The sequence below is a fragment of the Lontra canadensis genome, unplaced genomic scaffold (assembly GCF_010015895.1).
Source record: "Lontra canadensis isolate GAN:19392208 unplaced genomic scaffold, GSC_riverotter_1.0 scaffold1, whole genome shotgun sequence".
Classification (NCBI taxonomy): Eukaryota; Metazoa; Chordata; class Mammalia; order Carnivora; family Mustelidae; genus Lontra; species Lontra canadensis.
Window position 1 is genome coordinate 11,846,829 of NW_022630995.1, and position 144,179 is coordinate 11,991,007.

General features: G+C 35.4%; 1 protein-coding gene and 1 pseudogene across 5 annotated transcripts; both read left to right on the plus strand.

The window, feature by feature from the left end:
• Nucleotides 1–47,523: 47,523 nt before the first annotated feature.
• On the plus strand, nucleotides 47,524–110,809 carry UGT2A2 (UDP glucuronosyltransferase family 2 member A2). Of its 5 annotated transcripts, none has more exons than XM_032846145.1 (6): nucleotides 47,524–48,241; nucleotides 96,851–96,999; nucleotides 99,692–99,823; nucleotides 102,015–102,102; nucleotides 103,399–103,618; nucleotides 109,205–110,809. In XM_032846145.1, the coding sequence occupies exons 1-6, from the start codon at nucleotides 47,524–47,526 to the stop codon at nucleotides 109,482–109,484; spliced, it is 1,587 nt and encodes a 528-aa protein (XP_032702036.1). In that variant the 3' UTR covers nucleotides 109,485–110,809. The 5 variants fall into 5 exon arrangements, with proteins under 5 accessions (XP_032702036.1, XP_032701783.1, XP_032702117.1 ...); XM_032845892.1 differs by lacking the exon at nucleotides 99,692–99,823 and adding an exon at nucleotides 57,363–57,994 and having other exon boundaries at nucleotides 47,524–48,239; XM_032846059.1 differs by lacking the exon at nucleotides 47,524–48,241 and adding an exon at nucleotides 57,253–57,994.
• Nucleotides 110,810–119,099: 8,290 nt separating this feature from the next.
• LOC116865056 lies at nucleotides 119,100–134,515 on the plus strand (annotated as a pseudogene).
• Nucleotides 134,516–144,179: the final 9,664 nt, after the last annotated feature.

A 144,179-nucleotide genomic window follows, 5' to 3' on the forward strand; every position in this document is an offset into this window, starting at 1 on the left:
GCAACCTACTGGTGAAGGCATAATGTTCAGTGCTATAGATATTTTATGGCAATATGGGAATTTTTGAATGTCAGCACAGTATTACATTTTGTGAAGCATAATATACACTCAGAAGAGTGTGCAAAACTTAAGTATTCCAAGAAATATAACCAAATAAACACATCTGGGTAACCAGATCCATATCTCAAGAAACAGAACATATCAACACACCAGAGCCTTTCCCTCCATTGTGCCTCTTAAGGTCGATATTCCCCACAAAGAAAACCACAATCTTGACTTCCAATACCATAGGTTATGTTTGCTTTTTTTGAAATTTATGTTATTAGAATTATACAGATGGATTTTTGGTTTTCTAAATTTCCCCTCAACACTTATAATTGTGTGATTTACCGATGTTGCTTATACTATTAGTTTTGTTTCATTTTCATTACGATACATATTTTTTGGTGGGAATATACAAATATTTATTTGCTCTTGAAGAGCATTGAGAGAATTTCCAGTTTGTTCTTTATGCATGCTACTACTATGAACGTTCTTGTATACATATTTTTGGTGCATTTTCCTTGAGCTCAACCTAAGGGTTCAATTACTAGATATGATATGTATAGCTTTAAGACACTACAAAAAGAGTTCTAAGTATACCTACCAATTCCTGGGCTTATCTATTTTGTTATTTATAAAAATAATTTCATTCAGACAGAATGTAGGCCAACCATGGCTAAAAATTAAGGTCTATAGAAGTTCAGATGCATAAATTTTCAGCTCTGAAATACTATATAAGAAAATAACTAAAATATGTAAACACCGATTCACATGACAATTATGACAATTTATGAATATGTTTTCATCTGCCAAAGATATGTGGAAAAAATTAGTTCCTTAACTGATCTAACAGAGAATATATTGAGAGCATCTGAGGCCTGAATTATTTTCTTAACTAAAAGAAAACTTGGAGACTGCAGACAGAAGAGGAAAACAACTTATATACTGAACAAACCTCTATCTACCTCACCTACAATAAATTAATGACTCTCTTTTCTTACTATTTCTTTCTTTTATAATAATAGTTCATAATTAGTCTCAGGGCTCAGAATTAGAGGAAAGTCTGAAGATGTAGAAATATAATCTTCAAAGTAAATAATTCTTCTTCAAAGAAATCTAGTAAAATATTTTTAAAATTGTCACCATCTATTTTAAACCTTGTCATCTGTCTCCAATAACTGACCACAGACTGTATCCAACATTTTCTCACTTTATTATTTTTGTTACTATTACTTTCAGTCTCTCAAATCTTAGACTCATTTTGTCTGTGCCCCTTTTAATTGATAATTAATCTAATGGACTCCAAGAATAACAACAAAAAAATAATTTGAGGAATGTCATATAGTACTTATACTTTATGTCTCAGGTCTATGGGAACTCTTTTGCTAGATGGTCTCTAAAGACCCATTTGGCCCTTTATTTTATTTCAATAGAGTGCATTAACTATAGCCTTTTCTTTAGATACTTTTCTCTAACTATGTAGTTAGAATTAGATTTTAGTTTCAAAAAGTATCCTTCCAAGGATTTAACAGTACTAGGAACCAAGAAATAGTTGAACTGCCAAACTCCTCCCAACTGTGTGATTCCCAAACAATAGTGCTTCTCATGGTTTCCAGCTAAGCACCAGGAAACACCATCTCAGTCTGGGCCATGCCATCTTTAGGGATGGCCAAAATCTCAAAATGATAAAAAATTAGTTGCTGGGGCAGGTGAGTGAATGGATAAGCATTGCCTAGTGATAGTGAGGACACTTCTGAGATTTCCTCAAAGTGAGGGGAGCTTGATTGTTTTAATTTTGAGTTGCTATTTTCTCCTTTATTCACTCTGTTCCTGGAGAGGTGAAATATTTTATCTAACCGGGAAGTTTGAGAGAATGGCTGGCATGTTTTCTCATTGCTACTCTCTTCTCCTGGGAGTGAGCCTGTACTCTTTCTTAAGAGATAAATTCTGTCTAACTCTGTGGTTTAGTAATTCTCTTTGACTAAGACCTAACATCATATTTTCCAGCTTGGCCTCTGTCAATAATAATGGCAATAATTTAGCTTTGCCTTTAATCATTTTTTTTTTATTTCTTAATATTGTACAGAAGCTGGGCCAAGAAGAGTAGTCTTAGCTGGTCTGTAAAGAACCCACTTGAGTTTGGACTAAGAACATTCAGAAATGAGATAACAAAATTTTAGATAAAGCGTACATGAGGAAAGGCTTTTGGAATGAAAAGGGCATTTGTTTCTGCTCCTTAATCTCTGGTATAAAGGGAGAGATTTGTGACTTGGTGCTTTAGTAAGGGTTGTATTGGGCCAGTTTTGACCCCTGCAGCTTTGGTGAGAAGCTTTGCATCAATCAGTACAAATGGCTTTAAAGATCAGTACAGTGGCCTTAGAGGTAATTTCAGCTTACATATGATTTAACCTTAAGTGAGTGGTTCTTTTTAAACAGGTCTTGGGCAATGGTGGTATAGTCAGTGAGATCAGTCTTGGTAAGAGCCGGAAGAAGACCCAAGCCAAAGGCAGCAACTGAGTGGCATGGAGGTCTGCGAGACAAGAGTTTGCAGATGCCAGCAGAACTTTTTGCTGTGTCTTAGTAGAGTCAAAGACTCAGTTATAGGCACGGGTACACAAAAGCATCAAAGATAGGGCCTTAACAAAGTATGGCCCCAAGTTCCTTCAGCAGGCCCTGCTTTTCCTCAACTGGAACAGCTGAGACAAGCATCTCATACAGAGAAAAGATCCCTTTAGGCTTTTTACTCATTGGCTGGCAGAATGGTATTGGCTGCTTCTTAACTGCAAAAAAATTGAATTCCTTGTTATAGAAATCAGGTTCTAGAAAGAAGATATTCTAAAAATCAGGTTTTAGCAGGATCTAGACAATGGTAGAACCACTAAATCAAATTTATTCTGTGCTAGAGCCACAGAGGAGCTGTAGAAAAGCTAACTTTGGACCCATCTGGTGCTGAACACAAATTAAAAAGTCTACTCTTCTTCCATGACATGATTTCAAGTTGGCTATTGACTTATTTAACAAGGAGAAGCTTAGCTGGATTCTCTGATGTACTCACCACTCTCTAATCTTATGTGAAAAATCAACATCTTTCTGGGAATTTGTTCACAGCTTAGTTTAAATTTGCAGGGCATGGTGTGATGGTTAGTCTTATGTGTCAACTTGGCCAGAGGTTTGGTCAAACACTAGTCTAAATGGTGCTGTGAAGGTATTTTGTGATGTGATCAGTGTTTCTAATCAGTTGACTTCATAATGGAGATTATGTTTACAATGTGGGTGGGCCTTTCCAATCAGTTAAAAACATTAAGAACAAAAGCTAGGTTTCCCCCCCAAATGATTTTTTTTTCTTTTGAGAGCGAGAGAGGGGGGGAATGGGAGGGGCAAAGGGAGAGAGAGAATCTTAAGCAGGTTCCATGCTCACCATGGAGCCCTATGCAGGGCTCCATCTCACTATCCTGAGATCATGACCTGAGCCAAAATCAAGAGTCAGAAGTTTAACCTACTGAGCCATCCAGGAGCCCCTCTAAAAAAAAAAAAATTCAGCCTCAAAACTACACAGACACCTTGCCCTAGCATTCGATCTGCCACCTACAGATTTCAGACTCGGGACTGTAACATGAACTCTTGCCTCGTCTGCCAGCCTATGGATTTTGGACTAGCCATTCCCCAAAATCATGTGAATAAACTTCTTAAAATAAATTTCTTTAGGGGTGCCTGGATGGCTCAGTCAGAAGGTCATGTGACTTTTGATATCAGGGTCATGTGTTCAAGCTGAACATTAGGTGCAGAGATTACTAGAAAATAAATATATAAGCTTAAAAAAATCTCTTTACATCCCACATACCCAGTCACCCATACTCCCATCCACATATATGGATATATAGGGATATATATGTGTATATGTTGTAATGGTCTATTTAGCCAGAGTGGCCCCACCTCAGTTGAACAGCCATTTTGTTGTTTATGCTGTAAAACTTAAATTGACCCTGCCCCCACCACTGCCCCAGAACTTACTTAAAAACAAGTCCGGAAAACCAGTCCCAGGTAACAAAGCCCAAATACAAGGGTGGGTCAGGTCAGGTGGAGATAACAGCCCGAATGCAGGGATGAGTTGGGTCAGATGGAGACATCCAATCAGTAGAGCACGCATACTGTCTCCCTAGCTACCAAGGAATGTGGGGCCTGCCTTTTGGGCGCCAATTCTGACCAAGGTGATAGGCTAGTTCAAATGTCTACTATAGGGTAAATTGTAATTCCATTGGTCACTTATGTGTGACCTAGCATGACTGTGCAGCTTTCTTTGTGTGTTACAATCTCATTGGCCACCTGTGTGTGGCCAGGCTCAACCACATGGTCTTTGCTCTATAAAAGTTAGTCTGTGAGGCAGGGAGGGGTCGCCCTCTCTGTAAGGAGCGGCCTCGACTGGTCTGTTTGATGGTCAGTTTGATTCTTGATGCTTGGTGCAAAATAAAGCTTTGCTTGACCTTTGCTTTGTATCAGTCTCGCTCCTTTAACCATGGACCCATTACTGGGGGACCCAACATTGGGGGCTTGTCCGCGATCAAATGACAAGAACTGAGCCAGCATCAGAATTTCTGGGAAAAGCCTCTGGAGGTAAGATTTCCAGATTTTATTCTGTGAGAGCTGGTCTGTCTGTCTGGTTGCAGAGCTCCAGGGTATGGCCCACTGGGAGATGCTGGATGCAGCCATGCTCCCCAGGGCTGGAGTGGATGCAAGGACACCCCATCCCTCTTCTGGTAGATTGTCTAGGGGGTTTGAGTTCCCCTAGGCAGTGAGGGGGCCGAGAAAACCCCCACCAGTGGGTGGTTGCAGGAGACAGAAAATCTCTACCAGCCCCTGGGTCTGGTTGTCATTGTCTTGTCTTTTGTTACCGGTTGTGTTGGTCATCCCTAGGGGAATGAGAAAATCCCCATGGGCAAGCGTCTCTAGAGGACTGAGAAAACCCCCACCAGCGGCAGGCTCTGGGTGAGGGCCACTGGGTCTGCGGTTGTTTTGTCCTGTCTTTTTGTTGTCTGTTGCATTGTTTGTTGTGTTTGAAGAAATGAGGCAAGCAGAGAGTAAGGGGACTCTGACTTTCATCTCTCTGTTCCTCCTAATAGATGTGGGGCTTCTCCCTTACTCATTTCTTGTGTTAATGGCTGGCTATAACTGGAGCCAACTGGGGTTAGTCTAACTGAGGCAGAGTCTTTAAGGAATATTCCCAAGCAGCTGCCAAAACTCCCTTCATTTTGGGGAAATTCCTTGCTGTCTCTGGCCCAACGGGAACTGCCTAGCCCCTCCCCCTTGCTGGCGGGAAAGCATGGCGTCTGCTCCTCTCTTGGAGCTGGTGAGCTCTAGAACTGGGAACCCTTCCTCTGCCTTCTGGTGGCATTTTGTTCTGTTCTTCACTGTCGGGAAACAAGAAGAGCCGCCCCCGGACCTAACACCCCCCACTCCAGATCTTCCCACCTGGGGCTCAGGTAAACATTTGAAGTGGAGTGGGCCCAGGTGAAACGTAAATCAGTATTTGAACTAAGTTAAGTTTGTTGGGTTAAATAGGATGAACAGGTCTTTTGAGTTAACAGCAGTAAATGTGAAACTTCAAAGTTTACTTAAGATCAAATAAGCTCGTGTTTTTTATGTTAAAATCTGTTAATAAAGAGATGACTAAACTGATGGTTAATTGTCTGTCTCAAAGTTTTAATGGGTAATTGTTAAAGTAGCTTTCAAAGTCTTTGGTGACCTGAAACTTCAAACCAAATGGGATAAAATGCTAGAGCGTTGGTTGCTGGAACCAGGTTTGTGCTTTTGAAATCTGTTGGTAAACATGTTTTGTGCTTAACTGATTAATAAATTTGCCTTCTAAGAATTCTGTTGCAACAGTTCACAATTGGTTAATATTTAGTTTTCACTAGAGGTTAAAGTATTTCTAAGAATACAAAATTCTGCTAAGTGTAACTAAGACTGATGGAAATAAGGGAAGCAACTCTGTATGTAGGAAAGTAGGAGATATGTAAAAAAGAGATAAAGAATGGGAATACATTTTGTTAAAAGTAAGAAAAGGTAATTTTTCCCTAAATGAAATGGTCATTTGGAAGAAAATGACTTGGGACAAACCCCACTATCTTAAAATGATAGAAGGTTTGTGAAGGAAAATCTTCAGGGAAAAAAATTTAGGTATGGTCAGGACAAACTAAAAAAAAAAGAGAAAAAGACCAGATGCCTGAACCTGTTTGAATAAGAAAGAAAGAAAAACAGCCCCAATGTGATTTAGCACTCTCCTGAGTTGCCTTTCTATATATTATACTTCCACATGAAAGGGCCATTTGGCCTTGAGAGACTGCGAAAGCACCCCGTTACCATCCCCCATTGTACCACTGGTGTGGGACAGGAGATGGGTCTCGGAGGGCAAACGGAGCACCTGCCCTAGGGTTTAGGTGCACCTTGCTGATTTCAGCAGACCCAAGGCTGGGCTCTCCTGGACAGCCATGGCTCACCTCTGCCCTGCTGGACCAATAATAGGAGGCCAGGGACAACTGACTGGATCCGCCCGTTGAACCAGGAAAGCCCCAGGGCCACTGTCTGAGCCAGACCCATTCTTAAAGAATGGAAGGGGAGACGGATCACCTCCCGTTAGCCAGGGATACCCAGAGTGGGGGTGGGTGTCCAACCTGTTTAAATTTGAAGAGTGCCTGACTGTGAATCTGTCTGTATGGCTCCACCGCTTCCGCTACGGAGTCTGAGTGGGCTGCACCCTGAGTCTCGACCGGTCACCTACTCCACGGAGTAGCCTGGTCTGGGGCTTATACGGACAGACCTTAGCTAAGACACTCCTAAGTTCCCGAAAGGGATGCAAGCAGGACAGCATCTGAAAGATCCCCCTCCTTTTTGTCTGTGACATCATTCACAATGGGAGGAAAACCCAGTAAACCCACTATTTTAAGACTGCATGCTTAAGAATAAAAAGGAAAGAGACTGCTATAAAAAAGCTGGTTTTCTGTCTGTTTAAAAGGGCAAAGTTTTCTTAGGTTAATTGATCTGTTGAAAAAATGTAAATGGTTTTCTCTTTGCCTGCCTAGAGTTGTAAATGAGATCTCTTTGACTCAAAAGGCTTTTCCCTGATATGCTAAGTTACTCAGGAAGTACTGCTAAACCAATGACAAACCTTGGGTTACATTTGGGTAAATGCTGTAACTACTCTAGAGGTTCTTTACATTTCCTAAAGTTTTAATGTTTTGATAAGGATCATCATTTGACATTTAATCATATCTATTCTGAGTTTTTGTCATTTGTAATTGTTTTAATTCTCTTGTAACATGAATTCCGCCCTAAAGGAAATTCATATGGGAGACTTTCAGGACAAATACAGGTCTTTGATATGTTAAAATCCTGGAACTGAAATGGGTAAGAATTTACAGAAGAAAAGGCTGCATTCGGACTAAACCAGAATTAGCAATATGGGACTAGATGAACTGAAGGAAATTGTAATGTTGTGTCTCTTAATGTTTCATCTTATTTTAAGCAATTACTGGTTCTGTAATGTTTGCTCCTCTAGACTAGGGAAACTTTTTCTTAAATTATCTGTAACTTACAGAGATGTAAAAGTACTCATTTGTAAACAAATCAAGGCATTCAACTTTTCTCTCTATCTGAACCCTCTGAAACCAAAAGGTCTCAGCAAGTATACTTTCTTCCATGGCAATCAGTCATTTGCATAAGTTCAATAAGAATCTGTTGTCCTTGTAACAGGACACCATTGGAAACACTGGTTATTTTACCAAGGCTTTGACTGGAATGTCATATTTGAAAAGACTCAGATATGACCAGACAGCTTAAAGGAACTAAGGTTGACTTTGTAAAACCTGGAGCCATAAAGCCCTTTGGAACTGTTGGCCTGATACCTTGCTTACAGAGTTCCCAGCAGCCTCACCAGGAGAGTAAAGAATGTCACTTCCTGGCAGGATACTTTGGGAACCTCCGGAAGAGGAATTCGCCCAAATCGACAGGTATTCCAGGCATGTCTGATGGCAACTATGTGGCTTGGCTTCTGGCCAGGAGAGGCTACTAAAAGTTCAACCTAGAGATTTCTTATAAGAAGTTTTCCAGCAAAGCAGATTCTAAAAGATCTATATGATCACTTACTGTTCTTGCTGAGCTTATGTAAAAATTAGGCCAAGTTTGTTAAAACTGGACTTATTTTTCAAATAAATTAGTCCTGATTTGGCTATCTCTGGAAATGAGGGTTATTTCAGGGAGAAAAATTATGTTTTAATAACACAGCTTTATGTATGTTAAATTCTAGATTTGGTTGTCCTTAAATGTTTGTTTCGGGAGAAGTTGCACGATAGCTCATTTAGACGATCGTGCTTTTGCCAGTCAGTCAGCCCCAGATATAAGGAGGAAACTTCAGAAAATTGAAGGATTTGAAGGGAAGAATCTAACTGGGTTAGTGGGAATAGTGGAAATAGCCACTGAGGACTGAGTCATGCTTGCGGGGGACGAGAGCTCTCTTACAGACTCTGCAGGAGAAAGGGTAGTGGGTGTCAGAAAAGAAAACACAGCTTTGTCAGAGCCATGCCACTTATTTAGGCTTTGATCTCCGCGAGGGAATTTCTTGGGACAGTGGGCTATTGCAGGCTTTAGATACTGTGGTTTGAGAAGATGGCATGACCTCTCCATGAACTGACTAAGTGAGGACTCACCATGATAGAATGGACAGCTGAGGCAGAAGGAGCATTTCAGGAATTACAAACAGGCTTACTGAGTGCCCCAGCATTGGCCATCCCAGATGTTACCAAGCCCTTCCACTTGTATGTGGATGAAGAGGCAGGGGTGGCTGAAGGAGTTTTGACTCAGACTCTGGGGCCCTGGCAAAGGCCAGTACCCTATCTTAGCAAGAAACCAGATCCAGCAGCGGCTGGGTTTCCCCTCTGCCTCCACATAATTGCTGCCATGGCCCTCCTGGTCAAGGATGCAAGTAAATTGACTTTGGGTAAAAATCTCATCTTGACCTCCACTCACGCTATCGAGGGCCTTCTCCGGACTCCACCCAACTGATGGATGACGAACACCCGAGTGACAGGGTATCAGGCCCTTCTCCTCAATGAACTGAAAGTGACTTTCCGGCCCCTGATGGTGCTAAATCCAGCCACGTTGCTACCAGAGGAGCTGGCTGACCATCCACACAACTGTGGGGAGGTCCTAACCCAGGTCACAGGAATAAGGCTGGATCTCAGAGACACTCCCCTCCCGGATGAGGAGATGACTGTTCACAGACGGGAGTAGCTACATGGTTGATGGAAAAAGGTATACAGGGGCTGCAGTGGTTTCTCCTGAGCAGGAACTCTAGATGACAGCCCTGCCACATGGAACCTCAGCGCAAAAAGCGGAGTTGATTGCACTCAACAAGGCACTACAGATGGCCAAGGGTAAGACTGCCAACATCTATACAGACGGTAGGCTGGGTAGAGGCTTTTTCTGCCAAATATGAGATGGCAGGAGTGGTAGCAAAAAAGCTACTAGAGGTTTGGGTTACCTCTAGTGATCAGGTCAGACAAGGGCCCTGCATTTGTGAGTTCAGTCTCGCAGGCATTGGCCAAGGCCGTGAACACTAGTTGGAAACTACATTGTGCCTACCAGTCCCAGAGCTCCAGGCAAGTAGAGAGAATGAACCGGACTCTTAAAGGGACCTTGACAAAGCTAATTCTGGAGACTGGTTGTGGATGGGTGGATCTCCTTCCCTTCGTTCTCCTCAGGGCACAATGTACACCATACTTAAACAAGGTGACCCCATTTGAAATAATGTTCGGGAGACCCCCGCCCCCAACCTCAGCTACAAGAGGTTGCCCTAGCAGGAATGACTGATCAGTCCTTACTTCAGTCACTGCGGGCATTATAGTCCGTCTTAAAAAGAACCCACGCAGGGATCCGAACTGCCCACACTGAGACTGAGATGGAGGTGGAACCACATCCTTACCAACCTGGAGACTTGGTCTGGATATGCCACCGCCAAGTGGGAAGCTTGGGGCCTCACTGGAAGGGACCATTTGCTGTCATCCTGACCACCCCCATAACAATAAAAGTAGAAGCATCAGGGCCTGGATTCACGCAAGTCATGTCAAATGAGCCAAGGAGGAGGGTGCCCCCCAGTGTGGATGCCACTGTTGGTGGACCCTGCCGATTGTGGACTAAAGCTAAGACTCAAAACAATGAGTTCATTGAGTTCACTGTTGCTCCTATTGTTAAAATATAGGTGGGAAACATAAACAATTAGGGCTTGACATACTATTTCTAGGAAAAGGGGGGCTCTGCGTAGTCCTAGGAGAGGAATGCTGTTTCTGGGTAAATCACACTGGAGTCATTAAAGACAGGCTGGCAGCCATGAAAAGACAATAGGAGAGTCACAGATTTGACTAATCTCCAAAGAAAAGGGAGGAATGTAAGGGTCTATTTAGCCAGAGTGGCCCCACCTCGGTTGAACAGCCATTTTGTTGCTTATGCTCTAAAATTTAAATTGACCCTGCCCCCACCAGGGGAACTTACTTAAAAACAAGTCCAGGGAACCAGTCCCAGGTAACAAAGCCCAAATACAAGGGTGAGTCAGGTCAGGTGGCGATAACAGCCCAAATGCAGGGATGAGTTGGGTCAGGTGGAGACATCCAAATATCTTCAAATGTCTACTATGGTAAATTGTAATTCAATTGGTCACTTATCTGTGACCTAGCATGACTGTGCAGCTTTCTCTGTGTGTTACGATCTCATTGGCCACCTGTGTGTGGCCAGGCTCAACCACATGGTCTTTGCTCTATAAAAGTTAGTCTGTGAGGAAGGGAGGGGTTATCCTCTCTGTAAGAAGCAGCCCTGACTGGTCTGTTTGACGGTCAGTTTGATTCTCAATGCTTGGCGTGAAATAAAGCTTTGCTTGACCTTTGCTTTGTATCAGTCTTCCTCTTTTGACCATGGTCCCATTATTGGGGGACCCAACAATGTGTATATGTATGAATATAAACACATACATACATACATATATTGGTTCTTGTTTCTCTGGAGAATCCTGAAAAATTCACATGGTATCTGGGTAACTGTCAAAGTAATTGACACCCTGGAAAGGTTAAAACAAGGAATAATTTCTCCTTTCCTTGAATACCAATGAGTTTCTTTTATGGTCTTGATGAATACTAAATATTAGTGTTCAGAAGCCCACCTTTGCCTGGAATAGTTGCTTTAGGGAATAGTTTTTTTTCTAAATGTAGTATAGGCAGTGATGGGATTCTGATATTATTTTGTGTGCTACTAACTCTTTGAACTTCTAAATGAAGTTCACATCAGAAACTTCCCTTAGATTTTCTGAGACCTTGAAGAAACTAGGTCATTCTAACAACAAAATTTAGGTTACAACTACTGAAAAAGCCCCAGGATCTACAAAATTACTAAGAATCCATCTGGATGTGACTCTTGAGAATTACAAACTGAGAGAAATTTGGACTTTGGATTATGGACTTCTATCAAAAGGCAAATAAAAAATTTATTTAGTTTCTTTGGGCTTGGAGTTGCAATGGTATTTAATGTTTAGCCTTCAACTTCCCTTAGAAATTTGACAAAAGAATGAGAACATAGTCAAATTAGGGTTACCTTTATGCTATTAGCATTTTTAGCATTTTTTTTTGCATTTTATCCTAATTATATCATTTAATTTTATTGCAGAATCTCTGATCGCCTGATGGTAATTGGTTGGACTGGACTGGGCTAGACTAATTCGGTTGAGAAATAGAATATAGGGTAAATTATAGAAAGTCTTTTCAGTTGACTTACTCAATGTGCTGTTTGGGTAATTTCATAGGTTTCTAAAGGTAAAATCTAACTTCCCATCAGCAGTTCCAAAGAATAGACTGGTATTGGAAGAGTGGTTTTGCACAGGAGGCACCAGGGATAATCGTGATTTAAACTGCCAATCTCATTCAAGAGGAATGACCTTAACCCTAGTAGATCATAGTTTAATGATTAAGCAAAGGAAAAAAGAGAACAAATATTGAAAGAATGATTAATCCAAAGGGAAAAAAAGAGAACAAATACTGAAAGAGTCTGAGTAAGGAGTGATTCCTCTTCTTTGTGCTTTTTTCCCTGTGGAAGGAATTCTGATAGTTAACTCAAAGTCTCTTTTTTCTACCTTACTAATTCTGAAGCTGGGGTTAAGTCATATATCTGTAGTAAATTGGGGGAAAATAACTGGGCAGGTTCTGTTCAGGTGTACTCTTCTACCTTCTGACAGCTCTTCTGGCCACCAAGATATTCTGTTCTGCTCCTCCAGGTATGTCATGGTACAATTATGCCAGGTACAACTATTAAACAATGGTCCTCACATTCTTTACTGCTTTTTTCCCTATATGGAACTTTTAGCCACATTTCAAATCCATGTGACTTTTCAGAGCAAATGAGCTAGCTAAATAGTTCTCTCAATACCACTTAATTGATCAGATCACCCTTCCCTCATTGATTTAACAACCTCATCTTTTTCATGTCACATATTGTACACATACACATTTCTGGATAGATAGAAGGAAATGTAAAGGAAAGTCACAGTCTTAAGTATGAAAGTTTCTATATACATGTATGTATCATATGTTTATTATGTTGTCCTTTCTGGTTGAAACACAGAGCACATTTTTTAACCTCTTGTATTTCTTACCACTCTGAATTATGCATTGATACATAAGTAATTTGTTTTAATTGTCTATAAATTACTATCTTTTATCTATTTCTATTTTTTCCCCCAGTTCCTAGCACAGTAAAGTCACAAGCTAAGCATCCACTAAAGGGTTGTGGAATATATTTATTTAAACTGCAAAGTTTTTTACAAATATAAATTGGAAAAGTGATTATGGTACTATTCATATATTTTGTTGATTCTAGAATATAAGACAATTGTCTTGTTGTTTTGTTAAACATTGAGATAAATATATTTCCAAATTTTTGTTGATAAGAGTCATAAATGGGTTGGCTTATAACTTCTAAGTTGGAAGCTTTGTCTCCTGGGTTTTATTGGTAGAGGTTTTGAGAAAAGATGACATTGGCAAATACCCTCCAAAAATCTTTCTGCTATAATGAACCTCTAATATATGGTTATACAGAGAGTGAGTTTAGACTTACCTGCAAGTTGCATAGTTATGTTTGTAGTGGCATTAAAGATTTAAATATGCTTACTCAATAGCAAAAGAAAGTCTAAGCCCAAGCTTTGGCTCATAGATGGTGCACCAGAGTATGAGGGGTGGAGTAATTCTTTGTGCTGCATGGGAACTATCATTTGGATTTCCCTATATCCCTGTCATTCAGAATTTCACACCACAAAGTCAGATACAACTAAAAAACTTCTTCTTCTTAGTTTTACCCAAATACTGATCATGTCAGGAATCATGGCCTTTAGATGGGCACTGTCAATGATTACAATGATTACAATGACAATCAGAGGAGATATGCCTCCATGAGTGGGGAAGAAAGAGAGGAAATCAGAAACTACAACAGGAGCCTGGGACCAGAAAAATCCTGGAGGAATGTAAGGGCAACTACAGTTCTTGCAAAGTAGATGAATGAATAGAGAAGAAATAGTGTTCTCATAATGTGTGTTTAACACTTTCTTTACCCCTGTTATTGTGGCGTAAAATAGGCATAATCTATATTTATAAGCATAATCTATATTTATCTTTCATTGTGTGATTTTCACTTGAATCAAAATGGTTATCAACTTTTAATATAGTGGGAAGCAGCAGACCCTCCCTAGTTCATAGGAGATATGTAGTTATTTAAACAAATTGGTGTTCCTCTCATTACATTGAATATAAATATATTTATATATATATATAAATATATATAAAATATATATAAAATGTTTAATTTTTAGGTATAAAAAGCCTTTTTGTCTCATTTTTGCATCCTTAATATAATAATTCACTTTTTATTTATTTATTTATTTATTTATTTTTTAAAGATTTTATTTATTTATTTGACAGACAGAGATCACAAGTAGACAGAGAGGCAGGCAGAGAGAGAGAGAGGGAAGCAGGCCCCCTGCCGAGCAGAGAGCCCGATGCGGGGCTTGATCCCAGGACCCTGAGATCATGACCCAAGCTGAAGGCAGCGGCTTAACCCACTGAGCCACCCAGGCACCCCAATAATTCACTTTTTAAAATGGGACTAATTATTGTCTGCACTGAAGAGGAAAACTTGACTTTCGTGTCTGGAATTTTACTTTTGAAGTATTTTGTTTAGCCAGCAGAATTCTTGGTGTTGTCATTAGTGCTGGGGTTTTGTTTCTTTGATCTTTACTTTTTGAGGAATTTGAAAATCTGTAGTTGGATCATATAGTCTCCAGTTCAGCACAAGCCCCATTACTCCCTCTTGTTGCTTTACACATTTATGTGACTTGCCTAATCCCCAAAAATCATTTTGGCTTTTTGCTTGTCTAGAAATGTCTCATCTAGATTTTTCTCTAAGGAAACAAAATTAAATATGTTTAATTTGGTATAAATGTACCTAATAACACATTAAAAAAAAATAAGAAGAAGAAGAAAAAGAAAGAAAGAAAACAAAAAAGAAAAAGAAAAGAAAGATGACAAACACAGGCATGCTTGGAACTGGGAGGCATTTCTGAATTGCCTTAGGCAAAATCTTGTTTTGTAGCTGGGTTGAATCTGCCCCATTCAATTACCAAGGTGTGTTTGGTTGAAAGCATTTCTCCCGTGAAATTTCCCAGATAGTGAGAACGTCCTGACATAAGTAATAATGAGATATTTTGTGATGTGATTGCCAAAAAACAATGGTAGAGCAGCCAACTTTTAATACTCCCCCATCCTCTGAAGAGTAAGTGAAACCTCTAAAATAAACACATGTCAGATTTTATGTTTTGTGACTTACTTTTAGAGACAAAAGAACCTGGGATTCTGAATGCCAATATGATGAGTTTCTGAAGTGAAAATATAATGAAACACTACAGAGGTATGAATGATTTTCAAACTGAATTAATGCATATTGTCTCTTTTTGACTTGATAATCAAATGCCATGTGAAATGATTAACAAAGTCATGATACAGATGAATAAGGGCTGTTTGTAAAAATTCTAAATGGAAGAAAATTTCTTCTTTTTTCTTTCCTTTTCAAATTTTTTTTTTGTCCCACAGTATTAGTGCTAGTGCCTTCCTGTCCCTTCCATCTCACTAAACATACATTTGACTCTATAATCTAGTTATAAATAGCTGAATTATTTATTGCAATAGTTGACATATATTCATACATATTCAGAACACATACATACACTGAGGCAATAGTTGTCTATTACTTATTCTTATGTAACAAACTATTAAAAATGTACTGGTGGAAAACAGAACTATATTATCCTCAAAGTTGCTGTGGATCAGGGATGCAGACAAAAATAGAGAGAGTATGGCTTCTTTCTGCTCTGTGATATTAGGGCATCAACTGGGAAGACTCAGATCTCAAGTAGCTGGGTGCTGAAATTTCCTTAGGGCATTTTTAATTTCAGGTTGGGAGCCTAGGTTATGCTGACTTGAAGACTAAACTCAACTTGTAAGGGAAACCAGGGAGCCACATGTTCTTCCCTTGTAGCATGGGCTTCCTCACAGCATGGCAGCCTCATTGTAGCTTTGATGAAGTTCTAGAACACAGGTGAGGTTTTGTGGGGTGAGGTTCAGAGCCAATGACCAAGAAAGAATTCTTGGTGCAAAATGGTGGCTTATTAAATCACAGGGACAGGACCCATGAACAGGAAGAGCTGCTGCCCCAGGGATGTGAGGAGTGGTCTATTATATACTGGTAAGTTGGGGAGGGGGTTAGGGATGGCGTAAGTCTCTAAGGAATTTTGGAAGCAAGGTTTCTAGGACCTTGAGGGTCTAGCTATTGTCTGGGGAAAAGGCTATTCATTATCAGTAATAAAACCTTCTCATGGGGTGCCTGGGTGGCTCAGTGGTTTAAAGCCTCTGCCTTCAGCTCAGGTCATGATCTCAGGGTCCTGGGATCGAGCCCTACATCAGGCTCTCTGCTTGGTGGTGAGCCTGCTTCCTCCTCTCTCCCTCTCTGCCTGCCTCTCTGCCTACTTGTGATGTCTGTCAAATAAATAAATAAAATCTTAAAAAAAAAAAAACCACCTTCTCATGAGACCCTTTATATGTATATCAGTGGGCCATATGCTTGGGAATGATTGTCAACACCATCTTGGAAGTTTAGAGATAAAGTTTCCAAAGGACTTGTTAAAGTAGACTTATAGGATCCTGGATGGGGGTAGGGGATTGGTCAGGCTAGGATTGTCCTTTGCCCTTAGCAAAGCCTTAAGGTGGGGGTAGTTGAGTCCCTAGAGGAGAGTCACTCTGCCTGTTTTAAGGGCTTGTCAGTAGGTAAGGAAATTTAATAAATTTTCCTCTGCCTCTGTTTCCCATATCAGCTTGACTTCTTACATGATAGTGCAGAACTCTTGCTCTTAGAGTTCTGGCAAACAAGGTAGCAGTTATATAGCATTTTATGGTTTGGCATCAAAAGTAAAAGTGTCAGGTGCCTGGGTGGGTCAGTTGGTTAAATGTCTGTCTTCAGCTCAGGGCATGATCCTAGGGTCCTGGGATTGAGCTCCACATCTGGCTGTCTGCTGAGCAGAGAGCCTGTTCTTCCCTCTCTTGGTATCCCTGCTTATGCACTCCCTCTCTCTCTCTATGTGTCAAATAAATAAATAAATAAATATTTTTTAAAAAGTTAAATAGTCTCATTTCCAATGTCTCTTTTTGGTTAAATAGTCACAAGCCTACCCATACTCAAGGGGAGGTAAAAAATACCACTCTTACTGAAATGAATATTAAAAGTTTACATCTACGTTTTCTAAAACCACTACAATAGTGTTAGAGATAAATATTGAAACAAAATTTCCTATTATAGGTGAAATCTTGATCTCCCTTTATTTCATTCATTGGGAAAAAAATCCTTAGATTTTAAAAATTATGATGGTTTTTTTCTATTGATTCTAAGTAAAAGAAGAACAACTGACTCTTTAGGAAGGATTATTGATTATTCCCCTGTATTTTCTATTCAATATTGAAATCACAGCAAACAGTGCAGTGAGCTCTCCTTAGGAATAAAAATTTATAGGTAAGTGGTAAGGCAGATGATTTTTGCTGTGAGGGAAGGAAGAGCAAAGTTCTGCTCTACTAGACTGGGATTTCATGGCACAACAGTTCTTTTCCTTTCATCTTCTCATATATTTCATCCTCCAAAATCTTCATCCTTTTAGTCAGTCATACATTAGTTGGAAGAAATATATTCTTGGCCATTACTTGCTCACAAGCTTTATTTAGAGACCCATACTCTTGGCCTTTCTCTGGTTGCACCTTTCTTTCTCTATGTAGCAAGGAGTCTGGGGAGACAAGAACTCCGTCCCGCCTTCCATACCATGTCTTAGGAGTTTAAATCCTGGAATTCCCTGACCATATAGTTCTTACTTACTCTCAGATCAATTAAAGTTCTTCCCAGGTCAGTCCTCCCCAGGGCAGACCTCTGTTGCAGGTATGTACACCCCAGGCTTAAAAGATGCCCAAGTGGTAGCTTTTTGCTAAGAGGGAGTGTTGTGGACAGAGCTTGAACTTGTGGCTTAGTTGGTCCAAATACATTTATATGAGACCTTTTGGGTGGTAAATGGAGCTAGCTGGAGCTGTGGGCCAGGGATACCACTTGTGCTCTTATTCTGGCCTCACAAATGTTAGCAGTAGGCCAGTTTCAGGCTTTTATTTTATTTTATTTCTTGGTAAAAAATCAGAAATAGTAATTTATAAAATGGCTCTTCCTTCCTACTTTGTCTTCACATTGGTGTATTAATTTATTTTCCTGACTTATAAGTTGGTAGAGATGGAAATGTTAATATATTTCAGCCTGTGTTGTTGTTTGTCCAAATAAAAAGTACAGGGTATACAGTCACCAATAGAAACATCCACCATGCTTGGCACTTCCAAGTTAGAACTCTGAGCACACATTCCAGAGAGTTACTGTTGCACAGTGATTAAGACATATAGAATCATTTGTTATGTACAGGATTTCATGAAGATAATCATTCCTAGGAAAAGTGTTTTGTTTTGGCTGGGTGAGAACTATAGAACAGGGAAAACCAGAAAATATGCTCTAAAATACATGATTTACAAATGAATTTCTTGGCTACAATTGATTTATACATGGTCACTTACACTGAAATAGATAGCAAAACAAGTTTACCACTTAAAATTTTTCTGATTAAAATAATACGATTTAACTTGAATTCATCTATATATACAAACTTTTCAGAAGTCTACAGTATAAAACTGGAGAAATGGTGGTATTCAGGTTAAGTCAGCCAGTTTAAGTCTGGTTCCAGATGCTTCTGAGCTCCATGGGGGTCTCTGAGTCAGAATCCTAAAGGCTGAATATTTAAGGCTTTCAACATTTTTGTTGTCAATGATTACTTGTTTTTATAAAATTGTTGACTTATATTTGTGTAATCCTAAATCATATACTTCTTCCAAAATGCTAAAGCTAAATTTGAGATTTAAAAGCTTAGTGATAAAATGCAGTGCCCCCTTGATTAAACGTGAAGAAAGAAGAATGGTATCTTCATACCTGGAAGTTTGCTGACCTGTTGGACACTTAGTTACTTTTCAGAACAATGTTCACTTGAAAAAAGAAAGGGCTTTTTCCTTATCTACACTGAAAGCAATGAAGAGAAGTATGCATGTCCATTGTTGTTACACGGGGTATGATGTAAATTTTCACTTTTATAATGATTTTATTTTTAACTATTCTCTTCAGGAATCTGAAGCTTATTCGAGGGCATGGGGCTAGAGATCTAACTAAGGACTGCAAAAATAAGTTCTCCTCAACAGTCCCCTGAGGATCCTCAGTAAACTGGTGTGTCCCTAATGGATAAGAAGTCTTACTCAAAGTATTGACAAACAGCCCCAATATATACAATCATTTTACATCAACATGAAGCCCTCACAAAATTGAACCTTGGTATACTTGCTATAAAATTCATGCAAATATAGTTGCCACATGTCCAAGTTGATTAAATATATTGTTTAATGTACCTTTCCCTCCATATTGAATAACATGAGTTAAAACATTTTAACAAAAAAGAATATGAGGAGTGGGGGCTTAAAAAATAAAATGGAGAGTAGAGCACAAGAAAACAGCAAAAGAGATGTAAAATGGTTTTCCAGAAGATTTTACCTGCCACAAGAGTGGCAGGTAGGGAAATAGAGGAAAACAGCTGCGGGCATGGTCAGGGCCTTAAGGGCCTTAACATAAGACCAGTTACCATGGTAGTGTGTTTTTTTCTTTAATCTTGTTTGGGCACAAAGTAGGTGGAATGTCAAATTTAATCAGTGTTGGAATTTTGCAAAACAAGTAAGATGAAGGGTGAGAGAAGCAACAAAGATGAATGAATAAAAGGAGAGGGGGTTGGGGGCACCTGGGTGGCTCAGTTGGTTAAGTGTCTGCCTTCATCTGCTTTCTGCTCAGGTCAAGATCCCAGGGTCCTGAGATGAGCCCCGCCTTGGGCTCTCAGCTCAGTAACAAATCTGCTTCTCCCTCTTCCTCTATGATCGCTCTCACTTTCTCAAATAAATAAATAAAATCTAAAAACAACAACAACAATAACAACAAAACAAACAAGGGGGAGATTAGAATGAGCTATCAGGAAGTGTTTACTAACTGAAGTCTTTAGGATATGCTTATTAAAATCTTAAGTGTAACAATTATAACTAGCTTGGATTACTTTCTATATGCCAAGCACTGGACAGACCTTGTATCATTTCATTTAATCTTAAAAAAAAAACCTTTTTAAATAAGTCCATTAGGTCCATTTTACAAATGGAGAGATAAGCAATTAAACACTAAATCAGATAGCTCATTCACTTAGCGATTAAATATAACATAGTCATAAAAACCTACAAGGAATGGAACTAAGATAAAATTAAAACTGTAAAATTTTAAAACAAGAAAAAAACTAATAATATTTTGGGGATTGGAAAAACAAATCTGTAAGAAATATAGAAAATAAGAAATACATGTAGTAGTTCTTAGAGTTCAAAACTAAAATAGAGCAAAACATTTTTGGAACCAGTTAGCCAGTGATTATTGAGAGTGATACAAGAAAATGGGCAGCCTGACCAGCATAAGTAAGTTGTCATGAAAGAACACTTTTAGGGATTTAGTCTCTGCAAGCAGGAAGGCCACATGAAAATACACCAACAAGAAGGTCTTCTCTTCCTTAAGTAATACTGAACGAACCTAGAACAAGATCCTACTTAAACAGATTTGATGGGGAAAACAAAACAAAATAGGAGATTTTAAAATATAACAAAAAAATTCTTAGAAATGTGACAAAGAACAATTAAATCATAGTTTCCTAATTTAAAAATTCAACAGCAGAACAGAAATAGACATCCATGAAAATCAAATTATCTTAAAAGTTAAATGAAAGAACTCTCCTGTAAATAAAAATACCAAAGGAAAATATAAGTGACAAGATAAGGTATTGGAGAGATGGAGAAGAGATAAAGAGCACTCTGTAAGGAAAAATAAGGGAGTCACAGAGGCATAAGAAACATGAAAAACAAAATCAATAATCAAAAAATTATTTTAAAGATATTTTACTGTGTTGAAAATGAATTGAAATTTCAGATGAAATATTACAGTGAATTTAAGGCGGATTTTGGAAACAAAAGCTCACACGGGAAAGATTTCAAAATTTGAAGAAAAAAATCTTATGTGCTGTCAGAATGAATTGGTTGCTTTGATTCCAAAGGGATGAAAATGAAACCACTTATGGATTTTTCATCTGTAACACTGGAAACTATAATGTTTACAGCTTAAAAAAAAATAAGTATTTGTGCCCTAAGAATCTTAGCCCTTGCCAAAATACTATTCATGTAGTAAGATCAAAGTAAAATATTTGGGGAACATTTAATGGTTCAAATAGTGTTCCATTCATTTACATTTTGAGAAAATTATTAGAAGTAGGTATAATCAAAAATAACCCAACCAGTGTAAAGATCTCAAAATAAGAGAGGATGAAATGAGCAGTGCTGAGCAGAAACTAATGAAATGAATGATAAAGCATGCATGTTAATGTGCTTGGAAAGGATTCTTTTTTTTTTTCATTTTTTTAAAACTTTCTTTTCAGCATAACAGAATTCATTGTTTTTGCACCACACCCAGTGCTCCATGCAATATGTGCCACCTGGCTCCCCCAACCTCCCACACCCCACCCCTTCAAAACCCTCGGATTGTTTTTCAGAGTCCATAGTCTCTCATGGTTCACCTCCCCTTCCAATTTCCTTCAACTCCCTTCTCCTCTCCATCTCCCTATGTCCTCCATGTTATTTGTTATGCTCCACAAATAAGTGAAACCATATGATAATTGACTCTCTCTGCTTGACTTATTTCACTCAGCATAATCTCTTCCAGTCCCGTCCATGTAGCTACAAAAGTTGGGTATTCATCCTTTCTGATGGAGGCATAATGCTCCATAGTGTATATGGATCACATCTTCCTCACCCATTCGTCCGTTGAAGGGCATCTTGGTTCTTTCCACAGTTTGGCGACCGTGGCCATTGCTGCTATAAACATTGGGGTACAGATGGCCCTTCTTTTCACTATATCTATATCTTTGGGGTAAATACCCAGTAGTGCAATTGCAGGGTCATAGGGAAGCTCTATTTTTAATTTCTTGAGGAATCTCCACACTGTTCTCCAAAGTGGCTGCACCAACTTGCATTCCCACCAACAGTGTAAGAGGGTTCCCCTTTCTCCACATCCTCTCCAATACGGGTTTTTTCCTGTCTTGCTAATTTTAGCCATTCATGTTCATCATGAAAATGTTCATCATCACTAGCCATCAGGGAGATTCAAATTAAAACCACATTGAGATACCACCTTACACCAGTTAGAATGGAAAGGATTCTTAAAATAGAAAAGATAAATGTAATGTATTAATCAAAATATCTGTAACATATAAATATTAAAAGACTATTACTCAAAATATAAAAATTGACAAAACAAATCTTAAAAAGTGTGAAAAATATGACTAGGAAATTTTGGGGAAGGAGATATCCAAATGTTTATTTAACTCACTTTAGTATAATTTCAGCGATCTTTGAACATGCTGGGTTAAACAATCCATTGATTTTGCCTCTCATCACTGTTGATCAGGTCCTCTCACATCCTTATTATTTACCTAGCAGAGGTTTCATGGACCATTATATTAATCACTCTGTTGTTCTGATCATATACTCATTAGCTCATCTAACCTCTCCACATATTGCTCTGGCAAAACCCCAATCTTGGCAGCAGAAGAAGGGGGCTGGAAAAATCCACACAATTATGGTGTATAATACAATTTATATTCATAATCATGATTAAAGAGTTGACACTTCTACAGTATTCTGGTTTCGATCACTTCTCCACTCTTCTAAAAAACTATTTCATACTTCCTGTGGTGTTCTCAGACGTCCAAAACCACCTCTCATTTCATGACAATCAGAAGAGAATGTCCACAAACTCCAGTCAACAAGTGTAGGCACAACTCTTCATGTTCTCCCTACTTTTCCCTATGGATATATTGTCCCTGTGGTCATTACGATGCCATCCCTTCCAGAATTTCTTTAGTTCCCATGCTCATTTACTGTCTTGCCTCTTCAAAAGTGTCACTGCACCAGTATTTCCCTCTTTCTTTCACAATCATTCCCTCATTCCATGAATGTTATTTCTTCCATGTTAAAAAACAAACAAACAAACAAACAAAAATCTCTTTCCCCTATATTGGTCTCCAATAATCACTTCATTTCTCTTCTCCCTTTAGAACAGCTCTTGGAAGGTGTTGACCACCATCACTAACTCTTTGAATATACTCAGTGAGGCTTTCACCTCCACCACTTCATTAGACTGCTCCTGCCAAGTTCACCAAAAGCCTTCATATTGCTAAATTATGTGGCAAATCTTAATTGGCTAATTATCAGCATTGAACACAGTTAATCATTATTTTCTTTTTGAAAGCTGCCATTTCACTTTTGGAACACAACAGTTACACCTCAGAGATATTTCAGGTTTGATTCCAGACCACTGCAATAAAGCCAATGTCCCAATAAAACCAGTCAAATGAATTTTTTGGTTTTTTGGTGCATATTACATGTATACTATACATACATTATATTGTTGTCTATTAAGTTTTCAGTAGAATTATGTCTAAAAAACAATGTACATATCTTAATTTAAAAATACTTTATTGCCAAGAAAATGCTAACTATCATCTGAGCATTCAGTGAGTGGTCTTTTTGCTGGTGGAAGGTCTTGCCTCAATGTTGACTGCTGACTGATCAGTGTGGTGGCTGCTGAAGACTGAGGTGGCAGTGGTAATTTATTAAAATAAGATGACAGTCAAGTTTTCCTCAGTGATTGACTCTTGCTTTCACTTGAACACGTAGAGGCCATTGTAGGATTTTTAATTGGCCTACTTTAAATATTGTTGTGTCTTAGGGAACACGGGGGCTTAAGGAGATGGAGAGTCATGGTGGAATAGCTGGTTGATGGAGTCATCAGAACTCATATGAAATTTATCAGTTAAGTTCACTGTCTTGTATGAGCGTGGTTTGTGGCACCCCAACACAGTTAGAATAGTAACATCATAGATCACTGATCACAGATCGCAATAGTAAATAAAACAATCATGAAAAAGTTTGAAATATTGCAAGAATGATCAAAATATGGCACAGAACAGATGCTACTGGAAAAGCGGTGTTAATAGACTTGAGGATACCACTATAAAATGGTACCCAACAAAGTCCTTTAATTTGTAAAAAGAAAAAAAAAGCTGTATCTACAAAGCACAATAAAGCAAAATACAATACAAGAAGGTATGCCTGTTTTCCCAGTTGGTTCTTTTACCTCAATGGTTGCTCCCTCTCCATCTCCTTTGCTGATTTCCCCTCATCTCAACAACCTCTAAATACTGGAGTCTTCCAGAACTCAGTTTTAGGATTGCTTCTCTATCAACTCTTAACCCTGTAGATGAGCTCATCTGATTTCATTGCTTTAAAAATCATCTGCAAACTGATGACTTCTGAGTTTACATTTCATTCTGGACTTTTTCTTCGAACTTAAAACTTCTTTCTCCAAAAGTATATCTAGTATGTCTACCTGAGTGTTTAATAAGCATGTCAAATATAATGTGTCCCAAACTCAACTTTTGAGTTCAACCTCCAAACCTGCATCCACCTCATCCTGCCTCATTTCAGTAAATGTCAACTCTGTCATGAGAGTTGGTTCAAGTAAAATTACCTTAGAATCGTTCCCAGCTTTTCCCCAAGATTTGCAGCACTGCCTTCAAAATATATCCCAAATCTGATCTCTTCTCCCCACATCTCCCACTAATACTTTTCTCGAAACTTCTGGTACTAATGGCTTTGATTATAGCAACAATTTCCTAAGTGGTCTCTATGCTTCAGCCCTGCACTCTACACTCAATCCTCAGCCCTCCACCCAAAAGCTGAAAGCTCCCAGAAAGTCATGAATCCAATATTGCCACCCTCCAGCTTAAAATCTTCCTATAACACTGCATGCATCACTCAGAGTAGAAACTAATGTTGTAATGGCCTTCAGCGATCCATGTATCTTTCCTTTGATCTCTCTGATCTCCTTGACTCTCCTCTCTAGTCCTGTCTGACCTCCTAAGATTCTTAGAGCATTTTAAGCATTATCCTGCCTCAGGTTAGAGCTCCTCTCTGTAGTAGTAACCTGCTTGCCTCAGACGTCCAGATGACTCACTCCCTCAGTTGTTTCAAATATTATTTTATTAGAGGGCCTCTCTGAACACCCTATAAATCTAAGAGCTCACTCTCCAGGCCTTTTTCCTTAACCAAGCTTAATTTTTCCCACGCCACCTATCATCATCTAATGTATGTTAATTTCATTATTTGTTTAGAGTCTGTCTTTCCCCCAAACAATATAAACTCCAAGAGGGTAGGAACTTTATCTGCTTATATACTACTACATGCTCAGCATGTAGAAAAATAAGTAGCAGGTACTAAATAATATTAATTAAATAAACAAATGGACACAGAAAAAGATGCTCAAGCACACTAATAGAAAACTGCTTAGTAAGAGAGTACAAGATCGTTTCACCTAATATCTTTATAATGACAAATTATTGTGGCATCTACTTCTGAAGATAGAATACAACTATAACAGGCTTTTTTCAAAAAAGTTTATTATGATTAAAAATTTAAAATATGCCATATTTTTAACTCACCTATGTCATTATAGGGAAATCTCTTTGTAAGAAATAGAAGCAAAAGTAACATTTGCATTGTTTGCATTGGTAACAAAAATTGTATTTTTGTCCACCGGTATGGATTTGGTACAAAACTGTAGTAAGCCTAAACTATAGAATAGGTCAATTTAATTGACTTTGAGGAAGCTCATGATATATAGCAAATGAAAAAAACAAATTGTAGAGCACTAAGAGCCACCTGTCAAAAAGGTGAGATCTGTTGGGGCGCCTGCCTTTCTCAGATGGTAGAGCATTGAACTCTTGATCTTGGGGTTGTGAATTTGAGCCCTACATTGTGTGTAGGCATTACTTTTCTAAAAAGTGAGATTTGTTATTTACTGCATCGAGAAACTGGTTGGGTTTGTTTTAAGTGAATCGGGAAAGGGGTCAGGAAGCAGGGGTTTATCCTGCAGTGGGCCAGTTAGAAAATGGAAGTGATTCTGTGATGAATATTTTGACATTTAATTTAGGTGGTGGGAAGGATGGAGTGAGGCTAAAGCTGTCATTGATACAGAACTACCAGTCACCCATGTTAGCTGAGAGAGAAGGATATTTAATTTTTTCCTCCACGGTATTCTTGTTTTTGTCTGGGCTTAGATTACCGAGTGATCACAGTTTTATCTCACTTATCTAGTCACAGACAGACCCCATCTGATTTGGTATTCTGTGAAATCTTGTGTGTTTAATAGGAAACATGGCCAAGGTGATAGTGGACAGACCAGCTGGCAGTTGTCAAAGCTACTTTCTCAAGATTAATGGGCATAATGTGATATCTTTTTAATAAAAGCATGTCATAGACAGCAAAACATCAACAAATCATATATATATATATATATATATATACATATATATATATATATGTATATATATATATATACATATATATATATATATATATGATTTGTAACACTGCATGCATCAGAGTAGAAACTAATGTTGTAATGGCCTTCAGCGATCCATGTATATATATATATATATATATATAGACAGCATCCGCACATATACCTGTCCCCACACACATACATATTAGAGTTGTGTGGATATGTAACTGTAGGAGTGTGTAAATAGTCAGGAAAAATACACGACAAATGATTAACATTAGCCATGGGGATGCAGGAGTACAGAAAGCTTGAGAAGAAGAAAAAGTTATCAAATTTTTCATTAAATAACTTCGAAATCCTTCACTGATTGCCATGATCACGTCTGTGTGATAGGAGTAAATCTGCAACTGGAAAGCTAATAAAATTTGAAGACAAAGGGAAAGAACAATTCAGAGGCCTAGAGAATGAGAAATACGTAATTGGTGGTAATGAGCCATAATTCCAAAGCTTTCAGTTGCCAGGAAATTCTTAATTTCTCTGACCTTGATTTCTTCATCCACAAAATAAAGATCACAGAAATTTGTGACAATTCAGCAAAAAACTGTAAAGCACCTTCGAAACTATAATCTACAATTGTGTATCACTTGGCAACTGCTACTATTAGGCCTTAGGTTAAACTTGGTTCCCACTCGGGACTTCTTTTCCTGCGACTTGTCCTTCTAGCTTTAGGATCTGCTGCCACCACGTGGGCGGTAATGGGTAATGTTGACCAGGCGACCAGTCTGATTAATTAGAATTTTCCCAAGTTTGTTAATGGGATAAAAATAAAGTTCATTGAGATGTATTTGTGTATATACTAGATTTGTTGTGTTTATATAAACATAGAACACAAATATTCTTGTATATAACACAAATATATGATATCAAAAAATGTCTGTATGCCTGTATATGTACATAGATACATAAAACCAATATGAACATACACAACATATTTAATAGAAAATTTCACGGCTGTCCTCTCATCACTAGTTTCCTTGCTATCTAGCAAGAAAGGTCTTTTTAGATTAGGAGGCCACAGCAATTTATAAGTTAAAATAACAAGCATATTAAAAGCTTAAGCAGATTTCATTAGCAAAATAAAGGACTAACTGACATGTTAGATAAAATAATTTAAAGCAGTAAAATGATATAAATTATTACTTATTATTAGCTATTAACATTTCTAAAGATACCTTCATTACAATTTAATAAATACCTAAGATTGTCTAATGTAATTTTTGAGACTTTTGAAATAAAATTGAGTTTCAAAATACAGTTAGAAAATAGTTTCATTTCACCAATAGAATTTCACTCCCTAGTTCCATGAGATATCTAAAAGTCCAACAACAGTATTGAGAGCAAAGCAATTATAAACAAGGTGTCATTGTCCTAACATTATTCTGTTTCAATATGCTTTTTGGAAATCATTCACATTTGCAAATTTATTTATTTATTTATTTTTAAAGATTTTATTTACTTATTTATTTAACAGATGACAAGTAGGCAGAGAGAGAGAGTGGGGGGAAGCAGACTCCCTGCTGAGCAGAGAGTCCGATGCGGGGCTTGATCCAAGGACTCTGGGATCATGACCTGAGCCGAAGGCAGAGGCTTTAACCCACTGAGCCACACAGGCGCCCCAACACATTTGCAATTTTAATAAAAGAGAACATTTTCCAGGCCTTAGAAATTTGTTATTTCAAAACTGTTCAATTAGGAGTCTAAATAGATTCAAATTGCAGAAAAACTGGTTTGGATATTCTCATAAATAAATTTAATATACATCTTACATAATCTTCACAATTCTATGACACTATACTATTTCACATGTAAGGGAACTAAAGCTCTCATGTTAAAACCTTGTCCAAGAATGTGTGTGTGTGTGTGTGTGTGTGTGTGTGTGTGTGTGTGTGTGTAGGAATAGTAGTAGTAGCAGTAAAGATAAAATTTGAATATTTGTGAACTGACTACATATATTGTTCTTTCTATTACATTATGGTATGGCCAGAATTAAATGCAAGATTCTGTATTCATACTGGACAGCTACGTAGATAGAAAAATGGGTCTGCGGGGTAGTGTGTTTGTATGGGTGTTTGAGGGACAGGGAATATGCATTGAATTTGACTGGAGTGATTATAGTTCTCTTGAAAATATTTTGGGGCAGGAAAATGAGAGCAGAAATTCAGGAAGTCAGATTAATCAATCTGCTGGCAGATTCCACTGTAAAGGGAAGCAAAGGACATTGTCACAGGAGAACAGACTGATAAAGATCGATAATTTGTCCAACATTCTAAGTGATAATTCTGAAGTGTACACCAATGTAACCACCCTTCATTTCAGAACCAGAACACTTCTGGTAATTTAGAAAACCCTTTCATCACCAGTCACTTCCTCCTCTTTTTCTTTCAGAGGTTACTATTAGCCTCACTTTTTGATAATAAATCTTTTTGTTTTCATAATTTTATGAGATAAAAATTAATCACTACACCTATATGGCTTAATTTTGCTTGTTTTAACATCTTTAAGAACTATTTAGAAGAGTCTGCTTTTTGTAGATACCCTTTATCAGGTTAAAGAAATTCCCTTGAATCTTAGTAGTCTACATTTTTTATAAAACTTCCCCTATTATTTCTCCTCCTTTAACCTGTTAATGTTGTGGATTTTATTTAATTTTTAAGTGTTAAATTTGTGTTCTTGGAATAATCCTGACTTGTACTTGAAGATTATTACACATAATTGAAAAAGTTTTGCTAATATTTGTGTTCTTAATTGCCTTATCAATGTGATTTTCCTGTCATTTCTCTTTTTTGTACTATACGTAATGTTTTGGTATCATGATTACCTACCCTCAGAAGGGAAATTTAAAATGACCCGTTCTTTGAGTATTTGGTAACACTTGCTCAGAAATCTGGCCTGGAACTGGAATGTTTTTGGAATTTATTTACTTACTGATTGAATTTCTTACATGGTTCTCAGGACAAATTCATTTACTCTTCCTTATTATATCAGTTTTGATTAATTTATTTCTTCATTTTTAAACTTTCTTATTAAATTTATCAATGCATAAAATTAATCAGTATTTCCATTTTTCTCTGGAACAATAAATTATCCTATGGCACTTGAACTCCTTTTGCCCTTCATGACTCACATGCCATTAGTTATTAAATATTTCATTTCTTTCTTTTTTATGTTTTTCAACTTCATGAGGGTTTTTCTAATATTTTATTCAATTAATGGTTAGTTCTAACCATATGTTAACAATTTTCTTTGCTCTACATATAAAACACATGTATGCATATATGTACACATATAACAAAAGTAACAATATTTATATAAAGATTTTAAAAATATAAAATAACACTATATGTTATTTAATAAGAAGAACAAAAATAATAGTAGTACAAAGAAATTCAAGAGAATGCAAAGAACTGAATTCATGGTTATATGGGGCAAATAAGAAGAAATGAGATTGTGCTGTCTTCTTGATAAATTAACACTTTTAATTATAAAGTGAACCTCTTAATCCCTAATAATATTCTTTACTCTGAAAATTTACTTTATCTAATATTAAGATAGCCACTCCAGCTTTTACTATATTAACATAATCATGGTGCATGTATTCAACATTTTTCTTTGTAAAGTGGGTGTGTGTTGATAGCATACAGCTTAATCTTCCTTTTTAAAAAATCCAATCTGATAATATCTAATTTATAATTAGGAGGAGTGAATAATTCATGTTTAATGTCATTATAGGTGATTAATTATATATTAGATTACAGATAATTGGTCACATTAAATGTGATTATCTATATGTTGAATTCAAATTTGCCATCTTGCTATTTATATTCTTTTTATTTTATCTCTTCTTTCTTTTTCCTTCTTATTTCATTTGGACTAATAGAGTATTCTTTATGATTCTGTGTTATCATTTTTATTGGCTTATTAGCTATTTCAATTTTGTTTTGAGTGGCCACTCTGAAGTGTATAACAAGTATCATCTTTAGTATAATAACTTTAAGCAGTGTACTTCTTGTACCCCTTCACAGAGTTTGTACTATTTTGTAATACAATTTATTTCTACATGCTAGGAATTTCACCATACTTTGTTATTATTTTAATTTTAAATAGTCATTTAACTTTTAGAGATATTAAATAAAATAAGAAAAAAAGTCTATCATATTCACCCATGTATTTACCATTTCTGGTATTCTTCATTCATTTGTATAGAAACAAATTTCCAGTGGGGATAATTTTCACTCTTGAACATTTCTTAATTCTTGTAGCTATGAAAAAAAGCCTTTAATTAGTCCTTATTTTAAAAAGTGAAAAAAATGTATTTGCTATAAAATGTTTTTCTAATTTTTATTTTTATTTCATTTATTATATATTATATAATTGATAGATAATATATCTATAATTAATATATAATTATATCATACAATTAATATATTAATAGAATTAATATTATACAATCAATAAATATATTTATCATATATCACATATATTATATAACATATAATTAATAATATAATCATACATAAAATAGAATTGATATGATTGTATTATATTAATATAATACTAATATTTTATTATAACAATATAATTAATCCCTAATTAATTAATAATAAAATAATCAATTTTATGATAAAATAATTCATAAAATATTGATAGAGCATTAATTATATACCAATATATTATATAAAATTATTATGATTGATTATTAATATAGTAATATATAAAACTCTTAAAATACAGAAGTTTTAATTTCTTTTACTTCTTTATATACGTCATTCTACTGTTTTTTAACTTGTATTGCTTATAATAAGAAATGTGTTTTAATTCTTTTCTTTGTTCCTTTGTTAGATAATTTTTTTAATCTTTCCTCATTTTGAGATTTTTTTTAGTCACTAATGGTCAACATATTAATTATGAGGCATTAGAGGTGATTTTTTTTCTTTTTTTAAAAATTTGATTAATTGACCTCTTGGATCTATGTGTGTATGTGATTTTTCAAACTTGAAAAAAGATTGGCAATATTTATTTCTATATCCACTCCTTCCTTCAGGACCATAATTCCATAATTATCTGTATGGCAGGCTGCTGTGTTTTCTTTTTCTTTTTTTTTGTAATGGAGAATAGTTAATTTTATTTGCATTTCATTTTGTATAATTTCTATTACTATGTCTTCACATTCATTTTTTTTCTATACTGTGTCCAATCTTCTATTAATCCATCTAATTTATTTTTATTTTTCTTAAATATTTTATTTATTTATTTTAAAGAGAGATAATAGGGAGAGCACAAGTGGGAAGAAGGGTAAAGGGAGAGAGAGAATCTCAAGCTGACTCCACACCAAGCCATGGAGCCTGACAGGGAACTGGATCCTACAACACTGAGATCATGACAAACCAAAGTCAAGAGTTAACTGCTCAACTGACTGAGCCACCCAGATGCCCCCCATCCAATGCATTATTCATTTTAGATGTTGTATTTTTCATCTCTAGAACTTTAATATGTGTCTCTTTAGCTTTTTTACTCTCTCTTCACTTGCTTATGTTTATATTTTTGGCCATGTGCTAGTTTTAGTAGTTGTTTTTAAGTCCTTGTCAACTAATTCTATCATCTGTCAGCACTATGACTTTATCTACAGAATGGGAGATTATACAGTATATGCTGTAAGTCATATATTTATACTTGGTTAAATGTCTTATAACTTTTTATTGTGAATTTACCTTGTTAGGCGACGGAATTTTATTTTCATTATTTGGTATTTTTTTTTTTAGATATACAGGGTTTTTGTTCTAGAAGAGAAGAGAGATATTGGAAATTTGAGCCATTAGAAGCTTGCTATGAAGTTAATTAATTCATCTTCAGAACATATTTATTTTAAAGTAAAATTTACCCCACCACTGAGGTAGCACACTTTTAAGGACTCTTCTTGAAGTGTTTGCAGGTCTTTCCAGTCTGGTGGAGGAAATAGGGACTACTGCCATACCACCCACTGTTTCTCCAGTTCTTCCCCAGTCTCAGGAGGCTTGTCACATGCATGTGAAGATCGGTATTCAGCCAAAGACATGAGAGGACTCTGATTTTTATTATTATTTGAATTTTAAGAGGCTTTTCAGAGCAACGTGTCTCATATTTATCATAAAAATAATTTCATTGAATGTTTAATTTGTCCAGTAATTCTGTTTATTGTCCTTCATTTTGTCTTAATATCATGCTGCACTATGTCATTGAAACTTCTGTCATATTTTATCATGACTCTCAAGTATCTTTTGCTTAAATTTTTAACAATTCAAGTAAAATTAGTTTTTATGAAAAAAATCTTTCAATTCTAGAGAGAAATTGAGCTATTATAACTAATTGCTATGGTACTTTAGAACATTATTATACCTTATCAGAATGTAATGCCAAATAAATTGCATTGCCCTGTCAAATTACATTGTTCTTCCTTGCTGAAACATTTAATATAGATTTTTTAACTTCAAAGATTTTGTTTAAATTCAAATTAGTTAACATATATGTAGTATTAGTTTCAAGAGTAGCATTTGGTGATTCATCACTTATATAAAACAGAGCTTACCCCAATAAGTGTTCTCCTTAATGCCCATTACCCATTTAGCAGTCCCCAACCTCCCCTCCAACAACCCTCAGTTTGTTCTACTTAAGAGTCTCTTATGGTTTGCTTCCCTCTCTGTTTTTATCATATTTTATTTTTCCTTCCCTTCCCTCTCTGTTTTTATCATATTTTATTTTTCCTTCCCTTCCCCTAGGTTCAGCTGTTTTGTTTCTTAATTCCACATATGGGTGAAATCATATGGTGTTTATCTTTCTCTGACTCACTTATTTCACTTAACATAATACACTCTAGCTCCATCCACATCATTGCAAATGGCACGATTTTATACTTTTTGATGGCTGAGTAATATTCCATTATAGCTGTATATATACCACCTCTTCTTTATCCATTCATCATTTGATGGGCATTTGGGCTTTTTCCATAATTTGACTATTGTTGATAGGACTGCTATATACATTGGGGCGCATGAGCCCCTTTAAATCAGTATTTTTGTATCCTTGTATAAATACCTAGTAGTATAATTGCTGGGTTATGGGGTAGCTCTATTTTTAACTTTTTGAGGAACCTCCATACTGTTTTCAAGAATGGCTTCCCCAGTTTGCATTCTCACTAACAGTGTAAGAGGGTTCCACTTTCTCCACATCTTTGCCAATATCTATTATTTCCTGAGTCGTTAATTTTAGTCATTCTGACAGGTGTGAGGAGGTATCTCATTGTGGTTTTGATTTGTATTTCCCTGATAATGAGTGATGTTGAGTATTTTTCATGAGTCAGTAGGCTATTTGTATGTCTACTTTGGAGAAATGTCTGTTCATGTCTTCTGCCCATTTCTTGACTGGATTATTTTTTGGGGGGTGTTGATTTTGTAAACTTATTTATATATTTTGGATACTAACCCTTTATCCAATGTGTCATTTGCAAATACCTTCCATTCTGTAGGTTGCCTTTTAGTTTTTTGATTGTTTCCTTCATTCTGCAGCTTTTTATCTTGATAAAGTCCCAGTTGTTCATTTTTGCTTTTGTTTCCCTTGCCCCTGGAGACATGTCTAGTAGGAAGTTGCTACAGAAGAGAACAAAGGGGTTGCTGTCTGTGTTCTCTCCTAGGATTTTTATGGTTTCCTGTTTCACTTTTAGTTCTTTCATCCATTTTTAATTTATTTTTGTGTATGATGGAAGAAAGTGGTCAGTTTCATTCATCTGCATGTTTCTGTCTAATTTTCCCAGCATCATTTATTGAAAAGACTGTCTTTTTTCCATTGGACATTCTTTCTTTCTTTGTTGACTATCAGTTGACCATACAGTTGTGGGTCCATTTCTGGGTTCGTTATTCTATTTCATTGATTTATGTGTCTGTTTTGTGCCAGAATCATAGTGTCTTGATAATTATAGCTTTGTAATGTAACTTGAAGTCCAGAATTGTGATGGCTCCAGGTTTGGTTTTCTTTTTCAACATTCTTTTGGCTATTCAGTGTCTTTTCTGGTTCCTTACAAATTTTAGAATTGTTTGATCGAGCTCTGTAAAAAACACTGGTGTTATTTTACATTTTTTTTTCCAGCTCTGTAAAAAACACTGATGAAAAACATTGGTGTTATTTTATTTGGTGTTATTTTGTTTACAGTGAATGTGTAGATTGCTTTAGGTGGCATAGACATTGCTTCCAATCATAAGCATGGAAATTTTTCCATTTCTTGTCATCTTCAATTTTTTCATAAGTAAGTGTCTATAGTTTACAGAGTATAGATCTTTACCTCTTTGGTTATATTATTCTTAGGTCTTTTATGGATTTTGGCATAGTTGTAAATGGAATCAATTCCTTGATTTCTAATTCTTCTGCTTCATTTTTGGTGTATAGAAAAGCAACAGATTTCTGATGTTGATTTTATATCTTGAAATCTTGCTGAATTCATGCATCAGTTCTAACAGTTTTTGGTGGAGTCATTTGGGTTTTTAACATACAGTATCATGTCATCTGTGAATAGTGATAGTTTGACATCTTTCTTGCTTTTTTGGATGCCTTTTCTTTTTGTTGACCAATTGCTAAGGCTAGGACTTCCAGTACTATGTTGAACAAAAAGTGGTGAGAGTGGGCATCCTTGTCATTTTCCTGATCTTAAGGGAAAAGCTCTCAGTGTTTCCCAGTTGAGGATGATATTCACTGGGTGTCTTGTATATGGCCTTTATGATATTGAGATATGTTCCTTCTATTCCTACTTTATTGAGGGTTTTCATCAAGGAAAGATACTCTATTTGTGGAGTATATAGGAATAAATCCCACTCATCAGGGTGAATAATCCTTTTAATGTACTGTTGGATTCAGTTAGGTTTGTGTCCATGTTCATCCAGGATCTTGGCCTATAATTCTCCTTTTTAGTGGGGCCTTTGTCTGATTATTGAACCAAGGTAATGCTAGCCTTATAGAATGAGTTTGGAAGTTTTCCTTCCTTTTATATTTTTCGGAACAGTTTCAGAAGAATATATACTAATTCTTTGAATGTTTGGTAGAATTCCCTTGGGAAGCCATTGGGCCCTGGACTCTCATTTGTTGGAAGATTTTTTTAAAAGATTTTATTTATTTATTTGACAGAGAGAGAGAAAGAGAACAAAAGTAGGCAGAGAGGCAGGCAGAGAGAGAGAGGGGAAGCAAGCTTCCTGCTGAGCAGAGAGCCAGATGTGGGGCTCAATCCCAGGACCCTGAGATCATGACCTGAGCTGAAGGCAGAGGCTTAACCCACTGAACCACCCAGGTGCCCCTGTTGGGAGATTTTTGATAACTGATTCAATTTCTTTGTTTGTTATGGATCTGCACAGATTTTCTATTTCTTCCTGTTTCAGTCTTGATGGCTTATATGCTTTTAGGAATTTATTTATTTCTTCTAGATTGCCTAATTTTTTGGCATATAATTGCTCATAATATCCTCTTATAATTATTTGTATTTCTGGAGTGTTGGTTGTGATGTCTCCTCTTTCATTCATGATTTTATTTATTCAGGTACTTTCACTTTTCTTTTTCATCAGTCTGGCTAGGGGGTTATCAATTTTGTTGGAACTTTCAGAGAATCAGCTCCTAGTTTCATTGATCTGTTCTACCATTGTTGCTGTTTTTTAATTTCTATATCATTCATTTCTGTTCTAATATTAATAATTTCCATTCTTTGCTGGTTTTAGGCTTTATTTCCTGCTCTTTTCCCAGCTTCTTTAAGTGTAAGGCTAGGCTGTATATTTGAGACTTTTCTCTTGCTTCTTAAGGAAGGCCTGTATTGCTATCTATTTCCCTCTTAGGACTGCTTTTGCTGCATCCCAAAGATTTTGGATTGTCATGTTTTCATTTTCTTTTGCTTCTGTGGTTTTTTTTTTTTAATTTATTAATTTCCTGGTTGTCCCACTCATTCTTCAGTAGGATGTTCTTTAATCTCCATATATTTGTGGTCTTTCCAAATTTTTCTTGTTGTTGACTTCAAATTTCATAGCTTTGTGGCCTGAAAATATGTATGGTATGATCTCAATCTTTTTTTTTTTTCCCTTCAGATTTTCCTTATTAATTTGAGAGAGAGAGAGAGAGAGAGAGAGAGAGAGCGCATGAGCAGGGGAGAGAGGCAGAGGGAGAAGCAGTGGAGAGAGAGGCAGAGGGAGAAGCAGTGGGGCTCAATTCTAGGACCCAGAGACCATGATCTGAGCCAAAGACAGCCCTTAACCATCTGAGCCACACAGGCACACCAATCGCAATCTTTTTGTACCATTTGAAGCCTAACTGTGACCCAGTGTGTGGACTATTCTAGAGAATGTTCCATGTGCTCTCAGAAAGAATGTTTATTCTGCTGTCTTAGGATGAAATGCTCTGAATATGTCTATTAAGTCCATCTGCTCCAAAGTGTTATTGTTGGCTTGTTGATCTTCTGCTTAGATGATCTGTCCATCCATTGCTGGGAGTGGGGTTTTAAAGTTCCTTACTATTATTGTATTATTATCAATGAGTTCCTTTAAGTTTGTTATTAATTGATTTACATACATGGTTGCTCCAAAATTGGGGGCATACATATTTACAATTGTTAGATTTTCTTGTGGTTAGACCTCTTTATTATGATATAGTGCGCTTCTTCATATCTTACTACAGTCTTTGGTTGAAAATCTCATTTGTCTGATGCAAGTACACATATACCAGCTTTCTTTTAATGTCCAGTAGCAAGATAAATTGTCCTCCACCACCTCACTTTCAGTCTGGATGTGTCTTTGGATCTAAAACGAGTCTCTTATAAGCAGCATATCAGTAGGTCTTATTTTTTTTTAATCTATTTTGATATGCTATGTCTTTTGATTGGAGCATTTAGTCCATTTACATTCAGAATAATTACTGATAGATATGAATTTAGTGCCACTGTATTAACTGTAAAGTCACTGTTCTTGTAGATTGTCTCTGTTCCTTTCTAGTCTTTGTTGCTTTTGGTCTCCCACTCAAAGACTTCCCTTTAATATTTCTTGCAGAGCTGGTTTATTGTTCACAAACTCCTTCAGGTTTTACTTGTCTTGGAAAATCTTTTATCTCTTCTTATATTCTGAATGACAGCCTTGCTGGATATTCTTGGCTGCATATTTTTCTTATTTAGCATGTTGAATATATCATGCCATTCTCTCTGGCCTGCCAATTCTATGGATAAATCTGCTGTTAGCCTTATGTGTCTACCCTTGTGGGTTAAAGATCTTTTGTCTCTAGCTGCTGTCAGAATTCTCTCTTCATCTTTGTATTTTGCAAGTTTCACTATGATATGTCTTGGTGTTGACCTGTTTTTGTTGATTTTTCTGGAGAATTCTCTATGGCTTTTGGACTTGAATTCCTGTTCCCCAGATTAAGGAAGTTCTCAGCTATAATTTGTTCTACTTCCCTTTCCTGCTCTTCTTCTTCTGGGACTCTTATGATAGGGTTTATTGCACTTTATGGAATTACAGAGTTCCCTAAGTCTATATTTGTGATCTAATGGTTTTCTTTCCCTTTATTTTTCAGCTTCATTATTTTCCATAATTTTATCTTCTATCATCACTTCCTTCCTTTGCATCTTCCATCTTTGTTGTGATTACATCCAGTCAGTTTTGCATCTCAGTTATAGCATTTTTTATTGCAGCCTGACTAGTTTTTAGGTCTTTTTATTTATAGCAAGGGTTACTATGGTGTCTTACCCTTTTTTCAAACCCAGGTAGTATTCTTATGATTGTTCTAAACTCTTGTTCAGATATATTGCTTATATTTGTTTTAACTAAGTCTGTGATTTCTTCTTAATCTTCTTTTGGAGAGAATTCCTCCATCGTGTCATTTTGGCTAAGTTTCTGCCTTTTGCATGTTATGAAATCTTGTTATATTTCTTACTCCTGAGAGTAATGTGATATCAAAAAGGGGTCATACACTATCCAGGGACTGGTGCTTCAGGAAGTGTTTCTGCTGTATGCTGTATACACTCTACTGCTGTGTTTTGGCTGCTCTTTTTCACAAGTTAGTCCCCTACAGAGTTCCTCCTTGCTTGCAGTGAAGAGTGTTTGAGCCTTTATCTAGGTGTGTTTTGATATGTTTGTTAAGATAAGCCTGATTAAAACACACAAATAAGCAAAATCAGAAATCTGGTCCAAAAAAAGAGAAAAAGGTCAATGAATAACAAAACAAAACAAAACAAAACAAAACAAAAACAAATAGATAAACAAAAAACTATAAGCCTGATTCCAAAGGTAAATTAAGGGGAGGGGGGCTGGTCCTATTTCCATCAGAACTAAAGTTGACACTTTGGAGAAATCAGTGATCAGTAGACTTGGTACACATGGGGGGCCTGTGTTGGTTCTCTGGGAAAGAGATCCACTGTGCAGGATCACAGTCAGACCTGCCCTAGTAAAGATGCCCCTGCAAGGTGCAGGGAGGTAATGTCTGGTGTAAGCAGTTCCAGCCTCCACCGGAGGTGCTGTGTTTCTCTCTGAAGCCCTACCATGCTGGGGGAGGGGTGGCATTGGAAAATGGCACGATTCCACCCTCTCATCCACAGGGATAGGACCTAAAGGCTGCCACTGTTCAGGAGGCACTCACAGAAAAACGAAAAATCTCCCCTGCTGTGTCCCAGACCTCAGTAAGATCCCTGCCCTCAACCTGTCCATGCCCAGGCTGACTGCATGCTGGGAGTCATAGTCCTCTGTTTTATCTCTGGCTGGTGGCTGGGATTAAAAACTCCAAATCTTAAAGGGTCCAGCAAGACATGGATCTGCTCCCCTCCCCTGCAGGAGAGCCGCACAGTGCAGCACCCAGGACTGTTCTATCTCAGAAAAGCAGTCACATGACCACAAGGATGCCTGGAGTCTATGGTAAAGCACAGTGAAAAGCTGTGACCAGATTATCTGTCCTTTGCACATGTCTCTGTCCCTTGTTATTGAATGGCTGCTCAATGGTGCCCCCAAATCCCTGGCCTTGTCTTAGAGAAGCAATATACCCTCTTCCAAATGTGCTCCAAGAAAGGGAATGTTCTCTCCCAGTGTGACCCGGGGGGGGGGGGGGGGGGCCATGCACTATGCTGTTCACCTTCCACTCCCAGGCTTCTATCTTCCCTCTCCCCAGGAGCACTGCTTCCTATCTGGCTGGACTCTTCAAATCAATTTCCTAGTTGTTCAAAATGTTTTGATATTGAACAGCTTTGTTCAAAAATGAGGCAAGCCCAGGGCCTCCCATCTACTCTGCTATCTTACCTCCTCTCCCATAGGTTTGTTTTTATTTGAAGTTTCCAGTGTTCTCCCAAAGTTACCTATATAGCCCCACCATGTGTCATGTGATTGTAGTTGGGCACTTGTCTCTGTTCTTCTTCCCACATTAGTAAAAAGTGCCCATTATATTGATGTTAAAATATCAACACATAAAGATTTGCCTCTGCTGCAAGACACACTGCAGGCTTTGCTGGAACATCTGTGAGGGAAAGGATGAGAAATGAATCCACAGAAAACTGGAGGCCCAGACACCACAGTAAGGTTTGGGTGTTGTCTGGTCTAGTAAGACACATGTTATTCCAAAAGTTATGATTGATAATATGCAAGTTTATCCCAACACTTAAAATGTTAATGAGGTACAAGCCTTTGTAGAGATTTGGGTTTTGGAAGATTTTTATTCCTCACCTGGCACAATGCACCTCTGTCCCTTATACTGCCTAGTCAATAAAAGATACATGTGGGACTGGGAATCAAAGCAGCAAGCTGCTTTTGAGAAAGCAAAATACTGGTGAAACACATTGAAGCTCTGGCCATCTCCTAAGCAGGGTTACCATTTGAGTTAGATATGAATGTCACTTTTTAAGGTATGGATTGGACATTGTGGCAGAGACAACAGAAAGGGAGAATACACCTGTGACTTTGGCCCCAGCTCTGGAAGGGGGTCAGAAACCTGATATACCCCCATAGAACTATAGCTCCTAGCAGTTCTCCTCCCCCTAGAGTCTCTCATAGAGCAGCAGATGCAACAGCCAGTGGGCTAAGCTCAGAGCAGTCTGGCAGGTGATTTGTTGTTAACTCTTTGCACTGACAGTTGGGCTTTTCTAAAGGGATTAGCCCTATAGCTTGGATAATGGAAAATTAAGGTGTGGATGATCATAAGCCAGCTGTTTTGGGGGAAAAATGTGTGGAAAGACGTTCAGGTCTGTCTGCAAGAGCCTGAGGCAGCCCTCATAGCTTTTCCCATCCCAGCTCATAAGGCAATGACAATCAAGAAACTGATGCTTTAGCTCAGGTACAAGTCTTAGCTACTGACCCTTCAGTAGATACAACAGATTGAGGTCATCAGAGTGCCTGAATAGATGGTGTAATGCCAGGGATGTCAGATTGTTCTTGCAGTACGATGACTTAGTTAATGCAGTAGAGCATGTCCTGTGTATTCTCAGCAGCCAAGGCAACTGCCAAAAGAATCTAGGCCACCCGTTTTAGTTCCCAGGTGGTGAGGGTTTGGCAAATTCATCATATTGGCCCTCTCCTTCAGAGTGCAGGTTCTAAATTTGTCTTGGTTCGCATCTGGTCTAACCCAAGATTTCCCTTACCACCATGCAAACCAGGCTGCCACCACTAGTTATAGGAGAAACTGACTGCCATGTATGGATAGTGATCTGTGGTTACATTTCAAAGGTCATGATTTGTAAGAATGGGCAATGGCACATGACATTAAGTGGAGGGTCCATCTTCCCTATAACTCACACTCAGCAGGGTTGATAGTAAAAGATAATGAAATATTAAAGCAGCAAATTAAATTGTTAGCAGATAAAAACCACCTCAGCTGGGTGGATTTAAATATTACTCCAGGCTTTAACACATTTGAATGATCAACTAGTAGGGCCTATTGCTCTATTTGCCAGATCAGAAACCCATGCCAAAGTGCCCAATACTTTAAAGTTATAGAAATCATGGGAAACAGGCACTGCCCCAGCTCTCACTGTGGATCAATGTGGTATGCTACTTGGAAAAGGTGTCATCTACTGGAATTTACAGTGGAACATCCCACTGAATTGGGTGTTACTTCCCATTCCTGGGAGAGGGGGAAATACTCAATCTCCTCTGAGATCTTAATGTCCTGCTTCAGGCTGCACCTGCTAACTTGCAGGATGCCCGGAATGGAACATGCACCATTAAAAAGAGAAGATGTGGGCCCTGATCTGGCAGACCCAGCCAGAACCCATTTTCTCATGCCTGACGGTGCTGTATCCCCTGGCCAACATGTATTATATGTACAACCAGTTCAAGTTTCTAAAGCTGCCAACTTCCCTGTCCTCAGGACCAGTAAGAAGCATTCTGTGTTTTCACTGTTATGATAGTTTCACTGCTTTCTTCTCTCCATTGGCCTGGAGGACATTTTTAAAAAAGATTTTATTTATTTATTTATTTGTTAGAGAGAGAGAGAGGGAGAGAGCATGCACAAGCAGGGGAGGGGCAAGCAGGGGAGGGGCAAGACTCCAATGAGCAAGGAGTCTAATAGGATCATGACCTGAACTGAAGGTAGACACTTAACTGACTGAGCCACCCAGGCATCCCAGAATTTTAACACACGTAGGCATTTTAACCCATATAGAAGCCCTTACTAAATTCATGCAGTAAACATTAAATGACAGCCAACAAATCCTGTCCTTACTGAATACTGAAATGTCTCTGATGAGAAAATCTGTTTTTCAAAATGAAATGATTTTAGACATTATCACTGTCTCACAAGGAGACACCTGTGCCAGTATCCAAACAGACTGTTGTCTGGTCGTACTTGATGAATGAGCCTACTAATCTATCACATGAGGGCACAAGTGAATGTCCTGAGTGATCAAACCTGCAGCTTAGGGGAACTGACAAATCAGTAGTTCAGATCAGCTGTTGTAGAAAAAGTTGTCACTGACTTTGGAAATTATTGTTCTAATCTGTGTTTTCTCTTAGATGTGCCTATATTGTTGCTATGGTGTTTGCTTCCACCGCAGCCAAACAGCTGTTAAACCAGTCACCCCATGCTAGTGAAATCCTTGACTGCCTGTTCAGGGCCCACTCCAGAAGAGGGGCCTGTGATATTGTAAGATCTGGTCATGAGAGGTGGAATGTTTGGGGAAGATCATAGAAAAGACATGACCCTCAAGTGATCTATAAGCTGGACCCCAAAACTCAGAGGTTCCTCACCTTGTCCCCTATCCTTGGAATGTGGGTTCCACTTACTGTTCTAAAGATGTTGCCTTGAGATAATTATGTAGTCTTGGAAGATCCTACAGGATATATGTGATTGAACTCAGTTAAGACCTCTTTATAAACTTTTAAGATTTTGCAGGTGGGTGCGAGGATCCATTCATCTTGCTGCCTCAAGAGAAGCCTCATGTGTAAATTCCTTTTGCTTATTAAAATTGCAACCTGCTAACCTGGCACGAACTGCCTCTTTCTTTGGTATCTCCTTGCCCTCTGAATACAGGGGCCAATTTCAGATTATGCCAGGGAAGCTCTTGAGAGGATTATGCACCAACAGAAAGTAGTACCTTTTTTAAAAAATAGATGCAAAGATCAATAAGAACACCAGAATTTTTCTGAGATGTTTCTTCCTTATACAGAGAAATTCACTTCTGGTGTAGCTCCTACTGTGTGAATTAACATAATCCCCTCTGATCATTACACAAGTCAGGAAAAAAAGAGCTCAATTAAAAAAATTATTTTCATAATTAGTAGTGACAGTAATAATTTTATGTTGCATGGGTATGGGGGATATTTACCATATTTCTTATTAATAATCAATTATTATTAACTATTACCAGTCATTATTTCATATATATCCAGACATACTTGGTTGGGTGGAGGAGGGTGAAGGGCTGCAGAGACCATAATAGCAAAGGCAATATTTAATGCAAGTGGTTGCCAGAAAACCAATAGAAGGGAACACCTTTAACACAAGGTTAATCTACTTAATAATGTAATGGGAGTGGAATGCCTTAGGAGTAAACAAATCTGTTCAATCTCTTCTTTAAGATCACATTTCTCTCCATATTATGTTTACCCAACTACCATCTATTTAAATTCAACTTTCAAATAGTGAATGAGTGTTATTAAGGTTCTGGCTGAAAACTTCAGGTAAGAAATTTAAAAACCTTATGACAAGTAATATAAAAGCAATGTATGATGTATATTTGGATTTATATTTTCTTCTAAAAGAAATGTCAATCATTACAAGGTTGTGGGTTAACTTTTAGCTTGTTTCATTACTTTAAAAAAGTATCCATTTCTATTTTTAAATAATTTGGGTCCCCCCCCAAGTGTTATACTTCAGAATAATTTGATATTGAGGGAACTGTTCTATTGAGCAGTAAGGTGAATGCTTGATCCCAATGTGAGCTCATTGGCTTCTTTGTTTTAAATATTTTACTTATTTATTTGAAAGAGAGAGTATAAGCGGGGGGGGGCAGGGGGAGAACCAGACCCCCCTATGAGCAAGGAGCCCAATACCAGGCTCAACCTCAGGACCCTGGGATCACGACCCAAGCAGAAGGCAAACACTTAACCAAGTGAGACACACAGGTGCTGGCTCACTGTCCTCTTTAAAGGTTTATCTATTACCTTTAGTTCCTACAGTGGAAAATTTATTTGGTCCTTCACTAGCTAACACATAAAGAGAGTATTCAAAAAAATACAAAAATGATTCTCACAAGTGACTATTATAGTCTTTAAGAGAGCATGGCATAATAAGAATCAATATGTCATTCTTTGGTGAGTATTTTATTTTCTTAATGTTGTGTAATGGATTTTTTATATCTATATATTTTATATTTATATATTCTAAATTTATATATGTCAAATAAGTTTTAAGCAAAGTCAAATTTATTTATTTAAAAAGGGATATTTAAAGTTTCTGTAAAGAAAATCCTGATGCAAAAGCAATAACCAGTTTTGGTAATGTAAATACTGTGTGTGCCCCCTTTTTGTTCAGTTAATTGAAGCATCTTTTATTATCATGACCTAGGATAAAAATATTTGTATATAGTAACTTCTTTTTAATTACATTACCTTTTCCTTTGAACTCATCAGATTTCATTAATATATTAGTCATATTGTTAGCTATAATCTCCAAAAGTTTTTTGGAGAGAGTAGATTACCATTTCAGTGATCTTAGGGTCAGAATAATTAAAATCACATTTTTAGTTTTCAGAAAACAACCTGTTTAAGTCTTTATGGCCCATATAATTTCTTCATTTAGCTTTCTATTAAATTTAAGAACACAAATCAAAAATTAAACTTCAATAGTTTGAGAAGTTTCTTAATACTGTTCCATTATTGAGATCCTTTTTCAAAAACCAAAGTTTATTTATGATATAACACTGGTTTCCATTATGCACATTGCTTATTACTCATGTCCAGTCACTTCAAACTCCAAGATGAGCATCAAATACCACATCTCTAATGAAAACTTCCCTATCTTTACCCCCCACCTTCAACTTCCAAACAACAGAAAGCAATCTCTATAAGAGTTGTGATGGGTTTTACCTGTGTCATTTCATCTGAAGGCACCTGTCATTTTCTCTAGTTTTGAGAAAGAATTAAATGAGGAAGACAATAGATTTTAAATATGTCTTTCATTCCTGCACTATGCTTATAGATTAATAAATATTATTTTATTTATTTAAATATAATTTTTATCTTATATACTGCTTATATTATCACACAATTTGTAGTAGTTATTGAATAGTTGTGCATTTTATATATTAATGAATGTTTTATTATTTATCTTGTATTATTTAATACTCATAAAAGGCTTTTGGATTGTTTCTAATTTCTATTTTATAGATGAGAAAAGTGGGTCTCATCAATATTAAGCAGCTTAATGCTAAATTAAAATTCTTTGTTTTTTATTCTAGTATCTAAATTCTTATATTATCATGCTGACTTAATACTATGCTGATTTTTACTGTAGTTACATATGCAATTATCTCCACTGAGAGCATAAAATAGATGTAAGAATTATCTCTTTGATTCATCTTTCACTTAGCTGTGAGTTCTCTGTCTAGTAGGCACCCAATAAACCCAAATAAACTGAACAAAGACTACATTTTAATTGTTTAAAACTGAATCTATTCTCTTGTAGTGAATAAAATGAGTATAATAATAGTAAATTGTTACCAGTGGTTCATTCTAGTGAGTCACAACAACTGTTTTAAAGTATCCTGTCAAGTAACTCTGGATCAGGCTGACATGAGCAGCCAGAAATTTTGTGCATACTATAAAATTTTAGTATATGGAGACTAGAATTGAAATCCATACCATGAATTGTATGATTACTCTGCCGAACTCTGAATAATACTTTGTAAGTTAGTAACTATTTTAAAGAAGCAATCAGGGTTTCACTATAGATTACCTTTGGTGATAGGGGAGCTCAGAAAAAACATCACTAAAAAATATAAGATTTCTAATTTCAACAGGTCTATTAAAACAAAAAACTCCATGTATACATGGACATAAGCATACATCTGCACAATTTTCAGAGATTATTTTACTCCTGATTTGTCCTACATTACCCAGTGTGAGTTACACAAACTTAGAGTGTACATTTTATATTGTGTCAGCATGTTTGGGGTACTTTATGGTTTATATGGGTAGACTCCTTACAACTGGTAAGGAGACATGATAGACTCTGATAGGACAATGTATCCTAGTGGTTAATACAGTAGACTCTGGAAGCCAAAGAGCCTAAAGGCTACTACACCACTTTTTTTCTTATTCTACTATATGACTTTGGCAAATTACTAAACTTCTTTGAGCAATGGTTTCTTCTTTGATGTGAGAATATAGGATCTACTTCATTGAATCTTTTTTTTTTTTTTTTTTTTTTTTAGTGAGAAATAAATGAGCTTAACATGTAACACACTTTGCACAATGTCTGACACACAGTAAGGGCTTAATTAATACTAGAAATTATGAAAGGTTTGGTCTAAATATGGAGTAGTTGTTCCTCACACAGACCAGCTGACTTTTGAACGGCACTTTCCACAGAAGAAAGGTTGAATTAGCAATTCTCCTCAAAGACCTCCTATTGATTAGTAACATTACCCATCATCTCTTGCATATATACTTACACACAGTTTAGTCATTTACTTATAATTTTTTCTCAGTGATTATTAACACAAAATATTTTCCTAAACATGGTGTACCTGGGTGACTCAGTAGGTTAAGTGTTTGTCTTCTGCTCAGGTCATGATCTCAGGGTCCTGGGATTGAGCCCCCACATTGGGCTCCCTGCTTCACAGGAAGCCTGCTTCTCCCTCTCCCACTCCCTCTGCTTGTGTTTCCTCTATTGCTATGACTCTCTGTCAGATAAATAAATAAATAAAATGCTTAAAAAAATAAAAATTAAAAAAAAATTTCCTAAACGTATTATTAAAGTAGTAATAAAAATTACACTTTCTCTATTTGCTTATACTTCACATTTTTATAAGTGTTTTCTTTGCAACAATCTTATCTATTAAGAACCAGTTACTACAGGGATACCTGGTGGCTCAGTTTGTTAAGCATCTCCCTTCAGCTTGGGTCCTGAGCCCAGGGTTCTGGGATCAAATCCTGCATCAGGGTCCCTGATCTGTAAGGAACATGCTTCTCCCTCTCCTCTCCATTCCCTCTCCTCCCTGTACCTGCTCTCACTACCTCTGTCTGTCTCTCTTTCTTTCAAATAAATAAATAAATAAATAAATAAATAAAATCTTTTTAAAAAAGAACCAATTACTACTCTAATAATATTTAATTGTTGCTAATGACATTGTATTAAATGTATTAAATATTGGAAAATCTATAGCTTTGGTATGTCTACATTTCTGAGCAAGTTCTGACCTAATCTAATATTTCAGTACCCAGGCCTGAGTGTAGAATTAAGATATAGAGTGACTTCAAGGAATTTAAGAGTAAGAATTTCACAATTATGAGATGCAATGAAAAGTTTGAAGGATCATGTTTAAGAAAATGATCGGAGAGTGAGAATCATAACCTAAGCTAAAGCAACAGGTAGAGAAGTAAGACACATGTTACCCCAAGCCTGTAATTATCATAAAATAGGTGATACCATGAGTAATATTATTTGGTCAAGAGAAGGCTCTTAAGGGTGTCAATTGTTCTGAATCAAAACTGAAAAATAATTTGCCTTTTCTTTTTGCTTGAAAAGCAGAGAGATTCGTTTATGTCACATTTCATCAAGTCTTCTACATCAAGATACATCATGTTAAACAAGAACATTCTGCTGTTTTCTCTTAAGATTAGTCTCTTAGGAATCACTCTTGGTGGCAATGTTCTGATTTGGCCAATGGAAGGGAGTCATTGGTTGAACATTAAGATAATTATAGATGAATTGATTAAAAAAGAGCATAACGTGACTGTCTTAGTTGCCTCTGGTGCACTTTTCATCTCGCCGGCCTCTAAACCATCTCTGATGTTTGAAATATATAAGGTGCCCTTTGGCAAAGAAAGAATAGAAGGAGTCATCAAGGACTTTGTCTTGACATGGATGGAAAATAGGCCATCTCCTTCAACCATTTGGAGATTCTATCAGGAGATAGCTAGAGTCCTCAAGGACTTTCACATACTGTGTAGAGAAATCTGTGATGGTGTTCTCAAAAACCAAAACCTGATGGACAAGCTGAAGAAAAGCAAATTTGAGGTCCTAATATCAGATCCAGTATTTCCTTGTGGTGATATAGTAGCTTTAAAACTGGGAATTCCATTTATGTTCTCCTTGAGGTTTTCTCCAGCTTCAACAGTGGAAAAGCATTGTGGGAAGGTACCATTCCCTCCTTCCTATGTACCTGCTATATTATCAGAACTCACCGACCAGATGTCTTTCACTGATAGAGTAAGAAATTTCATCTCCTACCATCTGCAGGACTACATGTTTGACACTCTTTGGAAATCATGGGATTCCTACTATAGTGAAGCTTTGGGTATGTAATTTTTTAAATTAATATCTGAATTTGAACAGAGTTTTGTATCACCTCTTAATTTCCCTGTAGTTTTTTTTTTTCAATCCTACATATTGCTAACTATCTATTAGTATCATTTGAGAACAGGAAGGAAGATAAAAAACAATATGCTTTGTAACTATAGTGTGTTGTTTTCCAATTTTATGGACTCAAAGATACCAGCTAAGTACTTTTATGGATGACATAGATCAAGTTTTAAAACAGGACTGAATTCTCATTCAGATATTGCATTGATGATAGAAATTGCCTAGAAATTTCAGTGGTGAGTAGAGAAAGTTGGAAGAGATTAGACTTCCTATAAGTCCATTACTTATATAGATATGTATGTGTGTGTGTGTGTGTGTGTGTGTGTGTGTGTTTAAAAACTTACATGAGTATGGATAATCTCTGATCATTGTTTCATTGTTCATGTATTTCCTACTGTTTACTAGGTGCCCCCTAGGTAGGGAAGTTACAAAAAGGACTAAGATGAAGATCCTGACTTCAAGAATTTCAGTCAAGCAGAGAAGTCATACAAGAGAGGGGATATTTACAGTATGAACAATGTGGGTAATGAAACTATGTATAAAGAACAGAGAGTATAAAAGAGTTGGGCAGAATGTAATAGAAGAGAGTGACATTCTAGAGTTGAGGTGATACACAAGAAAAAATTTAAATAGTTAATATGAATCTTTCTGCAAAACCAGGGTGGAGAAAGAAACTATCCAATGTGGAATCTGAAAGTAGCATTATGTGTGCTGGGTATTACTGATGATTCTTTGTTTATGAAGGTCAAAGTGCAAGGTGGGGAGGCATGAGAAAGAACAATGAAGATGTCAGGCTTGCAAAAATTAGTTAATTCAAATAAGTATTTTCAAAGTCTCTTGTATGTCATGCTAAGCATTTTGGTTTTTGTCTACAAACTGAGAACAGTTTAAAGGGATGTATTATGACTAGATTGCATCTTACATAAAATATCTAGACAGATGTGGACCTGGTGTGAAAAGATGTTAGCTTATAAGCTTCTGCATAACTCCAGGAAAGATGTGGTAAGAACATGTACTAGTGAAGTAGCTTATAAGTGGAGAAAAATAATGCAGATGAGACTCCCATAGTAAGGCAATCAGGAGCGCAGGCTCTTGATAAACAATTTCCACTTACAAGTGTATGACCATGGAGAAGCAATTAATTCTCTTTACATCTGCATTCATTCACCCCATCTCTAACAGAGCTACTGTAAGGACTAAATTAGTTAACATATAAAAGGATCTTACAATACTGTCTAGGAGCTAGAAACCATTCAATTTGCTTTAGCTGTTTATCATGAAAAATTAATAAAAGCTATTGGCTAATTGGTTAGGACATGTTAAAAGGCCTGAAGAAGAGATTAAGATGGTTTCTTTGGGGGGGTTATAATTGGTATATAATATATTATTTTCTGGTGTAAAACATAATGATCCTATGTATGTATATATAAATAAACGATCACCACAGTAAGTCTAGTTAACACTTGTGACCGTACATAATTACATTATCTTTTCTTGTGGTGAGAACTCTTATGAGGTACTCTTTTAGCAACTTTTGAATATACAATACAGTATTAACTGTAGTCACCAAGCTATATATTACATCCCAGGATTTATTTATTTTGTAACTGGAAGTTTTTGCCTTTTGACCCTCTTCATTCATTTCCCCCATCCCTACCCTCCACCTCTAGCAACCACCAATCTGTTCTCTGTATCAGAGTTGGGGTGCTTTTTTTTTTTTTTTTGCATATTCCACATATAAATGAAATTATACATTGTTTGTCTTTCTTTGACTTATTTCACTTAGCATAATGCCCTCAGGGTCCACCCACATTACCATAAATGGCAGGATTCTCTTCTTTTTTATGTTTGAATAAATAATTATTATAATTTATAATTTTAATCTCCATTGTAGATAAAAATAATGCTGTAGTGAACATGGGGATGTAGCTATCTCTTAGAGATAGTGGTTTTGTTTCCTTTGGGTATAATCTAGAAGTAGAATTACTGGATCATATGGTGGTCCTATTTAAGTTTTTTAGGAATCTCTGTACTGTTTTCCATAGTGACTGTGCTAGTTTATACTCCTATCAATAGTGCACAAGGGTTCCCCTGTTTCCATATCCTTGCCAATACTTGTTGTACCTTGTCTTTTTGATAATAACCATTCTAATAGGTGTGAGGTCATTAACAACACAGGAAACAACAGATGTTGGTGGGGATGAAGGGAGAGGGGAACTTTCTTACACTGTTGATGGGAATGGAAAATGATACAGCCACTCTGGAAAACAGTATGGAGGTTTCTCAAAATGTTAAAAATAGAGCTACCCTATGACCCAGCAAATGCACTACTAAGTATTTATCCAAAGGGTACAAAAATACTGATTCAAAGGGTCACATGCACCCTGATGTTTTTAGCAGCATTATCAACAATAGCCAATAGCCAAATTATGGAAAGAGCCCAAATGTGTGTGTGTGTGTGTGTGTGTGTGTGTGTGTATAACTGAGCCATCAAAAGGAATAAAATATTGTCACTTGCAGCAACATGGATGGAGTTAGAGTGTATTATGGTAAATGAAGTGAGTCAGTCAGAGAAACAAATGCCATATGATTTCACTCATATGTGGAATTTAAGAAACCTGCTATATTATCAAAACAGATGAACATAGGGGAAAGGAAAAAAAAGAGAAGGAAACAACCCATAAGAGACTCTTAACTACAGAGTAAAAACTGAGGGTTGCTGGAGAAGAAATGGGCAGGGGATGGGCTAAATGGGTGATGGGTATTAAGGAGGGCACTTGTGATGAGCACTGGGTGTTATATGTAAGTGATGAGTCACTGAATTCAACTCCTGAAACCAATATTACATTATATGTTAAATAACTAGAATTTAAATAAAAACTTTAAAAAAATCAATGAATAAATAACAGGTGTGAGATGATATCTTGTTGTGGTTTTGATTTGCATTTCCCCAATGATGAGTGATGTTGACCCCTATTCATGTACCTGTTGGCCATTTGTTTGTTCTTTGGAAAAATCTCTATTCATGTCCTCTAGCCTTTTTTTTTTTTTTTCCTGCTATTGAGTTAAATGAGTTTTTATATACTTTGGATATTAATCTCTTATAAGATGTATGATTTGTAAATATTTTCTCCCATTGGGCAGGTTGCCTTTCCATTTGTTGATGGTTTTCTTTGCTATGTAGAAGCTTTTCAGTTTGCTGTAGTTGCCCTTGCTTATTTTTCTTTTGTTATCTTTGGTGTCAAATCTAAAAAATCATCGCCAAGACTGATGTCAAGGAGCTGACCACGTATATTTTATTCTAGGAATCTTACACTTTCAGTTCTTATTGATCAAGTCTTTAAATCATTTTCAGTTTGTCTTTGTGTGTGGTGTAAGGAAGTGATCCAGTTTCATTCTTCTGCATGTAGTTGTCCAGTTTTCCACTTATTAAAGAGGCTGTCCTTTACCCATTGTGTGTTCTTGGCTTTTTTATAATGACTTAATGGACCATATAAGTGTGGTTTCTTTGGCAAGGATTATTAAAGAAGCATTAATTGTGGGGCGCCTGGGTGGCTCAGTGGGTTAAGCCTCTTCCTTCGGCTCAGGTCATGATCTCAGGGTCCTGGCATCCAGCCCCATGTCGGGCTCTCTGCTCAGCAGGGAGCCTGCTTCCCCTGCTCTCTCTCCCTGCCTCTCTGCCTGCCTGTGATCTCTCTGTCAAATAAGTAAATAAAATATTTTTAAAAGGAAGCGTTAATTATAATTGGCTCATCATCTTCTCTGGGTATGCTAAATACTTGTCCCCCAATTCAAAAATATATGTTTATCGCCTGGGATATAAATGAAAACTGAGCTGTTCTGTTACTCAGAGAAAATAAGCACAGACACTACATTGATTATAAACTAGCCTACAAAGATAGAAGTGAATGGTCAATATTGTAGGGCTAAAACTGGATCTTTAAAAATGGAGAAAAAGGATGAAGAAATGGCAATTTTATGAAGCTGTCAGGATCTGCAAAAACTCTCTAATCTGCTCATAGGTGTAGTAAACAGAGATATCTGAATATGTGCAGCATCTCTGTTAATGAAATAGAGGAGTGTGTATGTAACACCTTAGTCACGATATAGGTTTACGTTTTTATCTCATTACTTATGTTTTTATCAATGACTTGTCCTCAATCTTGGAATAATAATTATCAAGATCACAATGCTTTTTATTCATATTAGTGACATTATTCCCCAGATAAACCTTCCTCATGCTGGCAGTCTCAGAATCACATGTTCCATTGTATTGTGCTTGTAAGTGAATACTGGTAATGAAACCACATGATTTTTCCCAATCATAAGACATGAGACTAATCTTTCTTAACAATTTGTTCATGGGAATGTAATGAAGTTTTTAAAAATCTTCTTATCCTCTGATTTTGATAATATCATGTTTCTAATCAAATTACACTCTTTTGACTTAAAATGACTATTTAAGTTTGTTTTATGAACGATATTCTTATTGATGTCAGGGACATGAACACACTCATATTCAAAAGACCAGGTAAGAAACAAAAGTACTGAAGTGACAGAGTGATTCATTTTCGTGCAAGCCTTTGTAAATGTAGGATGATAAATGAGAATGATAAATGGAACCGACTTTTAAAAATCACTTCTTTCCAATGTATAACTTGATTTTTTTTTTTTTTTAATGCTCTAAACAAAGTCATTGCAATGAACCCATATCCACTCAGGTCTCAAATTGTCACACCTGAGTAAATAAGTAGGACAACTTTCTATAAGATTACTTTCCTGCAGTGGAATGCAATAATCTGAGAATGAGTCTTTAATCTCTGCTAATTGCTAGGAATCAGATATTATAATGTCTAAATTATTTCTTTTATTTCAGCATTTGGGTATTGGTTCAAACTCATGGTTCAAAATCATGATAGCAATAACAGTATTTGTTGATTTCCTCCTGTGCACTAGACACTGTAATAAGTCCATTACATGTTACATCTTTTAATTTTTGCAATGAATTTGTGAAGAGAAAACTATCACAGATAAGATTATTGAGATTGTGAAATATCAATTGCTAAAATAAAATTATATAGTGACTAGTAGGATAAAATATTTTCAGATGAAATCCAGATACCAAAACTGCTAGAAAAATTTTCTCTCTTTTTTAAAATTACGGGCGTAAATCTATTTTTCAGAATATTTTAGGTTTAAGCATTCTCAGTTACTTTTCCTATTCCTAGATTTAAGCTTTTGAAGTCTGCTGTTTTATTTCTTATTTATATTAAATTTGCTAACTGGAGTTTAATTGGTTTGTGTTATCACTAGGTAACTTGCTGTTTCTTTAGGCAAAAGTTTCCATTTGACTGTTGCCTGGGGTGAGTTGCCTGAGGATAGGTATCTGATCCTAATAGAACTTAAAACGCTGTGTTTAACTGAAAGTAAGAAAAGGCTTCTGCAGATTTCAAATATATTTATTTAAAGCTGAACCAGGTAAATTTTGTTTTCATATACAAATTAACAACAACAAAAAAAAAAACCACCAAAATTGGAGAAACATTTAAGAAAAAAAAATAATGTAGCATTTTAATGCCAGTAAAAATATTTATAATCCATAAACATTACCTATTGCTATCAACAGTTTTATCCTTCAGCCAATATAGAAACAAATAGCTTTTTTGTGTGAATGATCTTTATGTGCTAGATTTATATGAATACATAATGTATTATTATACATGAGTAATCAGATGATTACTCTCTAAGAATTAACACTATCTATAATAAAAACAGACTTTCCTATAAATATATTAAATAGAAAAAACAACACATCTTCAAAAAATTATGACTATAATATTCAGATCTTTACATGAACTAAACACTGATCAAAGGTAATTAACATAAAATAAAGTGCTAGAAATGAAACAAATGTGAATGTGTATATCCCCAAAGTGCTTGATTTCCAGTAGTCATTTTAAAGGAGAGAAAAATGTATTGGGGTTCTTTACCTGAAGAGTACTACATGTTAGTTTAGGACTTTTTTTTCCCCTCTTCCTTCCCAGTCTTTTTCTTGCTTCCTCTATCTTCTCTTCCTTCCTTTCTTCCTCTATTTTTTGATGTAAATTAATTTTGTTTGGTTAGAATCTTTCAAATGACCTCTGGTAGCATCCCCTTTTTCATAATGACCCATGAGTGGGATGACAGCCATAAGCATGCCATCCAAGAAGGAATTTGCTATGGGACATGCACAATTTCAAGGGCACTGTCACGCTTTGCCGTCACTCAATGAAAGGGAATGGAGGTGATCATTTTTATGGAAATAATTTTGAATTTTCTATGTGTGTATTTCTTAAAATAAGTCACTTGTGAACCTTGGTACTGAATACATTGTTAGTAAATATCATTTTTTTTAAAAGATTTTACTTATTTATTTATTTAAGAGAGAGAGAGAGAGAGAGAGCACAAGCAGGGGGAAAAGCAGGCAGAGCAGGCAGAGGGAGAAGCAGGCTCCCTGCAGAGTGAGGAGCCGGATGCGGGACTCGATCCTTGGACCCTAGGATCATGACCTGAGCTGAAGGCACCAACTGAGCCACCCAGACAAACCATAACATATCATTTTTGATGTGACTCAAGATTGAGCATGACTGACACCTGTAGAGGAACTTGTGGTGTTTAGGAATACCTGCACCAAAACTCAGGCACCGCAGAGGACCATTATCTGAGAAGCAGAAGAAAGGAAGTGCATCTAAGTGATAAGATCTGTTTAAACTGGTAGTTTTTAAAGTACGAGTCTCTCCTTACTTTATCATATATAGCTAACGTTTATTGAGCACGGATGATGTTCCAAATAATGTACACAAATTTTTTTTTCATTCAGTCCTCACATCTACAAGAAACAGGCACCAGCATTTACCATTTTGTAATGAGGAGGCTGAGAAACTTGCCTGAGGTTACAATGAAGAAAGTGGTGAAGCATTTGATGTGAGACCCTGAGCTAAAAGAAAATTCTAAAAAGATACTCAGTTAATATACAATAAAACAAAGGGGAAGAAAAAGTACATCGACTTTTAAGCTTTCAAGAATGCATTAACTAAATGCATTCAAGGAACTAAAAAAAAAGTTGAAGCTCTAATGTGAAGCTAAAACTCTAAGCTTACTAAAGAGTTGATTATAAATTTTCAAAAATAGTATGAAAGATGGTTTCCAAGCCATCTTTGGGACATCTTTATGGCCTTTGGGACGACCTCCCAGTCCAAGAGACAATGAGAAATGAATTAGCATAGCTAAATTCTAGCTATTCATTGAAATGCTTACAGGAAGAGGAGACATTTAACTCCTGGTTTCTATCCTTTTAATTACATTATTTGTTCTTATTTTCTCCTTTTAATGGCAACTCTTAGCTTCTTTGATTTCCTTAACTTTTAAAATATCATCAGTATATGGTTGCCCTTATAGAGTTTGGCATTTACTAAAAATCTCAACAGACAGATATCATTATATCTGGGTCTAGCTGGTCATTCTGTAGCTAACCTGTTGGTTCACTGATCAATCTTCAGGCAAATTTATTAAACTACATTACTAAACTTTTGCTTTGAACTAAGCAGTTTACAAAGCAACTTTGCAGATATTATTGCAATCCACAAAGTAATATAACATCACTATCTCTCATTTTTGCATGAAAAATCAAAGGCTGAAAGGGTCCAGGTATTATTCCAGGGTCACAAGGCTTGTAAAAGAATAGTTTTTGAATCTGGGGCAATTGAACTCTAGTGTCCACCCAATTTAAGCTACTACACAGCTCTGAATGAAAAAGCGTGTGACTTCTTGTGGTGCTAGACCCTATCTTCTTGAGTTGCATGTGAAAATATCGTATGAAAGAAAATGAAAAATTCCCTGCAAAGAGGAGATGATTATCGATATGCTTTATCAGAAAAGAAAACTCTCCTCTGACAAATGTGTAAAATTTGTCCTATAATCCAATTAATTGAAAATATCTTGTAATCTTTGAGAAAATCTCTTCTAAGTGAAGGTTGTTTTTAGTTTTTCTTCCTAAATATGAGCCATGGAGAAGTAGTAATAATGCTTGTCATTGTGCATTGCCAAAGCTTCTAAAACTTACAAAGATGAGGCATAAGACCATGGAAATCTAGCAATTCTCAAATTGTTATGATAATAGTCTCAGTTGCCCTACGTTGTAATATGTTTTTGGATATGCAACTCAATATTGATTTCATTATCTATGAAATATAGCAAGTAATGTATGATGCACAAGACTCTGGAAAGGACTGAATTAGACAATGTACATAAAAATGCCTTGAGGGGCGCCTGGGTGGCTCAGTGGGTTAAGCCTCTGCCTTCAGCTCAGGTCATGATCTCAGAGTCCTGGGATTGAGCCCCACGTCGGGCTCTCTGCTCAACAGGGAGCCTGCTTCTCCCTCCCTCTCTGCCTGTCTCTCTGCCTACTTGTGGTCTGTCTCTCTCTATGTCAAATAAATAAATAAAATCTTTTAAAAAAATGCCTTGTAATAAGATATCTAACTTAAAGTTACTCTAAGTTTTGAGACAGTGGTTTTAGCAGTAACAACTGCTATTATTTTTTGTTTAACCTAATTTTAGGAAAGATAAATTAGACATATTTTATAATTATTTATAATTTATATATATTATATATATAATTGTACATATATAATTATATATAATTTATAATTATTATCACAGAGTACATAGACACCAGGCCTATAACTTGACTTCTTCTTTTGCTTTCAAATAGGATTTGATTTACTTCTGTTAGAATAATAATATTATTGCATATAATGGTTTGAATTATATTAGTTTCCTTTTAATCTATAGATCAAGTGACTTATGAATGAGTATACCCATCACATTAAACATCATTTATTTGAAAAAAAATCTACATAAATAAACTTTGAAAATTTCTTTTTATCTTAAAAGATCTACAGTAGGATGGTTTTCATAATGGATATCACCATGCCTAAGAAGTTTGTCCAGCTGCTGGTTTTCAATTTGACTTTGACTCAAATTGTTCTAAGTGGAAATGTGCTAATTTGGCCAACGGATGGTAGTCATTGGTTAAATATTGAGATCATTCTAGAAGAGCTGATTCAAAGAAATCACAATGTGACTGTACTGGCTTCATCAACAACTCTATTAATCAACTCTAATCCTGATTCTCCCGTGAATTTTGAGGTGATACCTGTCTCCTATACGGACAGCAATGTAGATTCCTTAATTGAACATATGATAATGCTGTGGATGGACCACAGACCAACTCCTCTCACACTCTGGACTTTCTATAAGGAGCTAGGAAATCTTCTAGATACTTTTTTTCGAATCAATATACAAATCTGTGATGGAGTATTAAACAATCCCAAGTTAATGGCAAGACTTCAGAAAGGTAGTTTTGATGTGTTAGTAGCAGATCCAGTAACTATCTGTGGGGACCTAGTTGCTCTGAAATTAGGAATTCCATTTGTATACACATTGAGGTTCTCTCCAGCCTCCACAGTTGAGAGACATTGTGGGAAAATCCCAGCACCTGCCTCCTATGTACCTGCAGCTTTGTCAGAGCTCACTGACCAGATGACCTTTGGTGAGAGGGTTAAAAATACTCTCTCTTATCCTCTGCAAGACTACATATTTCAGTCCTACTGGGGAGAATGGAATTCATACTACAGCAAAGTTCTAGGTAAGTCTCTAAAATATTCCCTTATTAATGTCTCCAGATACCCCATTTATTCTTGTTAGTAAAACAGTAAATGGTTTCTGTCCCACCGCACATGGCAGGCTGAGGTAAATATACTTACTATATATAATAATCTCATACAAGATGATTCTTTTTGGATAAATTTCTTACAAATGTAATGGTGGTATTAATATGAATGCTAGTGCTTCACTGCAAATAAATTTGTCTAAATAGGGATTTAGACAATGGCTTTTCAATGAGTAAATCAGTCTTCAAATATAAACGAAAGTGCCTTTACTTGGATGAATTACGGTACTCCTAAAAAATACCTGGCAAACATTTTGAAGTGATGCATGATTTCCTTTCCCTCCTTCATTCCTCATTCTTTTCTTTGTCTGCAGAAAACTTCAAAAAGCCTAGGATTAAGCATTAGAAACCTGAGTTTATAACCTCCCCCATTTCTCACTATCTCTCTGTCCTGAGGCTCCTCGGTTGTTAGACTAGCTTCTCACCTCCAGCTTAATTTCTCTGTATCCTTGGGTAATCCTCAAGTTTCCTTGCCTCACACATTCCTATGAGGATCAAGTAAATTATGCAAACAGCTCCGGATGGTTGTTTATCTTTCTGATTCTCATGAACCTTCCTTCATTTTTCTATTTTCTTCTCTCCTGAAGTTTGTTTTTTTCTCTAGATTTATTAGTAGTAAGCACCAGGTATATTAATTAACAGCAGAAATTAACTGTTGATACTACCAATGGTACTTTCTCACAAAGATAATACACAAAATATTGTCCTTTACATACCTTTCAGCCTGCCTCCCTCCCACTCTTTATTTTCCTTTTTTTCTCCTTCCCTTCTTCTCTCCCTGCCTCCCTTCCTCTCTCCCCTCTTCCCTTTCTTCTACCATGCTTTCTTTGTATAAAAATAAAAGTACTTATTGAACACCAACTCGTTACCTGTCACTTTTCTGGGTACAGTTGACAAAACAGATCAAAATCTCTTTGATTTTTTTACTACATAGTGTATATCACAATAGTGTATATGCTATGCATATATGCTATGTAGTAAAATAAGAGGAGGAGGGTTACACTTTTAAATACAGTGGCTAGGGAAGGTCTCAAATGGTGACATTCAAATGAAGACCTGAGGGCAGTGAGTGTGAGAGCCATTGGGATCCCTGGAGGAAAAGCATTATAGACATCCATAAGAGCAAGTGGAAGGATCTGTGGAAAGCCATAGAAGCAGGAATAGCCTCACTGTATCGTGACCTTAATCTTACATTTCACAAGCAGAATTTGTGTATATATTTTTTCTTTCCTGTATTTTGGAATATACTTCACCCAATTTTTCATCACTTAAGCTTTTAAATTTCTTCATGGAGTTGTCTAGAGGGAAGATGTTAAACATACCACACATGTGTAAATAAAACATATGCAAGATAATTAAAATTTGTATATACATTTAAAGATATGATAATTAGAATTTTGAAAGTAAAATGTGTTTTTATACTCATTATAATGTCACTTAACTATATTTTATTTTTCTTCGGACTCCAAATTTCATAAGCCTCAATGAGATATTTTGATTTAAATTTAGGTTTTTTTTCCCAAGACATTTGAAATGTGTCCTATAATAGTTGTGTCTGCCCATAGATGCCCACATACCAACTACTGCAGGTATTGAGTGAGATAACAGTCTCTATTCCTTAAATAAGAGGATTACAAAAAGTAAGATAGTGGAGGTTCTTGGAAAGTACATGAGGTTCTGGGTTCAAGTTCCATTTGCTGTGTAATTTCAGGCAAGTGATTTAAACTCTGAGTCACGACATTTCTACATTTTTAAAAGGGGGCAATTATTCCACTGTACTCTTTGGGATGATCATATGGTATATGGGTATGCTATGTCAGTTATAAGGAATTGTACTTATGTTAAATGTTGTTTACAGCAAACTACATAAGAGCTCTGAAATGACAAAAGCCCAGGGTTTAAAGCTTACTAAGTAGTCAGTACAGATAAGCAAAGAATAAAGGGCCTCTGGAATGTACTAACTCCAGATTATATAATGTATGAAAAGCCTTTGTAAAACAGAATGTTCTTGTCATCTCATTTTCACAGGATCATGACCTAGTTTCAGAAATCCTATGTCCTGAGAAATTAGATATCCTATTTACTTCAATCCTTTATACTCCTCATGTTACTAAACATACCTGAACAACAAATAATTGTCTTGCATATTTTATTTCAAATTGAAGTTTTGAGAATAGACTAATCCCATTTGTCTTCGATTGCAATTACATTCTTAAAGTATTAGGGACACCTGGTAGCTGTAAACCGAGAGTGAAGTAGGTCAGGTACCTTCCATTTGATATTATTATCAAACAGAGGAGAACACAGGAAATTTAATAATATCAGATTTCAGGAGAGTTTCCATCTCCATATTTATTCTTTATTTCTCTGGGAAAAATCAATCAGAAAAATAGCATGTTTAAGTGTGGTTAAGAAAAATCCCAAATATCTATATTGAAGGAAACAAATAAGTTAGAAGGAAATAATCTAACTGTACTGTTTAAAAATCCTGTTTTGCTTGCCATGGAGATCTTAAATTTTATGGATGAAGCAAATAAAATTCATCAGTTCAATTTTAAATGTGCTTCTCACACCTAATGGAGCAGGCCTATCTGGAAATATGACAATCATTGCTATTCATATAAGGGAGTGAATCTCTAATTAATCTTGTTCAAGTCCAGTGTTCTACAGGGTACCTTCAAATTGTACCAAGCTCGATCTCTCCAGCCTCTGAGCGATCTGCTGACTGGCACATAGCTCACTCTAATGTGGATAGGATTTGGGACTTGCCTTCACTACAGCTATAGGACATGCCTTCACATAAGGTTTCTAATTCCTTTTCACATGCAGTTTTCCTGGGGTCAGTGCTGTAAGGTTTTTAAAATTCTGTGTAACCTATCTTTTGAAGTAAGACCTAAATCCTAATTTTACAGCTTACTGAAGTTTCACATCGTGAACCTACCCATGCAACCAGCACCCAAATCAAGAAACAAAAAATTATTCCCATAGTGCCTCTTTCTCCTACAATTCCTAAAAATAATCACTTGACTTCTAGCACTACAGATTAATTTTGCCTGATTTTAAACTTTGTATAAATGAACCTCACGTTGTGTACTCTTTTGTATTTTGTTTCTTTTGCGAATGTTTTTTATATTCACCCAAGTTGTTGCATAGAGGTATATATAAAGGTATATAGAGGTTCATTCTCAGAGTTATGTAGATTCTATTGAATTGACATACTACATTTTATTTATCCATTTTGCTGTTGATAAACATGTAGACTATCCTGGTCTTGGCTATTTATGATAAGCATTGCTAAGAACATTCTTGTACATGTCTTTGGTAAATATGCTTGTGTCATACTAGGTGATAGAGTATGCATTTGTTTAGTTTTAGTACATACTGCTAACATCCAGTTTCTCAAGTTGTTTGTGCCAATCAATAATCCCATCAGCCATTTACAAGGATTCCCATTGTTCTTCATTCTCACTAACACTTAGTATTTATTATCTTTTTGCGTTTTGAAAAAATTATAACCATGCTATTGATGTGTAGGGTCATCTCATTTTTTTTTAAAATACGTGTTTATTTTTTATTTTTTTAAAATAAATTTTATTTTTTATAAACATATATTTTTTTTCCCCAGGGGTACAGGTCTGTGAATCACCAGGTTGGGTCATCTCATTTTTAGAAAAAGATTAGGAGCTAATTTATACATGGTAAAAGGAAGTGCACTAAGTATACAGTGTGATTTGCTTTGTCAAATGTATATATTTCTTTAACCAGCACATCAAACAATTTCTGGGATCCCTTTTCTAAAAAAACGCTGCTCTCCAGACCTTTTCCGAGTCAGTAATTCCTACCACTTAGTTTTCGCTCTTCATTCTGATTCTTTCCATTTTCCTTTTGTGGGCTTTTAAAATTCATTCTCTAATAATTTTAACTCTAAAAGTAACATGATTACATTGTCACTCATGTTCAGTTTGTGCTCCATCAAGCAGCTCTGATCTAGCTCTATTCAGTGATTCTGCAGCTAATGCCCTTGCTAATTGTACCATTTTTGCTATTAACTTAATAAATAGCTACCCTTAACTATACACCTATCAAGAGCTTTCATTGGTACAATGCATACATTATTACTAATCCAATACACAAGCCGAGAATGATCCTTATCTCTTACCTTGGAGCCGTCAAAATTCAGAAAGATTAAGCGACTTTGCTAAAATCACCAAATATGTAACTGAACCAGAGAAGACCCTATGTATATTGAATCCACTACATAAAGAAATTCACATTCCCAGCAATAATGACCAGTCCATAATTTCCAGGATTTTAATTTGAGAAGTCACAGATAGGGAAAAGAAAAAAAACAAGTCTGCTCATCTCCCATTGTTTGCTTGGTAAGCTGGTGTTTCCTGTGAGCATTCTCTCACCCAACTTTCCTGAGGGCACTGCTGTGACATTATTTCAACTTTATAGACTTTTTTTTTTTTGTTTTTCAAGTTAAAAATCTTTAAATATTTTGGTGCAAACTGTCTTTTTTGTCACAGAGAATTGTGTGGTCCTGAGTTTTGTCTTTAGGCAATGACATACAAGTCCTGAGTACCCTTGGCCTCTCCTGCTTGCTTATGGTATTATAGAAATAATCTTAACTAGCTCTTGAGGAGGAAAAAACTAGTGTTACTTGCACTGGCATACAGTTAAGTGCAACTATTTGGTTTAAACTGACCAAATTTAAATTTTAATTTAAAGTTAAAATTTGGTTTAAACTGACCAATTTTAAATTTAAATTTTAAATTTTAATTGTCACCATTCCAAAAATATATTATTATTTTAAAAAATCATCTGTGTGTCTTTTGGAGTGTTTACCAATGCTTCTTATATAAATATGTTTTACATATTTGTTGTTAAATTTCAGCCAACTGATTTGTTTTGTTGTTGGCCTTATAAATGTGTTCCCTCTTCCTTTTTTTCCATTAGTCATAGCTTGTATATATAAATTCTAGTTACCATTCAATTTCAATTTCATATCCTGGTATTTGTCCATATTATCCTATGCTTTACAGTAGTTATCCAGACACATGTTCATTAAACTGATACTAGAAATAAGTTACATCTCCCTTTATAATTCTTATGTCACTGGTCACCTTTTCTTGTCTAATTTTACTTCTGATAAAATCAGACTTATTTAATAATAATGAAGATAGTTGCCTTCATCTTTTATTTTCAAATTTAGTTGAAATGACTAAATTTTATTCATTAATTAACTTGCTTGTTTATGAGCCATGTGAAGAAAATATCAATTACTTAATTACTATTACACTTAGCATTTTCTTTTGTAAATCAGAACTGTGTCAAGTTTTGTCAACTTCTTTTTCCACCTATGGCAAGAATTATTTGATTTTCTAAGCAAGTTAATAGATGAATTATATGAATAGATTTCCTATTACTGAATTATTTCTGGAATGATTTTACAATCATTTTTGCATAAATCATTAATATTTTGCTGGATACATTTGTATTCATAGATGAAAGGCTGGATAGAAATAGAATAAAAAATATCATACTTTTGTATAATCTCTTGAAGATTTTAGACCCATATTATAGACAGTTCATGAAAATAACCTTTGTTTCCCTTCTTTTTTGTACTTGTAGCACTTCTAAAACTTTTTTATTTTTGATATTTTAAGGTTTAGTACAATTTTCTGTTCTTTGTTCTCCAGATTTACTTAGATATAATTGACATATAATACTATGCAAATTTGTGTACAAAGTAATCATTTGATAGATGAAGATATTATGAAATGACTACAACAATAAAGTTAGTTAGCACTTCTATCACCTCATATAGCTACAGTTTTGTGTGTGTGTGTGTTGTGTGTGTGGTAGAATTTACTGTTTTAGCAACTTTCAGATATAGAGTTCTGTTAACTATAGCCATGATGTTGTACAGTATATCTCCAGAACTTATTTATCTTGTAACTGGAATTTTTTACACTTTGATCACCTTCACCTATTTCCTCCACCTCTCAACTTCCACCCCTGGCAACCACCATTTTACTCTCTGATAAGTTCAGCATTTTTTAGTTTCCATATACAGGTGAGATCAGACAGAATTTGTCTTTCTCTGTTCGACTTGCTTCACTTAGCATAACACTCCCAAGGTTCATCCATCTTGTTGAAAATGGGAAGTTTCCCTTATTTCTCATAGCTAATTTCTGTCCCATTGTGTGATACATATATCACAACTTTTTCATTCATCTGTCAATGGACACTTCAGTTGTTTTCATTCTGTTGTAAGAATGCTGCAATAACCATGCGAGTGTAAATGTCTTTCCAAGACAGTATCATTTCCTTTGGATATATACCCAGAAGTGAAATTGCTGGATCATACAGTATCATACCTTTAATTTTCTGAGGAACCTCTATACTGTTTCCCACAATGGCTGCACCAGTTTACATTCCCATCAACAGTGCATAGCTTTACCAACACTTTCCTCCACAGCTTTGCCAACACTTATCATTTGTCTTTTTTATAACAACCATTTTAACAAGTGTGAGATGATAACTCATTGTGGTTTTGATTTGCATTTCCTGGTGATTAGTGATGTTGAGCACCTTCTCATGTACTTGTTGGCCATTTTTATGTTTCCTTTGGAAAAACATCTCTTTGGGTCCTCTTCCCATTTTTAATTAGATTATTTGGGGTCTTCTGCTGTGAGTCTCATACTTATTTTAAATATTAACCTTATCAGATATGTGGTTTGCAAATATCTTCTCCCATTCTGTAGGTTAAATTTTCACTTTGTTTCTTTTTCTGTGCAGGAGTTTTGAGTTTGATATGGTAACACTTGTTTATTTTTGCCCTTGTGTTTTGTGGTTGGGGTGTCACATTCATAAAATCATTGTCAAACCAATGGGTTATTAACACACTTTGATTCTTTGTTTTCTTCTAGGAATTTTATGGTTTCAGGTCGTATATTTGTCTTTACCATTTTGTGAGTGGTGTAAGATAGAGATCCAATTTCATTCTTTGGCATAAGAATATCCAGTTTTCCTAACTTCATTTATTGAAGAGACTATCTTTTCTCTATTGAGTATTCTTCATTTCCTTGCCAAATATTAGTTAACCATATATGCATGGGTTTATTTCTGAGTTCTCAATTCTGATCTATTGATCTATGTGTCTGTTTTATGTCAGTGTCATATTATTTTAATTACTGTACCTTTTAAATATAGTTTAAAATCAGGAAGTGGGCGGCCTCCAGCTTTGATCTTTTTTCTTGGGATTATTTTGATTATTCAGGATTTTTTGTGGTTCCATAAAATTTTTAGGGAATTTTTTTTTCTATTTCTGTAAAAAATGCCATTGGCACCTTAATAAGGATTACACTGAATCTATAGATTGTTTTGGGTATTATGGACATTTTAACAATATTAATTTGTATGATCCTGGACACAAGATATCTTTCCCTTTATTTGTGTCTACTTTAATTTCTTTCATCAGTGTATTAAAGTTTTCCATGTACAATTAAAGGTCCAAATGTGAGACCTGAAACCATAACAATCCTAGAGGAGAGTACAGGTAGTAATTTCTCTGACATTGGTCATAGCAACATTTTTCTAGATATGTCTCCTAAGACAATGGAAACAAAAGCAAAAATAAACTATTGGGACTACATCAAAATAAAAAGCTTCTGAACAGTGAAGGAAGCAATCAACAAAACTAAAAGACAACTTATTGAACGGGAGAAGGTATTTGCAAGTGATATATCCAGTAAAGGGTTAGTATCCAAAATATAGGAAGCCCTTATACAACTCAACACCCTTGAAACAAATCATCCAATTAAAAAATGGGCAGAAGACATGAATAGATGAATATGTCTTTTTTGACTTCTGTCAATTTTGGCTAATGTTAAATAAGAAGACATACAGATGGTCAACAGACATATAAAAAGATGTTCAACATCACTCATCATCAAAGAAATGAAAATCAAAACCAGGTGAGGTGACATATCATTTCATAGGTGTCAGAATGGCTAAAATCAAAACCACAAGAAAAAATTGTTGATAAGGATGTAGACAAAAAGGAACTCTTGTGCATTGTTAATAAGAAAGCAAACTGGCGTAACCACTGTGGAAAATAGAATGGAAGTCTCCCCAAAAATTAAAAGTAGAATTACCATATGATCCCATAATTCTACTACTGGGTATTTACTCAAAAAATATGAAAACACTAATTCAAAAAAATATATGCACCCCTATGTTTATTGAAGCATTATTTATAATAGTAAATTATGTAAGCAACCCAGGTGTTCATTAATAAATGAATGGATAAAAAAGATGTGGCATACATGTGTGGACATGTGCACATGCATGTGCAAGCGCACATGTGCACGCGTGCGCGCGCACACACACACACACACTAGAATGTTATGCAGCCATGAAAAAGAATGAAATCTTGCCATTTGCAAAAATCTGGATGGATCTAGAAGGTATAATTCTAAGTGAAATAAGTTTTTTTTTTGTTTGTTTTTGCTAAGTGAAATAAGTTAATCAGAGGACAAATACGATATGATTTCACTTGCATGTAGAATTAAAAAAAAAACAAAACAAAGTAAGAAAGAAAAAGGAGAAAAAAGAAAAAAGATTTTTAACTATAGAGAACAAACTGATGGTTACTAGAGAGGATTAATGGGAGGATAGATGTAATACGTGAAGGGAATTAAAAGTACATTTATCATGATGAGCACTAAGTAATATATAGAATTGTTCAATAACTATATTGTACACCTAAAACTAATACAACATTGTATGTTAACTATACTGGAATTAAAATTAAATAATAATAAGGTTGTCCATGTACAAATCTTTCATTTTATTAGTTAAATTTATTCCTAAGTATTTTATTATCTTTGGCGCTGTTTTGTAAATAGGATAAAAATAATTTTTAAAATTAATTTTACTACTATTTTATAGTTAGTGTATGAAAACAACTTATTTTTGTATGTTGATTTTGTATCCTGCATCTTTACTAAATTCATTTATTAGTTCTAACAGATTTTTGGTGGAGTCTTTAAAATTTCCTATGTATAAAATGTCATCTTCAAGCAGAGAAAATTTTACTACTTCTTTTCTAATGCAGGTGTCTTTTATTTCTTTTTCTTCTCTGACTGCTTTTACTAGGTCTTCCAATACTATGTTGAACAGGAATGCTAATAAGGATGAGAGTTGGTATCCTTGTGCTTTCTAGTCTTAGAGGAAAAACTTTCAATCTTTCACCATTGTGGATGATGTTAGATATGGGGTTTTTATACTTTTCTGTAAAATATCTTGATTTGAGGGATTTATTTCAGGAGAGTGTTTGGCAATATATATACTTCTTAAAATTTAGACACTTTCTTTTTTGACTTCTGTCAATTTTGGCTAATGTTAAATAGATGATAGATGATAGATAGATAGATAGATAGAAATAGATAGATGATAGATAGATAGATAGATAGATAATATAATTTTATCCACCCTTAAGTTGTCAAATGTATTTACTTAGAGTTCTGGTAAATGACTTTTTAAGTGTCTTTTTTTTTTTTTTTAGATTTATTTATTTATTTGAGAGAGAGAGAGAAAGAGAGATCACACGAGCCAGGGGAGGGGTAGAGGGAGAGGATGCGGGAGAGGGAAGGAATCTCAAGCAGACTCCCTTCAGAGACCTATGCAAGGCTCCATCTCATGACCATGAGACCATGCCTGAGGTGAAATCAAGAGACGGTTGCTCAACTGGCTGAACCACAAGATGCCCCTTAAGTATCTTCTTTATAGCTACTCTTTTTCATTTTTAAAGGTCCTTTTTATTATGATTTTTCTGCTTTCCATGTAATGCATTCCCATATGAAGTCATCTCTCATGCTGACTCTGGTCTTGGCTATTTGTCTTGCTTTGGCCAATGTGACTTTAGTGAATGTAATACGAGTGGCCTCTTCCAAACAACTTACTCTCACTGCTCTGTGACATTTTAAAAATCTATATATTAATGGAAATACTTACTTAGAATAAGAAACCATTACAAGATATTGATTTTATAAAAACTGACAAATACCATAAGCATCACAAAATCCAAAACAATCATATTTTAAATTTACTTCCTGGCATTTCTTTATGACCTTTTCTCATAACTTATTTGGCTGAATATTTTTTGATTGCCTTATTCACATGACATTTTATATAATTCTATATTCTATGGAGAATAAGGATAATTCAACCTGCTCTCTAGCATGGTTGATCAAAATTTATTTTTTACTGTTGATAATTAAAGAAAAAAAATTTTCTGCTTTATAACTTGCTTTTGGGTCATGTCAGGTAAATTTTCAAGATTATTGCCAAATTTGAGAAAATCTCTGTCAAGTTTCCTTTAAAAGAGTTATAAGGTTTGAAAGAACATTCCATAGACCAAATTCTGGCCCTGTATAATTTTTAAATTTTTAAAAATTTTTATTTTTATTCTTTTAATTGAGGTATAATTAGCATACAACATTATGTTATTTTTAGGTATACAACATAATGATCTAATATTTGCATATATTACAAAATAATAACCACAGTAAGTCTAATTAACATCTATCACTATACATAGTTACAGAATTTCTTTGTGTGATGAAAACTTTTAAGATTTACTTTCTTAGCAAGTTTCAAATATGCAATACAGTATTATTAATATAGTTACCATGCTGTACATTAAAGCATGCATGGGGCATGCAGCATGGTGACTATAATTAATTATACTGTATTGCATATTACATAACTGGAAGTTTGGAGCTTTTGACTCCTTTTACCTATATCACCCACCTCTATCTCCAGCAACCAGCAACTGTACTCTGTATACATAAGCTTGTTTTTTTTCTTTCTTGTTGTTGTTAGAGTCTACATATAAGTGAGATCATATGGTATTTATTTTTCCCTTACCTGTTTTACTTAGCACGATGTCCTCAAAGTCAACACATTTTGCTATGAACTTTTTGTCCTGTGATTTAACCTTCTAGTATGCTGAATGGCGAGGGATTCACAACCCAGGATATTTACCCACAAAGATATGAGAAAAACAACTGCAAAACACTAATGTGATGACCTCAAGTATCAGCTAGCACTTTGATGACTCAGATTCACATGTGCATGAAAAAGGTCAGCCCATAACAGCTCTACGTAGACTAGAATTGTGAGCAGAATCAGAGGTAAATAGAAAGTTGTTGTTTTAAGATGATAAGGCTTTGGATAGTTAGTCATTTGATAATAGATAACTAATAAAAAGACTTTTAGTTTTGAGGTAATCCATTTGTTAAATCTTTGATCTCTACTTTGCTTCTACCTCTACATATGCACTTTCGTTTTTGCATGTTTGTATCCAGTGATGGGCCGTGAATGTTTAACAATTGGCTTTCCGTGGTATAAAAAGAAAAAAACACTTTTGTATAGCATTTATTAATATCTGTGGTGTAATTCCTTCTACCTTGACTAATTTCAAGCTATTGGTAATATAATAACCAGCTTGGAAAGATACATAGAAATTAACAATTAACTTTCATGAGCCTGTAATAGTTAGGTCCTCTGACAGATCTGCTTATGACATCAGCTTTGATTGGTTAATATGTCCAAAGTTCATGGACACAAGTTTTATCATGCGGAAAATATTATACACTCTAACACATGTTGCAGAGTAGTATCTGGGCCTATAAATATTATACCCAGATACAAATACAAACATAAACAAATTCTTTGCTTAGTAAAGCAGAAACTTCTCTCTCTTGGAGAAATCTATTGCCCAAGAGAAATCTTGAGCAATAAATTCATTCCCTCCTCTGTAGTTCATTTTTATAGCTACAGCACTCCTGTCTCCACTTATATATATTATCTATATATGCATTTCCAACATACATGATTTTTTTACTCTTCAGGAAAATTGTTACCTTTTAAATATTTCTGAAAAGTCAAATGAATAGACTAGCTCTCCTTTCCCAACATCTTCCAAGATACTACTAAAAAGTTTACTTTCTAGAAAAGATCATTCTCTAGGAAAATAATATTCCATCTAATAATCTTAAATACTGCAACAAGATGCTTGAAATTTCAATAAAATGCCTCTTCTGCACTGGATACCTATATAAAAGAGGAAAAAAGAAAATGAAAATTAATAATTGAGTATCTCATATAGTATTCATGAATTTCTTTAAAAATTAGTAATTGGTTTTAGAATTTAGTATTTTTAGATCAGGCAACTATTCTGTATGGCTCAGGCCTTTTACTGCTTATATATTTCACTGATAAAATAAATGTGCACTAAATATGAAATTTCAGACCATTTGGACACTATTAAAAATGGAAAACACAAAGGCCATCTGTTTTTGTTTTGAGGGAGAAAGATGGGGGAATAAAGGCAGAGGGAGTGGGACATAATCATGACAATTAACCAACTGGGCCACCGAGGTGCCCCATCGGCATGCTTTTTTATTAACTTTTGACAATGGGGCATCCAAAGAAATACTGGATCCCTAGTTTTCTAGCCCTTAGTAAAGATAATAGAAATTAGATACCTGCCCATGCTATATGTTTCATGAAAATAATATTTCAAACAGAAATTTGAAAAAAATTTTTGATCCACTTGTCAGTTTTATGGTGTAATGTTAGAATGATGCTACTTATAGATTAGGAAGGAATTCCTCTATATGAGGAAAAAAATTCTACACTTTAATTACATGTGCCTCATTAACCTGACAAACGTAGTTCTTTTTAAGTTTGTAATATGCTGTCTTCCCTTCTGACAAAATCCATGAAAGAAATAATTTTTAAGCTGGACTTCATTAAAATTAAAAATCCCCATTGTGATGGACAATGTCAAGAGAATAAGAAAACAATCTGTAGACTAGGAGAAAATATTTGCAAAGGACATGTTTGATAAAGAACAGTTATAAGTGTAAAAAGAACTATTAAAACTCCACATAAGAAAACATATAGCCCAATTAAAATATGGGCCAAAGACATTAACAGACACCTTATCAAAGAAGATAGACAGATGGCAAATAAATGCATAAAATGATGCTCTACATTGTTTGTCATTAGAGAAGTGTAAATTAAAACAATAATAAGCTACAACTACACACTGATTAGAATGGCCAAAATCTGGAACACAGACTACAGCAAATGCTGGTGAGAATGTGGAATAACAGGAACTCTCATTCATTGTTCGTAGGAGTGCAATATGGTACAGTCACTTTGGAGGATGTTTGGCATTTTCTTACAAAACTAAACAATCTTACTATATGATCTAGGAATTATGATCCTTGGCATTTCCCCCAGGAGGGTTTAAAGCTAATGTTCACAGGAAACCCTGCATACTGATGTGTTAACATATTTATGCATAATTGCCCAAACTGGAAGCAACAACCATGTCCTTCAGTAGGTGAGTGCGTAGATCCACTGTGGTAGATCCAGGAAAAAATGAAATATTATTCAATACCAAAAAGAAATGAGATATCAAGCTGTGAAAATACATGGAGGAACTGTAAAGGTATATGAGTAGGTGAAAGAAGCCAACCTGGAAAGACATATGGTATGATTCCAACTATATGATATCAAGGAAAAGGTAAAGAATAGAGACAGTAAAGTTTTAGAGGCTGTCAATGATTGGGGGAGGAGAGGATGAATAGGTAGAGCACAGGGGATTTTTAAAGCAATGAGATGATTCTGTATGATACAATGGTAGATCAATACAGCATGGCACTGACACAAAAATAGACACATAGATCAATGGAACAGAATAGAAAACCCATAAATGAACCCACAACTATATAGTCAATTAATCTGTGACAAAGCAGGAAAGAATATCCAATGGGAAAAAGAAGGTCTCTTCAACAAGAGGTGTAAGGAAAACAGGACAGCAACCTGCAAAAGAATGAAACTGGGCCACTTTCTTACATAAAACACAAAAATAAGTTCAGAGTGGATTAAAGACCCAAATACAAGACAGAAAACCATAAAAATCCTAGAGGAGAACATAGGCAGTAACCTCTTTGACGTTGGCCATACCAACTTCTTATTAGATATATCTTTTGAGGCAAGGGAGACAAAAGCAAAAATAAACTATTAGCATTCATCAAAATAAAAAAGCTTCTTCAAAGTGAAGGAAATGATGCATAAAACTAAAAGACAACCTATGGAATGAGAAAAGATATTTGCAAAGGATGTATCTGATAAAAGGTTAGTATTTAAAATACATGAAGAACTTTAAAACTCAGTACCCAAAAAATGACTAATCCAGTCAAAAAATGGGCAGAAGACATGAATAGATATTTTCCCAAAGACATCTAGATGGGCAACAGACATAATGAAAAGATGCTCAACATCACTGATGATCAGGGAAATACAAATCAGAACTCAATGTGATACCACCTCACACCTGTCAGAAAGGCTAACATCAACAACACAACAAACAACAGGAGTTGGCAAGGATAGGGAGAAGGGAACACTCTTGCACTTTTGGTGGGAATCCAAACTGGTGCAGCCACTCTGGAAAACAGTATGGATGTTCCTCAAAAAGTTAAAAATAGAACTACCCTATGATCCAGCAATTACACTTCTAGGTATTTACCCAAAGAACAACAACAAAATCCTAATTCAAAGGGATACATGCACCCTGATGTTCATAGCAGCATTGTTTATAATAGCCAAATCAAATGTCTATCAACTGATGAATAGATAAAGAAGATATGGCATATCTATACAATAGGATATTACTCAGTCATAAAAAGGAATGAGATTTTGCCATTTGCAAAGACATGGATGGAGCTAGAGAGTACTATGCTAAGTGAAATAAGTTAGAGAAAGACAAATGCTATACGATTTCACTCATATGTTGAATTTAAGAAACAAAACAAATGAGCAAGAAGGAAAAAAAAAAAGAGACAAACCAAGAAACAGACTCTTGACTATAGAGAACAAACTGAGTGTTACTAAAGGGGAGGTGGCTGGGGGAACGGGTAAAATAGGTGCTGGGGATTAAGGAGGGCACTTGTGATGAGCTCTGTGTGTTGCATTGAAGTGTTGAGTCACTATATTGTACAGGTGAAATTAATATTACACTGTTAACTAACTAGAATTGAATAAAAACTTAATTTTTTAAAAAAATTTTAAAATCATCTTATATGTACTGTTTCTTTTAAACTCTAAGTTTTGCATTTTTCTAGATACTTTCTCCACATCTTTCCAAACTCAGCCAGCTAAATAAAAATCAACATCTAGCTTTCAGTCTTAATTTATTTTTTCCATACTAAGCATATTTTTCTTACCCATCAATTTTTATTGATTTTATGATTATGTTAATAATACTATTGTTTGACATAATATTATGAATTCTGTTATACTTTGGAATGTGTAAATGTCATTCATCTATTTCTCAAAATCAATGTCCAAGTGGTTAATCTGTGGATGGGTTTCTTGTGGCACAACCTTCAGTTTAGTATTTAAATCTATGATGATTTATTTAACCTTCCACTGAAGCACCTTTCTAAACATTTGTTATTATTACGATTTTCACAGTACTCTAACAAAATATTATCATTAACTCCATTTTATGGATAATGAAATACAAGCTGAAAAATTAAGTGTCTTATTCATAAACATAATTTTGCACAATACATAAACATAGGTCTATTTATTCCCAAAGTCCACACAACTAATTTCACTAAATATCTTATAGAAATCCTTGTGGTTCTAGGATTAGCTCAAGCCTTAGTTCCCTGTTTTTAAAAAAGGAAGTCAATGGGAAGACCAAAAAAAAAAATCATTTGATATTGAATCAGGTAACACTGATTTTCTTTTCCTGAGTGGAAAATGATAATAAATTCCTTCAAAAGCAAACAGTAGAGAAAGTTATATTGTTTTTCTTTAACTGTGGAGTGAGGGATCCCAAACAGAAAGCCGATGCCAGTTATTAATAGTGTTTAGGTAGTATTCTGTCACTTAGTCATGTTTTCTTTGGTAAACACCACAATGTGGTAATTTTGCACATAGATATATGCCTAATTGGTGTGTATTGTAATTGTGTGTGCTGGTGTGTGTGCATTGCAGTACTGGTTCTTGAGTGATTTCTCCCAGCTATAGGATTGCATTCATGGTTTTGTCCTAAGTAATACCATGCTACTAACCAAATAAAATATTTGAAGTGTAGATTTTTAATATGTCCCTGACAACTCAGCTATAACCACTGGTTTTAATTTTTTAATCAGTTTAACTATTGAAAATCTATCATTTTATTAGCATTTCTCTTGGAGTTTTTTTAGATGCTTATTCCATAATTAACTGTTTATAAATTTTTCTACTTAGAGTGAGGGAGATCAATACTTGAATTAATTTGTAGAAACTCCAAATGGAAAAAGCAAATATCATAAAATCTGCAGATCTCTAGTGAAGATTGTAAAAAGTAGGAGATGGCATAGTAGTGGTGCAAGAAAAGGATGGCTTATGGTCCTGGAGAAATGACAAAGGTAGCTTTAATATTGTTAGCATGACTGTAATGGAAGGAAGTGGGAGTGAAAAATCATGGGGAGTAAAGACGACCCAAAACACCCCTGGGGAAAAGGAAACTTTGTAAGGATCTGGATGCATGTGGTTCCATTCCAGCTGCCTCAGAAGTATAGGAGAAAAAAATGCAAGAGGAATGTCCATGTGTAGATCAAGCTGTTATTATTGGTAAATCCTCTTTAAAACAAAGAGAAAGTTTAGCCTCTACTAGAATAAAGTCTCATAAAAGTTCCAACTTATTAGGTACTATTTGAGCTCATTTTTTTCTATATAACCCTCAATATCTACTTAAAATCACATTTAAATCTGGGAAAGAAATTAAAATACAATAGTTCCATCTATATTTGGAATATTTGCTCTACTTACATATTTAAGATTATGGTGTATGGATGAAACATTTTACAAAGAAAATGACATTGCAATCATGAATTGCATTGTTTTACTAAATTATTCATAATGGCTTACTTGCTATTCTTATGACTTTCTGATTCCCAAATCATCAGTATTATATATGTGTGTATATCTATATTCATAATGTTGTTGATAGTTTTTTTTAAATTTTTATTTTATTTTATTTTAGTTTTTAGAGAGGGGGGAAGTGCAGAGGGAGAGAGAGAGAGAGAGCAAGCATCCTAAGCAAGCCCTGCACTCAAAACAGAACTTGACATGGAGCTCCATCTCATGACCCTGAGATCATGACCTGAGCAGAAATCAAGAGTAGAATATTTAAGGAACACCTGGGTGGCTCAATCAGTTAAGCAGTTAAGTTTCTGCTTTTGGCTCAAGTCATGATCCCAGGGTCCTGGGATTGAGCTCCATGTTGGAGTTCTCTGTGTTGTCCCTCTGCCCATTCCTTCTTGTGTGTGTGTTCTCTCTCTCTCTCTCTGTCTGTCAAATGACTAAATAAAATACTAAATAAAAATACTAAATAAAATACTAAAAAAAATACTAAAAAAAAAAAAAAAGGAGTAGGACATTTAACTGACTGAGCCATTCAGGTGCCCCAACAGTGTTTTTTTTTTTTAAACTGGAACATACCTATCTATATAAAGTGGTATTATATAATATATATATATAGTTAAATATACATATGTTCAACTTAAAAAACAGTACGTAGGTATAACATCTTAAATCATAATACGTGTAACATTATTTATATCAAACATGGTATTATAAATTTATAGCATTAATGTTTAACGTTTCTATATATATTATATATAATATTTATAATTCATAATACTTTGTATATATAAATTGAAAGCTTGTTTCTCTCTGTGAAGAGTTGTAAACTGGCAGTGGCTGTATGTTTCTTTGAATTTCAATATAGGCTATTAGAGCATTTGAAAGTTATGACAGTCATAATCTTTTTAGTTCTTAGGTATTTAGTATATTACTCTTGGGATGACTGAGACTTTCCACTGAATATTAAATAGAAGTGGGCATTCTAGGGCAATGTCGTATTTGATTTTAAAGGGAATACTTTTCATTTTTTCCTTTCATTTAAAGCAAAGTTAAATATATAACCATTCATATTAGTTCAAAGACCTAATTTATAAGAAAAGTTTTTCATTGAAAATTTAAGGTTTTACCAAATTTTTTTATTAATGAAATGTTAATGTCTTTCTCTTTTTCTTTTAATATTTTGCATAATACTGAAGAGTTTTCTTCATTGAATTAATCCCAATGCAATACTGATATTTTATATTTCTTCCTCATCATTGAATCCATTTTGCTCATATTTTGAAAGCTATAGAAATACTCACCTTTGTTTTCATGAGTGATTATAGGTCCTTGTCGGGTTTGGCCAGCAAACCCTGAAACAGAATAAAAAGATTACTCCAGACATCTTAGTAGGAGACAGGAGAGGGCCTCAGGACCAGATGCTCTGGTGGTAAAAAGTCCTAAGCCAAACTCTGCCTCCACCTTTATTGTGAATGCTATCAATACAACAAGGGAATAAGATATGGAAAGAATATGAAGCTGTGATAATCAGGACAGTGGCAATAGGGAGTATTGTGTGAATAGAACAAGCTGTGCTTTTGATGGGCATGCAGACAAGGAGTGTGTGGAGAGCTTGACCTCCAAAGATAAATGTTTCTCCTAAGTCAAATTTTTACTCTCTAGATGAGTGCATTGAGCCCCAATTAGAATCTGGCTGTTTTCAGCCCAGAAACCTCAAGGGGCCCAGTTTTCCAGACACTCCACTCCCCCTTGTCCAGGAAGGCATGTGTTTATTAAATCCTCTAACCAGGCACTGAGAATTCTCACAGATCCTGCATGTTTCTCTTTCATTCCTTTTCTGATAAGACTGTGTTGCCTTTATGTAATGAACGAAGTGAATATTTCAACCCCCCCACCAGCCTATAGAATAAGATTTATTACTTGTAATTTTGCTAGAGTATACCTGTAAAAACATATGAATGTAGTATTTACTTTGTGCAAAGGAATTTGACTGTTGTCTCAACTCTATTAAGAGATAAATGTAGGGGTGCCTGAGAGACTCAGTCAGTTAAGCAGCCCACTCTTAATTTCAGCTCAGCTCATGGGATTGAGCCCTGCATCAGGCTCCAAGCTCAATATGGAGTCTGCTTGTCTCTTTCTCTTTGCTCCTCCCCACACTCTCTCCCTCTCATTAATTAATTAATTAATTCTAAGAAAAGATTAATTTATAAGGCAAATATTATTGTCTGGTTATAAAAAAATTTTTTAGAGGTCTATGAGCTAGAAATTCTGAAACTATTTTATGTGCTTACTAAAACTGAACAAATAAGTGAGTACGCAGTGATGTTGGGAGATAGGTTTCTCACTGTTGAAAGGACTTGGGAATAAACAGAGAATGCTAGATATAGAAGTAACTATGACAGTATTTACTAGTGCAATTATATTTACTAGTTTCATCTGGTGAATGAAGCTAACATATCAGTAGCAATGAACATATTTAGCAGACTCATCCCGATCTTTTAAACAAATTTTTCTTTTATTTATTTTTATTTTTAAGATTTTATTTAAATTCTAGTTAGTTAACATATATGATAAAGTTGATTTTGGACATAGAACTTAGTGAGTCATCACTTACCTATAACACCCCATGCTCATCACAACAAGTGCCCTCCTTCAACCCATCACCCATTTAGCCCATCCCCCACCTACCTCCTGCCATCAACCCTCAGTTTGTGCTCTATAGTTAAGAGTCTCTTTGAGTGCCTGGGTGGTGAAGTCAGTTAGGCTTCCAACTCTTGGTTTTGGCTCAGATTGTGATCTACAGTTGTGAGATGGAGCCCTGAGTTGGGCTCCAGGATCAGTAGGGAGTCTACTTGAGGATTTTCTCCCTCTTTCTCTTTGCTCGGATCCCTGCTAGCATATGCTGTCTCTCTAAAATAAATAAATAAATCTTAAAAAAACAAAAACAAAAAATGAGAAGGAGTTTGTTTCCCTCTCTCTTTTATTTTCTTCCCCCTATGTTCATCTGTTTTGTTCTTAAATTCCACATATGAGTAAAATCATAAATGCCATTCTCTAACAAAATGAAATAGTGCTCTTTGGAGACATGGTTGGTTTTAAGGCTGAGGCAGTGAAAATAGTAAAACTTGAAGTATCTTCTGGTAACAGAAAGTTTAAAAAATGCTTTAAAAGTATGGAGTCTGGTGTGCCTAAATGGCTCAGTCTGTTAAACATCTGATTTCTGCTTAAGTCATGATCTCAGGGTCCTGGGATTGAGGCCCAAGTCAGGCTCCCCTCTCAGCAGGGAGTATGCTTGTCCCTCTGCCCCTCCCACTACTCATGTTCTCTCTCTCTCTCTGAAATAAACAAATAAAACCTTTAAAAAAATAAAAATAAAAGAATGGGGTCATATCAAAAGGACATAGGAATCAATATATAAAAAAGTTTCCAAAATCTGGGACACTTAGAGCAAAAAAATAAATAATAATAGCTGAATAAAATATATAAAATAAAATAAATTTATATGAATTAAGCTGATATAAGTAAATAAATAACCATAATAAATAAGCAACTTCTTAAATTCCAATTAATAAAGATAGAATGAATGATTTTTTTACTATATTTTAATATTAACCTTTATTAACCTAATATTTTAATATTAACCTTTTACATTACATTATCATAATAAAATGATCAAAGCTAGGAATTCTTATTAAAACATTGTCAATCATCCCACTATGTTCTTTTTTTCTTCCTGATACATAATCCAGACTCCCTCTTGATTTTATTTGTTCAGTGTCCTACTTTTTCAAACTTGTGACAGTTGCCACAGTGTTTCTTTGTCTCTTACTTATGAAGAATAGTGGCTAGTTATTTTTTCTAGAATATCCTTTAATTTGGCTTTTTCTGATATTTTCTCATGATTAGAGTGAGGTTATACATTTTTGGTAAGAATACCACAGAAGCAATCTTGTGTCCTTTACAGTGTGGCATATCAGGAGGCACATAATATAGATAGATTAGTCCTAGTGACAATAATTCTGATCACTTAGTTAAGATGGTGTTTCTTATAAACTTTCCTATGTGATTAATAAATATCATGTAGGGAGTTACCATGAGACTATGCAAATCATACAAATCATATATTTACACATATTTTTGCCAAACTTTATGGTAAAATTCCAATTAACAACTACAGAAGGAATAATGAAAATAGTAAATCATCATTTGGCAAACACCATAGTAATAATTACTGTGGGATATATGAAAGTCTCTATCCTTCATTTGTAACTTTTTTGTGCCTAAAATGATTATAAGAAAATAAAGAAACTGGGAGATTTTGTTGAAAGAACTTAAATATAGATTTAGTTGTGTAGGCTGGTTGCCTGAAAAGGGACCAGCTTTACTACTATATAGAGTAGAAAGGGAGTTGAGAAAGGAGACACCAGGTAGGTCAAACCAGCAACTGGATTTGTATATTAGTCTATTCTCCATGTCTCTTAACTGTTCTATCATATTTCCTATTCTATGTTTTTTATTCAGAACTTAATTCTGAATAATATCTTTATATTTATCTTCAGGGTTACTGTTTATTTCTATAGTTGTGTCTAATTTACTCTTTAAATTTCATTTGTTGAATTTGTAATTTCTAGAAATTCTCTTTGGCTCTTTAGCAAATTTTCACAATTATTCTTTTTAAACTCTTGTTCCTTGCTTATGTTTTCAGGTTTTGCTTTCATACTCAAAAGTATTGAACAAAATAATTTTATATTTTATTTCAAATAATAGTAATATTTCAAATCACTGTGTTAATATCTGTGGTTGCTGTTGGTTTTGTTGGTTCGCAGTCATAAGGAATTGTTTCCTTATAAACAAATTCTAATTGTTCGGGGCTGATTGGAGATTTGATCCTGGATTTATCTTTGCATCTTCTAAACAATTCTACTTTGGATCTTCTCTTTAGCACACAGAAAAACTTTCAAGGGATTTAAAATTTCAATATGTCCCTGTCAAGTATTTTGATATAATTACGTAATTGAACATAATATTGATATAACTCTGTCATACTTTTTAGAACACAGATACATTAGTGTTCTTTTTTACTTCCTAGTGATATTTTTCAACTTGCTAAATACCGCTCTTAAAGATTTAGCTAAAGCATCAATTCATCATTTTCTTCCTCCACCAAGCAACCTCCTTCCTGTGCTTGCCCTCCTCGATTCATCCTGACCATCTAAGATCCATCTCCCTCATGTTTGTAGAATATGTACTGGTTTAACTGATGTTTTCTGCAGTAATCTGTGAAGTCATTTTGAACTGGAAGTGATCTTTCTTGTTTATGCCCTGTGCACAGTACAGAAACTGGCATAAACTGTGTGTTAAAAATTGTTTTTTGTTTGTTTCTTTTTGTTTGTTGTTTGTTTTTAATTAACATTTAATGTATTATTTGTTTCAGCGGTACAGGTCTGTGATTCATCAGTCTCACACAACACATAGTGCCCACCACAACATACACCACCCTCAATGTCCATCACCCACCACCTCTCCTCCTCTCCCTCCTCCCCTCCAATAACTCTCAGTTTGTTGTCCCAGATTAAGAGTCTCTTATGGTTTATCTCCCTCTCTGGTTTCATCTTGTTTCATTTTTTCCTCTCTTCCCCTATGATCCTCTCTGCCTTGTTTCTTAAATTCCACATATCAGTGAGATCATTTCATAAAAATTGCTTCTTGAAAGTATGAAGTATTAAAGGATTTGTAGAGGAATTGAAACTGGGTTAAATATAGATGGATGACTGCGCGCAAAATCTGTATTTCTAAATTTTATCCTCCCCTTCAGATTTTAGTGTTCACAGAAAAAAAAATCAGTATTTCCACAGACATGTCCAATCAAACTCATACACTGCAGGTCAAAAATCATTCCGTAGCTACTATTCATTTAAAACACCATGGTTTTGCTTAGTCATTATCATACTCGGGTTGCTCAAACTATAAACTGAGCACTTCCTCATTGTTTAATTACCAGTCTTCTCTCACTTCTCATCAGTCATAAGGCCATCATTCTATGCTTTCCATTCACAAACCAATATTATAGTCTCCCTGATACTCTCATCAGAACTTGCTTTCTTAATATTTACTTTTAGCCCCTTACACATTGTTTTTTCTCTACCACTCAAATCCCATTTAGAAGCTAGAATAGTTTGCTTATAGGACACATATGATCATTTTTCAAACCTGATTTGTAAATCTTATTACACCTCTTTGTGGAAATTAAAATTGAACCCAAAATATAGCATTCAAGACTCTCCAAACTGTTCTGTTTTAGCTAGTATTTTCCTTGTCTGTATTGTTCTGTGTAAGCCTTCACTCTAAACATACTGAACTGATAACTGTATATGTAAATGGCCATTATTTCCATATCAGCATTCATTTTCTCCTTTTCTTCCATTCTCTTTCAAAATGCTCCTTCTGTCACCTTTGTTTCTGGTCTCAGGTAAAATGCACCCTACATCCTGAAGTTTTGTGTGATTTTTTTTTTTTTCCACGTTGGAGTGACAGTATCTTCTGGGGCCCTGAAATGCTGTACCTTAATATATTTAGCATATTCTTCCTGTTATTATGTGATGCATGCATCTTATCTATATACTAGTATGTGACCAACTTTATGTCAAGACCTACATTTTTGTTTCCCCAAATTATCAGTCATCATGTTCCACAAGATATACCATGTTATATACTAGACTTAATTAAATGGGTTCTTCTATTCTATTTAAAAATTGTCAATTAAAATATATCATTTTTATTTTAATATATTTAATACTAACTCCTACAATGCTGCAGTTACTTCCTCCAAAATATTTAAATATTTCATATCTTCTCCTGAACAAATATTCTATAGTACTCTGCCCTGTCAACAACATTGACAAAGTCCTTTATGCATAGTCATTTCCTAACTCTAGAAATTAATTTTATCATTTTTTTAATTTATTTTCAGCATAACAGTATTCATTGTTTTTGTACCACACCCAGTGCTCCATGCAGTCCGTGCCCTCTCTAATACCCACCACCTGGTTCCCCCAACCTCCCACCCCCCCCACCTCTTCAAACCCTTCAGATTGTTTTCCAGAGTCCATAGAAATTACTTTTTAACTTGATCTGTATCTAAACTGCCTTTTCCCTTCCATGCCCAGCAAACATTTAACCTCTGTAGAGCAGTGTGTGAGGGAACTGCTGTTATGGTGTCTAAGAAATGGATTTCAGCAATTGTACTGCTGCAGCTCTGCTGTGCTAGCTGTGGATTTTGTAGGAAGGTCCTGGTGTGGCCCTGTGACATGAGCCATTGGCTCAATATGAGGATTACTCTGGAGAAGCTCACGGAAAGGGGCCACAAGGTGACTGTGTTGGTTTCTCCAGAGAGTTTCATCATTGACTACAGCAAGCCTTCCACATTGAAATTTGAGGTAATCCCTATACCACATAACAAAGAGGAAGCTGAAGAAACATTGAATGCTTTTTTAGACATGGCTGCTAATGTTATGCCAACATTGTCACGATGGCAGTCAGCCATAAAACTGCAAGAATTCTTTGTTCAGGTAACTGGAATATTAAAACTTCAGTGTGAGAGTGTAGTCTACAACAAGTCATTCATGAAGAAACTCCAGGAAACCAACTACGATGTAATGGTCATAGATCCTGCATTACCCTGTGGAGAGCTGATTGCTGAGTTACTGAAAGTCCCTTTTGTGTACACACTAAGGTTTTCTATAGGTGACACTGTGGAGAAATACTGTGGGAAACTTCCAGCTCCACTTTCCTATGTGCCTGTTTCCATGGCAGGACTAACAGACAGAATGACCTTTCTGCAAAGGGTAAAAAATGTAATGTTTTCCATCTTCATTAACTTCTGGATCCACCAACTGGACACTCAGGTTTGGGACCAGTTTTACAGTGAAGCATTAGGTAAGAGACAGCTTTTCATTAAAAGTAGTTTTGTAAAGAAACTTAGGCAGTTTAAGAAAAGTCTAGGAAAATGTAAAGTCTTAAAAATTTCAGGCCCACGTAAAACTTTGTAGGTGATGGCAATGAACTATTATTATCAATAACTAATTGGGAGGGAGAGGCAAGAAAGATATCATGTTCACCCTTTTTTTTTTACAGTCATCTAACCATTTTGTAAGATACCTCAATACATAATAGACTTATCAAAGCAAAACAAAATATAAAACACATTAATAAATGCCAGTCTAATGGAAGATTTTTTTTTTAAATCAGATATAGGATATCACAAATAAGTCTTGTATACTGAGTTTTCATAGCGGAGGAGATTTGACTTTTTATTAATCAAAAAAAGTGTAATGTTTGTTGTAAGGGTAAGATAATATTCCTTGCCTGATTCCAGTAATAAGCTGAAACCTGAACTACATTAGTGATGGGGTTAACTTTGGCATATGGTTTACTTGGAATTTTGACCCATGAATTTTGAAATTCATGGATTATTATTCAAAATTTATATTATTCTTCTGTTGGACCAGAGTCCCTGCCATTCTTATCTCTTTCATAAATGTGGGATGAAACTTCACTAAGTCTTATGTGAACTGTTTCATCATAGCTGGTCATACTGAAAAGCTTTCTAGATGTTTTATATTTCCTAAGGGAGTACTACACAGACACCTGAAAAATTAAATAGAAAACTAAAAAAGTTTATAGCTTGAGTTGTTGAAAGACAGCATTTTTTTTACTTCACTAATTATACAATACATATTCTATTTTTAATTGCTTGCTTTTTCCAATAAAGAATGGTTTTGCTTTGCAAGTTTTATATATATAACTCTCATTTGATTCCATCAACTGAGGCTGGCTTCTACTACTGTTTTTGAGAATCATGAAGAAACATGAACTGACAAGCAAAAGTTGGGTATTAGAAATATTGACTAACTTAACTCCCTGATTATATTAGTTTGCTGTCTACCACAACTAAATACCACAGACTAAGTATTAGGAACAACAAAAATTTGTTTTCTCATAGTTCTGGATGCTAGAAGCCTAAGACCAAGGAATGTGTTGCCAGAGGTGGTGGTTTCTCTGGAGGCCCATGCTCCTAGCTTGTACGTGGTCTGCCTTTCTTTCTCTCTCTCTTTTTTTTTTTTTTTTTTTTTTGCTATATCTTTTCATGGTCTTCCCTCTGTGCATGCATAAACCCAGTGTCTCTTCCTTTTCTTATGAGGAGACCAGTGATATTGGATTAGGGCCTACTCTTAGGACCTCATTTGAATTTAAGAGTTTATTCTGACTTTAAAGGACCTATCTCAAAATATAATCAGATTTCAACATATGAATGTTAGAGGAGCACAAGTCAGTCCATAACACTGACTTTCCAATAGATGCTTTATTTCACAAGCTAATATTCAAAAGAATCCATTTTTAAAATCCTTAGCTTTATACATGATTTAAATTTATATTATTCTGATTTCACCATAAATAATTTAAGAACCAGGAAGCACTACCTGAGTGTAAGCAGTGTGTAGTGCTGAATGGATTTAAAATAAAGAAGACAGGGTTTTGGCATCAATTCTATTCTCAGAAATAAATACAAGACATAGAAAGATAAATATATCCTAATAATTTGAGATGTTTCCCAGTTCTAATCAATAAATTTTCAGGACATTTGTCATGGTATGCGTAAATAGGGGAAAGGTATAAGATTCTGTATTTAAATATTATGAAATAAATGTAGTCCTTAGGATCTATGGCAAATTTTTAATTTTATCATCATTAACAGGTTTGTTTGTTTGCTGTATGTAGTTTTCTTGATTTTCAATCCTGCATTCCCACCTGTTCTTTACCAGAGAATTCTGAATCATCATGAGTATAACTTCATTCTCAATTTCATAATAAAAATAACTAGTACAAATGGCTAAAAAATGGAAAGAGAACAAAACTATATATAATGAATGATAATGGGCTTCATATTTCTCCTATGTAAGTAATATTAACTATGCTTGTATTTACATCAAGACATTATCTATGCATTCCTAAACAAAAGTATTTATATACAACTTCTTTCTTTGTCAATAGGAGGGATCACTAAATATTCATTTTTATTAATTATTTTTATTAACGTATAATGTATTATTTGCCCCAGAGATACAGGTCTGTGAATTGCCAGGCTGACACACTTCACAGCACTCACCATATCACACACTCTCCCCAATGTTCATAACCCAACCACCCTCTCCATTCTCCCCCTTGCCCCAGCAACCTTCAGTTTGATTTGTGAGATTAGGAGTCTCTTATGGTTTGTCTCCATCATTATCCCATCTTGTTTCATTTTATATTCCCTACCCTCCTAAACCCCCACTCTGTCTCTCTAATCCTCATATCAGGGAGATCATATGAAAACTGACTTTCTCTGATTGACTTATTGCGCTCAGCATAATATCTTCTAGTTCCACCCACGTTGTTGCAAGAGCCAAGATTTCATTTCTTTTGATGGCTGTATAGTATTCATATATATATATATATATATATATATATATATATATATAACATCTTCTTTATCCACTCATCTGTTGATGGACTTCTAGGTTCTTTCCATAGTTTCGCTATTGTGGACATTGCTGCTATAAACATTCAGGTGCACGTGCCCCTTCAGATCACTACGTTTGCATCTGTAGAGTAAATACCCATAGTGCAATTGCTGGGTCATAGGGTAGCTCTATTTTCAACTTTTTGAGGAACTTTTATACTGTTTTCCAGAGTGGCTGCACCAGCTTGCATTCCCACCAGCAGTGTAGGAGGGTTTCCCTTCCACTGCATCCTCTCCAACATCTGTCATTTCCTGACTTGTTAATTTTAGCCATTCTGACTGGTGTGAGGTAGTATCTCCTTGTGGTTTTGATTTGTATTTCCCTGATGCCAAGGGATGTGGAGCACTTTTTCATGTGTCTGTTGGTCCTCTAAATGTCTTCTTTGCAGAAATGTCTGTTCATGTCTTCTGCCATTTCTTGATTATGTTATTTGTTCTTTGGGTGCTGAGTTTGATAAGTTCTTTATAGATTTTAGATACTAACCCTTTATCTGATATGTCATTTGCAAATATCATTTTCCATTCTGTCAGTTGTCTTTTGGTTTTGTTGACTATTTCCTTTGCTCTGCAAAAGCTTTTGATCTGGATGAAGTCCCAATAGTTCACTTTTGCCCTTGCTTCCCTTGTCTTTGGCTATGTTGCTAGGAAAAAATTGCTGTAGCTGAGGTCAAAGAGGTTGCTGCCTGTGTTCTCCTCAAGGATTTTGATGGATTCCTTTCTCACATTGATGTCTTTCATCCATTTGGAGTCTCTTTTTGTGTGTGGTGTAAGGAAATGATCCATTTTCATTCTTCTGCATGTGGCTGTCCAATTTTCCCAACACCATTTGTTGAAGAGACTCTCTTTTTTTCCATTGGACATCCTTTCCTGCTTTGTCAAAAATTAGTTGAGTATAGAGGTGAGGGTCCATTTCTGGGCTCCTTATTCTGTTCAATTGGTCTATGTGTCTGTTTTTGTGCTAGAACCATACTCACTGATGATGACAGCTTTGTAATAGAGCTCGAAGTCTGAAATTGTTATGCCACCAACTTTGGCATTCTTTTTCAACATTCCTCTGGCTATTTGGGCTCTTTTATGATTCCATGTAAATTTTAGGGTTATTTGTTCCAGTTCTTTGAAAAAAAATTATGGTATTTTGATAGGGATTGCATTAAATGTGTCGATTACTTTAGGTAGCATAGACATTTTCACAATATTTCTTCTTAAAAATCCATGAGCATGGGACGTTTTTCCATTTCTTTGTATCTTCCTCAATTTCTTTCATGAGTATTTAGTACTTTTCTGAGTACAGATTCTTTGCCTCTTTGGTTAGGTTTATTTCTAAGTATCTTATTGTTTTGGGTGCAATTGTAAATGGGATTGACTCCTTAATTTCTCTTTCTTCTGTCTTGCTGTTGGTATATAGAAATGCAACTGATTTCTGTGCATTGATTTTATATCCTGGCACTTGACTGAATTCCTGTATGAGTTCTAGCAGCTCTGGAGTGGAGTCTTTTGGCTTTTCCACATAAAGTATCATATCATCTCCAAAGAGGGAGAGTTTGACTTCTTTTTTGCTGATTTGGCTGTCTTTAATTTCTTTTTCTTGTCTGATTGCTGATGCTAGTACTTCTAGTACTATGTTGAATAGCAATGGTGATAGTGGACCTCTCTGCTGTGTTCCTGACCTTAGCGGAAAAGCTCTCAGTTTTTCCCCATTGAGAATAATATTTGCTGTGGGTTTTTCATAGATGGCTTTGGTGATATTGAGGTATGTACACTGTATCCCTACACATTGAAGAGTTTTGATCAAGAAAGGATGCCCCACTTTGTCAAATGTTTTTTTCAGCATCTATCGAGAAGATCATATGGTTCTTGTTCTTTCTTTTATTAATGTATTGCATCATATTGACTGATTTGCAGATGTTGAACCAACCTTGCAGCTCTGGAATAAATCCCACTTGATCATGGTGAATAATGCTTTTAATGTACTGTTGGATCCTATTGGCTAGTATTTTGGTGAGAATTTACACATCTGTGTTCCTCAGGGATACTAGTCTGTAATTCTCCTTTTTGTTGGGGTCTTTGTCTGGTTTTTGGGATCAAGATAATGCTGACCAAATAGAATGAGTTTGGAAGTTTTCTTTCCATTTCTATTTTTTGGAAGAGTTTCAGGAGAATAGGTATTGATTCTTCTTTAAATGTTTAGTCGAATTCCCCTGGGAAGCCGTCTGGCCCTGGGCTCTTGTTTGCTGGGAGATTTTTGATGACTGCTTCAATCTCCTTACAGGTTATGGGTCTGTTCGAGTTTTCTATTTCTTCTTGGCTCAGTTTTGGTAGTTTATATGTCTCTAGGAAGGCATCCATTTCTTCCAGACTGTCAAATTTCCTGGCATATAGTTAGTTGCTCATAATATACTCTTACAATTGCTTGTATTTCTTTGATGTTGGTTGTGATCTCTCCTCTTTCATTCATGATTTTACTTATTTGGGTCCTTTCTCTCTCTCTCTCTTTTTTTTTTTTTTTTTTTTTTGGATAAGTCTGGCCAGGGTTATCAATTTTATTAATTCTTTCAAAGAACCAGCTCCTAGTTTCATTGATTTGTTCTACTGTTCTTCTGCTTTCTATTTCATTGATTTCTGTTCTGGTCTTTACTATTTCTTTTCCCCCGCTGGGTTTAGGCTTTCTTTACTGTTTTTTTCACCTGCTCCTTTAGGTGTAGTGTTAAGTTGTATACTTGAGACCTTCCTTGTTTCTTGAGAAATCTTGTATCGCTATATACTTTCCTCTAAGGGACGCCTTTGCTGTGTCTCAAAGATGTGGAACAGTTTTGTTTTCATTTTCATTTGTTTCCATTAATTTTTTCAATTCTTCTTTAATTTCCTGGTTGACCCATTCATTCTTTAGTAGGATGCTCTTTAGCCTCCATGTATTTGAGGTTTTTTCCAGATTTCCCCTTGTAATTGAGTTCTAATTTTGAGCATAATGGTTTGAAAATATGCAGGGAACGATCCCAATCTTTTAGTACTGGTTGAAACCTGATTTGTGACCCAGGATGTGATCTGTTCTGGAGGATGTTCCATGTGCACTAAGGAAGAATGCATATTCTGTTGCTTTGGGATGCAATGTTCTGAATATATTTGTGATGTCCATCTGGTCTAGTGTGTCATTGAAGGCCTTTATTTCCTTGTTGGTCTTTTGCTTGGATGATCTGTCCATATCAGTAAGGGAGGTGCTAAAGTCCCCTACTATTATTGTATTATTGTTGGTGTGTTTTCTTTGATTTTGTTATTAATGGGTTTATATATTGGCTGCTCCCATGTTAGGGGCATAGATATTTAAAATTGTTAGATCTTCTTGTTGGGCAAACACTTTCAGTAAAATATAGTGCCCTTCCTCATCTCTTAATATAGTCTTTGGCTTAAAATTTAATTTATCTGATGTAAGGATTGCTGTCCCATCTTTCTTTTGATGTCCGTTAGCATAGTAAATGGTTTTCCACCCCTCTCACTTTAAATCTGGAAGTGTCTTTGGGTCTAAAATGAGTTTCTTGTAAACGGCATATCGATGGATCTTGCTTTTTTATCCATTCTGATACCCTATGTCTTGGGCATTTAGCCCATTCATTCACATTCAGGGTAACTATTGAAAGACAAGAATTTAGTGCCATTGTATTGCCTATAAGGTGACTATTACTGTATATTGTCCCTGTTTCTTTCTGGTCTACTACTTTTAGGCTCTCTTTTTGCTTCAGGACCCCTTTCAATATTTCCTGTAGGGCTGGTTTGGTGTTTGCAAATTTTTAAAATTTTTGTTTGTCCTGGAAGCTTTTTCTCTCTCCTCCTATTTTCAATGATAGCTTAGTTGGATATAGTATTCTTGGCTGCATGTTTTTCTCATTTAGTGCTGTGAATATATCATGCCAGTCCTTTCTGGCCTGCCAGGTCTCTGTGGATAGGTCTGCTGCCAATCTCATATTTCTACCATTGTAAGTTACATACTTCTTGTCCCAAGCTTCTTTCAGGATTTTCTCTTTGTCACTAATACTTGTAAATTTTAGTATTAAATGATAGTGTATGGACCTATTTTTGTTGATTTTGAGGTTGGGCTCTCAGTGTCTTCTGGTTTTTGATGCTTGTTCACTTTGCCATATTAGGGAAATTCTCTACTATAATTTTCTCCAATCTACCTTCTGCCCCCATCTCTCTTTCTTTTTCTTCTAGGATCCCAATTATTCTAATATTGTTTCATCTTATGGTATCATTTATCTCCCCTCATGGTCTAGTAGTTGTTTGTCTCTCTTTTGCTCAGTTTCTTTATTCTCTGTCATTTGTCTTCTATATCACTAATTCTCTCTTCTGCCTCATTTATCCTAGCAGTAAGAGCCTCCAGTTTTTATTGCACCTCAATAATAACTTTTTTAATTTCAACTTGGTTTGATTTTAGATCTTTTATTTCTCAAGCAGGGGATTTTATTTCTCCAGACAGGATTTCACTAATATATTCCATGCCTTTTTTGAGCCCAGCTAGCACCTTAAGAATCATCATTCTAAATTCTAGATCTGACATATTACCAATGTCTATATTGATAGGTACCTAGCTGTCGGTACTGCCTCTTGTTCTTCTTCTTCTTCTTCTTCTTTTTTTTTTTGTGATGAGTTTTTCTACCTTGTCATTTTATCCAGATAAGAATATATGAATGAGAGAATAAAATACTAAAAGGGTGGCAAAGACCCCTGAAAAATGTATGCTAACCAAATAGAAGAGACTCCAAGTAGGGGGAGAAGAAATTTTAAAAAGAAATAAAAAAAAATTAAAAATATATATGTGTTAGACTGGTGAAGCAAACAGAGCCACCCACTTGATTTTGGGTGTACTCTGGTCTCTTAGAGGAAACTACCTCCCAAAATTTAAAAAGAAAAACTTATGTATATACAAAAATAAGGATAAACATGATGAAGGAATGGAATATGACTGTAAAGATGAAAACTAAAAAAAAATTCTAAAAAGAACTAATTGATATGTTAAGTTGCTTGGAAAAAGAAAGAAAAAATAAAAAAAGAGGAGAGAATGTGCTCAGGCTGGAGACTAGAACAAAACCCTGTGCTAGACTTAGGGTATACTCTGATCTATTAGAAGAAATAATATTCCAAAAATTTTAAGAAAAAAAAACCTGTATGTATACAAAAAAATAAGGTTATATACAATGAAGGATAAAATATGACTATAATAAGAAAGGTTTAAAAAGGTTTTTTTTTTTTTAATTAAGGTATTGTTAAGATGAACTAGTTAAAAAACATTAAAGGAGGAAAGAAGAAAAGTTAAAAAAAGGAATAAGAAAAAAATAAAGTGGAAAAAATTCAATTTAACTTTGCAAGACTAAAGGATCTTGGGGAGAAAGCCATGAATTCCACAAATTGCTTTCCTCTAGCTCTGGAGTTCTGCTGTTCTCCTTGATCAGTGAGCTTGGTCTTGGGTGGATGTTCCTGTTGATCATCTGGGGGAGGGTTTTGGTGCAGTGATTCTCAAGTGTCTTTGCCTGAGGTGGAATTGCATCACCCTTGCCAGGGTCCAGGCTAAGAAATCTGCTCGGATTCGCTCTCGGGAGCTTTTGTTACCTGAATTTTTTTTTGTGAAGCTCTGGAGGACAGGAATGAAAATGATGGCTCCCAATCTCTGGCCCAGAGGAGCCAAAAGCTCAGGGCCCCACTCCTCCATGTGACCTCAGAGAAAAGCAGTCAATCACTCCTGTCTCCCTGTTCTCCGGCTGCGCTCTGAGCTCACCTGGCCTGTTACTGAGTGTTTCTATCTTTGTTGTACAACCCCATTTGGAGTCTCCAAACACTGCGGATTCCTGCTATGCTGCTCCTCCAGAGGAGGAAGGTGAGTCTCCCCAGATCTACCACTTGTGGAGTCCCTGCTCAAAGTGCAGTGGCCCGAGTATGCAGCAGATCACAGTTTAAGGTAACCCTGAGCTGAGAGCTCACTCCTTGGCTCTATCTCTGTAGTTGGCTTCCCTGCTCTTATACCTGGGAGCTCTATCACACTCAGACACCCCCGATCTTTCTGTGACCCTGTGGGACCTGAGACCACACTGTCCCCATGAAGCCTCCACCCCTGCTTAGCCTTTCAAGTGATGTCCCTCTTGAGTGAAACAGATTTCTAAAAGTTCTGATTTTGTGCTCCACTTCTCCACTGCTTGCTGGGAGCCGGCTCATCCCCCCGTGGTCTATCTTCCCATTGCTTCGGAGTCACTTCTCTGCAGGCCCTACCTTTCAGAAAGAGGTCAATTTTCTGTTCCTAGAATTGCTGCTCTTCTTCTCTTTGATATCCTGTTAAGTTTGGAGGTGTTCAGAATGGTTTGATATCTATCTAGCTGAACTCCTGTGACCTGATGTCATTTCAGTCTGCTACTTCTCTGCCATTTTGCCTCTTCCCCCTAAATATCCATTTTTGCCTTTCTTTTCACCAAATCTAGATTTTACATCTGTCTATAAAATACTTTGAAATTTACATTGTTCTTTACATTCATATAGTAGTATTCATTTTAATGGATATAACAAATCTTTGAACTAGTCTAGTCATTAGAGCTACTTGGGTTGTTCCAACTTTGGTATTACAAAACATGTTGTCTTAAATTTTTTGCACTTATATCCTTGCCATAATGTTCTCTAAAACTGATGAATCATTTAGCCTTTATCCTCAGACCTTTTCTGAGGTGAATAGCAATTCCATTTTCTTTAGGTCTGTTTATCTTAATGACCTGTAAATAACACTTGAATATGTATTACAAATCAATGCAAATACAAATTCCTTGAAAAATTCAATTCCTTAAAATCCATAATCTGCCAAATCTCATACAAGAAGTAGACAATCTATAAAGGCTTATATCTACTAAACTTAATTAATAATTACCCTTTCAAAACAGAAAGCATTGGGCTCAGGTATGTTTGTTGGTGAACTCTACCAAATATTTAATAACAAATTATACTAATTTTCTACAAACATTTTTAGAAGATAGAAGCAGAAAGAATACTTCTTAACTCATTCTATGGGGCCAACATTACTCAAATATCAAAACCAGATGAAAACATTACAATAAAAGTATAGACCAATATTTCTCATAAGCATAAATCTAAAAATCCTTAACAAAATGTTAACAAATTGTATCTAACAATGTGTATAAAAAATTATATACCACCATCAAGTAGGATTTATCCTGGGTATACGAGACTGGTTCAACATTCAGTAATCTTCATTTTTACTTTATTTTACTGCTTAGATTCCCCCTCAGATGGGTCATTTTTATGTAAATACCTTGATGCCAGTGGAAGGAGGACGATGGTCCATTAACCAACCTAAAACTGCAAGAAAACCCCTGTTTGCCTCTGTCAGCAGTAAATCCTAAACACAGAATTGAGAGGTCATAGCTGTCCTGAGCTTTAACTAATGTTTCAGAATGTTGCTGATGAATAAATTTATCATTATTTGACAAAATCCAAAAAGCACTCATGTTTAAAACTTTCAGTAAATTAGGCATAGAAAGGACCTTCTTCAACTTGATAAATTATATCCACAACTAGAAAAACAAAACAAAACAAAAACCTATAGCTAGAAATACACAACAGAATGAAACAAAAAACTTACAGCTAAAATCATCTCTAATAATGGGGCACGGAAAGCTTTTCTTCCAAGATTAGATAAAGGCAAGATGTCATCTCTCTCTACACCTTGTCAACATAATACTGAATGTTCTAGCTAAGGGAATAAGACAAGAAAAGGAAATAATACAGAGGTCAAAAATAGACCCAAACAAAGTAGTCAATTGATTATTGACAAAGAAACAAAAGTAGTACAGTGGATAGTCTTTTCAAGAAATGATGATGGAACAACTGGACATTCACATGCAGAAAAAAATGTAGATACAGACTTTGCACCTTTCACAAAATTTAACTAAAAATGAATCATAGATCTAAAGGTAAAATGCAAAACTATAAAACTCCTAGAAGATAACCTAGGGAAAACTCTAGATGATCTTGGGTATACACAACACCAAAGGCACACAATAGAAATAATGAATATGGCTGGACTTCACTAAAATTAAAAACTTCCACTCTATAAAGGACAATGTTAAGAAAATTTAAAGATAAGACCTTGACTGACAGAACATATTTGCAAAAGGTGCATCTGATAAAAGACTGTTATCTAAAATATTTTTAAGGGTGCCTGAGTGGCTCAGTCAGTTAAGCAACCAACTCTTGATTTCAGCTCCAGTCATGATCTCAGGGTTGTAAGACTGAGTCCTGTGTCAGGCTCCACACTGGGCATAGAACCTGCTTAAATATTCTTTCTCTCTCTCTCTCTCTCTCCCTCTGATGTGTGTGTGTGTGTGTGTGTGTGTGTGTGTGTGTGATCTTAAAACTCTGTAAGAAAACATATATCACCATCAAAAATGGGGCAAAGCCAGGCATCTCATCAAGGAAAATATATAGTTGGCAATCAAGCATACAAAAAGATGCTCTATATCATGTGTCATGAGGGAAATGTAAATTAAAATAATGAGTAACACTACACATCTGTTAGAATGGCCAAAATGCAGAATAGTGACAAATACTAAATGCTAGCAAGTTGTGGAAAAAGAACTCATTTACTGCTAATGAGAATGCAAAATGGTACAGCCACTTTGGAAGACACTTTGTTGGTTTCTTACAAAACTAAGCATACTCTTACCATACTATCGTAGTCATTGGTATTTACCCAAATGAGCTGAAAACTGATGTCCACAGAAAAATGAGCCCATGGATATTTATAGCAGTTTTACTCATATTTGCCCAAACTTGGAAGCAATCAAGATGTCTTTTGGTAGGTGAAAGGATAAACTGGTAGATCTACACAATGAAACATCACTTGATGCTGAGAATAAATGAGCTATCACACCATAAAAAGACATTGAAAAACCTTAAATGCATATTACTAAGTGAAAGAATGCCATCTGAAAAGACTGCTACTATATAAACCCAACTATATGACATTCTGGAAAAGGCAAAACTATGAAGATAACAAAAAAATTAATGTTTTTCAGGAGTAGGGTGGGAAGAAAAATGAATAGGCAGAACAGAGAGGACTTCTAGGGCAGTGAAAATATCATTATATATTATACATTTGTACAAACTCATAAAATTAACAACACCAGGAGTTAACTATAATGTAAACTTTGGACTTCAGATGATACAATGTGCCAGTGTAAGTTCATAATTACAACAAATGAATCACTATGTTTGGGGATTTTAATAATGGAGAGTCTATGCATGTGTGAAGACAAGGGGATATGAAACATCTACACCTTTCCTTTAATTTTACTCTGATCCAAAAACTGTTCTGAAAAAAGTAAAGTATTAATTTTTAAACAATGATCCAGAAATTACACATGTTAGTTTCCTCACACATCTTCAAAAAGAAATTAATAACTTTAGCCTTGAAAGTTTTTCTCTAGATATTTACCCAGCTAACATGACTTATCTCTGAGAAACTGGTAAATGTTCTCTACTGAAATTCACTCCTATCTATCTGGCTTACTGTAAAGCATTTTGCTATAAAGTCAGGTTACCTCTAAGAACTCTTTGAAATTAAAAATCACCTTAGTAGACTCATCATGTAGGTTTATAACACTATATTAAAACATTAATAATATTTACATGGTAACTCAAATTTAATACCTCATTTATATAATTCTCTACTGTGTTCATAATATGGCTTGTGTGAATCATTTAATTATAGGAAAAGCTTGGTGGTAAATTTTAATTCTATATTTTGTTTTATAATCCCTCAATATAACATTTAAATTGTCTTATGAAATTATTTGCCAATATTTGTATACTTTTGTTCAATTTTACTCTTTACTTTTCATTGACCTTATATTTGTAACCACGCATCACTGCTTCAAATATAGAATTTTAGTAAATACTTTAAGTATTTCTCAAAATGTGGTCTATAAGTTATACATAATAATTTCATCTAAGGCATTGGTAATCAAGAAAGGACATCACACACATGGGACAAACCTCTAAAATACTTAAATATATTGATGTAGAAGCTGTGAAGTGGTGTTTTTATCCAGTCTCTGGCAATTTCAACTTGAGTGTCCTTGAGAAATTCTTCCTCATTATCAAATTAAGACATTTGCATTTATAACCTCAGATGTAAATTCAAACACTACAAAGCAATGACTCTAAAAAGAGGCTATCCAGTCTGTGTTGTATATGATTACCAATTTTGGTTGTAATCTTTAAGAAAGGAGAATTCTTATATGAGTTTTTATTTATTTAGATGCAAAACATGTTTTCTGTGTCCAAATATTGTTGACTTGGTCACTTGCAAATATTCATTCTTCCCCTCTGTAAATCTTCTAAGGTTAATACTTAGAATATCCCTTTCAAAAAACATCATTTAAAGGTAACACTGAAATAACTATGACATTGATGGTATGTATATGTATATTTCACATTCCAAAGGGGGTTGTATTGGGTATGAATTATTCAGGGAATTTCAACTAAGAAACTAGTGGCAAATCAATTGTGGTAGAAAGTGATGGGACTTGATTCAGGAAGATGAAGCAAACAAATGCTGGTGGGGTTCTTTAACATTATGAGTGAACCAGAGACTATAACAAGCCAGAAGGTGGAAATACATTCCTAATTAGAAGTTAGAAACCATTGAGAGGGAATTTGATCTTGATACAGTGGAGCTAACCTATTATCTGTCATTTAATTGGAGAGAAACAATGAGTATTAAGTTCACCAGTAAATGGAGTTCTGGTTAAAATTTTATTGAATTTGTTCTTGTCAAACTACACTTGCACATTACTTTCCCTGCCCAAAAATCCTCTCAACCTTCCTCTTTGTCACCTTCATCCTTCTTCTGTTCCTTTTTCTTCCCTCCTTCCCTCTCTCCCTCCTTCCCTCTATTCTTTCCTCTCTCTCTTCCTTTTTTCCTTTCTTTTTTTACTTCCCTCCCTCCCTCCCTCTCTTCCTTTCTTCATTCATTCTTTCTTTTTCCCTCCTTAACATGTTAATTTTCCCTTCCTTTTAACAGCTAGATGTGATAAATAATCTAGAAGACTTAGATTTATTTTTTTCTTAATAGCTTGTCAGTAACTTAGTGTAAATTGTATCCCAGAAAGCATATATACTAGTAACCTCCACACAATTTTTTTCATTTTCTCCAGGAAGACCCACTACATTATGTGAGATTATGGGAAAAGCAGAAATTTGGCTAATCAGGACATACTGGGATTTTGAATTTCCTCGTCCATACTTACCTAATTTTGAGTTTGTAGGAGGGCTGCATTGTAAACCTGCCAAACCATTACCTAAGGTAGGTCTATTATGTGGAGGATTTCTTTTGTACCTTATGATATAATGTTGATTTTTCTTTAAAGTGTACTGCCTCAGTAACAGGAAATGCTATTTATTACTCCAACTCTACAAATCATAGGGGTTTCTTATGACTGATATTACCTTTTTTGGACTTCACTTTGATATTTTGGCTAAAGGAAGAAGTGATTCAAGGGGCAAGTTAAAATATCAGTGTGTTTACAGTTTGGGTACTAGACTGAAGCAACAGGAAGCCAAAGTCTTCAAAATTACTTAGGAGATTCCTATAGTTTTCCTAACAAGAATGATGGAGTTATGAATTGGGAAAGTTACTATGATTGCTTAAGTGATAAAGATGCTTTCATGAGAACTCTCACATAGATTCCAGAGTTTCATCAGTAAGAAGTAAGTGTTGACAGAAGATATGAAATCAGGTAGCACTTCTTGGAAATAGTAATTGTTACCAAGATAAAAATTAATTTAAGGAAAAAACTTTTTTGAGATGAGAATGATGAATTCAGTTTTGGACCTATTCACTTTAAGGAGCCAAAGAAATTTTCAGGTGAATATTTCTAGTAATCATTTGGGTAATACAAGGTCTAGGTTTTAGCAAAGAGCATTAGAAACAGATTAGGAGTCATAAAAATAAAGAAGTCATAGGACTTAGAGACCCGAACACTGAATTCTTTCTTTAAGATCATGATGTCTGTTTTTTCTGAAATGAAAATGGTACCACATTCCAAAGTCACCAACAAATAAATATGGACAGCCAAAAATGTTGGAAGAGGCCATATTGAGAAGTAAAAGGAAATAGATAAACATGGCAAAAAATATTGGAATATTGTATTTAACTATCTTTAACTACTGTTATCAAGGGATTGAGGAGGCGGACACTCATTTGCTTGGGTTGTAGATAAGTGAACATAACCTCTGTAGAAGACTGTAGGTTAAATAGTGTTCTCAGGATAGTTTTTGATTTCTATTTAGGGTAAGATGCATATTTAAGTTTAAATTTTATTTTATGATTCTGAATATGCTTTTCTTACCAGTGAAGTTGTAGCTGCAGGTCAGCTCTATTGAGTGTTATTATGGCAAAAAATAAACCAATATCTAAACAAAGGTATAGAAAGAGGGCATATTCTTTGGTTCAGTGGAAAATACCCCATGCCACACTATTATATTCATCTTCCCATCTTCACTTTTCATATACACAGTTTCACAAAACAATTCAAACATGTTTTACAAGAGGGGGGAAATTATTCCATTCCAAACCCTGTTACTAATACAAACATTTGGGCAATATGAACATCAATCACAGCTTATCCCTCTGATGAAAAAATAATGCCAGTCACTGCACACACAGAAAAAAAAGCAATGAAAGACAGCCCAGGGGCACCTGGGTGGCTCAGTGGGTTAAGCCTCTGTCTTCAGCTCAGGTCATGATCCCAGGGTCCTGGGATTGAGCCCCGCATCGGGCTCTCTGCTCCGCAGGGAGCCTGCCTCCACCTCTCTGCCTGCCTCTCTGCCTACTTGTGATCTCTGTCTGTCAAATAAATAAATAAAATCTTAAAAAAAAAAAAAAAAAGGACAGCCCAAACAAGGATCCAACTTTTAGATGTGTAAGTCTTTTTATATGTACGTGTGTATGTGTGTGTGTGTGTGTGTCTGTGTGTGTTTATTTGATCACTCTCTTAGGGAGAGGAATCAAAATGGTAAAATACCAGTTCCTGGGACTTCAAAGATAGTCTCCTAACATTATCCAAACTAAAAGAGCAGTCAACTTTTATTTATGACATCATCCTTCTCCTAGTAATTTTATTAGCCTTAAATTGAGAAATACATTGATAAATAAATAAATATAACTGAGAAATGAATAAATATATTGAGAAATATTGCAAGGAAGCCACAAATAATTGCACAGGAAATGCATGACACATCTCTAGAAGTTGGTATTCACATAAATTAGAATGCAAAAGATCTCAGACCAGACTTTGCAGTGCCCAACTTGCACAACTATAACTGGAGACCCAGGGGATTTTATTTGTAGAGAAGTTTCAAATTAAGGTACGTCAGCTATTTGTGGGAAGATAGAGAAGCACTGTTTCATAAATGTTATCATGATTTAAAAAATAGAAGTTTACTTTTAACATGTATTACTATATATCTCAATTCTTTAAAAAAAATCATTTTTAGCCCCATTAATCAGGAAAGAATAAACACGAGAAAAATATCCTGAATGCCTAACAGGGAGTTAGATTGATTTATTCATAATTTATTGGCTATAAACTGACATGATACACATTTTAAAAGCCTAGTTAGAACCCTTTTTTGGGCTTCCTTACAAGGAATATTTTTGAGTTTGCAAACATCTCTGCTGGTTCATAAAATTAAGCCTTGAGGGCAAGATTTCCATGAACCACGAAAAGAGCTGTCTCTTATTGCTTATTCACTTTGTATTATGGTTTGGCTCTATGCCTTTATTTGTGATCACTTATTATATATTTAAGCCACAGTTTTCCAGAAACATATTTCCTCTTAAAGATACTAGATGGTTCTCTGTGGCAGAAAACAGAACCAGTCTAACATTTCTGACACTTCTCTTGACTCTGCTATTTAGAAGAATAGGTGAACTCCCCCCCCCGCCCCCGCCATGATCCTACATGTTTGTGATAAAGAGAATTTTATCATTGTAGGAAATGGAAGAATTTGTCCAAAGTTCAGGTGAAGATGGTGTTGTGGTGTTTTCTCTGGGATCAATGGTCAAAAACCTCACAGATGAAAAAGCCAATCTCATTGCCTCAGCCCTTGCCCAGATTCCACAGAAGGTCAGTACAACTTTGGGTCCTGGTGAATAGCTGCTTTGCCAATTGGAGTGAAAATGTGACTAACAGTACCTTTTCTAGATCAGAGCTGAAGCACTGAACATAACTGGTACCACCTTCAAATACAAATTCCTTAAAACATTAAAATGGTCTATTGAGGCACATGTAATCATTTGCTTAGTAAGCCTTTGCATTATTATGGAAATACATCTCCTTATACGATCATTTATTTTCAGTGAAATAGAGATGAAAATGTTAAGATTCTGATAACTTTTTGCTATTTGAAATCTTATGACCTGCATTGAGTACTCCCCCAAATTCTCAAGTGTGTTAGCTCCAAGGTCCAGGAAAAGAGAGATGTTATACACAGAGTAGATAGGAATTATGTTCAAGGGTATATTTTCTATTTTTAAGTTTTATTGACAATATATCAAGATCTAGTTGATTTAGAAGTAGAAGCCTAGACCTTCTAAATTGGAATTTCTACAGTTAAAAACAGTTAAAAATCCTAATATTATTATCAAACAATATATATTTTCTGATTTATGATATTCAATTTACTTTAGCTTTGCTGTCATTATAGTTCCAGATTTCTACTCTTTATATACACCTATTTATGGAATACCCTAGAACTTTTCATGTTGGTATATTAGTTCAAATATATAAAACTCCATAAAGATGAGCATACTAATTAGGTCTGTTAAGCCTTTGAATTTTTATTTCTAAACTTTTTTTTTTTAAAGTTGGCCACCTGAGAATATGGAGAAAAGGGAACTCTCTTGCACTGTTGGGAATGCAAACTGGTGCAGCCCCTGTGGAAAAGAGTACAGAGATTCCTCAAAAAGTTAAAAACAGAACTACTCTATGATTCAGTAATTGTGCTACTGGGTATTTACCCAAAGGATGCAAAAATACTAATGCAAAGGGAAACATGCACCCCAATGTTTATAGCAGCTTTACAATAGCCAAATTATGGAAGCATTATATTTATCCATGGACAGATGAGTGGATAAAGAAGATATGGTATTATGTAAGTGATGAACCACTAAATTCTACTGAAACCAATATTACACTACACTATATGTTAACTTACGAAAATGTAAATAAAAATTTGAAAAAAAAAAGATGTGGTAAGCATACACAATAGAATATTTTTTCAACCATAAAAAAGAATGAAATCTTGCCATTTGCCTTTAGCTCCATGAATGGAGCTAAAGAGTATAATGCTAAGCAAAATAAGTCAAAGAAAGACAGATTCCATATGATTTCACTCATATGTAGAATTTAAAAACAAAACAAATGAGCACGAGGGAAAAAGAGAGAAAAAAAAATAAGAAACATACTCAATTATAGAGAACAAAATGATGGTTATTAGAGGCGAGGTGGGTGGGGGGATGGGTTAAACAGGTGATGGGGATTAAGGAGTGCGTTGTCATGATGATCAGTGGGTGAGGTATGGAATTGTTGAATAAAATAAACACTTAAAAATAAGTTTGCCATCTATTAATATTTAATCTGAACTTAGTCTTACAGAGCTCCCCCCACCTGCAAAAAGTATATAACAAAAGGCTAACATCCTAACATGATACTTCATTAAAAAATGAAATAAAGCAAATTTATTTCCTCCCTCGAAAACTATAGAAAGTGCTAGAGAAAGAAAGAGGTAGGAAGGAAGGAGGGAAGGGAAGGAGGAAGGAGAGGGAGATAGAGGGAAGGAGAGAGGAAAGAAAGAAAGAAGGAAAGACAATCATTCAACAACCAGACAACAAAAATTTAAAACTAATTACAGTTTTGGAAAGCATTATAATTGAAACATGAAAGTTAAGATAGCCTTATGACATTAATAAATTCACACAATATTCATGTTTATTTTAATGCTTTTTAAACCCCCGTGCTCTGATTGATGAAACTAGTCTTTCTATTTTATATACCTTCACTTATAATCTCATACCTCAAAACTTTTAAGTGATAAATATAAAAATGATAAAACTATACATAATAGATTAGTTCAAGCCCTTTTTGACAGGGTTGATATAAACAGACTTACTATATCTCCATGTTTGCAAACTAACTCTTATGTCCATTTCTCTATCACATAAAGTAGTAGTGGGCCACATGATTTATAAACTCTACAGCATTAAGATGACCTCACTATGTGTTTTTACTTGCAAAATTAAAGCACTATCTTTGACAGGTTTTATGGAGATACAAAGGAAAGAAACCAGCCACATTAGGAGACAACACTCGTCTCTATGATTGGATACCCCAAAATGATCTTCTTGGTAAGACTGAGGGAAAGAAAACTGTACTTTTGGATAATGGACAAGTAAAGCAACTGTTCAACAGCAAATAATTCAATAAATATTTAATAGTTTAAAATGTCACATTTTAAGTTAAAATTAAAAACACAAAAAACAACAAATGTTGTAGAGGATATGAAAAAAAGAACTCTCTTGCATTGTTGGTGGGAATGAAAACTGGTGTAACCACTGTGGAAAACAATATGGAGTTTCCTCAAAAAGTAAAAAAAAAAAAAAAAAAAAAAAAAAAAAGAACTACCCCACGATCCAGTAATCACACTGCTGGGTATTTATCCAAAGAATACAAAAACACTAATTCAAAGGTATATAGGCACCCCTATATAATAGCAGCATTATTTGCAATAGCCAAGATATGGAAACAGCTCATGTCCATTGACTGATGAATGAATAAAGAAGTGATATAGATAGATAGATGATAGATTAGATAGATGGATAGATAGATAGATAATAGATATATAAATCTATTGATTGATCTGTATATGTAAATAATATTATTCAGCCATCAAAATTTTGCATATGCAAGGAAATGTATGAAGCTAGAGTATAATGGTAAGAGAAATAAGTCAGAAAGATAAATACTACATGATTTCACTAATATGAATTTAAGGAATAACAACAACAAAAGACAGAGCAAAAGAAAAATAAAAGAGAGAGAAAGTTAAATCAGGAAACATACTCTTAACTTTAGAGAACAAAATGATGGTCATCAGAGGGGATGTGCATGGGAGAATGGATAAAATAGGCAGTGGGGATTAAGAAGTGCACTTGTGATGAGCACTGGGTGATGTATGGAAGTGTTGAATCACTATAGTGTACGCCTGAAACTAATATAACACTATATGTTAACTATACTGGAATTTAAAATAAAATTAAAAAAAATAAAGCTAGAAAAAAATAAAATATCACATTTTACTTGCAGTTTTAAAGCAGAAATAATTGAGAATTGACAGTTAATTTTATAGACTCAATGCTTTCTTTGATTCACAAAAGAGCATTTCAGTTAAGACTCTCATTACTATTCAAGTTTTAGTCTCAGTTCAGATATTTCCTTCTCAGTAAAGTCCTTCCAGACAAGGCAGAGGAAGCTAATTCCTCCCTACTTTCCTGAGGTCATAGTTTTCTGAGATAGCAAGAGCCCATGTGCTCTCAGAAGAAAATGCTTTCTTTGTTGAGTTAATCTATTATAATTTCCCCCTATGTCTCCCTAAAATTCTGTTACCTTATTATAATGAAATCCTCACCCCATTCCTAAACTAGGTCATCCCAAAACAAAAGCTTTTATCACTCACGGTGGAACCAATGGGATCTATGAAGCTATTTACCATGGGATTCCTATGGTGGGACTTCCTATGTTTGCTGATCAACCTGATAACATCGCTCACATGAAGGCCAAAGGAGCAGCTGTGGAGGTGGACATAAACACAATGACCAGTGAAGATCTGCTCAATGCCTTGAGAACAGTCATTAATGAACCTTCGTAAGTATTACTGTTTTTAAAGGTTTACCATTGATTATGCTACCCATCATACTTGGAAGTGTTCAATGACTCATGATTTTGTTAACAGATTTAATTTCAAGTAACAACTATAACATGACCAATATGAAAACCACTTTATTATTTCATTTTCCAAACATTGAAGTAATTTGCTGAAATTGGGGAAAAAAAACTATTACTTCAAATATTTTATCAACCCTTTTTTTTCAAAATCAATCATTTTAATGATCACATAAATTCTTAGATATTTTTTTGAACAATCTGCTTGTTCATAGAGACACAAATATATATACCTATTTAAAGATTATAACCATTCAGTAAGTACAAAAGTGGAAGTGACAATTCACTTTGATAATGATAATTCATTTATCATTCAAAAATGGCCATCATTGGGGTGCCTGGGTGGCTCAGTGGGTTAAGCCTCTGCCTTCGGCTCAGGTCATGATCTTAGGGTCCAGGGATGGAATCCCGCATCGGGCTCTCTGCTTGGCAGGGAGCCTGCTTCCTCCTCTCTCTCTCTCTCTCTCTCTGCCTGCCTCTCTGCCTACTTGTGATCTCTCTCTCTGTCAAATAAATAAATAAAATCCTTAAAAAAAAAAATAAAATAAAATAAAATGGCCATCATTAACATTGGCTATATATCATTCATCACTATATGCATATACACAGGGAGGAGAGATACTGAGTTGGTAATAACTTTATAAATACTGGTTATTACTATGTATGAATTCTTAAACAAAATTTTGAATTTTGTCTTAAAGATTAATTGAAATGAATCTATAAACTATATTTAACTTTAGGTACATATCATTATATCTTATTTTTTTCTCTGAAAAATCTCATCAAGATTAATAATTAATACATGAATCCAGTTTTAAGTTCTCATTTTTATGCATTTTTGATTTTAGCAACAGTTGAACTGCCATAGAAATAATCTCATTTCCAAAAAATAGAAATAATCTCATCTCTAATATGTACTACTTAAGATTTTAATTTGTCAATATTTAGCCGCTTATTTTCCTCAAATTTAGCCTTTTTGCTTTATCTTAAAGGAATCAACATTTGCCATTAATTCTGAGATTCTTTATTCTAAAATATTTTAGAATCATTCTTAACTGAATATATTATATGAAATTTCCTTTCAATAAAGACTCATGGATATCAAATTTCCTGAGATCAATTTTAACAATATTTTCTGATTGCCTTAATATAAGAATGATATCTCGGGGCACCTAGGTGGCTCAGTCATTAAGCATCTGCCTTTAGCTCAGGACGAAGCCCTGTGTCGGGCTCCCTGCTCCCAGTCTCCCTCTGCCTGCTGCTCTCCCTGTTTTTGTTCATTCTCTCTCTGTCAAATAAATAAATAAAATCTTAAAAAAATGAAAAGGAAGATATCTCACCTCTCTGAATATAAGATATTTAGCTCTCTCTTTTCTTCAGAATTGTGTAAATATGACTCATGGTCTTCTGGCTTTAAATCCTTCTATAGAATTTGAAGCCTGTCTGATCATTTATGTTTGTTTTTTTTCAGTCTGGAAAAAAAATTTTTTTTAAAGTGTAGAAACCTAATTAATGATGTATATTGATAAGTTATTTTCTATATTTCCCCTGGGTTATAGTATGTTTTTTCAATACTGTTAATTTGGAATAAAAATTATTTTTCTTCTCAGAAATTTTTTTTGTTTATCAAAATGTTTGTTGGTTTTACTTTTTATGTCTATTTCAGAGACACCAAATTTCAGCATTCTATATGTTAAAATATTTTGGTTTTGTTCTCTATCATTTTCTAAGTGTCCTAATCATTTTCTACTTTTCTTAATTCACTGAGATTTCCTCAATCCATTAATTAGTAAATTTATTCTTTGACATTAGAAAATTACAGTTTCTAATTTCATTATTAATCCTTTAAGAGGTATTTTTGTCAATTTATTTCAACAGCTCACCTATACCCTTTATCATCAGTTTTTGTTTTATAACCTAATTTTTAAATCTTTTATTCATAACCCCTGCATTCTTTTTTTTAAAGATTTTATTTATTTATTTGACAGACAAAGATCACAAGTAGGCAGAGAGGCTGGCAGAGAGAGAGGAGGAAGCAGACTCCCTGCTGAGCAGAGAGCCCTATGGGCAGCTGGATCCTAGGATGTGGGGCTGGATCCCAGGACCCTGGGATCATGACCTGAGCTGAAGGCAGAGGCTTTAACCCACTGAGTCACCCAGGTACCCCAAACCCCTGCATTGTTATTTTACTTCAACTCTCCTCTTTTTTGAACTATGTATTATGCCTAATTACATTCTAAGCCAACCATTTTTATGGTTCTTTCCTAATATCATGTGTTATCAAGGCATATTTTTCATCTAGATTTCCCAGTAGTTACTCCGAATGTGTGTAAGTGCCTTATATTTAAATTTGTTTCCACGTTATCTCAGACTCAATTATTTTCACTGAGAGGCAAAACTCAAAGGATAGTTCAAACAGCCCATTTGTATGGCCTAATGCTGAGATTCAGAAGGTAGATAAGAAGGTCAACTCAAATTCAATTTTGTGTAGCTTTTTTTGGTGAAACTAATCTATGTAAAACCATCTATTCTAAGCCCTACTTGCAGAGTATTTTAAACAAAAGGGTCAATGTATTGCTCTCCAAAAGGGAATCTTTGCCTTGATTCCAAACTAAAAATTCAGTGCTAGTAGTCTGTTGCTGCCTCTCACACACATTCCAATCAAGTGACTTTTATTAAGATGAATGCTTAAGGGGCACCTGTGTGGCTCAGTGGGTTAAAACCTCTTCAGCTCAGGTCATGATCCCAGGGAGCCTGCTTCCCTTCCTCTCTCTCTGCCTGCCTCTCTGCCTACTTGTCAAATAAATAAATATCTCTTTGTGTCAAATAAATAAATATCTTTTTTTTAAATATTTTATTTATTTATTTGACAGAGAGAGATCACAAGTAGGCAGAGAGGCAGGCAGACAGAGAGAGAGAGAGGGAAACAGGCTCCCCACTGAGCAGAGAGCCCGATGCGGGACTCAATCCCAGGACCCTGAGATCATGACCTGAGCTGAAGGCAGTGGCTTAACCTACTGAGCCACCCAGGTGCCCAAATAAATAAATATCTTTTAAAAAATGAATGTTTAAGTCATAATTTTCAAAATATTATAGATATCATTATTTCAGGAGCTGGAACTAGTGTTAAGAGCTTCAATTAGGCTGACTATGATTTTCTGTTTCTCGTAAATGATGATCTTGATAGCTAATGCATTAGACTATTATTGGGTTGTTACTGCTGATAATTTGGTTCATTTTACTAAATAAGAGTAAGTTCTGTAATTTTTCAGAACTCTACCTTATTTCATGGAATGCCATTAAATTTTATTGTTGATTTGAAAACTATTGATGCAAAAGACAGAACCATAAAGACTCCTAGGATTTTCCAAGAAAATACCTAAAATTATTTATTTTAAAATATCTTGGGACACCTGGGTGGCTCAGTTGGTTAAGCGGCTGCCTTCAGCTCAGGTCATGATCCCAGCGTCCTGGGATGGAGTCCCATATCGGGCTCCTTGCTCAGCAGGGAGCCTGCTTCTCCCTCTGCCTCTGGCTGCCACTCTGTCTGCCTGTGCTTGCTCACTCTCTCTCCTTCTCTCTCTGGCAAATAAATAAATAAAATCTTAAAAAACATCTTAACATTAACTGTAAAACTAATTCTAACTCAGAAATCATCTGGGAACAATAGAGTTTAGTATAGAGTGTATATCTGGATGTATTTGTGTTCCATTTATTACTCCTTAATGGAATTCAGGAACATAAAAGATTATACTTAAAAACATAAACCATAGTAATTTTAATTACTTATAATATTTTAAGATAAATGGCATATAACATTAGTGTACAATAAAATGTTAAATAGTCATTTTAAATACAAGTATAGACCTTTCTTATTTATAGGAAAGCATACTTTATTTTTATTTAGATTCACAAGTAAATGTTTAGCTAATATATATGTACTTCAGAATTTAAATCTCTAACTATAAAAGGAGAAAAACTTGAACAAAAATATGATTTGGAAAGACAGGCTTTTACTGCTACTGTAGTTTGCCTGGAATGTTTTAGGGTGAATCAGGTGAAATTTTTCAATCCAATTAAAAGAGTATGACTATTATTCCTCACTGCATGCATAAAAGAACACAAATAAATTATCCCCTCCTACTGGATCTAGCATACCATGTTCACTGGTGAATGATGACCACACTTCTTCTCCAGTCCCAAAAATGGCTAACTCACACCAGGACATCTCTTCACAAATCACTTACATTCCATCATCTTCATGTCCCCAAGCTGGAAGGCTTATTTATAACAAAACCAAAAGGTGGGGCGCCTGGGTGGCTCAGTGGGTTAAGCCGCTGCCTTCGGCTCAGGTCATGATCTCAGGGTCCTGCGTCGGGCTCTCTGCTCAGCAGGGAGCCTGCTTCCCTCTCTCTCTCTCTCTGCCTGCCTCTCTGTCTACTTGTGATCTCTCTCTGTCAAATAAATAAATAAAATCTTAAAAAAAAAACAAAACAAAAGGAAATACACTAATTCTGGCTCATTAACTAGATTTATCTTCAACTGAAGATAAAACCTGCCTTTCAAAACATACCATAACCATTATTGTTTGAGAGATTAGAATTAACTCCATACAACCACTGCTACTTTGATGCCTCATTGATTGGGGACTCTAATTCTAGTAAAATATTTCTATCATCTTAAAAATTCAAAGTTCCATATCCTTGCCATTTCCAAAATTACCCTAGTATCTTTACCAATCTTGATATTACCAATATAGACACTGTCCTTTGCATTACAAAGACACAATGTGTGCAATGGGGGAATTATCACAGTGCCAAGATATTAGACCCTGCAGAAATGGTTTACTAGGGATGCCTGGGTGGCTCTGTTGGTTAAGCCGCTGCCTTCGGCTCCGGTCATGATCCCAGGGTCCTGGGATCGAGCCCCGCAGCGGTCTCCTTGCTCAGTGGGGAGCCTGCTTCTTTCTCTGCCTCTGCCTGCTTGTGTTCTCCCGTGCGCTCGCGCTCTCTCTCTCTCTCTCTGACAAATAAATAAATAAAATCTTTAAAAAAAAAAAAAAGAAAAAATAAATGGTTTACTAATGTCAATTATCAGCTTCTTGTCTGTCATCATGAAGTAGCCAGAGCTTAAAAACCATGTTTATGGAACTTCCTATGGATATTTCTGTACAATATTGGGTTATTCAGTCTTGATTTTGGAACAAGCCTGGAAACTACACACAATATCAAAAGTTCTCCTTGGAAAAATTACACCATACATGTGCAACACACCCGTTTCATTTTTTATGTCTGCATTTCACCACATTCAGTATGGAATGTATTTCTTCTACATCCTCCTTTCACAATTCTTAAGATGCTATGCAACCAACAAATTTCATGTCTCAGCAAGAGTGAATTTTTTCTCAATTATTATCTATGGTCTTTGGCTTATATAACATATAACAGGTATCAGGTATTACCCATAATGACAACAAAAACTCTCTAATTTCCTATTTTTGCCTACCAGTTATAAAGAGAATGCAACAAGGTTATCAAGGATTCACCATGATCAACCTGTAAAGCCCCTGGATCGAGCAGTCTTCTGGATTGAGTTTGTCATGCGCCACAAAGGAGCCAAACACCTGCGGCCAGCAGCTCACGACCTCACCTGGTTCCAGTACCACTCTTTGGATGTGATTGGGTTCCTATTGGCCTGTGTGGCAACTGCTATCTTCTTGGTCTCAAAATGTTTTTTATTTTCTTATCGAAAATTTGGTAAAACAGGAAAGAAGAAAAAGAGGGAATAGATCTTTCTAAGTGTGGCAAAGGCCTTGATAGGCAATCCTGTTCATTCTAGCCACAGTGACCTTAATGAAAACAGATTATCTCCATCCTATTTTCAAAATTCCCATTCCTCTACCTTAGCCTAGAGATAAAGCCTAGAATTCAGCACAATCATCAACTAGTGAACATGTCCCAGTGTTCCTTTGCCTTTTCCCAGATGCCTATACCCTCTTATTTTTCTGACACAGGGACACTAATGATTTCATGAATCTTCTATTTCTTTATGCTTAACCTTAAGAATATGCTGACTAACAATATGCTGAATCCTGAGGAGTGCACAAAATGTTAGTTGAATGGGATGGATGTAGGGAATATAGAAGAATAAAATTCACAACTTCCCCAAGAATATACAAATCAAGGAACCACCGTAGAAGATTACTATGCTATAAGAAGAGTAATTATTTCTTTTTTCATAGAAAACAAGCCCTTCTGCTTGTCCAAAGTTATTGGGGTTAGAGCCTAAATTGATAATAACTGTTATAGTGCATCAAAGTAGGGAAGGTCTACAAATTCCATTCAGTACATAGATAATTATGGCCTGTGTACCTGCCTGCAATCAACTAACACTCTTGTGTGTCTTTTAATGCAAGGGTCTGGGGACTGCCCTCAAACAAAAGAGATTAATTGAGTTATTATTTTTTCTCAGGGACAGAGAATGTCAGCAATATCTTAAAGGTGATCAGATTATTTATAGAGGAAATAATTAAGAAATAAAGAAAAAATTATATGAAATTTTTAATTAACATTGATAACATTAAAGTGAAATGTCAATTTATTATATTGAAAAATCACTAATGTCCATAATCTATAATCACTCTTTATAATCAAAGATTTAGTTTTCTAACAAAAACAAATAATTACTTGGAATATAAGATCATTGTATTATTTTTCAGTCTGTATCATTTACAAATTTAAATTTATCAATTAAGTATTATGCCAAGGATGTAAGATATTAGCAGATTTGTTTGACTAATGGCATGCTTTAGTAAATATTTATCATGGAAAACACTAATTAAAATTCATATTTGAATCAGCTCTGCATTAATTTAACAAATCAAGGCTGTGCTTACTTTACCCCTTATAAACTTAATGACATATCGTAATAAAAGTTTTAATTTCAGTATTTCTTGTATAATTGAGGTGATAAATGACATCTATTGGCTTACAGAAAATTTTGAAATTCATATTCATGTTAGTATGGCATATTGAAAATTACTTTCAATTTAAAAATAACTGCATGACATATAGGAATATGTATTTGTTTTTGAATATGTACATTACCAAAAATGCAAATAAATTCTTAAATTTTTTTGTGAAGGTTAAAAATGTATTTGTTAAATGTTAACATTTTTAAAAGGTGATTCATGATGATGTGTTTTGACTTTTACGATTTGATTATGTCCTTAGAAGAGTTGTTTATCTTTGCTTTATCCCTAGTATATTTTCTTTTTTTTTTTTTTTAAGATTTTATTTACTTATTTGACAGACAGAGATCACAAGCAGGCAGAGAGGCAGGCAGAGAGAGAGAGAGGAGGAAGCAGGCTCCCTGTGGAGCAGAGAGCCTGATGCGGGGCTCCATCCCAGTACCCTGGGATCATGACCTGAGCCGAAGGCAGAGGCTTTAACCCACTGAGCCACCAATGTGCCCCCCTAGTAGATTTTGTACTGGAACACAGCAAATGGCTTAAGATCCAGTGAGAGGAGGACTAGCCATTCATGGTGTTGAGCACCACCCAAGTTCATGCACGCATTTGGTTTCTGAGACTGGCTACCCACAACACAGAGATTTGTTTCTGCACAGATACAGTCCCTGCTCACCTGCTTTCTTCCCTCTTGCTGATTATCTACAGTTTTCTTCCTTTGCCTGAATAACACCAGAAGGCAGCTGGCAAAAATTCCTGGGTGATACCAACTGCATTAGTCAGTCTAACTGCAGCATATATTTGGATAATAAACAAACAAATAAATAAATAAAAATAATATACACATATGTATATACACAGTGAGAATGAACTTTCGTTAGCAGTCATTTGCAAAACTGTTCGGATGAAGAAACTCTCATCCTTAATAAGCAGAAACCAAGTCTCATAAACTGGAGGACTGTTACATAGCTCTCACATTCTCAGGTCTTGGAGCTATTCAGGAGGCTGCACTTAATACTTTTACTTATTTTGTTCATAGACATTCCTTGTTCCCCTTATCTTCTGGCAGCATCTCCTCTGGTTAGGATTCTTTACCTGACAGAATGATCCAAAACTTCAAGCACTCCAAATTAATGTCAGCGGCCAAATTTATCTTTGGTATTTTGAACCTGTGACCACAGACAAGAGAGTAAATGAAGATGATCTATCCCTGGGGGGGAATCATTCCATTGTTTGGAAATGCAACTTCCAAACCACCTGTCTCCAGGTTGTAATAATGGAAAATAAACTTGTCTAAGGGAAACAGTGAGGCATACTTGTTAAGGGACTCTTTCCCACTTTCAACCCCTTGAGATCTGAACATATGTATTCAAAATAAAATACAAAAGGCCTATATATTAGGTTAATGATTTGAAGCATACACTGCATCCTTTAAGATAAGGCCTAAAATATATAGGATATTGTCTTCCAACTAAAACCCTGAAAAGCTCTCATTAGCTAAGGGGGAATTTGGTAAAAATCAGCAAATTCTATGAATATTAGACTGTTGCATTTCCTTCATTGTAAATATGTTCCCTGGTCATGCACAATGTTAATATCAACACCAACATTTTTACTAAGGTTTCATGTGCACAGTTTGTGATCTGGCAAAAACACTGCAGAGAAGGTGAGAGGGAAATCTGTTATTTGGAAATTCTAACTACTCTTATGAAGAAAACAATGGTGCGTCATCTAGGATGGAAGGTAACCAAAACAATTTTTCTACTTTTTGGCTAGCTAGAACACTTGGGAGTTTACTATATTGGGAAGGAAGTGGGGGTGATCCCTGTTATTAACAAATTAAGGTGGAGTAACCAAATGAGCTCTGGTGAGGTGAAGTCCGTGCCATGTATTCACACGTAGTTTCCACCCCAGTCTCCACCACTCTTTTGTGCATGAGCTTTAAGATCAAATTCTGAAGTGTCTGGAAAAAGACCAACATTTGCAGGACTGCTTATCCAAACCACCTTATTATTTTTTTTTAAAAAGAGATTGTGTTTATTTATTTGAGAGAGAGTGAACAAGGATGGTAGAGAGAGAAGGAGAGGGAGAAGCAGACTCCCCACTGAGCAGGAAGCCTGAAACAGGGCTCTACCACAGGACCCTGACACCGTGACGCAAGCCTAAGGCAGATGCTTAACTAAAACCACCCAAGCACCCCCAAGTCACATTATTATTGAGACAGTTTGTCTGTAGCACATGGATTCTGGAGGGAATTTCCAAAGAATATGAATATATTCATAATCTATGCAACCTCCAAAAGGTTTATTCACATACTTCTACCTCAAACCTTCTTACAGGTTATTTCCAAATCTTTGACAAACCAGTCAATCCATTAGTCTTTGCCTATGAATCTATAGATCTGTAAAGCAGACCACCCTTTTTCTCCATAAAAATGGAAACATATTGATATTCTACCGATTGTAAAGATTATGTTCCACCACTAACATTCAGAGACCACCTTGAGGGGAGCTGTAACAATGGCTACTTTCTGCTGCTGTGAGAATATGTGTACTCACACATAAATTGGGATGTATGAGAATGTTTTCCCTATTTTCATTTTGGAATCCTCTTGTGAGTCTGAAAGTGGGGATTGACAGGTTTATTTAAAAATACTGGTAGGTTACATGGAAGTCTAAGCCACCTGCAGAGACAATTTATGTGTATTTCTGGAATTGCTCTGACCTATTCTCACTATATTATATCTGTTTAATTAGAATGTTGCTGCTAATGTTCTGTCATATTTTTGTTGTTACCACAGCATAGACCATCACAAGTAGCATGGTTATTTGGTGCCTATGGTTAGGTATTCAGTCTTAGCCAGGGCTCAATTAACAAGCCAGGGGCTGTTTTTTCTGTGGATGAGAGATACCAAGAAAATAGTCATAGTTTTGTTTCAAAATCTTTGGATTCTCTTTTTGGAGTTTGTCAAAAGTATATTTAACATTGCTATCTGCTATAGCATGGAAGCTACACTTGGATTTTCTTTTCTTTTTTTTTTTGTGGTAATTTAAAAACAACACATGGGATCTACCTTCTTAACAAAATTTTAAGTATACAGTACAGTGTTATTAACTAGAAGCACAATGTTGTACAACAGATCTCTAGAATTTGTTCATCTTGCATAAGCAAAATATTATACTTCTTGAACAGCAAATCCCATCGACCTAACCTTCCAGCCTCTGGCATCTACCACTCTGCCTTTTATTTCAATGAGTTTGATTACTTTAGATGTCTCATTGTAAGTGGAATCATGCAGTATTTTCCCTTCTATGTCTGACTTATTTCACTTAGCATAATGTCCTTCAGTTTCTTCCATGTTGTACTATATGACAGGATTTCTGTCTTTTTTAATGCTGAATAATATTCATATACCACATTTTCTTTATCCATTCATCTATCAATAGACATTTAGGTTTCTTCCACATCTGGTTTATTGTGAATAATCCTACAATGAACATGGGAATACAGATATCTCTGATTTCAATACTTTTGGATAAACATCCAGAAAAGGAATTGCTGTATTATATTTAAAAATTAATTTTTAATTTTTTGAATAAGGTCCATACTATTTTCAATAGTGGGTACATCATTTTCCTTTTCCTATGTATTATATTACATACATTTACATTACAACAGTGCTCAAGGATTTCAATGTCTCCACATCTTTGCCAATGCTACTGCTGCTGCTGCTTCTTCTTTTTTTTTTTTTTTTTAATAATGGCCATTCTAACAAGTGTGAGATGATGTCTCATTGTGGTTTTGATTTGCATTTCCCTGATGATTAATTATGCTGAGAACCTTTTCATATACATGTTGGCCATCTTCTTTGGAGAAATGTTTATTTAGATCTTCTGCCCATTTTTAAATCAGATTCAATCACTCAGTTTCCATATGGATAAAAAAGTCACCTAAAGTGTTTCAACAGGGACATTTTATTTTTTAAAATTTTTAAACTTAAATTCAATTAATTAACATATAATGTATTACTTGTTTCATGGGTACATGTCTGTGATTCATCAGTCTTATATAATACACAGTGCTCATTACAACATATACACTCCTGAATATCCATTATCCATTGCCCCATCCCCCCACCCCATCCCCTCCAGCAACTCTCAGTTTATTTCCTATGATTAAGAGTCTCTTATGGTTTGTTTCCCCCTCTGACTTCACCTAGTTTCATTTTTACCCTCTCTTCCCCTATGATACTCTGCCTTGTTTCTTGAATTCCACATATTAGTGAGATCATATGATAATTGCCTTTCTCTATTTGACTTATTTCACTTAGCATAATATCCTCTAGTTCCATCCACATCATTGCAAATGGTAAAGTTTCATTTTTTGATAGCTCAGTATACCACATCTTCTTTATCCATCCATCTGTTGATGGACATCTAGGTTCTTTCCATAGTTTGGCTATTGTGGACATTGCTGCTGTAAACATTTGGGTGCATGTGCCCCTTTAGATCACTACATTTGTATCTTTGGGGTAAATACCCAGTAGTACAATTGCTGGGTCATAGGATAGCTCTATTTTCAACTTTTTGGGGAGCTTTCATACTGTTTTCCAGAGTGACTGCACCAGCTTGCCTTCCTACCAACAGTATAAGAGGGTTCCTCTTTCTCCACATCCTCACCAATATCTGTTGTTTCCTGAATGGTTAATTTTAGCCATTTTGACTCATGTGAGGTGGTATTTCATTGCAAACAAAGACATTTTAATGAAAAGAATACTTAGCAAGTATCTGGACAGTATGAAGGGAATTAAATGGAATGGTGAAACCCCCAGACTAAGAACAGTGTAGGCCATTACTAACCTATTAGGCTATGATATAAAGGAAAGCAGTAATGTTCTCAGAGACTGGTAAAAATAGGAACTGTGGAGTAAGAAACCAATGGCAAGAGATGTAGTAATGGAAGGACAAAGCAGTTGCTTAAAACAAGGTCCCAAGCCAGGAAGGGAACTGCAAAAATTAATTGCTCTCTTCCACCACTACCTGAATCCAACCAGATGCCACACAGCAGAGTAATTCACATGATATAGTCCACAGAGATTAGCCTCCTGAGACCCATAACTAGAAAAGAAAGTTGAGGATACTAGGTCTTGGAAGATAAATGAAGAATAGTCACACCATTTCAAGGTCACCATTGAGAACAGAGACAGAGAAATAGAAGATATAAAGTGAGAATAAGAAAGACTAGGTATAAGGAGTAAAACTGGGGATTTTATTGTTAGGGAAACTAGAAGATGATGTTTCAAGAAGAAAAGAAAGAATAATTATGAAATTATTGAAGTATTCTCAATGATATGTGATGTAAAACCAAGAAACCTTCTACAACACACTAACTTTTAAATTGCACATGAGTTATCACTGAGGAGATTGCATCTGTACAGATACAATTGTTTACCTGAAAATCTAAACTTATTTAATTGAATAATTATAGGAATTAATAGCAGCTAAATAAAATTAGCAGATACTGAACATTCTATGAGTGCTTGAACTTCCTGAATATAAACTTTTGCCAGGTATTTTGCTAGGTGATTTATACATTTCTCTAGTACTTAACTCCACTATGCAGACATGTTCATCTTAGAATGAGTAAGAAAGCCATATGCACTGAAGGTTATTTTGTGGGGACATATAATATTATAAGCAAAAAACAAATGTTTATACAAAATTGGACACATATAATTACATTTATATAAATGTAATTACATTTGTATAAGTTATATGTGCTAGTGAACAATAACTAGAATAACTAGGATAATAGAAATATGAAACTTAATTCAGTATCTATTTCATTCACTCACTCAACAAATATTTTTAGAAAAAACATGGTGGGATTTTGGAGAATCATTGTGTTATTATGGAGGATATGATAGTTAATAAGTTAAACACCCTACTTGTCTATATGAAAAATGACTAATTATCCAGACAAAGGAATTACAAGGATGGATATGAAAATAATATTGAGAAGTTTGTGATCATTATGTCTTTCTGTATTTGTCTATCATAAACATGGCTATTCTTATTCACTTATCAACAGCATAAATTAGTAGATATGCCTTGTAAGAGCTCCTACTAGATTTTAAGTTTTCATAGAGAAAAGTTCAGTGAAAAGAATATATCCAGGGAAGAAAAGGAATTAAGGTGGATTCTGAGATTTCTACCTTGTGAATGTATTTGAACACAGTTGGCTTTTACAGAAACAGATAACAACGGGGAGGAACAACTTCTTTGAGATTAATATGCTGTGTTCTTTTTTAAATTCATTCACCTTAAAGAGACAAAGTGATATTTAGGTGGAGATTTTTAGAATTCATTTGGATAACACAAAGTATCAATCTCAGAAAATAGTAAAAGAAATAGGTTGAGGGTCAACAGCGTAAGGGAGACTTTATAGAAATGAGAGACCTAAACATTGGTTGGTTATCAGTGTGATGGTAGATTTGTTTTGTTTTGTTTTGTTTTGTTTTTTAAGGAAAAAAGAAAAGTGTGCAATACATTCAAAGCCTTCAAAAGAGATATGTAGGGTGTTAGGGACTTTGGAAGGAAACAGTAACAGTATTGAGAAAGAAAAGATAGTAATGATAAATAGGGCAACAATACTGTATTTAACTAATAATAGAGAACATGGGTAGAGGCCATCTTTTCTTGGGTTGTAGAATATGAGGAAAACCTCCTTGAGAAGGATGTAAGGTAAATAGTGTTCCTAAGATGGCTCTCGGTTTTTTTAAATGACGAAATGTGTACTGATGTTTGAAATTTTATTTCAAGATTCTAAATATCTTCTTTTTACCTCCAGTCAAATTATAATTGCAATCCAACCTCCACTGAAAGTTGTTATTGTAGGAATAATGAATCAATACTTCTTAGACATAAAAAATGAGATATAACATTTTTCATGTCTCTCTAATCTCTCATTCTAAAATATTTTATTTTTCCTTCTACCTCCATTTTTCACACATAAATAAACACACATGTTCACATGCACATACACATACTACACAATGATTCACAATTCTTCACAGTCTCTCCATCATGCAAGATAGGAAAAATTATACTCTTCCTCTCTTCCCAAATTCATCTGCTAATATGAAAGCTTGTGCAGTTTGAATACCTTATAATAACTTCTGGAAAAACTTTCATTTAATAGGGGTAGAAATCTGTCAAATAAATAAATAAACCCTTAAAAAAATTTCCATAGTGTTGTCTAATCAAATTGATCACCATAGAGGAAAAAAATCTCAAATAGATCATATTGAGTCCTAGACCTGCTCTGAGTTTTGTGTATTACACTTTACCTAATGATATTATCAGCCTTTTGGTTATTGAGGCAGAAATCACATTCCTTCATATTGTTGTACAAAACCATACATCTTTGCTCTAATACATTTTTTTAACCACAGTTCTAATCAGTAAATATAAATTTCAACTGTGTTTCTAAAATTTACTATTATCAGTCCATGTTGAAGGCTATTATGATCCCATATTTAAGTTATTAATCCACATTTTTAATCATTTCTCTTCTTTTAAACTCTTACATTTGTATGCCAATTTATGCTTAGCTGCCAGAACTGTTTGCTAAAGAAAATATTTGATCTTGTGACTGACTTTAAAACCTGAGTAAATAATTTTTGCCTAAAAATTAAAATATAAAGTCATTGTATATCATTCAAGACTAACTTAATGTCTCCTATTTCAATCCAACTTTCTTCTATAACGTACTTCCCACGACTTTGTCTGAGCTCCATCTCTACTGGAATGCTTTCCAATATTCATGAACTGTTCCCATCCTTCTATTTATTGCGAAATCTGACTTTTTGCCACACTCTGCCTACATCCTACCAGAGCTTTCATCTCACCCCATGTGTTATCTGCCTTACTAAAGTCGTTCCTACTCATTCCAAACAGGAACAATTGTGTTCTTCCTCTGGAATTCTGAACACCCTGGACTATTTATATGACTCTTGTCAAAATATTCCCCTAGGTATTCACACATATTTAAGCAAACTAGTTGCTATTCCACATTACGAAAAAGATGTAGAATATATTTGGCTAAAGCCCCTAGCACCTTTGAACATAGGATGGAATGGGTGTTAGTGTGTGTGTGATTCTGTGTGAAATATTAATTTTAGAGTGTCCTTATTTGTTGTTTCTCTCATTGCCAATCCAGAGAATAAATGTGTCTCTATTTCATGTATTTTAAGTTCTAGAAGTTTGGAATAATTTTTCTCAGATATTTTTGTCTGTTTTATTCTCTCAATAAACATAAAACTTGCGTGCAATGAATAAACTTTTTCCTTTGAAATTAATTTTTAACTTGTTCTGTGTCTAAACTGCCCTTTAATCTCTGCATTCAGCAGCAACGCAGTGTGGCCAGTGCAGAGAAATGTGTGAAGGTGTTGCTGGTATGTCTGAGAAATGGACCATGGCAATTCTGCTGCTGCAGTTCTGCTCTGGTTGTGAATTCTGTGGGAAGCTTCTGGTGGTAGTCTTGCGACATGAGACATTTAATGTAAAGATCATTCTGGACAGACTCACAGAGAGAGGCCATGAGGTAACAGTGTTGACTCCTTTATATACTCACTTCATTGAATACAAGAAGTCTTCCCTCTTGAACTTCAAGGTAATCCATTCATCAGACATCAAAACATTATTTGAGAATTCAAATAATAAATTTATAGACCTAGCCCTTAAAGTCTTGCCAAAGTAAGCATCCTGGCAGTCAACAATAAAACTGACAGATTACTTTCTTGAAATGATTGAGTCAATAAAAGTCCTATGTGAGAGTATAATCTACAATCACACCTTAGGAAACCAACTACAGTGCAATGTTTATGGATCCTCTGATGCCCTGTGGAGAGCTGGTGACTGAACTGCTTGCAGTCCCTTTTGTGATCACTTTAAGAGTGAACAGTAGGATCACTTCACCTGTAGGAAGCATGAACGAGAAAGATTGTGGGAAACTTCCACCTCTACCTTGCTGTGTGCCTGTTTACATGACAGGACTAACAGACAGAATGACCTTTCTAGAAAGAGTGAAAAATACAATGCTTTCTGTTTTCTTTGACTTCTGGATCCAGGATTATGGCATTCATTTTTGGGAACAGTTTAAGGTGAGGCACTAGATAAAAAAAAGACTTTGCTTTTCATTTTAAACTTGTTATCAGAAGAAATTTAGAAAGAATTCAGTGAAGTCTAGGTCAATGAAGGGAATACACTATAAAACATGTGTCTTCCATTTTAACTCTACAAGTAATAACAATAAACTGGTTATCAAATCTAAGTGGGAATGGAGACAAGAAATCTCGTGCCATAGTTACTCTTTACAGTCATCAAATATTTCCCATAAGATACCTTCATACTTGTTAAATTCACACCCAAAGCAAAACAGAACACACAAAATTTATCAATCCTCTGAAAGATGGATGGTTTTTCATATTTGGATGACATATAAGTCCAGTACCAGGAGTTTTCATATTCAAGGAAATTGTAGATATCCTTGGTAAAAAGAAATAGTATAATATTGATTCAAACAGTAAGATAACCTACTTATTGACACAAGTAATAAACTGAAATATGTCAACATTAACAACAAGATTAACAAAGAGATTTAATTTACCCCAATCTGTTCCAGAAATTGCTGATAATTGGGGATGATTATACCCAATCTTGTACCATTTGAATTGGAACAGAATGCTCACAATTTTTGTCACTCTCATAAATTTTAGATAAAATTTCAGAAAGTCCTATTTGGAAAGTTTTACCATGGCTGGCAATTGAAAAGTTTCCTAAAATGCTTTATAATTCTTGGAGGGAGTCCCACAAAGAAAAACCTGAAAAGTATTTAGAAAACTAAAAACCTTTGTTTCTTAGCAGTAAAAGAGAGTAGATTTTTTCTTTACTTCACTGAAATACATTTATTCTACCTGTTTTCATTTCCTTGCCTTTCCTGCTAAAAATGATTTTTCTCTGCAATTTTTCTAAACTCAAGTATGATCTGAATCATTCAACTCAGGCTTCTACTTCAACTATCTTTGAGTAGTATGCACAGATATGAACAAACAAACAAAGGTTCATATTAGACAGAAAATATCTAATTCACTGAATATCTAATTGTTTCACAGAACTAATGCCAACGGAGTGCTCTTTGAAAATCCTTAGATTTAGACATGATTTGAATTAAAATGCAGTGATTTGTTATAACTAATTAATTTAATAATCAATACACATTGCAGGTGCATACTACATGCTAGGCTCTATATAGATTTAGGTTAAAAAGAAAATGCAAGAATCTTGATGTCAAGTCTACCTCCAGAGGTAAATTACAGAGAAAAATATATATAGGTCACTGCCACACTTTGGTAAAATAGGATTATGAGTAGAGATGTCTGGAAGGACTCAAGTTGATAACGAGAGGACAGAAGCATTATCAAAGAAGAAGAGGGGAAGGGCATTACTTATTAAACAAAATTGTACACTGGCCATGCTTTAGGCAATCTCCAATAATTCTTTAAAATTAAAAACTATCTTACTTGGCTCACTGGGTAACTTAAAATAATAGATTCATTTGGTAATAATATATATTGGTAGCTAAAATTTAATAAAAAGTTAATTATAAGTTTTATAGAATTATCTATCATGATTATAACCCAACTATATCTGAATAATATACTAAAGGAAAAGGAACGTAGGTCAACTTCATTTCACTGTTTCATGTCATTTTTCATTATGTTTAATATTTTGAATGAGAGTTACAAAATTACTTACAGGCTTTTTTAATACTTAAATTCACTTTCATTCTTTCCTTTCATCCTCGCTCTACTAGTTATTGTGAACCATTGCTTCAAATATAGAATTTTCCTAACTGCTGTGAGTACTACCTTTCTAAATGAAGCCTAAAGTCATGTAAACTCACTCACCTGGTGGGGGATGGGGAGGAATTAAATGAAACAAGAGAATAATTAATAGAAAATAATTACACAGGGGTTCAAAATTAAGGATTTAAGTCACAAGGAAGTAGGCACCTAAAGGGCAAAATCCTATTAACTTAGAAGCTAAGAGACGGAATTTTAGTGTAATTTCTGTCAACTCCAAACAAAGTGTACTTGGGCAAAACTTTATTATCAAATTATAGGCATTGTATGTCAACCTTGGACAAAATTTCAAGCATTAAAAAGGGATGACTCTAAAATGAGGCTTCTCTCCCTGGCTGTTCTATCACTATCAACTGTGATTAGAGTCCTGAAATGGAAACTGTTCTTGTCTCAGGCTCTTTCTCTCAGGTACAAAACACAAATTTTTGATAAACAGAAACGATTGACTGGGTTATTTGCAATTAGTCATTCTTCTGCATAAAAATCTTAAAAATCGTAACCAAAATGTGTTCCCTTCAAAACACATCAGCAAAAGGCAGCAGCAAAGTATGTGGTAATTGCACATGTACTTGTGTACCTCACATTCTAAAAAGAGGGCTATCATGAATTGGAATTACTCAGGAAGTTCTTACTAATAAAATAGTGGCCCATGAACTGAAGTGATGAGCTATAACTCAGAAGGATAAGTTGGGCTGATATTGATGGTGATCTTACGAGAGGAGTGATCCTGAAATTATAACAAGCAGTTGGGCATGAACAAAATACCTGATTAGGAAACTAGAAACAATTGACTACTGACTTTATTGGATATTATGGAATGAATCTATTCTCCACTGTTCTATTGATATTATGGAGTTAATCTATTCTCCACTGTTCAGTTAGAAAGAAAAATAAAAATAAGAGGTAAATTATTTAGTTTGGAGCTCTGGTTTAATCTTCGGTTTAATTCCTTTTTTAAAAAAGTTAAAATATAATGTATTAGTAGTTGCAGAGGTAGAGTTCAGTGATTTTCAGTTGTATATAACACCCACTGTTCATTACATCTTGTGCCATCTTTAAGGTCTGTGACCCAGTAACCCATCCCCCTCACTCCTCTCCCCTCCAAGAACCCCCAGTTTGTTTCCTGGGGTTAAGAATCTCTTATGGTGTGTCTCCTCTGAATTGATCTTGTTTTATTTTCCTCTCCCTTCCTCTACGCTCCTCTGTTTTGTTTTGTAAATTCCACTTATGAGTGAGAGCATATGACAATTGTCTTTCTCTGATTGACTTATTTCACTTTGCCTAATACCGTCTAGTTCCATCCATGTCAAGGCAAATGGCAAGATTTCATTTTTTGGTGGCTGAGTAATATTCCATTACACACACACACACACACACACACACACACACACACACACCACTTCTTCTTTATTTGTCTGTCGCTGTACCTCTGGGTTCTTTCCTTAGTTTGTTTATTGTGGACATTGCTGACATAAACTTTGGGGTACCCCCTCAGGTCTCTACATTTGTATCCTTGGGTTAAAACTTAGTAGTGCAATTGCTGGGTATTAGGGTAGCTCTATTTTTCATTTCTTGAGGAAACTCCATGCTGTTTTCCAGAGTGGCTGCATCAGCGTGCATTCCCACCAACAGTTTAAGAGGGTTCACCTTTCTCTGCATCCTCACCAACTTCTGTTTTTTCCTGACTTGTTAATTTTAACCATTCTGACTGGTGTGAGGTGGTATCCCATTCTGGTTTTGATTTATATTTCCCTGATGCCAAAGATGTCAAGCATTTTTTTTTTCCATGTTGTCTGTTGGCCCTTTGTATGTCTTCTTTGAGAAATGTCTGTTCATGTCTTCTGCCCATTTCTTGACCGGATTAATTCCTTATAGATTTGGGGTACTAGACCCCTATCTGATAAAACATTTGCATATATCTTCTCCCATTCTGTCGATTGTCTTTTGGTTTTATCGATTCTTTCCCTTGCTGTGCAAAAGATTTTTATCTTGATGAAATCCCCATAGTTCATTTTTGCCTTTGTTTCCCTTGCCTTTAGAGACATGTATATCAAGAAATTTTTGCAGCTGAAGCCACAGAGGTTGCTGATTGTGTTCTTCTCTGTGAGATTGATAGATTACGGACACATGCAGGCCCTTCATCCATTTTGAATTTATTTTGTGTAGGAAAGTGGTCCAGTTTCAGTCTTCTGAATATCAATGTCCAATTTTCAAAACATCATTTGTTGAAGAGACTGTCCTTTTTCCATTGGATATTCTTTCCTGCTATGTCAAAGATTAGTGGACCATAGAGTTGAGGGTCCATTTCTGGATTCTCTATTCTATTCCATTGGTTCTATGTGTCTCTTTTTGTGTTGGTACTATACGGTCTTCATGATTATATCTTGGTAATAGAGCATGAAGTCCAGAAATGTGAGGCATCCACCTTTCTTTTTCCCTTTCAACATTCCTTTGCCTATTCAAGGTCTTTTCTGGTTCCATACAAATTTTAGGATTGTTTGTTCCAGCTCTATGAATAAAATTGATATTATTTTGATAGGGATTGCATTAAATGTGTAGAGTGGTCTAGGAAGCATAGACATTTTACCAGTATTGGTTCTTCCAATCCATGAGCATGGAATGTTTTTTCCATGTCTCTGTGTCTTCCTCAACTTCTTTCAGAGTGTTCTATAGTTTTCAGAGTACAGACACTTTCCCCTTTTGGTTAGATTTATTCCTGGGTATCTTCTGGTTTCAGGTGCACTTGTAAATGGGATCGACTCCTTAATTGCTTTTTCTTCTCTCTTGTTGTCTGAATATAGAAATCCAACTGATTTCTGTACATTGATTTTATATCCTGCCACTTTGACCTCTATGAGTTCTAACACTCTTGGGGTGAAGTCTTTGGGGTTTTCCACATAAAGTATCATGTCATCCAGAAAGATGATTTCGTTGATGAGTTCTTCTTTGCCAGTTTGAATGCATTTTATTTCTTTTTATTGAAATATTGATTGCTGAGGCTAGGACTTCTAGTACTATGTTGAACAACAGTGGTGAGAGTGGACATCCCCATAGTTTCCTTTCCTAAGGGGAAAAGCTCTCAATTTTTCCCCATTGGGAATGATAATCTCTGTGGATTTTTTGTATTTGGCTTTTATGATATTGAAGTATGCTCTTTCTATCCCTATGGTAAGGAGGGTTTTAATCGAAAGAATGCTGCACTTTGTCAAATAATTCTTCTGCCTTTTTTTTTTTTTTTTTTTGGTGGATGTTGAACCACACTTTTTTCCCCAGGAATAAATCTTACTTGGTTGTGGTGAATAATCCTTTTAAGGTCCTGGTGAATCCTATTGGCTAGTATCTTGGTGAACATTTCAGCAACCATGTTCATCAGGGTTATTGGCCTACAATTGCCTTTTTGGTGGGGTCTTGTCTGGTTTGGGGATCAGGGTAATGCTGGCCTCATAGGAAGAATTGGAAAGTTTTCCTTCCATTTCTATTTTTTGAAACATTTTTGGAATAATAGATATTAATTCTTCTTTAAATGTTTGGTAGATTTCTCTTGGGAAGCCATCTGTCCCTGGACTCTTGTTTCTTGGGAGATTTTTGATTACTGCTTTAATTTCCTTGCTGGTTATGGGTCTGTTCAGATTTTCTATATGTTCCTCTTTCTGTTTTGGTAGTTTATACATTTCTAGGAATGCATCTGTTTCTTCTAGATTGCCTAGTTTGTTGGCATATAGTTGCTCATAGTATGTTATTATAATTGTCTGTATTTCCTTGGTGTTGGTTGTGATCTCTCCTCTTTTATTCATGATTTTATTAATTTGGGTCATTTTTCTTCTTTTTGATAAGTCTGGATACGGGTTTATTGATATTACTAGTTCTCTTAAAAAAACAGCTCCTAGTTTAGTTGATCTGTTCTACTGTTCTTTTGTTTCTATGATTATTTCCTCATTGAACCATTCATTCCTTAGTAGGATGCTCTTTAACCACCAGGTATTTGTGTTCCTTCCAGATTTCCTCTTGTAATTGAATTCAAGTTTTAATGCACAGTGGTCTGAAAATATGCAGAGAATAATCTCAGTCTTTTGGTACCTGTTGAGACCTGGTTTGTGACCCAGAATGTGACCTATTCTGGAGAAAACTCCATGTGTGTTTGAGAAGAATATGTATTCTGTTCTTTTAGGACAGAGTGCTCAGAATATATCTGAGAAGTTCATCTGGTCCAGTGTGCCATTCAAAGCACTTGTTTCCTGGTTGATCTTCTGCTTAGATGATCTGTCCATTGCTGTGAGTTGGGTGTTAAAGTATCCTACTATTATTGTGTTATTATCAATGTGTTTCTTTAATTTTGTTATCAATTGGTTTATCTATTTGGCTACTCTCATGTTAGGGGCATACATATTTACAGTTGCTAGATCTTGTTGGATAGACTCTTTAATATGCTATAGTGTCCTTCATCTCTTATTAAACTCTTTGGTTTAAAATCTAATCTAATTTGTCTTCTTTAAGGATTGCTACCCTAGCATGATAAGTAGTTCTCCAGCCCCTCAAATTCAATATGGAGGTGTCTTTAGGTCTAAAATGAGTCTCTGGTAAACAACATATGGATGAGTCTTTCTTGTTTATCCAATCTGCTACCTTGTGTCTTTTGACTGGAGCGTTTAGCCCATTTAATAGAGCAACTTTTAAATGATATGAACTATTAAATGATATGAATTTTGTGCCACTGTATTTATTACCTGTAAAGTTACAGGTAATACAGGTTTCTGTATATGGTCTTTCTTCCTTTCTGGTCTCTGTTCCTTCTGGGCTCTCTCTTTGCTTAAATTATTTCCTTTAATATTTTTTGCAGGGCTGGTTTAGTGATCACATTCTTTGCATTTCTGTTTGTCCTAAAAGCTCTTTTCCTCTCCTTCTGTTTTGAATGACAGCCTTGCTGGATAAAGTATTCTTGGCTGCATATTTTTCTCATTTAGCACCCTGAATTTATCATACCAGTACTTTGCCACAGGTCTCTGTAGACAGGTCTGCTGCCAGCCTTATGTTTCTACCCTTGTAGGTTATGGACTTCTTATCCTTTGCTGCTTTCAGGATTTTCTCTTTCTTTCTGTGATTTTTAAGTTTCAGTATTGTGTCAGGTTGTTGCTGTTTTTATTGATCTCGAGGGGTGTTCTCTGTGTCTCCTAGATTTTGATGTCTGCTTCCTTCCCCAGATTAGGGAAGTTCTCCACTATAATTTGCTGCAATATACCTTATGCCACCCTCTTTCCTCTTCTCCCGGGATCCCAATTATTCTGATATTGTTTTGCTTTATAATATCATTTATCTCTCAAATTCTCCCCTCATGATCCAGTAGTTGTTAATCTCTCATTTTCTCTGATTATTTATTCTCCAACATTTGGACTCTTTGTCACTAATTTTCTCTTCTGCCTCATCCATCCTAGCAGTTAGAGCCTCCATTTTTTATTGCATCTCATTAATAAACTTTTTTTATTTGGACCTGATTATAGTTCCTTTATTTCTCCAAAAATATCTTCTATTTTTCTAAACCTCAACTAGTATCTTTAAAATTGTTATTTTGAATTTTAGTTCTGACATCTTGCTTATATCCATATTGATTAAGTCCCTCGCAGTCAGTACTGCCTCTTGTTCTTTTTTTGAGGGGTGTGTTCTTCCAACTTGTCATTCTGTCCATAGAATAGATAAATGAGAGAACAAAATACAGAAATAGCAACAACTCCAGAAAAATTTACACTAACAGATCAGAAGAGATCAGAAACAAACAAAGAGAGAGAGTGAGAGAGAGTAAGAGAATATAATATAAACAGGTGAATAGCACGGAGCAATACACTAGATCCCAGAGGTATTTTGGTCTCTTTCTTAGAAGAAAGTAGATCCCTAATTTGTAAAGAAAAAAAAAATATATATATATATATATACACACACACACACATACAGAGAGAGAAAGGAAGCCATAAATGAAGAAAATATATATGTTAAATATAAATGTAAAAATAAAAATTAGAAAGACTTAAAAAACTTTGATAAAATAAGAAATTAGTTGAAAAGAGGAAAATTATTGGAGGACTAAAGAATCATGAGAAAAAACCATGAACTCTATATAGTATTTTCTCCCAGTCATGAGTTTCAGAGTTCTGTGTAATGGGTAAACCTACTATTAGCTAGAAGTTTCTTCTGGTCTTCTTGGGGAGGAGGCTGTTGTACTGATTCTCAGGTGACCTTGCCACCAGTGGACTGCATAGCCCTTGCCAAGGGACCAGGCTCAATTTAAGTAGCTCTGGATATCTGGAGCAGGTAAGGGGAATGAAAATGGTGGCACTCAGTCTCTAGCTTGGGAGCTTAAAGTTCGTGCCTCCAACTCTTCAGTGAGCCCTCACAGAAAAACAGTCAATCTCTATTGTCTCCTTAGTTTCTGTTCACACTCTGTGTTCACCCAGCTTGTGACCAAGCATCTTTATCTCTAACACATGACCTGTTTTGAGTCTGCAACTGTGCTGTTCTCTGAGGGGAGGGAGGGAGATCTGGGCCATGGTTCTGCTGCTTGCTGGATTCCACTTGTAGAATGGTCACCTGACCATGTTGTGATGAGTGGTTTATGGCAACACGGAGCTGCAAGCCCACTCCTGGTCTTGCTGAGGGGAAGTGTCTGCTTCCCCTCTCTCATGCCTGGGAACTCTGCCACATTCATGCACAGTTTTTTCTGTGACTCCAGGGATCCTGAGACCATACTGTCCCCCTTAGGATTCCATCCTTCTTTGCCACCTGAGTGCCTTTCAAATAGTGAGACACCCCCTCACTGGAGCAGACTTCTAAAAGTGCCAATTTTGTGCTTCTTTGGTAGCCAGCTGACAGAGGCTCCCATTACCCACACTTTGTCTACACATATATTGTCTCAGATTCACATCTCCACACCTCCTACCTTGCAAAATGTGGTTGCTTTTCTATTTGAAAATTGCAACAATTTTTTTCTTATATCCCCAGTTAAGTTCACTGGTGTTTGGAATTATTTGATAGATATCTAGCTGAATTCCAGGGACCAGATGAAACTAGGGTCCCCTACTCCTCCACCATCTTCCTCCTCTAGCCCTTGGTTTATTTTCTGTCTGGAAATAAACTTACATATAATTAACTATGTTTTTCTTTCTTTTTCTCTTTTTTGAATTCCATATTGTTGCGTTAATGCTCCCCTTCACTTCACATCCAGAAGCCATATTATTCTAGAAGACCTAAACTTATTTTTCCATTAGTAGCTTATCTGTAAATTGGCAAGGTGATTTTCTTATTTAACTTATAGGCTAATCCTTCCACCCAATCCTTTATCTTCTCCAGGAAGATCCACTACTTATGCGAGTCTCTGAGGAAAGCTGAAATTTGGTGAATTCAAACATTTTGGGATTTTGAATTTCCTCATCCATACCTACTTAATTTTAAATTTCTCAGAGAAGTTCATGGCAAGCCCACCAAATCTTTATGTAAGGTAAGATTATTATGTTGAAAGATTTTTGTATACCTTGTGATATGACTCCTGATTTTCCTTTAAAGATTACTGTCTTAGTAACAGAGACATGATATTGAACATCTTTCGTTGGTCACTCTACTTCCGTTTCCCATGTCAGAAGGGCTCTTAAGATACAAAAAGGTGTCTTAGGCATTCTATTGAGAAACTAGACTGAAAAATGGCATGATTGATGTACATCTCAAAATATTATTTCTATAGAATGGATAATGGATCAAAATGACAGGAAAGTAGAGCCACAAAAATCACTAAGGAGACTGCTGTAATCTTCCTAAACAAGCTGATGGAGTTATAAACACAGGCAATTATCATAGTGGTAGAGAGATGAGCATGCTTTCTTCAGAATCTTTAGGGTAAGTTCCACATTATTAATGAGTGAAAGGAAGTAAGGAGTGTAAGGAAAGTAAGGAAAGAAGGAAGTCCCCTAGATTTCCATTTTGAATGTTTATGTTATAGTGATCATTTCCAATGATATAGGAAACTCATAGAGTTAGAATTTGTTTAAAATTAATGCAATGAGCTCTATTTTTTTTTAATATTTACTAAGAGGAATAATACCACTTAGTAGGATTTTCAAGTAGAATTTTCTAGAAGTCATTGGATAAGATAGGTCTCAAGCTTATCAAACAGAAAAGGAAATATTGAGGGTCATCAGCATAAAGTAGAGTTCATGAGAATGAGAAAAAATATCTAAATTTTGATTTATTTTTTATCAACCTGAAAACAGGTTCCTTTTGAAATGAAAAAGAAAATAATATTTTATCACATTCCTAAATCTTCCAAGAAAAATATGTAGAGTGCTAGGGATGTTGGAAGGAAATGATATTGGGAAACAGAAGAACTATTTAACTATCAATAGAGAGTGAGGAGGAAAATCTTTATTAACTTGTACTGTGAGAATATTAACCAAATCATTTTAAGATGGTTGCAGAATAAATGATGTTCTCAGAATTCTCAATTTCTATTTCTAGGAAAATGTATATTGATGAAATTTCACTTCAGGATTATGAATGGCCTTTTTCTTGCCAATCAAGTTACAGCTGCAAACCAAGATCTATTAAGACTTAATATAATCAACCAATTTCTAACTAGAGATATCAAAAGAGAGGTGACAATTTCTCTGGCTCTCTAGATAATCTCCCATTCTAAATAAATTATCATCGAATTTCCACTTTTACACACACACACACACACACACACCCACCCAAAAAAGTCACATAATTTCACAAAATCATCTCAGATAAAATGAGGAAGAGGGAGGAAATTATTCCAGTTTACCTCTTAATAAGAAGTTTGTGCATCATGAATAGCAGTCATGCTTATGGTGATTATGTGAGATTAGCATTGAATACAGAGATTGAAAAGCAATGAGGGGAAAAAAATACTAATTCAAAGGGATACACATACCTCTATATTTATGGCAGCATTAATTACAATAGCCAAGATATGGAAGTAGTGCAAGTGTCCTTTGAGGGTGAATGGATAAAGATGTGGTACATACATACAATGGAATATTTTTCAGCCATAAAAAGAATAAAATCTTGCCATTTGCAATGGCATGGGTGGAGCTAGAGAGTATAATTCTAAGTCCAATAAGAGAAAGACAAAGAACATATGATTTCACTCATATGTGAAATTTATGAAACGGAACAAATGAATAAAGGGGAAAAAAGAGGAAGCAAGACAAATCAAGAAACAGACTTTTAATTATAGCAAGTGATGGTGACCAGAGGACAGTGGGCTGGGGGATGAGTTAAATAGGTGATGGGGATTAAAGAATGTACTTGTCTTGTTGAGTACTGGGTGATGTATGGAATTGTTGAATTGTTATATTGTATACCTGAAACTAATATATCATTATTTGTTAATTACCAAGAATTAAAAATAAAAACAAGAAAAAAGCAATGACGGGTCCTTGGACCAAGAACTCAACGAATTTAGTATACATATAAATATATATGTATATATTTATGTATATAAACACATATACATATAAATATGATACATATATAAAGCTTCATCCAAACTTCATATATTTGGGGACATGAATCAATATAAATATTAAGACAATAATTTCTGAGATGTCTGAAATATTCCACAAATATTAACAAGGCTAAAAGTGCAACTTTACTCTCAACTTTGACGTCATCTCTTCTCTGATCACTTAATAGTCTTTAAATTGGGAACATGGTGTTTTCAGAGATGCCACAAAAGTCTAGAGGACATTATTCTTATATAATATGATGTGACTGGTCCAATGCCAGAGTTTGTAGAGGCCAACTTGTATAGCTACAAATGGCAGGGGTTTACTTTACAGAGACAGCTAATATCAGCTCTGTACTCAGTCTCAAATTAAGGATATGTAACTCATGTCCACTGAATTGGGAACTTTTATACATCAGGAAGAGAGAAAATCACTGTCTCCTCAAAGAAGTTTATGATTATTGAGGCAGTTTAAATATGTTATCTCCTTTTATAATATATTACTATATATCACAATTCTAATAAATATTTTCCTAGCCCTATTAATAAGGGAAGACTTATAGCAGCAATGTCTACAATAGCCAAACTATGGAAAGAACCTAGATGTCCATCAACAGACGAATGGATAAAGAAGATGTGGTATATATATACAATGGAATACTATGCAGCCATCAAAAGAAATGAAATCTTGCCATTTGCGACGACGTGGATGGAACTAGAGGGTATCATGCTTAGCGAAATAAGTCAATCAGAGAAAGACAACTATCATATGATCTCCCTGATATGAGGGAGAGGAGATGCAACATGGGGGGTTAATGTGGTAGGAGAAGAGTAAATGAAACAAGTTGGGATTGGGAGGGAGACAAACCATAAGTGACTCTTAATCTCACAAAACAAACTGAGGGTTGCTGGGCAGAGGGGGGCTGGGAGGGGGGGGTTATGGACATTGGGTAGGGTATGTGCTATGGTGAGTGCTGTGAAGTTTGTAAACGTGGAGATTCACAGACCTGTACCCCTGGGGGAAAAAATATATATATATATGTTTAAAAAAAATAAAATTATAAAAAAAAAAATAAGGGAAGACTTAAGCATGAGATAGTTACCATGGAAACCATATTTTTTAAAAGAGCAGATAACACAGTGATAATTTATTAGGTATACACTGTTATGATAATAATCTCAGAAACCCAATTCAGACCCATTTCAAGGATTTCTTTTGAGGTATATTTTTACAAGTTTGCAAATCACTCAGTTTTTAATAAAATTAAACCTGGTAAGTAACAGTGTCCATCAATCATGAAAAGTGCTGTATTCTTATCACCTAATCCTTTTGTATAATGGCTTGGTTCCATGGCTATTCAGTAATCGATGATTAGGTACATAAGCTGTAAGTTTTAGATATGTATATACTTCTTCCCAAAGAGCCTGGATGGCAAAAAGAGAGAAAGAGAAAGACTGGTTGGCTCTAGGTGTCATGTAAAAACAATCTAACCACGTCTCTGTCAATTCTCTTGAATCTTCATTTTACAAGTGCAAGTGAACTTTATTTTATTCCCTATGATGCTACATCTTTGTAATACAAGGAATTTTTTTCTCTGCAGGAAATAGAAGAATTTGTGCAGAACTCAGATGACAATCATATTCTGGTGTTATCCTCTGGGTATAGTGACTCAAAATCTCACAAAAGAAAAGCACAACCTCATTGCCTCAACCTATGCCCAGATTCCACAGAAGATAAGTATAACCTTTGATTCTGCTGGACAGCTATTTACCAATTGGAAATAGAGTGTGACTAATGGTGTCTTTCCATTTAAAGGTTAAATCTCCTTTTACATGTAACATAAAAGAGAAAGTATTAGTAAAAATTTGTAAAACATTACAATAACATGTGTAGGCACACTTGAGCCCTGCCTACTGAGCCTTGCCATTAGTATGGAAACATATCTTTTTGGAATCATTTGTTTTTACTAAAATAGAGAGGAAAACATTAAACACACTGTTCATGTTTTAGTATTTGAAATCTTAAGGCCTGGGCTGACTTCTCCCCAAATAGACCTGAAGTACATTCACTTCAAGGACAAGGAAAAGGTAGAACTGATGTAACAAAGAGAGAGCTAAATCATGCTCAAAATTATCTTCCACATCTTTGCTTGTATTAGGATTTGATCCATTGCAGTTGAGCATAAAAACAGAAGCCTACATTCATATAGTCTTTCTAATTAATTAGCACTTTCTAGAATGAAAAGGTAATTGAAATGCTAATTATAAACAAGATAATTTGTTGAACGATGGAATATCAGCAAACCCACTATGTCATTCTTACCTAAAATTAAAAGAAAAGAAAAAAAGATGTAAAAGGAAGTAGGAAGAAAAGGAGTGGGGAAAGATAACCAATCTGAAAGATGGTAGCTACACTTACGGTGAGCATAGCATAAGGTATAAATTTGTCAAATCATGATGTTATACGTCTAAAATTAAGGTAACCTTGTGTGTCAACTATCCTTCAATTAATAAATGATAACAGACAAAATATATACTTTATAGATGACTGATGCAAGCACTTTTTAAAAAGTGGTTGTAAATAGTCCCATTCTGTCTTTCAGTGTTTCATCTATATATTCTCATCTCAATTACCACCTAAAGCAGGGTGGGTGCAATACTTATAAATAACTCTACAACCTTAAAATGTCATTATCCTGTGAATTGTGAAATATATGCGGTGCCTTCCACAGGCTTTATGGAGATAGAAAGAAAAGAAACTGGCCACATTAGGAAAAAATACTCAGCTCCATGATTGGATACCCTAGAATAATCTTGTTAAGATTATGGAAAATTAAAGCTGTAGAGTGGGAGGATGGATAAGATGAATAATTGTTTTACAATAAATTCAACTTATATTTAACAATTGTTAAGTGTTTCTCATTTTACCTCAGTTTTGAATGATACAAATAAAGATGTGGTCATTACTTATTACAGATTCATATGTCCTATAATTAAAAAAAATTTCAGACAACACAGAAGGAATTAAGGCTTCCTTTTTCTGGGGTACAGTTTTCTGTAGTAACGATGTGCCTAGCTTTTGTAGAAAATACTGTCTCTTTCGGTGATTAATCTTATAAGTCTTCCCCTTCTGTCTCTAAAATCCTGTTAGCCTATTACAATGAAATCTTCACCCACTGCTAATTCTAACCCCGAACTAGGTCATCCCCAAACCAAAACGTTTCTCATTCATGGTAGAGTAAATGGGAACTATGAAGCTGTTTATCATGGGGTCCCTTTGTGGGGCTTCCCATGTTTCCTGATCAGCATAATAACGTCCTTCATATGAAGATCAAAGGAGCTGCTATGGAGGGGAACATCAGTACAATGACAAGTGCAGAGCTTCTCAGTGCTTTGAGAATAGTCCTTAATGATCCTTCATAAGTACTAGTGTTTTCTAGAGGATTATCATTGGTTGTGTTGTACACCGTATAAGAAAATGTTAGCACTCATTCTTGAGAACCTTTCAATGGATCTTTTCCCACAATCTTGGGTCATCACTAACTTGATCTTGGAAATATCCTGGAAGTGGTATTTCATATAGTACCAAACTTCCTTCTTGGGAAAAAAATAGGCTTAAATTAATAACAGGCATATTTAATTTTTTCTATGTCTGCATTTAACCATATTCTGTTAATAATATATTTCTTTTTCATTTCCCCCACTATACTTGTTAAAATCCTATGCAAAGACTAGAGTTCATATAATAAGAATATCTATGGACCTAAGATTGTTTAGTTTTTAGAATGTGTACCCAAGACTAACTTTAACAAAATTTTATTAATTTCTTTCTTTGTATTTGCCTTCCAGTTACAAATAAAATGTCACAAGATTATCAAGGATTCACCGCAATCAGCTTATAAAGATCTGGATAGAACAAGCAGATGTCCCACTATCAGGATGGCTAATATGAGCAATACAAGAAACAACAGGTGTTGGTGAGGATGCAAACAAAGGGGAAAACTCTTGCATTGTTGGTGGGAATGCAAACTGGTGCAGTCACTCCGGAAAACAGAATGGAGTGTCCTTAAAGAGTTAGAAAATAGAAATACCCTATAATTCAGTAATTGCGCTGCTAGGTATTTGCCCAAAGGATACAAAAAATACAGATTTGAAGGGGTACATGCAGCATCCTGTGGTTATAGCAGCATTAGCAACAAGAGCGAAAGTATGGAAAGAGCCCAAATGTCCATCTGATGAATGAATAAAGAAGAAGTGGTATATATATATATATATATATATATATATATATATATATATATATTACACAGCCACAAAAAAGAATAAAATTGTGCCATTTGCAATGGCGTGGATGGAACTAGAGTGTATTATGTTAGTGAAATAAGTCAGAGAAAGAAAAATACCATATGATTTCACTCATATGTGGAATTTAAGAAAACAGAAAAACATATGGGAGGGGGATAAATGGAGAAAGGGAAATAAACCCTAAGAAACTCTTTAACTATAAAGAACAAACTAAGGGTTGGTGGAGGGAGACAGGTGGGGGATGAGCTAGATGGGTGAAGGGTACTAGTATGGAGGGCACTTGTTAGGATGAGCACCGGGTGTTATATGTTAGTAATGAATCACTGAGTTCCACTCCTGCAATCAATACCACACAGTATGCTAATTAACTAGAATTTAAGTGAAGATTTGGATTAAAAAAAAGTCAAAGAAAGTTGATATCGATGAAGGAAGAAAGTAGAGTGACAAGATTAAAATACTAGTCAGGATCATTGGGGGGCCATTTCAGAGAATATAGATTTTAACATATGTAAAAGAGAAAGTTATTGAAGTATTCTACTAAATACTGACATCCTCCAAAATAGACTTTCTGAAAATCCAGAACTTTTATTTGTAGAAACTTGGTTACAGCAGTGTGAAAATGCAGGTAGGGCTATTAGAAGGCTATTGCAGGAAATCCAACTTGGGTATGAAAATGGCTAGGATTAAAGTCATAGCAAAGACTGACAAAGAATAAATCAATATACAACTTGGGAGTAGAATTTATAGATATGGTGATCAACTGAATATTTGCTCAATCCTATTTTTATTAGTCAAATTCTTGTGAAATTGAAAATAATTATGTTATTATGATATATTTCCTGTAGACTAATTACTTGGAAAAAAATCAACTTTTTAAGCAAAAGAATTATAGATGAAGTCATGGTCCTAAATATCTTTGGATCCATTTCTGCATGAGGTAGTGGCTTCCAGGTGTGGGGATCCAAGCAAAAAAAATGGAATTTCACATTATAAAAGGTCTTGTACAAGAAAGCAATGAAATTAGAATTGGATGTGCTGGAAGGAAGAATAAGATTATCAAGTTATCTTTTACAAGACTTGCCTTTTCTATTCTATCTCTTTTCACTATAACATGAATCTGATCTAGAATCAGAACTTGAATTCATATCTGTAGTAAAAGCAAAAGAAAAAGTTTATTCTATGTCTCTTAAAGATAGACATGACTTAGCAGAAAGGGCACTGGATTTAGCACAAGACTATTTGGATTTAAATATTCTCCCTGTCCTAATGCACATAATCTGATTTTGGCAAAGGTGATTTCTCCTCCTGCATTTCCTAGCAGTGTTGTCAGTGAGAGAAATACTAGAAAGACTATTCTGTTCAAATGATCATTGAATAAAACCAAAGAAAAATTTATCAAAAAAAAAGTCCATTCTTAACTGAATATGCATCACATGGTGATGGATTTTCTTTTTTTTTTTTTAAGATTTTATTTATTTATTTGAGAGACAGAGATCACAAGTAGGCAGAGAGACAAGCAGAGAGGAGGAAGCAGGCTCCCCTCTGAGCAGAGAGTCTGACATGGGGCTTGATTCCAGGACCCCAGGATCATGACCGGAGCTGAAGCAGAGACTTTAACCCACTGAGGCATCCAGGCGCCCCAGTGATGGATTTTCTTAAGATCATTTAGAAATTATTCTCAATTTGTGATTAAGTCTTTTTATTTTCATATCCTCTAAAAGAAAAACTAACTCATTTTGTTGAGTTATTTTTTAACAAATGACCTGCATTTGAACTTTTTTTTATTTTTAAAGATTTTATTTATTTATTTGACAGAGAGACACTGTGAGAGAGGGAACACAAACAGGGGGAGTGGGAGAGGGAGAAGCAGGCTCTCCGCAGAGCAGGGAGCCCTATGTGGGGCTCAATCCCATGACCCTGGGATCATGACCTGAGCTGAAGGCAGAAGCTTTGACCCACTGAGCCACCCAAGCGCCCCTGACCTGCATTTGATCTTAACCAATAAACAAAATATGTACTTCAAAGTTCAGCTCAACCTGCTATAAATTGATTGAGAGCATCAAGGAAGAGATTTCTGGGATTGTGAACTTGGTTTCAGCCCAGGTTTAGTTAGAGCAAGAGCTGATTATGATGACTATGAAAGGTTTCTATGTTCTTTCCATGCTGCATCTGTGTTTCTTTGGCTCTGGAAACACTGGGGAAGTACTCGTGTGGTCCTCAGATTCTAGTCACTGGATCAATCTAAAAGTTATTCTGGATCAGCTCCAGCTTCATGGACTTGAGATAACTATCTTGGTGCCTTCACCAAATAATATATTTCATCATACCAAGATCCCCTTTAATGTGGAGATCCTTCAACTAACAATAACTAAAGAAAGTCTCATAGAAGAGCTTGATACTATTCTCTACATGGCTTCTTTTGAACTGCCAAACTTTCATGGTGGGACAGACAAGCAAAACTGAGACAAATAAGCAAGAGATTTTTTAGGAATGTGACAGTGTTATCACAAATAAAGAGTTACTCAGCAGACTACAGGCAGCTAAGGTTGATAACTGTTTTGCTGATTCCTTAAACTTTTGTGGGGAGTTGTTGGCTGAGCTCCTCAATATTCCATTTAACTATTCTTTTTGGTTTTCTTATAGGAATGTCATTGAGAGAATGTGTGCTCAACTTTTCACCCCGTCTTCATTTTTCCTGGACTGAGAGACAGCATGACTTTTGTACAGAGGCTGGAGTATTGGTTATTCTACATAATGAGTGATATTATGTTTTCATATTTTATATTTCTAGAATGGGATGTATATTAGGACAAAATTTTAGCTGAAAGAAATTTGCATGTAATTAGGATTCTTACATCACATGTAAAATATAAGTATTTATCAGACTGAATAAAGACTTTAAAAAGGTATTAGGTAAGGATCCAAGCTTCTGCAGTTAACCAGTTTTAAGTGAAAAAATGTTCTTTTTTGGTTTGTTTTTGATGATTGAGTACTTACAAATGATTGGGGAAAAAATGAATATTCTCTATATTTACACATAAATCCTGATTGCTGCTACTAATTTTTTTGGAGCATCTGTAAAACCATGAGTGCTTAATCTGAACAGTGTGCTTAATATCCATAATTTGGGAATATTTCTCTCTTGTTTACTTCTGCTTTCATACACCCTGTTTTCTTTCTGACTAATTTGCTTTTTCTCTGGATTTCTGTTTGGATCCAGTGTAGGTCGTGTTGTTAGTTCTAAGCCTTAACATGTGATGAACACAAACCTAGAAAATAAATATATCTTGGTTTCATCTGCTCTTCTCTCCCAAATGGTAAAATATGAACAATTTTCTCTGAAGGACCAGGTTCCCAGACTTATATTTCTCATTATTTTGTTTTGGTTGTTGTATTCAAAATTGCATTAGAGATCACTGTTTCTCTCTTATTTCAGCAATTTCTTTTACCCCTTCCTTTTTTTTTTAAAGAGTATTTATTTATTTATTTATTTGAAAGAGAGAGAGACATGACAAGTAGGCAGAGAGGTAGGCAGAGGGGGTGGGGGAAGCTGGCTCTTTGCCAAGCAGAGAGCTCAATGAAGGGCTTGATGTGGGTCTTGATCCCAGGACCCTGAGACCATGACTTGAGCCAAAAGCAGAGGCTTTCCACTGAGCCACCAGGTGCCCCATCTTTTACTCCTTATCTCTACATTCTCATACTATAGATTAGTTCAGTGGGAATTTCAATTATAATTCTTCTTCCCAAAGATTTGGAATTTTTATTGTTATTGCTTGTCTTGTTTTACATTGCAAAAAGCTATAAAAATAGGAAATATCCTCATTATTATTTTATGCTTGCCTCATCTGCTGACTTAGAAGTCTGTATGTCTTGGATTTCTTACATTCTTGTCTTTCTCTTTAAAGTATATTTTAAAACCAAAATCATTCTTCTCAACAAGTTTGTCCTTGGGCATTACTATTGGCATCGTAACAACAACAAAATAATCACTACCCTCCCTATGAGGTTGGGTTTGCATTTGTTTTTGTTTTTATGACCCTGAAGATTTAGAATATTAATACCTTACATTTAAATTTTAAAATGGTCCAGTATTGCCCTTGAATTACATTTTATTGTGAGGAGAGATAGTTTCACATTATACATAAACAGTTCCACTTTGCTTGTAGATGGTAGTTGTAGGTCTTACTGACCGGGAGAAATGGGTTTTCAATAATAAGAGAAATTCCCACTCAGTGTTGATCTACAAGTTAAAATTATTTGGTAAATATAAAAAGTAAATGTTTCCTTAAAATGATACCATGTGGTCATGGAGGAAAAAAAATTACATTTTTAGTGTAAAAAATGTAAAAAAAAATACATTTCTGTAAAAATAACTGTCTTTCAACTCACATCAAGCTAAAGTGTATTTTTAAGCAAGAAAGATAGTATGGAATTCAAGTGATGACTTGAATAAAATCAGCTATATCTTAAATAATCTTTCCTTAAACACACATTTTATGAACATCTACCACATTCTAAGCTGTGTCACAGTCACTGGGCATATAAATATGAATAATAAAATGATCTGAGGGAAATTTCCTTTCTTTTTCTCTTTCTTCATACTTACATACCCACACATATGTGAATATGCTTATCTGTTTAGACAAATACATTATGTTACATGTATTTATGTATATACACACATATATACACAAATATACATATATATATGTATTTATAAATATACATATACATGTTCCCATGTATATGTTCCCACAGTCTAAGACATTAAGTAACCATACATTCAAACAAGACTTCCTGATCTTAAATCTAGAACAAAAAAATTGAAGAAACTATAGATGAGCCAGTGGGAAAAATGTTCTCCCACCTGTTAAAAATGGACCTAAACACTTTTGTGGTTAGCAACTGTGATGTTTGATTAAGTATCTGTTCTGCCAGTGAATAGAGGTAGATGAAGGCCATCATTTCTTTCCTCCATTATCTCATGATCAGCTAATATGTTACAATAAAAGGATCACAGACAGAATTCTGCTACATTTTCATATATATATATAGCAAGTAGGTGAGTAGTAAAATCAATAAAATCTATCTTTTTGTCTACCTAATCACTCTAATGCATATTGTGAAGGATTCTTTGATCACTTCACTTCCTCACTAAATGCTGCTAGAGACAGCCTTCAGCTAGCTTTCTAGCAGGAACCTTGGCACCAGACTCTTCTGTTAACTCCTTAGACACAAAACAGAATCAAAGCTCTGCCTGAGAATCCCACCCCAAAGTGTATTATGTCTCTGGATTACCTAGATATGATTTATTTATCTGTTTTTGCAGGGCAGAAATGCTGAATGATGTTTTTCATTACCCACAAATAGCTCTCTTAATCTGAACAAAGGAAATAATTCTAATCTTCCTTATGCAAACTAATACTCCAGTGTAGCTTTTCTTTTTAAAGATTTATTTGTTTTAGAGAGAGAGAGTGAGTGTGAGTTGGGAGAGGGATAGAGGGAGATGAAGAGAATCTCAAGCAGACATCCTGCTGAGTGCAGAGCTCAATTCGAGGACCCTGAGATCATGACCTGAGCCAAAGTCAGAAGTTGGATGCTTAACCAACTGAGCCAACCACGCACCCCTCCAGCCTCCAGTGTGTGTGTGTGTGTGTGTGTGTGTGTGTGTGTGTCTGAAGAGCCTTCATTAACTCTTGTGAGGTATATAATCATAATTTAGTTGGATCGAATGTTAATTTCCTCAGGCATGTGAATTAAAGTTAATGAACATTCACACATGTACATCATTGTCTATGATGAAAAATTCTAAAGCAAATTATGGATACCATTCTTTTTCACAACTTACTTCCATCCTTACATAAAGATAGCTAACTCTGTATTCCAGGCATATTCTTCCTTACCTCCACCATGGAGTAGTAATCCAATTTCCCTTTGGTAGTCAAGATCAATCACCCAGACAGCACAGTTATCTTCCTTTTTGCCTGCTGATTTAGAAGCATGAGGACTCTAACTTCCTCCTTCCTATACATGAATGGTCATAGCAACATTATTCATAGTAGCCAAAAATTAAATAAACCAAAAACCATCAACTGATGAATGGATAAAGAAAATGAAGTATATTCCTATAAAGAAATCTCTTTTAGCAATAAAAGATGATGAAGAACTGATATATACTACAACATGGATGAACCTTGAAAACATTATGCTAAGCCAAAGAAGGGAACACACACACACACACACACACACACACACACACAAGAACAGAGACTGTATGATTTACTTATATGAAATGGAGTAAGATTATTCTGGAAACAGGCAAATAGGGACAGAAAATAGATTAGTGGTTGTCAGAAGCTGAGAAGAGGGGGAAATAAAAAATAACAGCTAATGGATATGGCATTTTTTAGAAGGGATAATGAAAATCTTATAAACTTTGGGGCACCTGGGTCACTCAGTTGGTTAGGCATTTGGCTTCAGCTCAGGTCACAATCGCAGGGTCCTGAGTTTGAGCACCATGTCTGGCACCCTGCTCACTGGGGAGTCTCCCTCACCCTCTCCCTCTGCCTGCTGTTCCCCCTGCTTGTGCTTTTGCGTTCTCTCTCTCCCTCTCTTGGTCAAATAAATAAATAAATAAAATCTTTAAGAAAAAAAAAAGAAGAAAATGTCCTAAGATGAAATTGTAGTGATGGCTGCATAACTTTATGGATCTACAAAGAACAGAATTGTGTATTTTAAAAGGAAGAATTGTATGACATATAAATTACATCTTAAAAAAACTATTATATAAAAAAGTGGGGGGAGGGAGGAGTCAAGATGGCGGAGAAGTAGCAGCTGAGACTACTTCAGGTAGCGGGAGATCAGCTAGATAGCTTATCTAAAGAGTGCAAACACCTACAAATCCAACGGGAGATCGAAGAGAAGAACAGCAGAAAATCAACCACTTTCTGAAAGGTAGGACTGGCGGAGAAGTGAATCCAAAGCAACGGGAAGATAGACCGCGGGGGGAGGGGCCGGCTCCCGGCAAGCGGCGGAGCAACGGAGCACAAAATCAGGACTTTTAAAAGTCTGTTCCGCTGAGGGACATCGCTCCAGAGGCTTAACTGAGGTGAAGCCCATGCGGGGTCAGTGTGGCCTCAGGTCCCGCAAGGTCACAGAAGGATCAGGGGTGTCTGAGTGTCGCAGAGCTTGCAGGTATTAGAACGGGGAAGCCAGCTACAGAGACAGAGCTGAGGAGTGAGCTCTAAGCTCCGGGTTACCTTGAACCAGTCACAGGCTCGGTCAGCTTGGAGCGCTGCCGGAGGCCAGGCAGACGGGAGTAATTGGGCGCTGTTCTCTGAGGGCGCACTGAGGAGTGGGGCCCCGGGCTCTCGACTCCTCGAGGCCGGAGACTGGGAGGCCGCCATCTTCATTCCCATCCTCCGGGAAGCGCTCAGGGAACAAAAGCTCCCGAAAGCAAACCCGAGCGGATTACTCAGCCCGGCCCCTGGTAAGAGCGGTGCGACTCCACCTGGGGCAAAGACACTTGAGAATCACTACAACAAGCCCCTCCCCCAGAAGATCAACAAGAAACCCAGCCAGGACCAAGTTCACCTACCAAGGAGAGCAGTTTCAATACCAAGGAGAGCAGCGGAATTCCAGAGGAGGAGAAAGCAAAGCACGGAACTCATGGCTTTCTCCCCATGATTCTTTAGCCTTGCAGTTGATTTAATTTTTTTTAATTTCTTTTTCAATTTCTTTTCTCTTCTTCTGCTAAATATTTTTAACTTTTATCCTTTTCTTTTTTAACATTTTTTAACTAGTTTATCATATATATATATATATATATATATATTCCTTTTTATATTTTTTTCTTTATTGGTTTTCTTTTTTTAATTGTTTCTTTGTTTTTTTGTTTTTTTTCTGAACCTCTTTTTATCCCCTTTCTCCCCCCTCACGATTTGGGATCTCTTCTGATTTGGTTAAAGCATATTTTCCTGGGGTTGTTGCCACCCTTTTAGTATTTTACTTGCTCCTTCATATACTCTTATCTGGACAAAATGACAAGGCATAAAAATTCACCACAAAAAAAAGAACAAGAGGCAGTACCAAAGGCTAGGGACCTAATCAATACAGACATTGGTAATATGTCATATCTAGAGTTCAGAATGACGATTCTCAAGGTTCTAGCCGGGCTCGAAAAAGGCATGGAAGATATTAGAGAAACTCTCTCGGGAGATATAAAAGACCTTTCTGGAAAAATAAAAGAACTAAAATCTAACCAAGTTGAAATCAAAAAAGCTGTTAATGAGGTCCAATAAAAAATGCAGGCTCTCACTGCTAGGATAAATGAGGCAGAAGAAAGAATTAATAATATAGAAGACCAAATGACAGAGAATAAAGAAGCCTAGCAAAAGAGGGACAAACAGCTACTGGACCACGAGGGCAGAATTCGAGAGATAAGTGACAACATAAGATGAAACAGCATTAGAATAATTGGGATTCAAGAAGAAGAAGAAAAAGAGAGGGGAGCAGAAGGTATATTGGAGAGAATTATTGGAGAGAATTTCCCCAATATAGCAAAGGGAACAAGCATCAAAATCCAGGAGGTTCAGAGAACCCCCATCAAAATCAATAAGAATAGGTCCACACCCCGTCACCTAATAATAAAATTTACAAGTCTTAGTGACAAAGAGAAAATCCTGAAAGCAGCCTGGGAAAAGAAGTCTGTAACATACAATGGTAAAAATATTAGATTGGCAGCCGACTTATCCACAGAGACCTGGCAGGCCAGAAAGAGCTG

Bases quoted from the DNA above. Each gene is read 5' to 3' on its own strand.
- UGT2A2 (XM_032845892.1), top strand. From the start codon at position 47,524: ATGTTAAACAAGAACATTCTGCTGTTTTCTCTTAAGATTAGTCTCTTA. The intron at 57,995-96,850 runs GTAAGTCTCTAA...CATTTTCTCCAG, and splicing joins ATACTACAGCAAAGTTCTAG to GAAGACCCACTACATTATGT. The intron at 103,619-109,204 runs GTAAGTATTACT...TTTGCCTACCAG, and splicing joins ACAGTCATTAATGAACCTTC to TTATAAAGAGAATGCAACAA.